The sequence below is a fragment of the Barbus barbus genome (genome assembly GCF_936440315.1).
Source record: "Barbus barbus genome assembly, chromosome: 28".
Lineage (NCBI taxonomy): Eukaryota > Metazoa > Chordata > Actinopteri > Cypriniformes > Cyprinidae > Barbus > Barbus barbus.
Genome location: NC_136756.1, coordinates 11,096,869 through 11,211,558, shown reverse-complemented (window position 1 = coordinate 11,211,558; position 114,690 = coordinate 11,096,869). Strand labels below are relative to the sequence as shown.

At 37.5% G+C, this 114,690-nt stretch overlaps 4 protein-coding genes across 5 annotated transcripts; 3 read left to right on the top strand and 1 right to left on the bottom strand.

Annotated features, from left to right (window-relative positions):
* Window positions 1-27,477: 27,477 nt before the first annotated feature.
* On the top strand, window positions 27,478-31,453 carry arpc5la (actin related protein 2/3 complex, subunit 5-like, a). Its single transcript, XM_079383343.1, has 4 exons — window positions 27,478-27,815; window positions 29,398-29,469; window positions 30,530-30,706; window positions 30,787-31,453. Exons 1-4 carry the CDS (start codon window positions 27,675-27,677, stop codon window positions 30,847-30,849), a joined length of 453 nt encoding a protein of 150 aa, XP_079239469.1. The 5' UTR covers window positions 27,478-27,674; the 3' UTR covers window positions 30,850-31,453.
* Window positions 31,454-33,141: 1,688 nt separating this feature from the next.
* Window positions 33,142-50,160, bottom strand: LOC306848662 (golgin subfamily A member 1-like). Of its 2 annotated transcripts, XM_079383341.1 has the most exons (23): window positions 50,000-50,160; window positions 49,107-49,395; window positions 47,371-47,461; window positions 46,665-46,739; window positions 44,711-44,841; window positions 44,420-44,548; window positions 43,983-44,152; window positions 43,637-43,748; window positions 42,950-43,045; window positions 42,213-42,338; window positions 42,028-42,123; window positions 41,436-41,531; window positions 41,265-41,360; window positions 40,870-41,022; window positions 40,682-40,777; window positions 40,070-40,159; window positions 39,872-39,974; window positions 38,999-39,159; window positions 38,745-38,900; window positions 38,257-38,316; window positions 37,894-38,160; window positions 35,859-35,945; window positions 33,142-34,663 (listed from the first exon to the last, which is right to left on the bottom strand). In XM_079383341.1, the coding sequence occupies exons 2-23, from the start codon at window positions 49,230-49,232 to the stop codon at window positions 34,586-34,588; spliced, it is 2,595 nt and encodes an 864-aa protein (XP_079239467.1). In that variant the 5' UTR covers window positions 49,233-49,395; window positions 50,000-50,160; the 3' UTR covers window positions 33,142-34,585. The 2 variants fall into 2 exon arrangements, with proteins under 2 accessions (XP_079239467.1, XP_079239468.1); XM_079383342.1 differs by lacking the exon at window positions 46,665-46,739 and having other exon boundaries at window positions 50,000-50,152.
* Window positions 50,161-52,938: 2,778 nt separating this feature from the next.
* Window positions 52,939-87,407, top strand: LOC306847769 (multiple epidermal growth factor-like domains protein 9). Its single transcript, XM_079381915.1, has 6 exons — window positions 52,939-53,599; window positions 60,453-60,651; window positions 67,788-67,927; window positions 75,770-75,919; window positions 79,388-79,657; window positions 84,227-87,407. Exons 1-6 carry the CDS (start codon window positions 53,164-53,166, stop codon window positions 84,706-84,708), a joined length of 1,677 nt encoding a protein of 558 aa, XP_079238041.1. The 5' UTR covers window positions 52,939-53,163; the 3' UTR covers window positions 84,709-87,407.
* A 5,910-nt stretch (window positions 87,408-93,317) lies between these two features.
* Window positions 93,318-96,117, top strand: LOC306848671 (uncharacterized protein). Its single transcript, XM_079383358.1, has 4 exons — window positions 93,318-93,689; window positions 94,459-94,489; window positions 94,606-94,695; window positions 94,814-96,117. Exons 1-4 carry the CDS (start codon window positions 93,495-93,497, stop codon window positions 95,245-95,247), a joined length of 750 nt encoding a protein of 249 aa, XP_079239484.1. The 5' UTR covers window positions 93,318-93,494; the 3' UTR covers window positions 95,248-96,117.
* Window positions 96,118-114,690: the final 18,573 nt, after the last annotated feature.

Genomic DNA, 114,690 nt, shown 5'->3' with positions numbered 1-114,690 from the left:
AATGTAGGACATTTATCAGTTACCGTTATCAGTTTCGTCTCTCGTTGTCTCAGAGAGAATATGCGCCGTTAATGCAGCGTTGGCCGTCTGTTTTTTAAATTTTTTACTTTCTCTATGACCTTCTGTCAGGGTTCTGTCACTTCGGTCTAGTTTATTCATGGTTTTGTGACGGAGCCCTGACACTCCCTTCTTGTCTTGTTTTCTGGTGAGCGCGTGGCTTCGAGTGTGCTCGAGCTGCGCGCTCTCTTGTCTGCGTGCTCTGTTTCATGTTGGGGCGTGGTGTTCGGATCCCGGCACTCCTGTCTTGTTCAGACTCTGTTCTGGTTTACGTGTCGGGGTTCGGACACTCACGCTCCAGGTTTGTTCTTGCTGGGGAGCGTGCGATTTCGAGTTTGCTCGGGTCGTGCGCTCCCCTGTCCTCTGTCTGTGTGTGTGTGTTTTGTTTGTGTTTTTCTTGTTTTGTTTTGATCTGTGCTTTCATGTTTGTCATGTTTTGTGAACATGCAGCTTATGAGTCTCCTCGTTAGCTGCGTGTTCGTGTCCTGTCTTGCACATGGCTAGTGATTTGTTTTGCTGGCCATGTGCTTGTGTTTTTGTTTTGTGTGAGCACATGGCTTGTCTTGTTTGGTTCTATGTGCCATGTGCTCATGTCAATTGTCTTGACCCCACCCACCTTGTTTCCTAATTATTGGTTAATTTTCCCCACCTGTTTACCTCATTACCCTCCTCATTTGCTCCCTTTATAATCTCCTTGTGTTTGCAGTCCTGCGCCAGTTCGTCGTCGTAATTTCCCGTGTGCTGATCCTGCCTTGCCTTGTCGTGCCCTGTCCTGCCTTGCCAAGCCTGCCAGCTGTCCTGTTTTTCCCCTACGGGGTAGTTTTGGTTGGGTTTGTTTATTTTTTATTAATAAAGCCCATTCTCTGCAGTACTGAGTCCTCGCCTCATCCCTTCTCCCCACAACCCTGACAGTACGAACTGGCCACAGAGGACTCAGCAGAACAATGGGCATCTTCCTGTTCCCATCTCCCTGCCCCTCCGCTCATCAGATGGCTGCTCAACGCAGCAGGCTCCTTTCTCTTCGGCAAGGGGGAGCCAGTGTGAAGGATTTTGCATACCAGTTCCTGTTTGTAGCGGAGGGACTCAACATCAGTGATGCAGAGCTCAAGGACATTTTTAACACCAACCTTAATGAGCCCGTCCATGCCTGGGAGATGGGAATGCTGGGGATACTGTCCTTCTGGCAGTTTGTGGGGTATGTCTACCACCGTGGAGAGGAAGGTGGCCTTCCTCCTCTTGGCCCTCCTCCCATTCCCCTCACAAACTACCTAGTCCCCAGTCCTCCAATGACCCACCAACGGAGGAGGAAGAACAGGTCCGCCTCTATTACGAAAGAGGTTGAACCTGCCGCAGCACCCCCAGAGGTGGCTGAAAGGACTGTAGTGCCTCCAGTGGTGGCCGAAGAGGCCACAGCTTCCCCAGGGTTGGCCGATGCTACAGCACCCCAAGAGGTGGCCGAGGAAGCTGCTGCGCCCCCAGCGGCGGCTGACGAAGCTACAGTGCCCCCAGTGTCAACTGATGATGCAGCAGTGTCCCACTCTCAGAGACGGAGGAGGAGGAGGAGGAACAGGAGGAAGGCTTCTTCCACCCTTCAGGGCCTGGAGGCCGTTCCAGAGCCCTCTGCTGGCCAGGAGGCCGTCTCTGAGCCACCCGAGCTGCTTGCCCTGCCGGCTCCACCCAAGCTGCTTGCCCTGCCGGCTCCACCCAAGCTGCTTGCCCTGCCGGCTCCACCCAAGCTGCTTGCCCTGCCGGCTCCACCCAAGCTGCTTGCCCTGCCGGCTCCACCCAAGCTGCTTGCCCTGCCGGCTCCACCCAAGCTGCTTGCCCTGCCGGCTCCACCCAAGCTCCTTGCCCTACCGGCTCCACACAAGCTCCTTGCCCTGCCGGCACCGCCCAAACCCAGGCTCCTTGCCCTGCCGGCCCCACCCGAGCTGCTTGCCCTGCCGGCTCCGCCCAAGCTTCTTGCCCTGCCGGCCCCGCCCAAGCTTCTTGCCCTGCCGGCCCCACCAGAACTTCTTGCCCTACCGGCCCCACACAAGCTCCTTGCCCTGCCGGCCCCGCCCAAGCTTCTTGCCCTGCCGGCCCCACCAGAACTTCTTGCCCTGCCGGCCCCACCCGAGCGGCTTGCCCTGATGCCAGCGCCGCCCGAGCTCCTTGCCCTGCCGGCGCCGCCCAAGCTCCTTTCCCTGCAGTCTCTGCCCAGACTCAAGCTCCGTGCCCTGCCAGCCCCGCCCAAGCTTCTTGCCCTGCTGGCCCCACCAGAACTTCTTGCCCTGCCGGCCCCACCCGAGCGGCTTGCCCTGATGCCAGCGCCGCCCGAGCTCCTTGCCCTGCCGGCGCCGCCCGGGCTCCTTTCCCTGCAGTCTCTGCCCAGACTCAAGCCCCTTGCCCTGCCAGTGCCGCCCAGGCCCCTTGCCCTGCAGTCTCTGCCCAGACTCAAGCTCCTTGCCCTGCCGGCTCCGCTCAACCTCCTTGCCCTGCCGGCGCCGTCCAAGCTCCTTACCCTGCAGTCTCTGCCCAGACTCAAGCCCCTTGCCCTGCCGGCGCCACCCAAGCTCCTTACCCTGCAGTCTCTGCCCAGACTCAAGCTCCTTGCCCTGCTGGCTCCGCTCAACCTCCTTGGCCTGCCAGCGCCGCCCAAGCTCCTTTCTCTGATGCCCTTGTCGGCTGCCAAGTTGCTGGTCCTGCTCTGGCCTCCTGCCGGGGTTCCAGAGGCGCAAGAGCCCGCCTGGTCCGTCCCTCCAGCTCCACCCTGGTCCCCAGCCAGGACTCCTGGACTGCTGGAGCCCGTCTGGTCCGTCCCTCCAGCTCCTCCCTGGCCCTCAGCCAGGACTCCTGGACTGCTGGAGCCCGCCTGGTCCGTCCCTCCAGCTCCACCCTGGCCCTCAGCCAGGACTCCTGGACTGCTGGAGCCCGCCTGGTCCGTCCCTCCTGCTCCACCCTGGCCCGCAGCCAGGACTCCTGAAAGGCTGGAGCCCCACTGGTCCGTCCCTCCAGCTCCACCCTGGCCCTCAGCCAGGACTCCAGAACTGTTGGAGCCTCCCTGGCTCAACCCTCCCGTCCCACCCTGGACCATCCTAAAGACTTCCTGGGCTTAGTTTCTGGCACTGGCTTGGCTTCCCCCCCCTCCCACCCTTCCTTGTCTCTGTGTGTTGACCCCTGTCTGTCTTGTGTTCTCAGGTTTGTACCAGTCTTGTCTTTTGTCATGTTTCTGTCTTGTTTTTGGTGTCCTCCTTAGGGACGCCAGGTGGCGTCCCTTTGGGGAGGGGTAGTGTCAGGGTTCTGTCACTTCGGTCTAGTTTATTCATGGTTTTGTGACGGAGCCCTGACACTCCCTTCTTGTCTTGTTTTCTGGTGAGCGCGTGGCTTCGAGTGTGCTCGAGCTGCGCGCTCTCTTGTCTGCGTGCTCTGTTTCATGTTGGGGCGTGGTGTTCGGATCCCGGCACTCCTGTCTTGTTCAGACTCTGTTCTGGTTTACGTGTCGGGGTTCGGACACTCACGCTCCAGGTTTGTTCTTGCTGGGGAGCGTGCGATTTCGAGTTTGCTCGGGTCGTGCGCTCCCCTGTCCTCTGTCTGTGTGTGTGTTTTGTTTGTGTTTTTCTTGTTTTGTTTTGATCTGTGCTTTCATGTTTGTCATGTTTTGTGAACATGCAGCTTATGAGTCTCCTCGTTAGCTGCGTGTTCGTGTCCTGTCTTGCACATGGCTAGTGATTTGTTTTGCTGGCCATGTGCTTGTGTTTTTGTTTTGTGTGAGCACATGGCTTGTCTTGTTTGGTTCTATGTGCCATGTGCTCATGTCAATTGTCTTGACCCCACCCACCTTGTTTCCTAATTATTGGTTAATTTTCCCCACCTGTTTACCTCATTACCCTCCTCATTTGCTCCCTTTATAATCTCCTTGTGTTTGCAGTCCTGCGCCAGTTCGTCGTCGTAATTTCCCGTGTGCTGATCCTGCCTTGCCTTGTCGTGCCCTGTCCTGCCTTGCCAAGCCTGCCAGCTGTCCTGTTTTTCCCCTACGGGGTAGTTTTGGTTGGGTTTGTTTATTTTTTATTAATAAAGCCCATTCTCTGCAGTACTGAGTCCTCGCCTCATCCCTTCTCCCCACAACCCTGACACCTTCACCGTCTTGCGCAAAGTTTGCGCGTTACTTGCTTGAGTTGCTTGCCCCCACTCCCATAATATAAATTATTTATAGACCACATTAGGCACTTTTTTTTAGGTTTTTAATGTTTATTTTTCAATGTTAATGAGTTAAAAAACAGGAAAATCATTTGGAAATCCTTGGGGGGGCTACAGCCCCGTCAATCCCCGCCCTAGCGCCGCCACGCTTTTGAGTAGCAATTGGACGGGTCTTGTTGCAAAAACTTGGCAATCCTGCATCAACCTACACACACACACACACACACACACACAAGTCCGGTGAGAGAGAACAAAGTCAATATTTGTGGAACTCCAGTAGGCTGTCAAAGCTATTCACCACACATTGTTTAATGTGGTAAATTCAAGATTCAACATTCTTTATTATTGTCACTATACTAAAAGTACAGCGAAATTAGAGCAATCCAGTGCAATAACAAATAAATTAGTGCAAGATAAAAATCTATATATAAAAAAATAAATAAAAAAAATAGTAGAAAACGAACAGTCAGATATTGCACAGGAATATTGCACAGTCAGCAGAAGTGCTGCATGATTGCACACAATAAAAGAGAGGTATGTGCAACAGAATATACGCACAACACAAACAATATACGATGTAAACGTATACTAAAAGACACACCAAGAGGTATAAAGAGGGTGTTGTTAACCTAAATAAATGTGTACTTGATTTTCTCAGTGCTTTGAACCTGTAAGCTATGTGTAAAAATTACTTTTGCAAATAAACCTTCCTAAAGAAATATTCACTTGAGTAACTAGCCCTTTATAAAAATATAAATGCCCACCCACAAAATTCAACTGTGCAATGCATCACACACATAAAAATAAATAAAAGCTGAAATAAGAAAATAGTTGCTCATGTGTGTCATTTGAAAAACACAGTGGGCCAGATGAAGGCTTTTATTTACTTAAGACCTCCACCTTTTATGGCTTGTATCAGCATCACCTGGCATTGGGTGATGTCATCAGGCCGTTTTCTGAGTGACTCTTAAAGGCATTAGTTAGAATAATAAATGTAAGTGCATGTTATGGGTTCAGGTTATGCGTTGTTTCCTCATGTTGGGTCTGGAAAGGAACAGGGCCAGAACAGGAAACAAATGATTAGTGTTTTTGGCAGATATTGTACATGCACTCTGACCTTGCACAGGAAATTAGTCTTCAGGGATAGAATGTGTCAATTTTTATGTGTGAAAAAAGCTAAAATTGATGCAATATTAATTCTGCAGTATTGGCTGCAATTAAACTCTATAGCATACTATTTATTGCTAGAGATTCAATGTTTTTCTTTTTAAAAAGCTGTCCAGAAATACAAATTCATTTACAGAATGAGTGAAATTATGCTTTTTATTTTAAATTTGTGGTGCACAAGAGAATAAAAAAATGATTCCAACAAATGATTTTAGTTTTATGGCAGAGCACATGCCCTTGGGAAAAAAGTATTTTCCCAGCGCTTGGAGCAATGTGATACGTTTTAATTTGATTCCGATCACTCTGGGCTTCCAGGCAACTGGAATCTCCTTCATCTAGAGAGAGAGAGCAAGAAACAGGGAAAATATCTCAACAGTCCACTGCTTTCCAAACAAATGAAAGTACTTTTCTTCAGAGGAATAACACACATTTCAATCAAGGTCTGGAGTCTGGAGGAAGACTGGAGAGGCAAAGAATCCAAGCTGCTTGAAGTCCAGTGTAAAGTTTCCGAAGTCAGTGATGATTTGGGGTGCCGTGACGTCTGCTGGTGTTGGTCCATTGTGTTTTATCAGGTCCAAAGTCAATGCAGCCATCTACCAGGGGATTTTGGAGCACTTTATGCTTCCATCTGCTTGATGCTTGATTGGCCAGCCAACGTACCTGACCTGAACCCCATATGGAATCTATGGGATATTTTCAAGGAAAAGATGAGAAACAGTAAATCCAACAATCCAGACGAGCTGAAGGCTCAATAGTGCCACAGGCTGATCGCTTCCATGCCACATCTCACTGATGCTGGAGTTTGTGCTAAAGGAGCCCCGACCAAGTATTGAGTGCATAAATGAACATACTTTAAAGAACTTGAACTTTTCTGTTTTACAAATCCTTTTTTGATTGATTTTAGGAAATATTCTAATATTTTGAGATACTGGATTTTTGACTTTCATGAGCTGTGAGCTCTAATCATCAAAATTAAAACAAAACAACTTTTGAAATGTTTTACTTTACATGTAATGAATCTAGAATACATAAAATGTTCACTTTTTTGAAAAGTGAATTTTGAACTTTTTCACGATATTCAAATTTTTTGAGATGCACCTGTTAACTTCCAACTGAATTTAACACTAGTGGTGTTAAAGTACCATCAACTTTAAATCCTTTTTTACACATTGGTTTTAATGGCAGTTTATTGATTAATAAAAACGTATTCCATTTTGTTTCTTGCACAATATATGACCTCAAAACATGTTTGTGTCACATAACCAGCTCCATATGTACAGTATGCTTTCTTATATAGTAAACTTGCTCAGTAGATCACCTAGTATTGCACTTAAAAAGTATTGCACTTGAAATGCGAGTGAAACACAAGTCACTATAAAAGAGCTCAAAGACTTGTGGAAACAATCTAAAATGGCTGGACCACAAACAATGTAGCCTAATAACAAAAATCTTTTTCCACACACTGTCACTAGCTGGACAGGGGCCTGTACCATGATGGTGGCTAAACAAACTCAGGGTTACAGGATTAGTTTTGAGTTGACAAAACCAAACCAGTTCAATCCGGCTTTGTTGGTACCATGAAGCTGATCATCAACTTTCTCTGTCAACTCAGGCTTGATCCTGAGTTAATGGAGCTCGTGCACATGAAAGTGTTACATCAGTAATGAGCAGCCAATCACATGCCTTGAAACTGGGATTCACTTCTCGTGAGAGAGTCAGTGCGAATTCACTACCAAAGATTAAAAGATTGAACAATATGAAGAATTTAAACACATTTACACAGCAAAATGAAACAATCGATCCATTAAAGAGGAAAACTTATCTTACCATATAAGTGCAAGTAAAATTTGTAAAGTTTATAATATTTATAGATATAACAACACTTAAAAATCGAAACTCATATGTAGTCATGTTTACAGCTATTGATTCTAAAACGTATTTATATTGCATATTATCTATGTTTATATTAATTTAAAATAAAAGCTTAATAATTACTATTAAATTAAGCTGTCTTGTGTAATGGATTAAGGGTATACTAATTATATAAATAATAAAAAATAATCATGTCTAAAAATCACATGATTTTATCTTTAAAAATGTTTTATGTAGCGTCCTTTAATTTGGAGTAAGAGAAACTGGAGGGGTGGCTTTATTGCGTCAGAGATGTGTCACTTTGCTTGAAGCTGATTGGTCAAATTTCAGATTGAGATCTCTAAACCAGAACATAACCTGCCCCGGAGCAGGTTAGCCGTGCAGCGTAAAATACCATGGCAACGAACACCGATTAAAGCCGAGCTACTTTCATAGTACCTAAAACCCAGGCGGAAACTAAGCTGAAACATAGCTGGCTAGCCACCTAATCCGGCTTCATGGTACAGGCCCCAGGGCGTGCTTGATCACATCTCGTTTCATTTGCATTGCCGTTTGACACACAGTTCTAAAAAATTCAAAGATGTTTGGAAGAAGAAGAACAATTGAAAAAAAATAGTCTCTAGAATATATTTGTCAGTCAATGTCAGTCAAAATATATTTGTATATGCTAGACACAGAGAGTCAACTGTAGTCAGTTTATCCTTAAAAGTGACGTTTTAAAAATATAAAATACTTAAAGTAACACTTAATTATATTGACCAAGTTTTTGGTTCAAGAAGTCACCCCTGGACCCATATGAAAATAACATATGGATGCAGCATTTATGTCACTTTATTGCTTGCAACCTGCTTAGTGTCACACATTTGGACTGTTTTGTTGTGTTTTCATCCCTCATGTATTCAGTGTGTGACCTAGTTTCTGTCTCCCTTTGATTTCATCATTTGATTCACCTGTGTCTCATTAATTATCCTCATGTGCCTCCCTATTTAAATTCTAGTCTGTCCTGTGTTCTCTTTTCCGGTATTGTAGATGTCGATTGTGGATTACGTGTGTGCTTGTCTTCTGAGGATTTACCCTCTGTGGATTTATTAAAAGACTGTTTGCCTTCATTCATGTTCTTTGTGTTAATTTCACACTGTATCTATACATTTAGATTGTAGATCTATAGACTGCATTATTTAGAACAGATTCTCCTTATTAAAAAGTCCAAACTCTCTGTAGTCCATCAATAATATTCCTCATGAATTTATAACACACATAAAACTGTAGACAACATGTAGCTTAGCAAAACAAAATCTAAGGTAGCTTTTGTGTGGCGTTTTCGCTTGTAACTTCATGAAGCATGCATATAACATAGAAAATGGCACAGCATTATTTTCAGAAAATTCTTTAGATTATAACGAGTCCAAACTCACCATAATCCATCATCTAAAAATATTCCTCACAGAGCTATAACACATAAAACCAGACTGGCCACAAGTGATGCGCAGCAAAAAAAAACAACTGTACCTTTCACGTGGCGTTTTAGTTTGTAACTTCATGAAACATGCATAGATTGTGGAAAATTATTTTCAGAAAATTCAGTTAAAAAGAGTCCAAACTCACCATAATCCGCCATTTAGATCTAAAGATATTCCTTATTTTGTTATAACATACATAACACCGCTAAAACAAATAATTTAATAAATTAACAGGCATTTTAAAAGATGAATTCTTTTTGCAAAGCAATCAAGCATCTGAGTGGATTGGAGACCGTTTTTAACTGTGCTACTTTTAAACACTTATTGGGTGTTACAACAGCAAACAAAATGTCAGAAAGCAGCTTTCGTGTGTTGGTGATAAAACCTTGTTTAAAACTTCAGTTACTAAACCAGTAGAAGAGTTGAATTGATCCACTCCATCATATCAGATCTACTACAGTTCTAAAATATCAAGAGATTTGAAATGTGATCATTTGGATTACAGAAAACTGACATACTATTGTAAACATTTGCAATTGGCAGATGCACTTTTTTTTTCAAAATACATATTTGGGTTGGAATAGATTTAAAACTTTAAATTAGGATTTAATATTCAACTCATATGTGCTAATATAAGGTATAACTTATTCTTATAAGATTCAGATATTTGCATATGTACAGTAATAATAAACCTAGATCGTAAATAATCATCGGACACAAATATTTCAGATGCAGAAACTGTCAAACTGTTCAATAGCAACTAAACAGAAAAACAGAAAAAAACTGTCAGTATTAAATCCATTTCGCCATATATCCCAGTTTACAGTTCTTCAGCCATTAGCACTTTGATTATTTCCTGAAAAACAATAGGTCAATCAATCAATCTTTTATCAAGCAACATCACACATATCTATTTCTATCATAATATTACATTCATATCTGTCTTTTATACATCATTCTAATATGATGATTTGGTGATCAAGAAATTTTTTTTTATTATTTCTTTGAAAAAGAATTGTTGATTTTTGTAACATGTAAATGTCTTTATAGATTTGGGTATTCAAATTTAAGAGTACAATTATTAAAATATACTAATAGAGTTTTGGATAAAATTGTGTTTAAAACTTTACTTACAGTGGTGTTTATGCACATGGGGAAGTGTAGTCAATCACAGACAATTCACCTGGAGGAACAGAAACACAACCTATTTGTTTGGTGCACTACATTCTTGAGCTTGTCTTAGTAAAATGAAAATGCATTATGGTTAAGATTAAATACAGGCTCGTAAAGCACAATTACACAATGCTTATATCACGATGTCACTAAGATTGATAAAAAGTATTTCCCCAGAAATACTTTGCTATTTAATGCATTTTTCCTTACAAATAGTTTTTTCAACATAACAATTCGAGTAAATGTGTAAAAGGTATGGCATGATGCCATCCTTCTAGAACAATGTGCATTTATGTTAAAATTGTAACATAAATGATCAAGTTTAGCTATTCTTATTTCCTTATTGCAAAACGCTAAAACTGACACCGTTTTGGAGAGAAATGGGCTCTCATTTTAACCCATATCATGGTGTGTGATCCTGAACTATGAGTTTCTAATGGTGTTTGTATTTGCACTGTTATAAACATTAATATTTTATGTGCAACAACAGCATGCTGTCTCAGTGGCCTTACACATGATTTTAAATCTATTTTTCAAACTTTATGATTTAAATGGAGATGATTGTACTGAGAATAATAGAGCGGTTATTATGACGGGGTAGAATCCACAGCTCAGTACTCACTACTCAATACTCATGAGTACTTTTAAATAGGCTACTCTTTTACTCTTACTCAAGTAGTTTTTTGGACAAGTACTTTTACTCTGCTCAAACTACATTTTTTGGAAGGTAATGGTACTTTTACTTGAGCATATTTTTTCAGTACTCTTTCCACCACTAGTAATTTGCACTGCTCTTGGTAGATTGAGCTGGTCATTATGGAAATGATCTGTGTCTGTGTTCTTTAATGTGCGCATTGTTAGTAAATCACCCGCAGAATTTTCCCCAGAATTTTCACTTTTATGGAATTTTATGGAAATTTGCCCGTTAGGAAATCTGGCAAAATTACCATTTAATTTTTTTTTTTCTCCACAAACACCAAGCATTTCTCTTTAGCTATGTTTCCATTACACTTCAAATTGCACAAATTGAAATTGCCAACTGACAATATGGCCAATTGAAACACGTCAATTTTGCAAACACTACTATATATCACTAATTTTTTTATGGTCGCAAAAGCTTGTTTTTGGCCATTCTAAAAAGGAATATTTCACCTGGAATACGCAAAAGTCACATGATCATTCTTTAATATACAATTACCTCCAATAAACACCTCATATGTGGCTGCTCTCAAAGTATAAGGGGCCTTCCTTGCCATAAATGACTGGATAATTTTCATTGCGTTACAGCTCTGACATGGCAACCAGAGCTGATCGTGGCCACTCGAGTCAAAGCTCTCCACGCTGCTTCACTATATACAGGCCTACGTCTCCATCAATTAAAAATAACGGTTAGTATGGTGGCTGCGATATACGTAAACCTACCAACATCTGTCACCATTACTTATCGCGAGAGGAAAAAAATGACTTTTTAGTGGCATAACATTGGTTAATGGAAATGCCGTCATTTCGCAATCATTTTTCAATTGACATTTATAAAACAATTTTAAAATTTAAAAAAAAAGTTTTAAAAAAGTTTTTCGCAAATCTGTAAAGGAGTATCTCTTTAAAGACTCAAATATCCAGTTAAGTCAATGTTAAAGACATTTTCAATATAGGCATATTCATAGCATGTTCAATGGAATAGAGCAGAATAACACTTGACTCTATTGATTAGGAATTGAAAAATTGTGATGTCCGCTGAAAAAGAAAATATCTGTTAAGAAAATGACAAAGATTATAAAGACCATGGATATACAATTGGGAAATATGAAATCAATTTAAAAAAAATGTTAAACATTTTTTTCTATCTAAAGATAATTCATTGGCATGAACCAAATATTAATAAACATAATAAGCAATAATATTCTGAATAACAATCCTACTAATTTCAGTACAAAAGTTTGTGATTTTATCTTTTTATTTAAATTACAGCTGTAAATTTATTAGACTGCATGAATTTAAACTTCGTATTGGCCTAGTGTGATCCATTCACGTATCTATACTCCTTTAACAAGTATGTTTTAAAGTTTTTACTTGAGTGTTTCCCGTTCCCATGTTCCATGAGGCTCTACAGTTGAGAACCTTTAAAGCAGGAATAGGAAACACTGTTATAGGGCTTATGAGCTCCTTTCTGAGCCTGAACATATTGCATGTTAAATCTATTCAAGGAGGTCAGTCAAGGGAGCAGATGTATTTTAGACCTCAAACTGAGTGTTGAAAAATGAAATGGACATTCATAAGCGATCTATATCTTAACCCCCAGGCTGTAATGAGGGCCGCTTGAATTTCTTTATTTTTTTTAGATGATATTGAAGTCGAGTGTTCGTTGCATTCCTTACCCTGAGACTTCCCTTGGAGAATCCATCGTCAGCTGTCTTCTTTAATCCATCTGAAATGTAGAGGAAGAATGAGATAGTCAGCATAAACTGTACAACATTAAGTTCTCATTGATATCATTCAACACAAGCACAACACCAAGCAAATCGCATTTAAAAAGAATGCATTATATCATGCTTTACTGCTAAAATAACAAAGATCACGGAAGATCACTGAAGAGCTTGGTTGGAGCGGTTAGTATCAGTTTTCACTGCCAGCGGGCAATTTTAATGCAACATGGTTCTGCTAATACACATGATAGCATGTTTATATAGCAGCAAACTTGACTCCATATGTGAAAATCAACCGAAGAATGGAGAAAAGAAAGAGCTCTTGGATGTAAAGCAAAAACTGGACCCCTGCCTGTCACCAGATAAAGTGTAAATCCATAATATGCAGAGACATTCACTTTATAATCTTAATGTTGTAGTTGGCTAATGTCGGGAATGTTGTCATTATACAAAGAGCACAACAAGAGAGACATGTAAGATTCTATATATATATATATATTTATATATAAGCTTAAATTTATTCTAGGGTGTTGAAAGAATAAAACCAGCCGTTTTTGAAGAGCTAAAACACATTTCCCTCATTGTAAAACCCATCAGACAGAGTGATTTTATTATGCTTGCTAGTTGAAATGCCAGTTCAGTTCCAGTTCAACTATTCAAATTTGTTTTGCAAGCATACTCTCAATGGACATTACATCACCTGTACTGCGAGGTAATGTACGTTTGTAGAGCTAACACAAGTCAGCGTCACTAAAGGATCATGGGGGCTTGCATTGGCCAATGTGCTGACAGAAAGACAGGGCACATTTGGCGAGTAAATAAGTCTCAAGTTTTGTGTTCCACAATTGAGACTTATGATAACATTCAAATCAAAATTCTGACTATCAGGCCACTTATTCTTAATTGTAATAGATGGACAAAGCATTATTGTTATTGGAAACAAAGGTACATGCTGTTGGAATGACTGCACGTGCTTATAAATCTAAAACATGCTTTTCTTTAGCTAGCAGCCATCATCATGCCCTGACAGTTTAACAATGGGCGGGAGGCTGGGGAGGGGAACGGGAACGAGAATGTTAATCCATCTGTGATGTGTTTCACAATCTTTAGATGGTGTTTTTGCAGTTCACTACAGCTTTTGAATGACAAAATGAGCAGAATGTGGATTACAGATGCATGGTTCAATCATGCTCCATGTGAACACATTTGTCTGGAACAAAATCAGAAAAGAAATCATGGAAATGCTGAGGATTCTTATTTGACACGGTGCCCTGGTTTCACACTGAAACACATAATTACATAGAGCTCATGCAAGGTTGTGTTGTTGTATCCATTGACTACATAATAGATCTTGCTCATTCACCTTTGTCACCAAACTCTAAACAAACCACAAACCAAAGCTGCAAGTTCCCTAGGAAACTCCAAAGATGGTCAATCCATCAACAAAGAGACCTCTACACTTTTGAACTGGAGTTTAAAACCCCGTAAAAGCAGAAGAATCAATCTGGACCTGAACTTACAGGCAGGTAAGAGAGCAACCTTCTCAAACAACAGATTGAAGCCTGTGAGGAAATCTTCCTACATGTTTCACCGTTTCTCAAAGGAACCGGAGGGGTTTTCATGAACAATCCCTTTTCAGGGTTGGGCCACATGAAAGAGAATTATGTATCTCTTTGGTTGGTGGATCATTTAAGGATTTACAGATGTTGTGTATTTGTGAGAACATGGGAATGGTGAAATGAGGGCCCTTCTCCATGTATTTCCTCCTATTTTGAACATGACAGACTATACATTGTCAAACCTAGCTTCTGGTCGCTTGTGTAAACAATAAGTCATTAAATAATTCAGGAGATGTTCAAATACACCATTTTGAATGGGAAGCACACTTAATTGTAATGTGCACTTAAATCTAAAAAGTGTTTTTAAACTAAACTCTACTTGCATGAATTGCTTTTAAAATACTTTCAGTACACTATCATGTTTTAACACACTTGAGCTCCTGTAAAAATTTAAATGAAAAGTTCTACTTTTCTAAGCAGATTTTAAATAACTGTTTCACTAATCATGTAGACTTATTTTAATGTGTTGATTGACATTCTAAAGCACATGCAAAGCACTTGATCATAATTTGAATTGTAGTGTTAAACTATATTACATTTAAAGTTAAGATAGTTTAAATGTACTAAATAGCAACTCCATCATGAATGTGTTACAAATATATTTAAATACATACAAGTTTCAATAGATATGACATTAAAGTATATTTTAAGGTGTACAGTATAGATTGCATGAAGTACACTTAAGTACAATCTTGATACACTTTATTTTAAGTAGCTTATGTCTGTGTAATGTAATGTAATTGTAATGTAATTAGAAGTGAATTACATGTATTTTAGCTGTATACTGGTGGGTTAAATCAAACTAAGGTGCAGCTGGATAAGGTGTACAGTATAGATACACATGAAGTACACTTAAGTACAATCTTGATACACTTTATTTTAAGTAGCTTCTGTCTGTGTACTTACATTTATAATTATGTTGTATAAAGTCTGCAACACATATGTAACAATCTTTGGGTTACATAAGTAGTTGTGTAACAGACTCGGTCTGTTACATATGTGTAACAGTAGCTGCATGTACATAATTACAAACTGTAAGTACAGGATGTTACTTAGTTACATGGTATGTACATTTTGTTTCACGTAAGTACAACTTCTACTACTAAGTACTTAACTAGGTAATTACTCTGTATTATGGACAACTTAAAATAAAGTGTTACCATAAATTGTCTAAAAACATTAGATTTAATCCACACTTAAGTAAAAAAAATTTAACCAGGTTTCAGTTACACTTTATTTTAAGCTGTCCATGTTACAGTGTATATGTACATTTAAGTACTGAGTAATATTAATTAGCATGTACTTACTATATGGTTAGGGTTTGTTTTAGGGTTGCATGTAATTATGTATAATTTATTGTTATTACCTGTAACGTGTAACAAGGACACCTTAAAATAAAGAGTTACCCAATTTTCTTTATATTTTTAAATGCATGCCTTCCTTTGTGGCCCTCTTTTTGTGGCCCTCTTTTTTTGTGGCCCTCTTTTTCATAAGAGAGTGCTAGTGCTAGGCAAACATTCAGGCCGTATATATGATATGGATGCATGCAAAACATTAAAAAGCAGCTCCACAATCTGGGAAAGCGGTTACAGTATAACTGCTTTTTATCATGTTAAGCATATAAGGAATATAAATATAGTTAAGTGCCTAAAGCTTGTCTGAATGTCTTGCTGCAACATGGGGCACAGAGAAAAAATTAAAACCCACACAACTTCACACGATGAGCTAATTATAGACTAATGATGATGCCCTTATTGGTGTACTGTTGACCTCACATTCCATATGCCATCCAGAAGTCTTTTCATCATGGGATTATATCTTAACTGACTGTCCAAAATCATAAAACATCAAAACACTGAGCGAGAGGGTTGGACGCAGAGAACACATAGGTTACGTACAGCAGATGCAGCTGTGATCTACATGCCTTAAATGAGTCATGCTGGCACACACTGACAGATAATCCCATTTTAGAAGAGTCATTCCTCATTCTAGTACATTTGCATGACCCTGTTTTATGTCTTAATATATAAGATAAAATATTAAACCCACAGTTTTTTATAATGGAGACCATTTTAGTTAGTGTTATATTATTAGAATACAACAATTATGTTTTATCAAATGTCATGTCCCTGGGTGCTAAATCTCTAATATGAAAAATATATTTTTAATTAAATATTTCAGATAATTCTCCATATTTTTTCCTTTCTGTAATTGCATTGTTTGAAATTTATGAAAATTGTTTTACTTGGTATTAATTTTTTTAACATCCATTTGGTTTTACTTTTCATCCATCCAGAAACTCTACATTCACTTGTAAATATTCACATTCTCTTGTAAAAGTTCTGTGTTAACACAAGAAACTTGTGCTCACTCACAAATGCACTGAATTATAGTTTTTCCTTTCCTTTTCCATCTCAATTTGCATTCTCTTGCAAAGGCATTCATTTGCAAAACTAAATATTTGAGAAGTGAATGCTTGCAAAGTTGCAAACAAACACAAAAGCACTGAAAAATATTGTGCGAACACAAATTTTCGCAGTGGAATGCAAATGTTTTGCAAACAATCACACACACACACACAAATGAAATATAAATTTTCCTACCATTTCACATTGTTTCCATCACCAGTTTTGCATTTACATACAAAAGTTTTGCGAGATAATTTGAATATTTCAAAAGCAAACAAAAAAGTTTTTTTTTCCATTTAGACGATCTATACTTTCCAACCTGTTTGAAATATTATAGAAACTGATAAAATTTCAAAGGTAATTAAAAAAAATGAGTAAATGGGTACTTTCATCTTGTTAGATTGCATCATGTTCATTTTCTTTCTATTGTCTAAATAGTCAAGTCATCATTAATAAAGTTGAGTTTGACCCGAACACATTTTTGGAAGTCTGGCATAATTATAAAAATATGTCCATAGTAATTTTGCTGAAGTTACAGTACACAGTTCAAAAGATAATGCATAACAGAACTGACCCAACACATTATTTATGTTCATAATTTACTGTATGTTTTCTCTGTCATTCCTCTTCTTACATTCTCTAGGTGTAACTTGTATAAGCAATCACATTAGATTCAGCGTGGTGCCCCATGTTGACCCGTAACAAAATGGGCAGAGCCATGCAATGCATTTCTGTCCCATGAGACGTTTCAGAGACTCAGAACAGGACTCAGAACAGCAGGCTCAATGGCATGGAACTCCATAGTGAATCAAAGACTACAGCTCCAAGTCACAAACCAGAGAGGGGTCCCACCTCTTAAAACATTTCCAGTACATCAACATGGATCATCTTCTCCAAACACTGGTGCCTATAGCAACAGCATGCTTCAGGGGAGGTCCCTTAGAGACTCAAAAAACCTCTCGGAAAAACACGCCAGGAAATCATTCACAGCCAAAAAAGCTCTGCTCATAGGTAATTTGTTAATGCTTCTCTAAAATGTGAGCAATGTTAAGCAAAGGATTAAATATATATTTTACACATTATATCATTATTTTTCAATAATTCAATAGCCGCCTTCTATTAATCCTTACTTATTATGCAAGGGATAATGCACAGTCAGCCGGTGATTACTGCAAAATAAAACCCATAAGGGTGATCATATTAAAGAGGGTTATCCTGCTTATTATTCCACTACTTAACAGTTAACAGATTTGCCTATACTTTACTGGGATTCAGTTGTTGCTGAAAGCGGGTGCAGTTAAAGCCATTTAAACTCTGTTAAACAAGATCTCTGTTTATGTTCTCACAGCATGTGGAGTGCGATGTGTCCTGTCACCACGACCCTCCAACTGCTCCACATCATCACCCCATAAAGACGAGAAAGACAGAGCTCATTCCACCTCTGCAAGAACACAGAAATACAGTAGAGACTGTGTTGAAACAAAGAGTGAACTGAAAGTATGGGATGCATACACTGTGATTAAAAGAACTGGGGAGAGAGAAAGAGCGAGGAGCAGTATACACAGGCAGAGAGTCCCGCTGGATTCAAGCCACCGGCCTTCTACTGTCCCACTGGAGAATCCGACGGGACGCCGAGCATTAAGCACACCAGGTACCTCTATGAAACACTTCAAGGTGTCTCTCTGTGTGAGGCCTATACCATTTATTGAACCATTAAAAGCACAAACTGAACTAAATTATTTTTGTTTAAAGGAACATTTCTTCAAAAAAATGAAAATCTGCTGAAAATTTACTCAACCTCAGGCCATCCAAAATACATGAGTTTCTTTCTTCATCACAACAGGTTGGGAAAAATTTAGCATTACATCACTTGCTCACCAATGGATCCTCTTCAGTGAATGGGTGCCGTCAGAATGAGAGTCCAAACAGCTGATAAAAACATCACAATAATTAACAAGTAATCCACACCACTCCAGTCCATCAATTAATACCTTCTGAAGGGAAAAGCTGTGTTTGTAAGATACAAATCCATCATTAAAGGATTTTATCTTTAAACCATCACTTCTGGCCAAAATACCAGTCCATAATTCATAGTAATGCTTCCTCCATTTAAAAAGTTATCCTCTCACATCAAAATCCACCAGCATATTTGTTTAGAACTGTTTTGGACTGTTTAAACAGTGCTTGATCTGTGCTTATTTCTCTCTTGATTCAGACATGACAACTTTTTTTTCATTGGAGAAAGCAATATTATGAAAAGAGGACTTGAATTTTATCAGGAAGCAACCATTTTAATTTAAAACAAATCTTGATGGACTTGTTTATTACAAAATTCCAGCTTTTTTGCTTCACAAGATAGTATTTGTGGATTATTGAGATGCTGCCCTCCATTGGTGGGCAAATCATGTAATGCTACATTTCTCCAAATCTGTTTGGATGAAGAAACAAGCTCATTTTATTCTGCATAACATCTCCTTTTGCATTTGACATAAGAAATAAATTAATTTGTTTGTATATATATATATATATATATATATAAACAATTTCTACATTAATTTGACCTCTTGGTTCGGGAAATGTGCTTTTTACTTTTTAAAAAATTGAAATCATCTTCCTAAAATAAATGCAATTAAATGTTGAAAAAACAAAAAGAAGCTAACATTCCCAAAACTCCTACAAAAATGTATTTCTCCTGAGATTCAACAGTTATTCTGTAAGCAAAGGCACACTGAGTTTTGTATGGCATCTGAGATTGTTTATGTCATCTCGAAGGTCTCACGATCAAAGTTATAAACTAGCGGAAGAACGTTGTTGCTATGTTGTCCTTCTCAGAGTAAATAGTGTCAAATGCTTACAAAACACAAAACATGAGCAGCAAATTGGAAGAACATTTTCACAGTCCATTTCTCACACTAATTCTCAATAATCTCATTCTTTATGGAGAAACTCCCATGTGTAAGATTCTCTGGAGAAGAAAAGATGACCAAAATGTCCTTCAAGAGAGACCTCAACATTTTCCTGAAGATAAGAATCTCAGTCTAACCCCATTACTACATCTGTACCTGCCTTCATCATATCAGCCGCAGGAGCAGAGAGAAGATACAGCACCGGGACAGGAAAATAGGTAAAACTAATACTTAACTGGTAGACTATCATTCGTAGAAAAACACAATTTTTAAAACAGAGCAGCTAGGCCTACAACTTCAATAAGAGAGCATAAGCAAGCACATAATGAAAAGGACAAGTGACATCGCTTACAGGACGCTCAACTTACTTGATAATATCACTTTAACCAAGGTAAACAACTCCCTCCATATACGACACGAAAAGCGTCTTCCCGCATTCATCTCATTCAAATGCAAGTAAGAACTTTAGCATTTCGTGATCATGAAACATGAGCTGGCTAGGGAACCTATTATGATGTAATACTGATCTTGGGTGTCCCCAGAATGCCTGTGAAGTTTCAGCTCAAAATACCCCACAGATCATTTATTATAATATCTGAAAAATGTCATATTTGGGGCATGTCTAAAAAAGAAGCTGTTTTGGTGTGTATCACTTTAAATGCAAATGAGCTTTTAGAAACCAGAAGATGGTGTAGCATATACTGCTTTGCATACAAGAAACAGCTGGTGTTCAGCCATACAAATGGGAAACCAAATGCACTGAAAGTGGGACGAGACAATGCAATGTTACTGAGCTTGTGCAGTACTAACCTATCACAGCGCGGCGCAAATTAATCTCACAAGCGTGGCGCAAATCCATTCAAATGCTTCAATAACGTACAAACACAAACACAGTTAAAAGGTTAGCTAAGCACTATAATGACATGCCATTCACAAAGAGTGAAGTGATTTGTGCAGACATATACATGTTTATGTAGATTTTGAGGCGTATTAGCTTTAAAAATAAAAGTAATCCACTGCGTCCTCAGTGGCTCAGATGTTGGAAGAAAATGAAGACTCTTTTGTTCAGTCTTACGTTCAAACACAGAACACCGGGATTGATTACGGGACATTGCTGATGTTACGGCTGTTTGAGCGTGGAGAAAATGGAGGATAGCGTACAATTGCTGACGGCAGAAACTATGGCATGCAGGCTGGGCCTAAACAATGTAATGTCATATTGCTTAGAGAATCAGAACAGCATGCCAAGGGAAACTGATTTGGTTTTGTGTGGATTTTTATCATTGTAGGGTGGTTGGGTTCACACATTGCCAGCACGTATTTATGCTAATACAACCATGTAAAAGTGGATTTTGCATAATAGGTGCCCTTTACACGCCTCTACAGGTGGCAATTTACAATGAAATCGGCACTTGGATTCCATAATCAATTATTTGGGTCTGTTTTACTTTTAGCTGTATGTTAAGTGTTTTATATTGAGTTCGATTTTGTTGGTTAGGTGTTCAAATTGAAAACCTCAACATCTTGTCATGGTGACATAATTATTCCCCAAACATAATTTCACGACGATAAAATTCCCCTGACGTATTTTTGTAGGCTAAAACACCAAAAAATTAGCAGTTTTTTTACCCCGTCAGGTTCTACCATCCTAAAGTCAATAGTGTTTTAATGAGTTTTTGTTAAATGCCTGAAAAAAGGTCTGTGGTTAATAGGCTACACGGTTAAGGTATTTATTTTATATTAGATACTTGTATTGAAAACGTGATTGCTAACAAGTAGCATCTAAATGTTGTTGGGGACAATGAACATCACATTCTTTGTAAGAATCAGAGACGTTTGTTGGTCACTGAGGTTATTTTCTGCAATGCAAAAAGCAGTACAAAAATCCCATGGGAACCAGAGTTATGCTAATTTTTGGGTTGGCCTGCAAAAAAATACCCCTTACAAAAATTCTCTATGGTTGTACTATAAATAAAACCAAAAAAAAAAACATGGTTACTATAGTTCAATTATGGTAACCACAAATTAACCATGGTTTTGCTACACTAATCATAGTTTAACCATGGTATTTGTAGTAAAACTGTGGTTGTCATACAATTGGTAATCAATATGCCAAAAAACCATGGTTACTTCACTTTTACTATAATAAAACCATCCCTGAAGGCTGTGTAGCACTCTATTGACGGTAAATGTTTCTCAATGACAGCCTGTCTGTTAAACATGCAGCGGTATTAGATGCCTTGGGAGTGAGAACATGTTGAGGCTAAAGACCTTGTGCTGTAAAAACTACATGAAACGAAATAGATGGTTAGCATATTCAAATGCCAAAAATAATGGAATAGTTCATCCATGCCTCCTCCGGTTAATGAGGATACTTGAGTGATATGATGAGTCCTCTGTGCCACTGAGGCCATATTAGGTGTCATTGTGAGCTGTGTGGTTAGTGTCTGGCATTCAGCTGGTGACAGTGTGATGTTCTCACTTCCATCGAAACTCACAATAGTGGAGGCCAGACTGGAGTAACTCATGTAAGGAATGGCATTAACCTGATGCTCACAGATTAAGTAAATTTAACTCAATGACTGCTCCCAACAGACATTACAAAGCTGCAAGGCCATCGTCAAGCTAGAGTCCCTTTATGATAAAGGCTATTCATTTGGCCAGGATAGAGGGTCCCACTCAAAGCATTTTCAGAGAGCTAATAGTGTGTAAATTCTCCAATCTACTCAAATTACAATGGACATTTGTATATATTTTCATGTTTTCAGTTTCCCATGACTACCCTGTGCACTGGATGTTTTCAGTTTTTCTCAGTATCATAGCAGCTGTAATACAGCTGTAGGTCAGGCTGCAAATATCATTTCACATTTGGTATTTGCAGGTTTCGCTCATGTTCCAGTCTAGCAAAACTCATTTCTCTGAACATAGGTCTCCAGGGTGCAGAAATGGAGAAGGGATTTCTGGTTTACTTAGCCTTAGGATGCAACCACTCTCTTTATGACTTTTGGACATCTGAAACCTCATAGTTTTAAAAGTAATATGCTGTAAAATTATTTTGCCCTGCAAACAAACAGTCTTTTAATCTGTGAACAAATATAGTGCACATGCATTGCGTGTTACTTTGCTGGAATTTTATTTTATGTTAAACAAGATGTTGAAAGCTATTTTCCACCTTTTTACTTCAAGTGTTGACAATTTGTTTTCCTTATAAGCAGCTCAGAGGTATATGAGAGGCAAGACGTCACACAGGAACTCGGAGAGCATGACATCACCATGGAGAGCCAAATACAAGACATCACCGATAATAAAACCGCAGATGATGGACAAAATGATTTCACAGATGGCATGCGATATGATATAACAGATACCTGGGAGAATAACATTCCTGAGGAAACATTTGAGAATGATATTACTGAAGAAAGACGTCCACAAGACGTCACAGATGACATTAGACAACATGAAATCATAGAAAATCAATATGACATTGACAGATCTTTTAATATTGTAGAGGACAAGCAAGAATATGACATTACCGAGAAGACTGAAGGTGCATATAGGAGAACCAAATCGAACAGAAGTTCATACAAAGCTTCTGATCCCAAACTCATAGTCAAAACACGTTACCCGGCCACAGCTACAGCGCTAACGTTTCCGTCTACCCTGACGGACAGAAATCCCTCTCCCACTCTCAGTGTCCTGCCATCGTTTTATGTAACTTCATTTGGCTATCGCATCAGAACCACATCTGAGCCCTGCCGATCCAAAACAAGGACCAGAAAAGCCTGTGTTGACAGCAGATCTACAGAGCCCATGAATGACATGCGACATACCATAGAAATAAAAGGAAATCCCTGCTTATTGAAAACAAGGGTTGGAGTGCCAGTCAGCCCCCACCCCAAAATAATGAGCACTGCGAGGGGGTCCCAGCCTCGTAAAATCAAAACCACCAAGACGTTTTTGTGGGGACCAAAGGGGCCCCTAGAGACTAAGACAGTATGTGAGCTACACAGTCCTGTGAACAGGTGGAGAAGATTGGATTAAGTCTGACAACCATTTGACGGCACAATTGTGTGTGGCCTTTCATTCCTTTCCAATACAGAAAATCTGCTTTGCAAAATTATGTTTGATTGAATCAAAGCAGTGCAGAATGGCGTGCTAGACCAATTTGGGTCTAACAACTTAAATGTCTTATGGCTTTAAGAAGAATGGCTTTAGAACAGGCTGTAATGTTGAATTAAGTCTAGCAAGGAAGAGTGATAGACTTTATTAGGTTTTCTGACACCCATATGGTCTTCCTCAGTGTCTATTGACACAGATTATTATGATTCATCAAAATTAAATCCCTGCAGGTTTTGGTGTTTTCTCTCTCTCTCTCTAACTTGATATAAAACTAGTACATTGTCTAAAACATGTAACTCCATCCAAAATTGACGTCTGGTGACTGTCTTTCAGCACTGGGGAATGACGTTACATGACTTTTGAAGGCTGAAAAGAAAAATGCTTCTACAGCTGTTGATTTTGAAACTAAATGGCACATTTAAGTGATGTTTGGTGCACACTAAAAGGTCAGTTACTGATACTTTGATATTAGTTTCATGAGTTGATTTGTGAATATCCTTATAATATATCAACTGTTCAAAAGTTTTGGGTTGGTCAGTATCTTATGCTCAGCAAGGTTGCATTTATATAATCAAAATACAGCAAAAACAGTAATGTTGTGAACTATTATTATAATGTAAAATAAGAATTTTCTATTGAAATATATTTTAAAATGTAATTTATTCCTGTTTTTCAAAGCTTCCTTACTCCAGTCTTCAGTGTCATTTTAATATGCTGATTTGCTGCTTAAGAAACACTTTATCATAAAACAGCTTATTAATATCAATGTTAAAAACAGTTGTGTTGCTTAATATTTTTTGGGGTGGAAACTGATACTTTTTTTCAGGATTTTGGGATGAATAGATTGTTCAAAAGAACAGCATTTCTTCTCTAAATCAGTCACTCTTTGTTCACTCGTCTGTTTCATTGTATCCATACGAAATACTGTTATATATTGAATGAATTATTCAGATTCTGAACATGTTCAAAGAGTGTACCTTGAGACTCTTATCAATGCAGCAGATGATCTGATTAAATGAACACTATAAAGCAGCAGGGTTGTGTGGAAATACCCAGAGGTCTCTGTCTCCCAGCAGTCTGAGTAAATATTTGCATTGCCCTCAGAAAATGAGAGAGAGGATGTTAGCTGGGTATTGATAACGTCTGTGCATACACATTACTTAGCTGCAAGGCACAAGAAACAATAAAAAATAGAAGCAAAACATACATGTAGAAGTAAAAACAAAAAGCACTGAAAGTAATTACACTGATGTGATGAAAATGAATGGATGGCATGGGAACAGACCGGCTCAGACGCTCCCAGTGATCTGCATGCTATTTCATGAAAGTAAAATGTGAGTTAAGCATCTTTTTTAGATTCTATTTGCTCGACAACTTAGTTTATTTGCTTGTTTTAAGTTTGAGTTTTAATGAATCCAATTATTTATTATGAGGCAATGAATGGCGTCATCAAGCTGTATGTCTTACAATGTCAAACAGCATAAAAAGAAGAAAAGGTTTTGAATATTTTTCAAACAAATAAAACAAATTTGTTCAAGATGGTATACTGGTTTAATTTATGATCCATCTGTAATGTTATACACATTAGATGCACTAGGAAGAAATGTAAAATATTAAAATGAAAACATCTGCTGTCCCCTAGTGGTCATTTGCTGTTGGCCAGGTAGGTAAGAAAAGCTCTCTTACTGTAATTCAAAGCAATGTTTAGTCTAGCTTTTTGATCGTTTCTCCAACTGTCTGGTGAGCTTTAAGATATACCATGTTAAATCTCAAATGTATTTTATTATTTAAATGGTATTTGTCACACATTCTCCAAACTTAGCAGTTTATAACAGTTTAAATTTCCAAACAGCTTGGAAAACAACAGATAAGTTGTAAAATGTAATATATTTCAGTGACCATTGAAATAATTAACTAAACTAAATAATTAACTAAATAAATAAAGTGTTTAAAATGCATATAGTTACTAATATTATTATATAATGTATATTTACGTATAATGGAAAAAAGGATAGAGCATGCATTATTATGATTATGATGATGATAATATCAGAATCAGAATCAGAATGAATCAGAATCAGAATCAGAATGAGCTTTATTGGCCAAGTATGTTTACACATACAAGGAATTTGTTGTAGTGACAGAAGCTCCACAGTGCAACAGAAAGACAGTAACAGGACAGGACACAGGTAATAAAACAAAATAACAAGAAATAGCCAATGACCAATGTACAAAGCAGCAAAAAAAAATAAAAAAAATACACAATATATAATATATAATATAGGCGACTATGTATGTACAGGTCAAGTATGTGCAAATTAGAAATTAGAAAAATAAAAATAAAATAATTGAGTGTGGTGAATGGATAATGAATTAGTTGTGTGTTCCACGTTTATTTATTGAGTGTTAATGAGATGTATTGACTGAGGGAAGAAACTGTTCCTGTGTCTGGTCGTTCTGGTGCTCAGAGCTCTGTAGCGTCGACCAGATGGTAACAGTTCAAAGAGGTTGTGTGCTGGATGTGAGGGGTCCAGAGTGATTTTGCCAGCCTTTTTGCTCACTCTGGGTAAGTACAGTTCTTGGAGAGTGGGGAGGGTTGTATCAATGATTCGCTCAGCAGTCCGGATACCCTCCGTAGTCTTTTGAGGTCAGATTTGGTAGCTGAGCTGAACCAGACAGTTATTGAGGTGCAGAGGATGGATTCAATGATGGCAGAGTAGAACTGTTTCAGTAAGTCCTGTGGCAGGTTGAACTTCCTCAGCTGGCGAAGAAAGTACAACCTCTGCTGGGCCTTCCTGACAATGGAGTCAATGTGAATATCCCACTTCAGGTCCTGAGAGATGGTGGTGCCCAGGAATCTGAATGACTCCACTGCAGTCACGGTGCTGTTCATGATGGTGAGTGGGGGGAGAGCAGGGGGGTTTCTCCTGAAGTCCACGATCATCTCCACAGTTTTGAGCGTGTTAAGCTCCAGGTTGTTGAGACTGCACCAGACAGCCAGCTCCTTAACCTCCTGTCTGTAAGCAGACTCGTCACCGTCCTGGATGAGGCCGATCAGTGTGGTGTCGTCTGCGAACTTCAGGAGCTTGACAGAGGGGTCTTTAGATGTGCAGTCGTTGGTGTAGAGGGAGAAGAGCAGTGGGGAGAGTACGCAGCCCTGAGGAGCTCCAGTGCTGATGGTGCGAGTGCTGGATGTGAATTTGCCAAGCTTTACTAACTGCTGTCTGTCTGTCAGGAAGTTGTTGATCCACTGGCAGACGGAGGTGGGGACGGAGAGCTGAGTTAGTTTATTTTGAAGGGTTTCCGGGATAATGGTGTTAAAAGCAGAGCTGAAGTCCACAAACAGGATCCTCACATAAGTCCCTGGTCTGTCCAGATGCTGCAGGATGAAGTGCAGTCCCATGTTGACTGCATCATCCACAGACCTGTTTGCTCTGTAGGCAAACTGCAGGGGGTCCAGTAAGGGTCCAGTGATGTCCTTCAGATGAGCCAGAACCAGTCTTTCGAATGATTTCATGGCTACAGACGTTAGGGCCACAGGTCTGTAGTCATTAAGTCCAGTAATTTTGTGTTTCTTTGGGACGGGGATGATGGTGGAGCGTTTGAAGCATGAGGGGACTTCACACAGCTCCAGTGATCTATTGAAGATCTATTGAAGATCTGTGTGAAGATGGGGGCCAGCTGAGCAGCACAGATTTTTAGGCAGGCTGGTGTTATTGTAATTATTGTATATTAATTAATTAATTAACAAATACATAAATTAATAAATTAATGAAAACAGTATCTATTGTATATTACGAATAAACATTTCTCTCGGTATTCTTTGTTATAGTCCATAATATGCATACCTTTCTTTTTCTCTTCTTTTCTTTTACAATAAGAAACGATATTTACTTCGTTTCTTCGTAAAATATGAAACGGAGTAAAATAAGAAGGTAGCTAATCAAATTCAGATTGTCACTGTTGTTCATTCTTTTTATGCATACCTTAATATATAAACTGCAGAATTGCATCGTTGCATCACAGGAAACGGAAACACCGTGTGACAGCGTAAGCATGGAGTGTGATTCCGTTTCCGCTCCAGTCGGGATTTTTGTGCGCTCTGCAGGAATGAGTGGAGGAGATGCTGTCGCTGGGGGAGAGGTAACTTAACAGCCGCACCTTCCTGCTGACAGATGAACGCAGTAACGGCGCTCCGTGCCTTCGGCTCTCGGCACTGATACACTCGCATCGGTCCCGTTACCGCACATTACCGGACTCGCATGATTGACTGAAGCTGCTCCTCCTCATGGCGAAAAACACCCTGTCCTCACGATTCCGGGGAGTCGACATCGACGAATACGACGAGAATAAATTCGTGGACGAGCAGGACGAGGCGGCCGAGCAGCAGGGACCGGACGCGTGCGAGGTGGACGATCTCATCAGGCGATATCCTTCAGATCAGACCATGATCGATTATACATCATCTCTCTTAAACATGCCAGGAGTAAGTTCATCTCTCTTAAGGTCACCCAAAAACAACTTTGTCCTGGTTCAGGTGTACCTCATACATTATTTACGCACAGGTTGTGTCTCAAACCCATTCTGCTGCCTCCCGAGGCACCAGCACCCCTGTGATGTCCAGAAACACTGTCCGGTGCTACACAGACCGCTCACAGGCATAGAGTCAATGTTAACAACCTGTCAGATGTGTTGTGGGGCAGCTTTAGCTTTATTCACAATTATCATTGTTTGGTTTTTGTATTTAAAGTAACAATTTAGTGGAGTGATTGGTGGTGCTGATTATGTCCTAGTAATTTAATATTATGTCTATTAATATTTTATTCTGTAAATATGTTGAAGCTTAGGTTTTTTTTACTTTTGAATTTTATTTCAGTTTTAATTTTCTGTACAGTAGTTTTAGTAAGTTGTTGCTCTTATTATTTTAGTATTTTGTTTTTGGCTTCAGTTTAGTTAGCTTCAGCTTTTAGCTGTTATAAATCAATTATAAGTTATTTAATGTTGTAAATTCTGATTTAATATGCTTAAAGGGCTGTTACGTTAACACACCGACTGAGAAGAAGAAATTATTTTAATGCTCTTTTTGAAAATAATTTCTATACTTTTGGTGCCACAGAGATTTTAGTTTTATTTTAGCTTTTTTAAAATGAGGTCCTTTAAAAAACCTCTGAATAACCTTGAATATGATAGGGTCATGCAGTTTTGACCTGTGATGTATATATACTAACTGTGTTTTTAAGTGACACACCAGAGTTGCCAAATCAGAAAGTAAACATTTATTTTTTTTCTAAGAAAAAAACTCCCTCTCTTTCCCCCCCAACTGTTTCTAATGTCATTTATTTAATCAGGTCATCAGCGGTTGTGGCTGGAATGATCCATTTTTGGTGCTCAGAGGCACATTTTTAGACTGTAGGAGCTTTAAAGAGGTCTGACTCTGACATCTCCACTAATATGATAAGGACATGCATGTTTGCATCATCAGCGTATGAACTATGCTAGTGTTTAGATGTTTGTTTTGGCAGCAGGCTTTGCGTTTTCTTTTGGTCGTCATTGATTTCTTTAAAGGAGGATGATTTTGGATGACTGTGCTTAAAGGTAGTGAATAGTAAGACTCAGATCTTTAAAATCTTTGAGTGTGTAATAATGATTGTTTTCAAACTGGTTTCTTGAACACTCCTCGTCTTCCAGTGGTCAGACAGGAAACATAGTCCTGCCTCAAATGAAATGTTACTGTTTTGGGGAGTTCAGGATGATTAAACAGGGCAATGTTTTTATATGCCACAAAGAAACAGTTTACACTTTTCAAAGAAAGCATCCTATAAATGGTTTATTTTTAGTTGTCTCTGAATATAACACTGAAAAAATTACAGATTTAAACATCATACATAAACAGCCAGTGACACTACTTGACAATTTTTCCCACACTAAAAATAAGATGTTCTCCACATCTCAAGAATGCTCTTCAGGGTTTTCCAGGCTGGTCAGTTTTCCTTAACTAACTGTGATGCACAGGGGACATGATGACAGCATTTCACATCGCCTTGAGGAATCCACCAATCAACTCCAAGAATCCAGCAGAGAAAGTAAGAGCCAGTTCTGTTGCTCCGACAGCTTGATGTATTGCTTTCAGATGTTCAACAACACAGCTATTAGGAATTTGTGCATAACAGGTTGTCACAGAAATTTCATTATGTGTCTGGAATGTGTTGTTGATTTGCCTCGAGGGTGTGAAATACAGCACTCTGAATGCTTTAAGGGAATGTTACGGGTTCATTGCAAAATGTCGATTACCACAAAAATAGTATTATTATATAAATATATGAGTACTAGTGTTGTCAAATGATTGCGATTAATCACATCCAAAATAAAAGTTTTGTTTACATAATAATATATGTATGTGTACTGTATATATTTATGTATATATAAATACACACATACAGTATATATTTTGAAAATATTTATATTCTTATATTTTATATAAATATATTTGATATATAAACTAGTGCTGTCAAACGATTAATTGCGATTAATCGCATCCAAAATAAAAGTTTTTGTTTACATAACGTGTGTGTACTGTGTATATTTATTATGTGTATATATACATACACACACGTGCATGTATATATAAATGTTACATATTTTTCTTAAATATATTTATATAAGATATAAATTATATGAATATAAATATATACATGTAAATATTTTCAAAACATGCAGTATGTGTGTGGCTTTATATATACATAATAAATATACACAGTACACACACACATTATGTAAAAACTTTTATTTTGGATGCGATTAATCGCGATTAATCATTTGATAGCACTAATATAAACAACATATTTTTCTGAAATATATGCATGCATGTGTTTGTATTTATATATACTTAATAAATATACGTAGTATACACACATTATGTAAACAACTTATTTTGGATTCGATTAATCACGATTAATCGTTTGACAGCACTGAGTACATTAACATAATTTAATCTGTGTTTTTTTTTATACATTTATTTTGTTGCATCACTATTATGCATTTAAACAGTCCATTGAGTATATATAGACATTGTCTTTTTGATATGTGTTTGTCTTTTCCACCACCTACACTTATTTGTTGCGCTTCCTCCACCTCCTCTCTCAGGAGCGGGCACAGGCGGTGGTTTTACGAGTGCTGACTGCATTCAAGAGCGGCGATATCGAGCCGGCCGTGAAGTCTCTGGACAGGAACGGAGTGGACCTGCTGATGAAGTACATCTACAGAGGCTTCGAGAAGCCCTCGGACAACAGCAGCGCCATCCTGCTCCAGTGGCACGAAAAGGTCGGTCTTGGAATAAAGAGACATGATCTCTTTGGAGTCTGTTTTTCATCTCACAAGTCTATTATTGTCTTCTCACTCAGGCTTTCGCTGTGGGGGGTCTGGGGTCTATCGTACGGGTGCTGACTGCCAGAAAATCTGTCTGAGGAGCCGATTTGTTTCTCTTTCTTAGACATGGACAACTTCCTCTCTCACAGCTCAACCTTATCCGATGGAAAACCACTCATGCTCAACCGATTAAAAACAGAGATATTGTATGATATTTAATGTAAATTTAATGTATTGATTCTTCAATATGTTACAGAAGACACGACTCTCGACTAATGAAGGTGAACGGTTGTGGGACGGAAGGACGAGGAGTCTCGTGACCAGACTTTGCTGTCTAAGCCCTGAGCTGCAGTTTCAGGGAATGAAATACTGTGACAAATATGAAAGTTGTATTTGCTTGTTTTACTTAGTTGGCACTCTCGGATGTGTAATTCTCATTTCTTTAGTTCCGGTTCTCATTTTTTCTTATTGTACAGAAAGAGGATGATGTTTAATATATAGTATTTAGGTGGTGGATTTATGGTTGAAATCGTAGTGTGAGGTCAGGTCGGGTCGGGAGGGTTATTGTGAAGTGCCTGGTGCAATAAAGAACATCAAGAGTGTATTTCTTTTCTTTAACTATAGTTTAAAAAAAAAATCTAAACATTTTTTTATTTCAGCTAATTGATTAACATTTCTCATTTTCGTTTAACTTGATGTACTAAAATAAAATATAAAACAAATTAAAATACAAAAGACAAAAACACAACATTTCTAGAACTTAAATTCAAACTATCAATACAAACTCAATGACTACTAACAGACATAATTTTTAGACACTTTAGGCGTTAAAAAAAAAGAAATCAGAAATGATGTCCTAATATGCATATAAGTCAAGTCTAGTTCTTTATTTTGGAGTTTTAAAACAAGTAACAGTGCAGTTGTATTTTTACAAGGTCTTTCTGGTTTACCTGGAAAAGTCTCTTTGAAATTGTGGTCCCTTGGCTCGAGTCAAACATCAATGGGATCATTTTAACCTATTGTACTATGTCTAGTTATTTGGAACAGTAATATACCTCTCCTCAGAAAGCATGTTCTGAGGCATTATTCATTTACCCTACAGACTCTGTGGATTGAGCAGTCAAAGTTTAAAATTCAGGGTTGGGAGTTGTTTTACTCCTGGTTCTTAATATGAGGAATACTAATAGCGATACTCAAGCATACTGTGATAAAGTTCACAGGGCTTAGGAAAAGGAAAAAAAATGTTTCTGGTTATTTCCCCCCCGTTGTGACCCCGGTTACACTTTATTTTACGTTGTCCTTGTTACAGTGCAATTATACATTTAAGTACTGAGTAATATTAATTAACTACATGTACTTACTATATGGTTAGGATTAGGGTTACTTGCATGTAATTATGCGTAATTAATTATTATAATAAGTATATGTAACGTGTAACAAGGACACCTTAAAATAAAGTGTTACCATTGACCCCTAGTATGGTAATACCATAGTAACACAACTTATTAGTTACCACATATGTGACCCTGGACCACAAAACCAGTCTTAAGTTGCTGGGGTATGTTTGTAGCAATAGTCAAATTGTACGGGTCAAAATTATTGATTTTTCTTTTATGCCAAAAATCATTGGAATATTAAGTTAAGATCATGTTCCATGAAGATATTTTGTAAATTTCCTACTGTAAATATATCAAAACTTCATTTTTGATTAGTTATATACATTGCTGAGAACTTCATTTGGACATCTTTAAAGGTGATTTTCTCAATATTTAGATTTTGTTTTTTTGCACCCTAATTCCAGGTTTTCAAATAGTTGTACCTCCTAACATACCATACATCAATGGAAAGCTTATTTATTCAACTGTATAAATGATGTATAAATCTCAATTTTAAAAAATTTACCCTTATGACTGGTTTTGTGGTCTAGGGACACATATAGGGTTTCTTGAAATGTCTTAGTTTAACCTTTCACAAATTAAATAGGTTTATGTTTTAAATTCATAGTCAGGTACATGTGGTGCAAAAATAAATTAAACTTAGGTCTTTTTCTTAAGTAAATGGATCTTGATTTAAGAATATTTAGATATTTGCACTAGTAAACAACACAAACAAATACAGATGAAGAGACATTTTGTGGTGTGATCAGAAGTTATGGTGAAGGTTATTTTCATGTTCCAGCTGAGCTATTCCAGCTTTAAGTTTTATTTTTTTTGGTAGATCTGTTAGAAACACACTGGGTTCCTTTCAATTTATTCCTTAAATTTTCTCATCATCGATCTTATGTTAGTTCTCCTCAGAAATGCTGTCTCATCACTTTCAGATCCACTGTTAGAAGCACTGAAGTCAGCACTGGTAACCACACAGAACACAAAAGCATCTTCAGACAAAGTCGCTGAGAAAGATTTTCATTTATCAAGTTTTGATATTCCTGACATATACATGAAGTGAAACCAAAGGAAGGATGTAGTGGTATTTTGCTGAAAGCAGAGGCAATGGATACTGTGACAACTACAGTATCATAACACCAAACAAAACACGAATACAGTTGTAGAAAAGTGCATTTTGGATCTTTCAATAGAAAACTAATTCCTAAGCGGTTCATACACAGGCCATTAACCTTCATTCTCTGAATCCACTGATTCAAGCTTCATAAATGGAGTTCAATCAGTCTACACATAAAACAGAAATCTTTGGGTTTCTTTTTCTAAAAACAGGAAACACGTTAAGCATCCTGCAGAGATGTTCAAGTCTCTAGTCAGCTGTTTTTACCAGAAGAGTCTTGTCATTCAGAATATTAACCATAATGCTGCTGAGGTGGCCTTAAAGTGTTAAAACACACAAAATGACATTGTTCTGACAGCAAAACACTGGCTTTGACCGAAAACCACTTTGTTTTCACAGGTAAAAAGGAAGGACGTTTCTATTAACATGTTCTCGGAGAAACAGAAATGCAGTTAGCCTTGAATGTTAAGGCTTCCAGTGTACTCAAATGCTTCAGTATACACTCAAAACCAAAGTACAATCAAAGCATTCAGTATAAGGCATGCATGCTCGTTTCCTCAGTCTGTGCATATATGCCTCTATATTACAGTTTCAAGCCCACAGTGAAGAATCTCACACACATATACATACACACTCATATGAACAAAGATTTGAGACTAATGCATGTGTATGAGAACCAAAAAACAACATAAGTTATGTATCCACTGATTTATAAATCCTCTTATCACCTATATACAGGCATCCATATATAAATACTTGTATGGAATGTACGTAACTGTAATTTATACATAAACAAGGCAGATTAAAGTAAGATGCGTCCACGTATTCAAAATCACGACAGCATGACATCCCATTCCTGATTTTCACTGACGTCCAGTACTAGAGGAAAAGGATAGATATTTATTGTCTTCATTAAGTACCACTGAAATGGAACAGCGGATATGATTTGCCAAACTTTGATTTCAAAGAGCTCAGATTGGAGTAAAAAAAAAAAAAAAGTTAAATGAAAGTAAGAAGCGTTTTCCATCCTGTTCCAGTTGAAGGATGAGTTAGTGCATGAGTGAGACGGATGACCAATACTTAAAAGATGAAGTTCCCCAGTCACGAAAAGACGATGTTCATAAAGCATTTGTTTCCAGTCCCTGCAATATTTTCGTGAAAAATGGACATTTGTTTTTGTGTCCCGTTGTTTAAAGGGCATGAGCTACATAGGAACTGTTGAGGCAGAGATTGAAACTGCGGAGTCGGCAATCGCTCCCTACAGACGTCAGTAGTTTTCTACTGAGATTATTCACTGTTCCCTCTTTCACTTTGTCTCAGAGTATTTGTCTTTCAGCTCCAACTTGAGGTTCCTGAGATGGAAGGCCGTATGATACCTTTGGGTGAGGGCTTGGAACCAAACCACGACATCTGAAACACACAAAACATGAGACTCAAACTCAAACATCATTCGGTCATTGCACAAGATGTGAATGCACTGCTATAGAAATGTTCAGGAATTTCCTAAATGGTTCATACATTTTTTTGCACTACAGTTGTAGTTCACAGTATTTTAAATAAATAATATAAAATAAATGTAATTTATAATAAACATTAAAATATATTATAAAACAAAAGAAACATATACATACACATATATATATATACATATAAAATATTAATATATTAATAAAAATTATAATATTCTTATTTCACAATATTGCCGAATATTTAAAGAAAATATACAAATATTAATACAAATATTTTTTATGTATTTTTGACCAAATAATTGCGGCCTTGTTTATAGTATGAGATTTTTCTGATACAAAAATCTTATTGTACGGTAATGTACATTATTGTTTAAATTCAAAATTAATGCGATTGCTGAAAACATTCTTCTGAGTAATAAAGTGTCAATATGCTCAATAAATTATCATTATTAATAATAAATATATTATTGTTATTAAACAAACAAAATTTAATTATTTTCATTACAATTAATTTAATATGATCATTAATACTATACTTTATGATTTTATTAATATTAACACTTAAGTCATTCATTATGATCCCAATAACTGATTATTTTTTTTTATTTTGGCCTGTAACTAATATGACTGATTTTTTGATAATATGATGCACAGTATCAACACAACAGCTTCAATCTACAATTTTAGATGCTTGATAATAAATCTACAGTAGAGCAGATGAATACCAGTTTCTCTTTTGAGATGTCACAAAGAATAAAAACTGATAATATGTACATCCCTAGTGACATTCAACGCCATTTCAAATAAGGTTAAACTTCTGTAACAAAACACTCAAGTTTTTCTACAAAACCCCCACACAGACCACAGGGCATCTGGGAGTGAAGCGGAGAGCGTAATGTAGAACGGTGATGTGCAGTGATTTCCAGCACAGTTGCTGGGGTGAGTTATAAATACCTGGCAGCTGATATTCCTGACCGTGTCACTGAGTGCTAATGGTTTGGTTCAGAGCGGTGAGCCAGATATCCTGACCCAGCTGCCTTAGCAGAGTGGCCTAATTAGCTCCCGGGTGCTGGGAGTGATGAGGCTTGAGAAGATACTTACAGATTTATGCATTTACATTTGTTTTTCTCACACACCTTGTACTCCAGTGTCTGTTTGAGCATGTCCTCCTCCTCTTCTGTGAAATGAAGTAGTACAGAAATGGCTCTGATGAGCTGGAAAGCCTGGGGAGAGAGAGACAGAGAGAGGTAACCTCTCATGGGAGAATTCGTACAAGCATCTCTTATACCGTTAGCAGAGGACTCTCTAGTGTTTGAAAATCAGTGATGCACACACCAATCGGATTGTACTGAAAGGTGAAGTAGTGTTAATAATGTAGGACACTGTTGCTTCAATAATCTGCATTATATACCAAATGCTACTGCAACAAAAGATGACTGGATCTGCGTAATATGTTTTTGCAAATGCAATGCTTTTTTCAGGATGCTTGAATCAATTGAAAGTTCAAAGGAACGTTTATTTTGTAATGTTATAAATGTCCTTCCTGTCACTTTTTGTCAATTTACATCATCTTTGCTGAATAGAATTATTAACAGCATTCACCGAAAAATGAAAATTTGCTGAAAATTTGTTTATTCATTAGCACAGATTTGAGGAAATTAAGCATTATGTCACCTGCAAAGCAATGGATCCTCAGCAGTGAATGGGTGCCGTCAGAATGAGAGTCCAAACAGCTGATAAAAACTTCACATGACTCCAGTCCATCAATTAACATCTTGTAAAGTGAAAACAGGGCTCTACAGTGTGACCATTTCGGTGGCATTTGCGACTGAAAACTACTGCATGTGACTATAAATAAATATTTAGGAGCACCAGTTTGACTGACGCGATCAGCATATGTGTGTTTGCGCTCAGGAGAGCTTTCTACTTGCAACGTGTTTTTGCAGTGTTGAGTAGTGTATCACAGACGATGAAAATCGTTTCAAACAAGCCGCTGTGCATCTCGTATCGTTTATGAATGAACGTGCATTTTTAAAATAATCTAGTGAATGGATGGTTTAATTACCCATTCATAAAGTTCCTGAATGAATCAGCCGCTTGGTGGAATCAAATGAATGAATGATTCAGTGATAAAATCAGTCACATGCCGCCACCTACTGGCAGTATTAGTTTTATTTTTAAAGTATCTTCTCAGTTATTTAAATAATTTAATATTTCTTTATTCATTATTTCATATTTAAAACATTTATCTCAACATGAACTTAATTGCACTTATGCCACCTCTGAGCCTCATTAAATGTCTGAAGATACACCTACAAGCCACTTTTGTGTTCTTCTGTGCCACCTCTGTAGTACAATTTTTTTAATACCCATTTCATTTGATTGGTACCTTATTCTACATATTCTTATTCTATTGTTTTAATTAGAAATTAAGAAGCTTAGAAATATACATATTTTTTAATTTGACATAAAATATGATATTTTTAATAAAGTTAGAAAAATGCCATTACAAATGTAAAAAAAAAATAATAAATATTCCACAGTAAACCACTTTAAGGAGTCAAATATCACCTCATAATGGGAAGGCTAACTTTTGATCAGAATTTCGATTATGGATTAGAAGGTGCTCCTTAAATTTTTGACTGTGCTCCTAATAGTTTTTTAAATTAGGAGCACAAAAAGAAAAGCAAGCATAGAACCCTGGAAAAGCTGCTGGTTTATAGGAAACAAATCTATTATTAAGGCGTTTTAACTTTAAACCATCGCTTCTGGCCAAAATACCAGTCCATAAACCATAATTACTTATGGATTATGATGTTTTTCTGACGGCACCCATTCACTGCAGCTGGAAAAAAATTAAAATAAATTGGATGGCCCAAGAATGAGTCAATTTTAAATTTCTGGGTAAACTATTCCTTTAAATTCTTTGAGAGAGAGAGCGAGAGAGAGAAGAAAAAAAAACTTGACCCCAAGCTTTTGAACTGTAATATATGTTTTTACCTGGTCACTTAATCGTCTTCCAGGTCACAAACTAAAGGTTACTTATTTCTAGGAGTTTGTTCTAACCCTTAACTCCAAGAATGAACAGCAGTAATTGTGACACATTAGGAAGAAACACTAATCACATCAGTCCGCTGTAGCAAACAGGTCAGATACCGATCGAGCCCTCACCTCTGCCTCTCTGGATGACATGAACTTCAGCACCACGTGTTTGAGGTACTCAAAGTTGATCTCTCTTGTGTCGGTGAGGTCTGAACTGTTGATGACTGTGGTGTTGGAGGTGACGGGAGGCGGGCCTGAAGTTTGAGGGAGTCCTGGGGCTGGGGTTGGAGCTGCAGTAGGCATCGGTGTCTCTGAGACAGTCTTATCGGTTGATTTCTCCTGCCTGCTTTCCTGCAATCTCTCCTTCGTCTCAGAGTCAGGATCTGGCTTCAGTTTCTGTTGCATAAACACATTGTGAGGAAATGTTTACTGAGAGCTGACGTGGACTGTGTTGCATACCCTGACATAATGCTTCTGAATAAATGCACTCACCAGCTCTTTCTGTAATGTCCTCTTCAGCTCTGCAAGCCTCTGCTGTAGCTGCTTTATTGTCTGAAAAAAAAAAAAAAAAAAAAAAAAAAAAAAAAAAAAAAGTTATATTTGCAATGAAAGTTTGTTAAAAACATTTCATTTTATTTGTAAAATGTATTTGAAATATTTACATATACAATATTTACAACTGAATAGTGCACAATGAAAGACATTTATTAAGAATTTTTTTTTGTGTCACATTCTTGTTGGATTTTAAAGCCCATTAAAACCGTCTCCATACAAATGATTGATGTAATTATTTGAAATAATTTATTCTTGTAAAATATGTTCTCTATAATTATAAAAGTAAAATAAGTAGAAACTGAATTATTATACGCACGTTCTCCATTTAATTATTTTCTTACATTTAAATTCAAGTACATAATTTTAAAATCTATGCTCTTCTTTAAGCTTCTGTTCTTTCATTTCAGTGGTTTCTTTGCTCTCACCTTGTTCTTTTCAGCCAGCTGTTGCTCCAGGTCTTTATTGACCTTTTGTAACTGGTCAAGATCACTTACAGTAACCGTCCCGTTTTGCTCACCATCACACTCATCTGCATGTGACTGTGCTGTTAAACTCAACACCTCACCCTCGAGATCAGACACCTGTTACACACAATGAAATATGCCAATTCAAAACCATCAAATTCGGTAAGACAATGTATCTAACAGCAACAGGGAGCTGAGATGAAGCACACACTGACCCGTGACTGGTAAGACGAGAGTTGTTGTGTTTTTGTGAGGATCTCCTGCTGCAGTGACGTCAGCTGAGAGTTGTGTTCTCGCTCTCGCTCCTCAGCCTCCAAACGACGAGACTCGCACTCAGCCTGCAGAGAAGACAGACCGCTACGGGCCGTCTGCAGCTCTGACACACAATAAGAAACACAAGCTTTTTAATGCGACCATTATGAAGCACAGAAAGGTTTTTTTGCATCACTGGACTTAATCTAGAGTGCCTAACACATTTATCTATTGTAATGTCTTTGCAGGCAGAATTCAAAACATCATGAAGTCCATTTATCAAAGAAATGAAGTTCCTAAGTAGGTTTTTTAATACACTGCGAGTGAAGGCTTGTACAGTTACTAAATCCAACCTACTCACTGAAAAACATTACTTTTGGACATGTCCAAATAAAAATGAAATGAACAGTTTCATGTTTTTAAGGTTTGAGAATGTTTGTATCATTATCAGAAATGTTATAAATAATAAATGTGATTTGTGAAATGTGACTTTTTTTAAATAAAGGTTACTAGGGGTTTGTGAAATTGAGAAAATTATTATAATTTTTTTTTACATTTTGAAAGTTTTTATTTTTATATTTTCCATTTTCATTATAATTTCAAAGTTTTAGCAATTTTGTTGCATGTTTTTGTAATTTTTAGTGTTTTTTATATATTCAGTTTTAGTTATTTTAGTACATCAAGTTAAACTAAATTAAAATAAGCAATGTTGCCTTAGAAACATATATGAAATAGTATAACCCTGTTAACTATAACTATAATAACCCTGGTTTGAACCAGTTCTTAGGGTTTCTGAGGGGTGGACAGGGGCTACCAAAACACAACTGGTCCCTCACCTTCCTTCAGCATGTTTAGTTCCTCCTCCTTTGCTCCTAAATCGTGAGAAAGACGACTAGCTTCATTTTCCGCTTTCTCAAGAGACTCTGTCATTTTGCTGACCTATCGAAGTCAAGCAAAACATTAATTTCCTAGCACAGGCTTTATGAGTGAAAAATGGATGCATGTTTGATAAGCCAATGAGCCAGTGAATTAACCTGTTGTTGGAGTTCTTCTCTCTGTTTTCTGGTTTCCTCCAGAGCTTTGGCTATTTCAACGCTTACCATCTGTCTGCTGATCAACTCCGCCTGTAACATCGACAAATGTGTCACATACATGTCACGCTGGTCAGCAACATAACTCAAGTTGACGGTTTTATAATATTACTTTTAATTTATTTTGTTTTTGAACTTACACTACACCTTTCATATATTTGGGGTCAGTTAGAATTTGTCTTTTGAAAACAATTAATACTTTTATGAATATTATATTATATAATTATTTAGCAAGGACATTAAATTGATCAAAAGTGAGAGTAAAAAGAGTTATTTTAAAAGATTTCCATTTCAAATAAATGCTGTATTAAGCAGCACAACTCAGCATATTAGAATGATTTCTGAAGGGTCATGTAACTATATATATTTTTTTAAATATTATACTTATAAGAATAGAATACACTTATTTTAAACTGTAATATTTCATAATATTTTATTTTTGATAAATAAATGCTGCCTTGGTGAACATAAATCTTATCAACCCCAATCTTTTGAATGGTAGTGTATGTGACCGTGAATCTGTGAAGTGAATCAGTTGTGGCGGATGATTCTCACTCTGGACTGCTCTAGTTCTGTTGTCAGTCTCTCTACAGTGCGGTCAACCTCAGCTTTGCTCTTCAACAGTGAGGTTTTTTCCTCCTCCAGTAACCGCTTGAAAAAATTAGACAATCATCAGATAACTTAATAACGTTCCTATGTTAATTAAATAATAATTAAAGAAAGACCAGTGATGCTTCACACACCAGGCTGTCCTGATGCTTGCTGGCCTCGGTTTCTCTCTCTCTCTGTAGTGCAAGAAGTTCCTCCTCCAGCCTGGCTGTTTTCTCCAAGCCTCTCTGTCTCTGTGTCGAGACTTGTTGCTGTAGTCTCTCTCTCTCCTCAGCACACTCTGCCTGCTGTGGGACCAAAGGTTAGAGGTCAACACTAAGAGAAAACTAAAAAGAGTTAGCAGGCCAATTTTTTAATAACTCTAAACCCCATGAGTTATTTTCCTTGTCTAATGCTAGCGTCCCAATAGGTAGGACTGATATCTGACAGAAGGGGGCGACATTTCAGCAAAAACAGCCTGAGACAAACAGTGACCCAAACTGAGCCAGCTATTGGGACGTTTTGTGAGACTTTGACTGACAGGACGTACCAGCTTTTCTGCATGCGATTCACTGTCTTCAAGTTGCTGTTGCAGACTCCTCATTGTCTCAGTGCAGTCAGCCAGCCTCTGCTCCAGATCTGATATCTGAAACAACACACGTCATTTCAGATCATTCAGCCGGAGTCACGTGATGTGTGGGTTAACTGTGGGTTAACTCACCTGTGCGTCTGTCCTCTCTCTGTAAGCTTTGGACGAGTCGTCTTTGTGCTTGACCAGAGTCTGCAGATCTGTAAGGCTGGCGTTTTGCCGAGAGATCTGGAACAAAATGAGAAACAGGAATTTTCTCACTGAATTAAAGTTATTACAGCACAATAATTTTACAGATTAACACAGCATTTAACTGTACAGTACAGTAGAGTGCAGGATTAGAGGTGTGAATATTTATGTACACAGAAAATCGATAAGATTCAAGGTTCAATTTTTTTGTCAATTCAATTCAAAAGGGTTTTTTGCAAATTCAGGTCAATCTGACTCAATTCACAATGAAATTTGATTTGATTCATGATTAAATTCTGTATTTTTAATGCATCTAGAGCATTCTTTAAATACTTTTTACACTACCATTCAAAAGTTTGGGGTCAGCATTTTTTTAAGAATGAAAACTATTGAGTAAGGACGTTTTAACGTGATCTAAAGTGTCAAAATTAATTAATCCAAAATTCATATTTTAAAAGACTTATTTCATGGTCTAGAAATCACAATTGTATAAACTTATATATAGAGCAGCACGAGTTTAGATGCTGGGGTTTACCTGGGCCTCCAGTGAACTGACCGCAGTGGTGTGATTTTTTCTCTCCTCCAGTAACTCTCCCCTGGCCTCCTCTAACCTCTGCTGTAATGAAGACTTCTACACATGCACAAACACAATATGTGGTTTTCAGATGACTGAAACTGCAGTTAGATGATAGGTGTGTACTGTATAGTGTGTCCTCTGACCTCTTTGAGTAATTCCTGTAGGTTCTCATCATGAGAGAGGTTCGCGTCTAGTCTCCTCTCTAAGGAAGAGGCTTTCTCCTGCAGATCAGCCAATAGACGCTCTCGCTCCTCCTCTGTCACTGCAACCTGACCAATCACAGTAAGGTATGAAGAGTTATAACAATGTGATAATGAAATGGTACTGCATTTAGAGTGTTCGGGCACAAGACGTATACATTTCTTATACACGTCAGACCTAATCAACAGCAACCTTGACTAATCACTTCATGAACATCTGAAAATACCTAGTATGCAATATATACACCAATAACTAAACAATAAAAAGTTAATTTTAAAATTAATTAATAAAAACAGCTAGATGCAGTGCTATGAAAGGAAACAAAACACATTATAATAATTTTTAATTAATAAAAACAGCTAGATGCAGTGCAGTGATGGCATCTCAACATAAATTGCCAAAATGATTTTTATCTTGATACTCTGTCTTAAAAACCACTTGAATATAAAATGAAAAGCTATAGAAAACAGACAAATGTAATTTGCATATATAGTTAGATTGTATAGGTCCTAATAATTAGGAAGCATTTATTTTGATGTAATTACACAGCCTACAGGTTTCCATTAGATGGCACTCACGTGTGCCTGCATTATTTAGCATATTCGCAGACAGTAATTTTCACTTGCAAATGCGAGTGAAGGCTTTAGTATCAATGGATTCTTTGTTGAGTCACTCAGACCTTGTTCTTGTGCTGCTCGTGCTGTAGCTTCAGCTTATTGTGTTCAGACTGAAGCTGCTCCATTGATTTCTCAAGTGCCTTTGCAGTGTTTTGTGCCTGGAAAACAAAGAAAAAACAAAACAGAAACAATGTGGAAATTATTTTTATCATACCATTCAAGCAAAATGGAAAACATTCAATATTCTTTAAACAGATCGTGACTGTTTTCTTCAGGAGTGTATGGTTATTTCATGGGCAATTTATGAATGTTTAAATATAACAGATTATGCTAAAGTTTTATGAATTCAACCCTTTTTTTTTAGATATTAGTCTAGAATTTCACAATATCAAATTTTCCAGTCAATTGCAATTTCATTGTTTCAATACCACAGCAAACCTAACATGTTATTGCACACATATTGCAACAGAACTATTAAAAATAATATAACATGGAAATATTGGAAACAATATATTACTTGGGTTTAATAAAACAAGCCAAGAACTCTCCATTAAATAAATCATGAGCAATGCTATAACACTGTTATAAATGTATAAATATAACATTTATATGGTGAAGTGAAGGAAATGATAAAGTGCAAGGTGGGCTGAAAACACTTTGAAGGGAGGTGTGGCTCTGTCCTCAAAAGTGACCCTCTTGGCTTCTGAGTCTCATCTGTACTGAAGAGCTGAAGATTGCCAAGTGCTCACCTTCTGGAAATCCTCTGAAACCTGCTGGATCAGCTGCTGTAACTCCTGCTCTCTCCTCTCCAGAGCCACAACCCTCCTCTCAGCCGCTGTTCTCTCATTTAACAACTCCTCCCTGAAAGAAACAGTTGGACAAACTGGAGATTTGACTTTCATCCTTTAGACATTATGATGTTTTCTAAAAGAAACATCTACAGAAATAAGAATTCCTTCAAAGCCAAAGTGGTTAAATATTTAATGAGCGTCTCAACAGCCTTTGAAAGATTTTCATCCCATTCCAAATCGTTTTGTAGAAGGAATGAATCAGAGTGTGAACTATTCCTTTATGGAAGTCAAGTTCTTCACACACCTCTGGGCCTGTAGCTGTGAGTTGACCCTGCACATCTCCTCGTGTTCCTCTCCCAGCTCATACAGCTTGTCTTGGGTTTGGCTCAGAGTCAGTTTCGCTGTGCTCAGCTCCTCTCCTCTCAGTTTGACCTCTTTCTCCCGCTGACTTAGCTGTTCCTCTCGCTTCAGCAGCTGCAGGACAAATTTTATGATCAGGCCGCTTAAACAATTTGGGAATAAGATGGAACGTCTTGTCTTTTCTGCAATGTATCTGTGCTGCTCTAGTCTTGAGTTTTCACACACTGCTTGGTGTTGGATTACATATTCCTTTAACTTGGATAGGTAAACAATACTGTTGAGTGCAGGAATGTGAAGGAAGGTGGTGAATGTAATTTTTCTAAGTCTGTTTTAATGCTACTCTTGCTATATAGAACTAATAAAAGAATACACTGTGCTGACCATGTGTTTGACTTTGGCCAGTTCTTGCTGCTGAAAGCCCTCCAGCTCATCCAGGTCATCTCTCTTCTGGAACAAACTTAAACTCTGCTCCGTCATCTCATCTAGCCGAGCTGCCAGTGACAACTTCTCCTGTTCGAGAGAAAGAAGACAAAACAATTATAAAATAACAGGTTATTAACACTGATGTTTGAAATAATCATTTATCGGATGCTTTTAAACTAAAAGTGACCAGTCAGGCTCAACAGTCCTTCCTAAAATCTTTATCCAACATATGTTACAAAGGATCTTTACCTGCTCCAGAGTAGCTAGCTTTTCCATCCACTCCTGGTCCTTCTTCTCTAAAGCTAAGGCCATGCCTTCTGCCATCTTGGCTCTGTTGGCCTGGAAAGATTCATTCTGGTCTTGAAGTTTGCGCATGGATGCTGATTGAACACAGAAATAAAACAAACGACTTGATCTTTGCGATTTCTGCTTTAATCTTTCTGATTTTCTTCTTAAACTCATATTCCAGATCATTTTCAGCATAAAATCTATATGCTGCATGCTTAGTTTTCACAGATGATACTTTAAATATGTAATACTAGCAGCAAACATGTTTACATTAAATATAATTGCATCGACAGTTTAGCAGGAAAGAGATTTGGAGGGTTTAAAAGCTGAAATGTGCAGCTTTATTCAGTAATAAAAAAGGTTTATTTCTATAACACTTAAAGGAATAGTTCACCCAAAAATTAAAATTTGTACTCACCTTTAGGCCATGCAATATGTAAATGAGTTCATCTGAATAGATTTAAAGAAATATAGCATTACATCACTTGCTCACTAATGGATCCTCTGTAGTGAATGGGTGCCGTCAGGATGAGAGTCCAAACAGCTGATAAAAACATCACAATAATCCACAATATCCACAAATCCATCAAGACATTTTAACTTTAAACCACTGATAATTACATTTTCTTCTGTGGATTACTTGTTGATTATTGTTTTGCAAATATCAGCTGTTTGGACTCTCATTCTGATGGCACCCATTCACTGGAGAGGATTGATGAGCATGTGATGGAATGCTAAATTTCTCCAAATCTATTCCAATGAAAAAAAATTACTTTTCTATATCTTAGATGGCCTGCGTCTATTTTCAGCAGATTTAAATTTTTGGGTGAACTATTCCTTTAAAACAGATAAATGTAACATGAAATTAGTGGTTAGGTGTTACCACAGATGGTAATGTTAGGCCCAACATATGTAAAGTACCTAACATATCAACACATAAAATATGCATTTTGCTATCTTTGTTAGTTTTATTAATCAAACTTTATTGGAAAAAAGAACAACATTGCCAGTAATGTCCAGATGTCCTTGTTAGTACGGCTGTAAAACAGATTGTTAGTATATAAAAGTATTTTTAGTTGATTATAATCAGTGTATTTTCCTTATACTTTGGGTATGTCTAGAAATGGGATCTGAGCTTTTAGAGATTAATAACACTTCTTAATTAATTATCTTATAATAAGTAGCTACAGGCACAATTTACAATTTCCAAAGAAAATAAATAAATAATGTCACCCTCAAAAAAAAAAAAAAGTTTAAAGCAGTGTTTGCTCTATAGATTTCACCTCTAAAACTCAGAAGCCATAGCCCCAGACACATATTTCCCAGGCTTAGAAAACTCCCAAAGAAAGGTTCAACAACAGTCAAGCTCTACCAACAGCATTTGTGGGATATTTTTGATTAATTCACCACAGAAAATTATTGATGCCTCTTTATCTATACATTTACTTATTTAAAAAAGCAAAACTTACTGCTACAGTTACAAGAATAATAATTATAATTAAGCTGTAATAATAATAATAATTGTTCTTTTTGAAGTGAGAATATTGCAGATGAACATCTGACATAACTTCACAAAGATACACTCAGAAAGTGATTCTACTACATTAGTCACATATTCTTTGAGCAATTGGGGGAGAAATAATATTCGGTGATAATCAACATAATAAAAATCTTAACTTATATTAAATCCTGAAGACAGTTGTGATAAAACAATCAATTAAAAGAGAATGAACCAATTAACTATCTTCATTTTTTGCTTTCTGATCAACCACCAACCTTATTTGTCTGTAAGACTGCATGTTTGATTGGTTTGAGGTTTGTGTAAAAGCATCGGACAAACAAATGGAAAACAGAGCAGAGGAGAGAAAGCCAAAAGAAGGAAGAGGCGAAATGGGAGGAAAAGAACGGTACGTACAATCCTGATACTTCTCTAATGCAATCTCAAGCTTCTCCTTGGTCTTCTGCATTAGCCGAAGCTGCTCAGCGTAGTCTAGGGTTGGGGAATGGGATACCGACACACACACAAAAACACGACCGGAGGGAGGCAGAGGAGGATGAGGGGGAGGGTGGGAGGAGGGACAAAACAGGGGGGAGAAAACAAAGGGATAAATATGACTGAGAAGATAAACAAATGGAGGGAAAACCAGACTGATTGTGAGGCTGAACAATGACTGACCTTTGACCTTTACACTAATAGCTCATCCCTGATCAGGTCAGTTATGCAATCAACTATCTAGTACTGCTCATTTAGGTTTAAAGGAGTCTCTAGTTCAGGCTATGTAATCACATACCAGGGCAGGCTGATAGCGAGAGCCAGGTATCTATTATTTATGTGGATTTTTCCAGACCGTTACAGTGGAGTCATTTGCATTCATTCCTGGCTTGTTTTGTGGCAAATCTGTCAAATGTCATGCGCTTTATATATTTCCACTGTGGCAAAAGGTATAAAGGGTTTAGAGGTGTCCAAATACAGACTGAAATAGACTCAGCACATAAAAGTGGCAGGTGAGAAGGATGTACACGTAACAGACTGTCTCTAGTTCTTTCATATCTTTTTCCTCCTTTCAGTCTTTTTCTCTTGTTGTATTTATATGAGCTTCACTGTATTGTCTTGATGATACCTGAGAGTTTGGCCTCCAGCTTTCGTATCTGATCATTTCTTCGCTGAATCTGAGAAGAAACATCATCTCTGGAGCTGCTGCCATCAGAAGCCTTAGATTCAATGACAGAGATGGAGACATATATTTTAAAATGTACCATAGAAAAAAAAAAATGGAATGCATCAATATTAAAATTCTGGCTAATACTGATTAGTATTATTTATAATTTAATACTGATTAAATATTATTTAAAAAATTTTTAGTATTAGTTATTTCAGTCTTATAGCCAATTACTGATAAATTGCTCATTTTAAAATTAAATTAAAATTAAAATAAGTAAAAAAATAAAAAAATTAAAAAGAGAGATTAAAAGTAAAATCAACAGATTTAAAGCAGAAGTGAATTATATATATATATATTTATATGAAAATTTACATTTATTTTTTTAAATTTCAAATTTCACTTTGAGCAAAGACAATCTAAATGGAAAAAAAAAGAAGTGGAAATGAGCATGAACAATTAAATATACAATATTGACCAATACCAATAAATTAGAAAAGCACAAAACGCTAATATCAGAGAAATATAATTGCAAATCCTTTATTAGAACTACAGAATACAAAAGGGATGCTTATTTATTTTGTTAAAAAATAAAACCTAAAAGTTTATCAGCACAAATACAGAATTATAAGTTTGTATTTACATTCATTTAATGGTTTTTGGGGTCCAAAACCACTGGTTTCTCTCAGCAAACATCTACTATATAAGGGTGACTTTGATTTACACCTGTTACTGATACTACTCTCATCCTCCAACAAGCCTTAATTATTTAGAGCGAAAGACAACCTGAACCTAACCCTGAGAGTGTTTGCCATTAATTGCTGGAGGACAAAAGTGTCAGGTTACACTGTCGAAGCATGTGACATTATTTAGCACTCACTAGATTTCACTGGTTTCCCAAGAAGTACAGCACAGCGCTCTAGTAATAAACTCTACCAGGTCACACTGCCAGGTTGTTCAGGTGCAGCACAGAGCAAACACAGTCAGCAAACAGTCATATAACTTTCTCTAGAATGGATACTGTAAATATGCCAGTCATTTGAAACAGGAATAATTACTATGCTGATTTATTAGGGCCATTCTGCTTTTGTAACCGGACATAAAAAAAGTATTTACTATGTCAGCTTATCAAATAATGTTAGCTGGCATTTTACTGATACCTAGATGTGAAAGTACACTTGGAATGTGTAAATTTATTTAGAAATTATTTTGTTGTAAAAGGATGATTTGAATACACAAAATTATTACTTTTTGACCATAATCCAAACTCTAAATAAGCAAAGAATAAACAGTACAGTGGATGGTGACTATTCAGCTTCGCCATCATTGGAATAAATCATATTTTAACATATATTAAAATAGAAAACAGTTATGAATGCATCCTTGATCTTACGAAGCCCAAACTTTTGAATGGTAGTAAAATGCACTAATAATTGGTGTAGTAGATAAAAGCACTCAATACATTAACATTTGAAAAAGTATACATTAAATATGAAGAAAGCAGTAACATCGTACTATGATCGAGATATCCTATCATATCCAATCCTGGAATGATTACTGTATTCCTGGTATTAGCACCAGCTAGAAATTTTAAAACAGACCAAACTACTTTATGGGTCACAATATTGCATGAAGATATAATATCGCAAGAAGCTGGAGACTCAGAATTACACGAAAGCAGAGAAAGATCTACTCACAAAGTCATCGCCAGAATCTGCGCCCACAGAAGTGATGGACTCTTTGCTCATGGAGCGAGGGATGCGGCCTGATCGAGGGGCAGTGGCAGCCTCCTCCGCCAGCTTCTTCTTCAACTTTGCGAACATCTCTGTAGTGTAGATGAAGCGTATAGCTGTTTGTGTGTGAAGCAATGATTTGAACGTCTTCCCAACTGTCAACGAGACACTTTAGGGTCCTGGGAAAGCTGAACGGATCATATCCACAGCATATGCAGATCTCATTCTGGTGTTACTCTCTGCTGCCTTGACTCTGTGGAGAAAATCACAACATTAGAAGAAGGATCTAGTGGCTTTTAACCAGCAGATACTTTTCTGAATGAAATGCGTTTCCTGTGCTGGTAACCTGCATGCTGAGAGTTAACTGCTTAGTACACATCACTATCTAGTGTACATCTGTGCCTGTTAATATAGTTAGTGGAGGTGACATATCAAATTAATACTACATTTACATTACTAATACTCAAGTTCAGGATTATTTAACGTAGATTAATTGTTTTAAGCAAGACATGGACAATACAATAAAATTAACCACTATTATCAACTAAATTCTGACGCGTTTTTATCTTCTAGAATAACGTTAAACTGAATGTGCAAAGAGACTCAGTGTTTACTTGGCTTGATATGCTACACTGTAGTAAGCTAACCAGTGTCAGATATTGATTATGACACGTAAGCTTGATGCCAGAAGCATTCATCCATCACATGCTGACAGTGTATGACAACATCTACCCCAAAACAGACGATAAAAAGCCCAGAGCCGAGCAATAACAGAAAAATTGTAAACAGAGCTAGCTAATGTTAGCTCTCGTCCATGTCCTTTACTAAATCAACAAAACAGATGAGCGTAAACCTACCGTAAAAACTCCATAGACTCTGACAGAGCTGGGGTTCATTGTAAAGGAAATCAGGTTTAATGCTAATATTTCTCCAGGCGTTACATCTGTGTGTGTTCTGTTTGTCGGAGCTAGCAGCTGGCTAACTAACTTCACACGTAATCTTCAGTCACCAGATTCCTGATGACGTTCCAGGAACAACTTGGCGATTGTGCTCGTCGCTGATTGGGCGACAACAGAAGGGAGGCGTGGCTACAGATTCATGTCAATCTTGAAAGCTGTCAGACTTGGTCAGACTCACAAAGGGTCACCGCATTGATAAATTAGACGTGTAATATTATTAAAATTTACGTTGTTATATTAATGTGTTAACATTTATAAGATATTAAAATAATAATTATTGATTGGATATTGGATTTTACTTTCAAATGTAAGCTATTCTAATGTTGGAAGGATTTGTTTTTTTAGGGCCACTTTAAAGCAACTCCTGAATAATAGCTTGCTATTTTGTTTCTTAGCTTTCACTATGTAATTACATACCTAGATAGGTTACTATTTGAAGGTAAAGCAATTAATGCAAACTCACCTTTAATATAAAATGTCTGGAATAGCCAGTTAATGCACCTATATGGATTTTCAGGTTGAAATGTCTTTTCTTCTATGCAATAAAAGCATTTCAAATAAACCTCAGATACCAGAACTGCAAGATAAGAATATATTACAAATAAAAAATAAAAATATAATAAATACAATTTATAAATTGGGAGTATATAAAAAACAAGAAGAAAATAACTCTACATTTATATATATATATATATATATATATATATATATATAATGACAATCTCTATGGGCTTAAATTTTTTTAATAGTTTAGAGGGATAGTTAACCCCCCATTCCTCATAAAAAATATACAAATAAAAAATTTAAAATAAAATAAATAATTTTAAGTAAATGTCATAATTTACTCACCCACCCTCCACTTGTTCAAAACAGTTGATGATAGCCATTAACTTCCATAACGTTTTCACTTAATATTAAAGTCAGTGCACCATCAGCTGTTTGGTGACCAATATTCTTCAAAATACCTGCTTTTGTGCTCAACAGAAGAAAGAAAGAAACACATACAGGTTTGGAACAACTTAAGGGTGAGTGAAATATGACAGAATTTTCATTTTTGAGTGAACTGTCGCTTTAAGGTTGCCTCTATGCACAGTCCTCACCGTGTAGGCCTACATGCCCTTTAAAATGATTCTTATATGGGTTGTGCAATCACCTCCAACAGCGCGTGGACTGTTTTAGCCATCATATGTTGTCATTTGTTGGCCAAGACCTGCATGTTACACATCAGTATTCTGAGAAACAGCATTGTCCTTCAGCAGTTTCTGTTAACATTGTGCATAATTTACAATGCCATTTGGGACTCTTTTAATTTGTTTATTATAATAACCACTACCTGAAAGCATATTTTAGCTCTAAATAATTAAAAAACAATTAAAAGTCATTTTGATAAAGGAAAAAGTGCACTCCTACACATTCATACTTTGGAGAATCACTTTGAAGACCTATTAATGTGTAGGCCTTATAGTCAGTTCTAAATATACATGCACTGCTCTAAAATCTAAAGGGAGAAAAGGATCAATGTAAACAGATGAGCCTATATCAACACATTCTGTAACAATGTTGTGTCTACAAATATTTTGTCTGTAGGCTACTGTATACACCTGCCTCCTTTTGTTTTGTTGTCTACCTGTTTTTTCTTTGTTACAACATTTAGAAGATCCATATCAAAAGCAATTTCTGGTTATAATTGTTCTGTGTCTCCACCTGTACCTTGTCACAGCTCACTGCCCCGAGCCCCAGGTGTTCATCCACACATCCATGAGATGTCCATATGGATGTTGGCCTTCACCTTGATGAGGTCTCAGAACAGCAGGAATGTGGGTGAAACGTAAAAGAGGCTCTGTTGTAGGACTATAAAATCTTGGAAATAATTGTGTTTTATTGTTTTTTTGCCTTTTAAATTGTGTATTTTTCTTACATTGCAATCATTCTGTCAGGTTTTAGATACTATACGTAGCAGCAAATCCATCACACTAATTTATTTATGATCTTTAAAATAAAAGAGCAAAGCATTTTCATTATGTATACACAAATGCTAAATTGAGAAGAGTAGAACATTTATGCAAAAGAAGAAAAATGCATAGTCAATTATTAAATTGCAATTATTACTGTAATTTGAAGAGGTTTCTGTTACTGAAAGCAATTTTTTTACAGTCTTGCTAATATTGGTGGCTCAAGATAGTATCACAATCCCACCAAAGATATCTGCAAAATTGTTGCTCATCCTTTTGCACAACCAGAAGATGGTGCTGCTGATGATAATAACCTATACTGACAGTGCTCAGCAATTGATGCCGCAGAATATCAACCCAGAGCTCCAAATACCACCACAAACAATAAATTAATAAAAAAATAAAATAAAAAAATGCAAGCAAACAAACAGGAAGAATTATTTATTTTTAATAACATAAATGCCAAAATATAGAATCAAATAATTTATATTAAAAAAATAATAAAATTGAATAAAATTATTAAACTAGTCGTTGTTCAGTGTAGCTTATATAAATATCCCGTTAGACACTTTAGTTCGCCAATAATACATGAATAATTGCTCACAGAGATGCAGAATGAAGTAGCATTGTATGATGTTGTTGTTTTGAAAGTCCTTAAATATTTTAAAACGTGTTTTCTTATTTTTATCCACGGTTGATTCAACAATAGGCTATAAAATGAAAATATTATAATGATCGCCTGACTGCATGAACCAGCCAGCGAGGTTTCGATGCGCCTAATTTGAACCAATCAGACGCCTCACCGTCTGTCAAGCGCGGAGAAAAAACACACATCTCACCACAGCGGTGTCTCGTCCTGCATTCTGATTGGCCAGTGAGCGTGCCACTCCAATGTGCTTCGCTACTACTACAGGTCGGTGCGGATCAGACACCTTGCAGTCGGTTCAGAGCCATTGAGAAAAAGGGGGTCTCTCTCGGATATGGTGGAGTAGGCTACATCGGGGCAGCTTGGAAACCACCTGGTTTGGAATAACCCGATGGCAATTGGAGGACGGGGGCCTTGCGAAGTCCGTCTCGAGGAGGTTTTCATGGAGCGTTGAGATTATTATTATGTGGTGGTTTGCCTTAATGATGTTTATATCTCCGGCTTTCCCATTCATCGTATTTGTGTGCATGGGGTTATCCGAGGCGGTTCATTCATACGATGCGCTGCCTTTAGTAATAAGGAAATCTCGTTCAGTCGCGGAAGAGCATCCGAATACGAGCGCGAACGGGTTTCCTGGGTCCCGGCTCGGTATTGTCGCATTAACACCGGCACCCACGATCGCGTCCGCCAGAAAACCGATAAATGTCGCCGCACCAGCAGCCACCATTAAACCACCTACAACGGAGTCCACCACCCCATCTCTGTCTGATCCCAGCTACATGGCCGCATTTGCTCGGAGGAAGCTCAGCTCTGTTGAAACACAGATGAAAAAATCGCAGATGTCTGATAATAAAGCGGACAGATCGGGCGACTTTAGTACAACCTCTGGCAATTCTCAAGGTGAGTTAAAATGATAACGAAATAGCGGAATACGGAAATTAAGAAATCACATTTCTGGCAACAGACATGCTTTTAAAATGCAGAATATTCTTAGTTTATGCTATTTAGTCTATCTAATCAGTTATATGCGATTATCTGGCCTTTGCTGCCTTCTGCTTCGTGATCTGTCATTTTAATCTCGTACTGTACAACACATCATTCCTGCGGTCCGCCGTCTGCCTCAGCAATCACTTCATTAGCAGTCATAGCCATGCAACATGATATATTGATGAGATATGATCAATAGCACGTTCACCTCACTCTATCTATCTATCTATCTATCTATCTATCTATCTATCTATCTATCTATCTATCTATCTATCTATCTATCTATCTATCTATCTATCTATCTATCTATCTATCTGCCATAGAGTCTAAATATTATGCAATCTATCCTTCCATCCATATGCATTGATTTCCTGTAATATACAGCTTGATTCTTGACCTTTATTTTATTTATATAAAATTATTATACAACAGGCTAATTTCTAATGCTGGGTAAGTGCCTATTCAGTGATATAATATGGCAAGTCATACTGTAATGTGCCCATACAGGCCCTTCATTGATTGAGCTGCAGGGTATTTGTCTTAATTAGTCAGTTGTTTATCTGTCCTGACTTTACTCCTTCAGTACAAACAGATTCACGACCTGGGGGCTGTGCAGTTAAAAGACATCATCAGCCAGTATTCTTCTGGTATATATCCAGCTGAGATTATTTACATTTCTGTTAGAATGGTTTCATTAGTGTGTAGCTGGTAGGAAATAAAGGCCACAGATTATCCATTGTGTGTATGTGTTAAAGAACCAGGTCACACTGTTAATGAGAGTGAGGTCGACATAAATCTTGCATTTACATGAAATGGTCGTTTGGGTGCACCAATTGTTCATATGGAAGTATCTATAGACTTGGCCTACTTTTCAATAATAATGCTAAATCCCCAAGATAACAAAACCAACAATTATCACCAGTGCACTGACAAAGGGGTCATTGACCCCAGTGATTTTGCACTGCATAGGTTTAGATCTTTGCACACATTTATCTTGAAAAAACACCAAACATATTTCCAAAACAGAAACAAGCAGCATGTACAGATGTTTAACCCTTCTCTGCCATGCCATTATGATTTGACATTCCACAGCCATTGTTCCTGATGCTGAGGTTATAATCGGGAGACAATGTTCAGAAAAGCATGGACTGTGTCTAAGCCTGCCTTTATTAGGACACAGGAAGTGTTAGGGGAGCCCTTTAGATAACAGCCTTAGGGCCAGAGAAAGTGGGCTAGAAATCAGGAATAGACATGGAAATAAACTTGCATTTAGATTGATATTCTTCAGTATAATACAGGCATCTCATAAAATAAGTGTCTATAATGTCCAGAAGGCCTTTTTATTGTCAAGAGACCAGGGTTGGGCAAATTCAGAATTTAAGAATGGACTATCTTTGCATTCATGAGTTGGAATTTTTGGTTGGAATCAGCCGCATCCATTTGCAAACTGAGTGTTGCACTGGAATTTAAATGAGATGGCATTGAGTGTTAGACTTGTGCAATTCTTGAATGTCAATATATATATATATATTATATATATATATACACAGTATATATAGGTTTTACTGATTTTGTTATTTGATTCGGCTATTTTTATTAATAGTTTTAATAATTCTTCTTTGCATTAATTTATTATGTAATTTCTTATTATCTAATGGAAATACTCCATACAGTATGTTATATGATAACATGGGTAATTCATATAGAAAAATTCAATAATTATTGAAAACTATAATAATGTTAGTTTATCTTTATTTTTTATGTTTAATTAAAAATGTATTTTCAATTTATTCCATATTAATTTGACTTTCTTAGAATTACAATTCAGTTTGTTACATAAATTTAAATTCAAGAATTAATGTGAAATTTTTACAATTCTGAATGGTGTACAACCCTAGAAATGACATCTGTTTACATGTTTCTTTTGACTAATTCAGGTGCATTTGCAATAGTCAGAGCTTTCCTCTTATGTATAAGACTTTAGCTAGAGGGGTATCTGACTGCACATCTCAAATATTGTAATGGAAAAGATAAATCCTTTATGATTTTAGAGGTGAGCGACTTTGACCTAGATTATAACAGCAGTGCATTAGATGGCCCAGTGAACTCTCTTTACCCCCTGCATTCAAGTCTCTATGAGTGCCGTTTCCACTGGAGCTAATGGACAGAAGAATATGTTTGTCTGAAAGATGTGTCTACAGACTCACTCTTTCACACTGAGACACCTTTGTCAAGTTATTTCTTTTGTTGTCTGACACTCAGTGTCCGTCTTGTCTTTTACCTTCATATCCAACACTGAACAACCTCTAATATACAGTGGCACCCTACTTCAAAATGAACAAATCATTTAGTTCCTGTGTTTATTTGCTGACAGTTCATTATCACATCACGCCTGAGGTCAACGAAGCCACATCACATCAAAGGTTCATCCTCTCATCTGGTTCAATTGTAATCGCTCTGTCATACTTAATATTTTCATAATTTTGTCATAAAGCGATGAGTCTGGTCGGCAGCCTCATTTACATGGATGTATGTATAATCTGTCAGGCTGGGATGTGTAAGCTTCTTATCCGCGCCCTCCACAGCCCCCCTCAGGAGCAGAAGGTGTTTACGAACACACTCCACAGCTCCGTGTGGTAGAAGGTGTCTATCTCTGCATACAAATGATGTTTTTCCCTTTCGGCAGGTGCCCCTTTGGGTGACCTAGTGCAGTAAATCTGGTCAAATGGGTTCTTGGGGAGGAAGGCATGAGAGATTCACAGAAAGCCGTCTGGCTCTTAATGGAGTTCATTGCTCTGAATCTTCAGTCATATGCATTAAACTGCACGTTGAACATGCCATTGTTAATGTTATTTGTAACATTATGTTGGCTGTGTTTGTTATAGAGGTGACTGAGTGCATTGATTATTCGGTTGTTATATTTACACTATCAGTCAAAAGTCTGCACTGTAAAAAAAAATCCATCTCGCTGGCTTAAAAAAAACGGCAGCTGTAGTTTTAACTTAAATTTACAGTTAAATACCGTAATTTCATTAACTGATATAATGTTAATACACCAACTTACTGAAGTACTGAAATCTGTTTTATACCTTTGTAATACACTGATAACCACTAAATGCAGGTGGTGTTGAGAAAGTCACATGATGAACCAATGCCCATCAGAAGCAGCTTTTAAATAATAACATATATAGAAGGTGCAGTGTCATTCACACAAGCACTAAACACCATCATGGTGAGACTCATTAAACTGAAATATGCAATAAATATTAATTTAACAATATTAGATGTAACTTACCTTTATTTATATAGCGCTTTTAACAATACATATTGTGTCAATGCACTTAACAGTATCAAACTGGAGGATATAGTGTCAGTAATGTATAATAATAAGATTAAACGCTCAATTTTCAGTTAAAGGCATTTCATTGAATTCAGAGATGTCATTGTCTAGATCAGTTTAGTTAAATAGTATCTGTGAAATCAAATTGACGATAATCGCTAGAAATCAAGTGTCCCCAACTGAGCAAGCCAGAGGCGACAGCGGCAAGGAACCAAAACTCCCTCTGTGACAGAATGGAGAAAAAAACCTTGGGAGAAACCAGGCTCAGTCAGGGGGCCAGTTTTAATAAACATAAATGATAAGAAAAAACTACGAAGAAACATAATTATTTCAAAGAAAAACATCAAATTCAAACAAAATTTTAAATGCAACGCAGGGAATTCTTGGAACGTCAGTATACGCTTTTTCTTTGTGAATTTTACAGGAACTTACCGTTAACCATTTAACAGGTTTTTACTGTAGGCTTTTTACCGTTACAATCACGGTCATTTTTTACAATGTGGGTTTGGTGAGATTAGGCCAAGGCTGCATTTATTTGATCAGAAATACAGTAAAGTTATGAAATATTATGAAAGTGTTTTCTATTTGAATATATTTAAAAATATAATTTATTCCAGTGTATTTACTCCAGCATATTTTTTGTAGAAACGATGCAACATATTTTTTAAAAATTTTTTCGGATGAATACAAAATTCAAAAGAACAGAATTTATTTGCAATAGAAATCTTTTGTAAAATTGTAAGAGTTTTTATTATGATTTTGATCAATTTAATGCATCCTTGCTGAACAAAGGTGACCTGAAACAGTTGTGCTGTTTAATATATATATATATATATATATATATATATATATATATATATATATATATATATATATTATTATTATATACTTTTTTTGTTGTTGTACCATGTACCATGCTACCTTTTTGTTTTCAGGATTCCTGGATAAATAGAAAGTTGAAAAGGACAGCATCAATTTAATACATAAAATAATATGTATTATTTTAAATAATACATTATTTAAAAGAAAATAACATACTGACCCCAAATTTCTGAACAGTACAGTATATACTGCTGGGAGGACATTTTAGCAATGATGCTTCTAAGGGAATTGCAGTGGTTTAATAATAATTATAATATATTATGATCCAAAAAAAAGAAAAGTCTGTCAACATTTACTCATCCCATCTTTATTTTTTTCTTTCTTCTTGGAATCATCACTTGGGTTCATTCCAGTTCCAGAGTTTCAGCTCACTGGATTATCATCAAACAACAGTTTAAATTTCAGTCTGTTCCTCACATAAATCTCCAGAAAACACAAGTTGTATGAATACCTTTTTAATGTTTTTTTTCTTCTTTTTTTTGAAGGCTTTCCATGGAACTAATTGTATATAAAAGATTGACTAAAATTCAGGCTTTGAACGAAGTCAGGCTTTGGAACAACGGTGAATAAATGATGACAGAATTTACATTTTTGGATGAACTCTTCCTTTAACACCTCTCCTGGCTTTGATTTCTGTTCTCTGAACTAAATGACCCACCAAAGGGAATAAGCCGTCCTCTCTAAGGGATAAGAGGTTGCTTCTGGGACATGTGCATAAACAAAGGCTAATGAATAAAAACATGTATTACATGAAAGATGAATTCAAATGCGCTTCTTCAGATTTACATTTTTAGACCACTTTGCTTTTTGAGATCAAACGCATTTGATCATGGGCAGACATAGAGGAGCTGTGGCCTAGCATTTAGCACATGCCGTTCATGTGGGCAATGCAGGTTCAAATCTGGCTCTTTCTACTGTCTCTATCAGTTGTAAGTATATACATATATACAACTGAACAAATACAACTAACTATATTCCATTCTAGATCTAATTGCAGCTGGTCCCCATATCCAGATGTTGCTGGGTCAACGCATTAATTTTGAGCCAAATAATTCAGATGGATTTTTTTAAAATGCAGCAGCTCTGCTGGAAAATCATCTTTGATTTAACCCCAGTTGGTATGGATTTGGAATTACACAAGCTTTAGTTGTACCCCAGCAGCTGGAATTTACCTGATTTGGCTTTAGAGTTTGTGTTTTTCCTCCATGGACCTACATCCTCTCCTGCATATTAAAGATCTGCAGTCTAATATCAACATAACAAGCTATCAGAATCAGGCTGCAGGGAGTCATTTATTACAGCCGGCAGAGATCAGCAAGATGGAGTAGTGTGATGCGTGGCAGACTTGAACTTGAAGGAGAAATTTACTACAGAGCAGCAGTGCTGCATTAACAAGACTTTATGTTTCAACGCTGTACAGGTGACAGTTTTTTTATGGATTTCATCATTAGTATGGGGTATGTGTACCCCGAAGTGCCACTTGGAAAGATTTTGCTTTGTTAAACCTACGTTGTAATAAAATAGTAGCTGTGGTTGCCATAAAGAGCTATTTCAATCTGATCCAACTCTTCTTACATTTAGTTTTGTTGTTGTAATCTAAAATATTTAGGTTGGTTCAAGTGATAATAAATAATATTGTTGACAAAGTTAGGTATAAATAAAGTTTAAAATGAGTTAAGTTAGATGTTATTTCATTTTTTTAGGATAACCTTTTTTCCCCCCAAACCAATCCGACCCCACGAGAAAACAGAACTATTTTATGTTTTTGAAAAATAATGGCTAAATTGTATGAATACACTTTAAAAATGATCATACGTTTAACAGTAAAGACTAAAATGTTATGGTAAAAAACTGTTAATTGTTTAATGCTAAGTCTCCTTACTAGTATATAAGTGGGGTGGTGATGGAGCAGTGGATAAGACACATGCCTTTGGTGTGAGAGACCCGGGTTTGAATCCACTGTGAGACACCAATGTGTCCCTGAGCAAGACACTTAACCCCCTAGTTGCTCCAGAGGCGTGCGACCTCTGACATATATAGCAATTGTAAGTCGCTTTGGATAAAAGCGTCAGCTAAATGTAAGTATATTACTAGTATAGTTAAAAAAAATATATATTATTCAATATTTTTTATATGCTTCTTTTAATGTGCAATGATAGATTTGTAATAGAAATCAAATGTAAGAATTTTCATGTGAATGACATTCATTGCAATATATGTACAAGTTTGTGAACCTGTTTTTTTCCACCAGAGTAATTTTTTGTTATTTTCATGTGTCTTCAATGATGTTAAATTATTAAGTTATGTCAAAATCTGAAAACATTACTGGTTTGATGTTAATTAAGGGAGCTGTACTAAATAGCCTGTGGGGTTTTGTGAGACAAAAAAAAAGAAACGCTGTCTTGAACCATTAAGGTACTAGGGAGAGCAGATATACGGGATGACTTTGTTGGAGTATTATATCAATATTTGATGATCTTAGCATTGCCCCTCTTTACTTGTCAAAAGTTCATAAGCAGACCTTTATGTGTGTTTCCTCTGAAGAGCTGGTGTGTAACTGCAGCGGTGAAGGAGTGTCGGACCTTGATGAGTGTGACCGTGAGACGGGGCAGTGTGACTGTATGCCGGGGTACACTGGGCTGCAGTGTGAAGAGTGTGAGGAAGATCACTTCACCAACGGCACCATCGGCTGCCTGCCCTGCGCATGTGACTCCTTCGGTGCCGACGGCTCCAGCTGTGACAGGTGAGAGGCATTGTGGGAAAATTCAATTCTTATGTGTCTTGCTATAGGAGTTGATTGGACAGTTTACACATTTATAAAAGTAGACAACAAAAACAACAGAAACATTTCTTATTGTTATCATTGTTGAAAACAGTTATGGAAACCGTAATACTTTTTTCTCTAGGATGTTTTTTTGTTATATAGCACCTTAATCACCCCAAAGAACCACTGAAGAACCATACAGGAGCTGAACAGGTTCTATATATGGTAGTGGTGCTATATAGCCCCTCAGTCATGCCAAAAAACCGGTGAAGAACCACTGAAGCACCAAGTGGTTCCCCTATGATTATAAGCCAAATAACCACTTTTAGTGCTATATAGCACCATTTTTTTAGAGTATATAAGTAAACAGATAATCAGGCAGGTTAGCTCAATCTCTCACTCAAAACCTTGAAGACGTATCAGTTTCCCGTTGGCATATTTCTCCAGTGCTTTAATTGTTTAGTGGGTTTACAGTGAGGCATGCTGAGTATTGCCAGTTTGAGCCTAATTAAATGACATTCCCTGCAGGGAGCAGATTGTTGTGATCCTGGCTTTGTTTTAGGACATGGGCGCAAAAGCTTAACCAAAATCAGGATTAAGCCTAAATTTGATTTCTTTATGGATGAGGATGAATGTAGAGTTTTGTTGGCTACAGCTGAGAATATGAAGCAACATCAGTTCTGAACGGCTGTATATCATACGCTTCAGCCTCAGATTATGAAGGTCATATTTTATGATCTGTTATAAACCTTCTCAAAAAGCACCTAGAGAATTCACTCTCATACACAGTCACGCTGGAGAAATAGCTGATGCCTAGCTATAACAAGTCAGTCATTATTCAGATGGACCACTGTATTTTAAATCAGTAATAAAGCTTTGATGATGTGTGATCTTTGAAATGAAGCTTCTAATAATAATTCCCATTATACTGTACTTGGAAGGCTAGAGTTTTGTGTGGGGAAATCACTGGTCTGCTAAAGCCGGTATCCAAATGTGTTCATGCCTCCTTAGGGAAATTATAACAACCAATATGAATCCAGTGCGTATTATGAATTCTTATATTAGCATATCCTAACGGCCGTATCAAAACTGAACTTGCAAAGCTTTTTTTGTTCTTTAATAGAGATTAGCTTCCCATAGTGCACAAGTTAAGGTGCATCTTCATATTTAAAAATGCATTTGTTAACACCAAAATTGTATGGACATTTCCCAGAAAAGAGGATATGATTATTTTAATCTTACAGCAGTGATACTGATATAAGTAGTACATGAGCTAAATCACCTACATCTCTCCATATTTACAATTTTAACATTTGTAAACGAATAATGACATTATCCCTATCCCATTATAAAGTCACTTATAGTATACTATAGCATACTTTTATTTGAATGACTTTTTAGGCACTTTTGCTTTAAATATTAATAAAAAAAAAAATTATTATGGAAATAATATACTTTAAAAGAATATAATTAAGTGTGAACAGAATTAAATGTTTTTGTTTTTTTTGGACATTTAATTACATGTATTTATAGCTATTAAATGTATTACTGTGTAAATTTATATTAAATGGAGTGAACTGAACTTTTTTTTTGACCCACTTAAGTAAACTGTAATATTTTTTGAAATTATAAATTGAACAAAGATATTTTTATAATGTTGCAAGAAAATAGTATTCCAGTCGTTAAAATTGTTAAAAGTTACTTAAAAATTGTATATTTAATTCAGTGTGTTGTTGCTTTGTAATTAATTATGAAAGCAATTTTTGAGTAAACCGAGTACAACTTATTTATTATTTCATGATTATTTCTATTGAAGTATGGTTAAAGTATGGTTTCAAAAGTGAAACGTATAAGTCTGGAATGGGCAAATACAGTACAAAGTCTCAGTCAAGCAGTGCTGCTCAGCCAATCAGATTACAGGACTGAAATATACTGCTCTATAACAGCCCCAAATTAGTCACCAATTAGCATGCATTGTATGACATATCAATAGAGTGTTGTGTGATTTAAGTCAGTGAAGTATGATGCAAGTGAAGGTTTTAGTATCTGCACAGCTTCAGTTGCTTAGAAACCGGATCTTTCATGCATTCTTCCCCCTTTAGGAAAAACATCTAAGTCTTTCACTTTGAAAGCATCAGGCGAGGTTTGGAGCAGCCCAGTTCCATGGTTGTCATGGTTGTGAAGGATGCAGGCAGGAGAATGATGCTGGCATCTCCATGGTAGCAGAGAGAGAGCGAGAGAGCGAGGGAAGGAAGGGGGTCCAGTCGTTGCGTAACACTGACCTAGTTAATATGCAGCTGATCTGCCCCAGGGTCTCTGAAACATAAATGAGCTTTCTGCTACTGCTGCCTACTCAATGCAGTTCATCTCTCTGAAAACACAATCGTACACACACACATACACAACCAATCCAAATGATTAAGGAAGCCCCTGGTGATGGTATTATGATATATTCCCCCGGTTTCACAGACAAGGCTTAAGCCTAGTCCTAGACTAAAGTGTAAGTCTGAGCTGTTTGAACTGAAATAAACTTGCACTGACTGGTCTTAAAATATATCGGTGCCTTTGTTTTGTCTCAAGATGCACACCAGTAATGTTTTTTTCTATGCATGTTTATAAAAATTACTTAAATGTCCTAATTGAACAATGATTTAATCCTGGCTTAGTCTAAGCCCTGTCTGTGAAACCGGGCCATTAAGTGTCAAGCCGGCAGTGTTGGAGTGCTAAAAACTGTCTGTGTTGCCTGATGCTGGTCCATTTTTGCTTTTATTTGATCAAATTATCTTTTAGTGTGTGAATTATAAGGTTACAAATGAAACAAGCACAGTCACTCACGAGTAATTAAATCGTTTGAATTAATTCAGTTTTATTAACTCCTCAATCTCCAATTATTAAATTCAGTTTAATTTTTCATTAATTCACAATGTGATCCTAATTAGACATTACTTTAAATGCCATGTAGGCTATATTATAACTTAAATAAGTATTTTAACTAGTGCTGTGAAACGATTAATCGCGATTAATCGCATCCAAAATAAAAGTTTTTGTTTGCATAATATATGTGTGTGTATTGTCTATATTTATTATGTATATATATATATAAACACACACAAATACAGCATATATTTTGAAAATATTTACGTATTTACATACGTGACATATTTTTCTTAAATACTGTATATACATGCATGTGTGTGTATTCATATATATATATGATAAATATACACAGTACACAGCACTAATTTTAACTTACATAAGTGAAAAATGAAAAAGTGAAAAATAGTAATATTATGAAATATTATTACAATTTAAAATGACTCTTTTCTATATTAATATATTGTATAATTTAATTTATTGCTGTGATAGCAAAGCTGAATTTTCAGCATCATTACTCCAGTCTTCACTGTAACATGATCCTTCAGAAATGATCTGTCAATACCATCATGCCATGCTCACACAGCTGAGATGGTGCTAACGCCCAGTTTATTTCTGGTATTACAGGTATTTTCACTGACATCATGACAACAAATAACCCATATCCTTTGCCAGCCTGGATTTGAATAGCCTGCTTTAAAAAATCATTTTAAATATGTGTTGTAAGCCACATTTACCAGCATTTCCTAATACACAGTGCTGTGTTTCGATCCATACGCTTGGCTTTTTTAATTAGACTAAATTTATTGCTCTGGAATGGGGGTGGATGCATTTAGATAAGCATCTTGATGCTAACAGCTACAAAACGCCACCCTGTTTGGTGTTTACACAAATGCTAAATGTGCCGCCCAAATGAATGGTTCTGTTCAACAGCTGGCTTTAGAGACACACAGACGACGCTCTGTCTGCTAATGAATATCAATGCAAGGGAAGGCCGTCAGACAGGGTGTGATTGATCATTATCTGACCTTGATAATCACTCTGTTTGTGTGTGTGTGATACAGTGTGTGTGTTTGGGAAACAGGCATCTTTATATGCTTTCACTGACTCATCTTTTGAATCCATAGTGTTTTTAGGAAGGGCAGATGTTTGTGTTTTGCATCTGCCACAAGAAGACTTTTCTCTGGTTGCATTAAAGTGTTAACAGGCGGCCTTTTTCCTCTGTTTCTTGATCTCCTTTGCTCTTTCTCTGGAGATTGTGATTGATAGGTCATATATGTCACACCTCACTCTCATTCCCCAGAATGCTCTGGGAGCCGAGCCGTCGCCATGGCAACCTGTCTATTGGCCCGTGCACATCCACATGCTGTATACACGCACACCCACCCACACGCTCTGCCACAGCAAGTGCAAATGTATCTACTAACACCCCACTAATGTTAAAAAGATGTGTGTTAGGTAACAATGCCACGTTTTTTTTTTCTTTTAACATATATCTGTCATGGTGGCAGCTCACATTAGGATGTGTTACACCATTTCTAGTGAATGGGAACTACAGCAACCAACTTGATATAGATTTTAATCAGAGTAAATGCTATATACAAGATATAAGATATGATATATTGCCTTTAAGATATGATATATTCATTAATTCAGTTCGATGACAATTATTCATTATTTTGTTGACAATTACGCACATTTTCCCCATTAAATTTTCATTATTTATTACATAAAATTAGTATAGGAAAAAATTGCATATAAGAATATATGAAAATCATCCTGATAATTTTTTAATTAATGTCAGCATTAAATTAGTACAGCAAATAAGAAATATTCTATATATATTCTGTATATTTTATAGTTAATTATATTATATTATATTTAAATATAAATTATATTTACAATTATATTTAAGCAAAATGTTAACAAAAATATTAATATAATGATATTTTCTTTTTATAATGTACAATAGACTACTGTGAATCAGGCTTAATTGTCATGAAAATAATATAACTATTATAATTATATAGATATTATATTCATATTGATGAATGTGTATATATGTGTCTCTGTGTTGTAAGGTATATTTATGTGCCTTTTTATTTATCTGTTTTAATGTATTATTTATATTGTGTGCGTGTATAGAGAGAGTATACATATTTGAAACATACATTTATTACACAAATTGAAAGATACAGTACAACATATTTCACACACTGTACATCTGTTTCTCACTAGCTCATTTTCACTTGCATCACATTAAATATGTATCTTCTCTGACTAAGATCTAGTCAAAATAGGGTGTAGCACTCTTTGTCTTTTTCCCTCTGTCTGTCTTTCTGGGTTTTTTTTCACTCCCTTGCTTCCTCTAGGCCAGTAATGTATAATTTAAGATGTGTGTCTGTATTTATTCATTCAGATTACAGACTGTGTGAGTGTATGAAGGTGCAGAGCAGGTGTGATTCTTCAGTGCATTGCAGGATGCATCTGTGCGAAACTCAACTGTCACAATTCCCATATGTTACAGTATATCGATAACACGCCTGTAAATGTGGGTGGATGGTGATGATACTGATGATGTTGATCCTGTCACTATTTTAAGGACGATTTATTGGCATTATTTTGACAATTTGCACACATCTTCCCTTTAAATCTCATTACTGTATTATAAAAAAATTATTTAATAAATGAATTATTAAAGTCTGTTTATATTTCATTTATATTTTTTTAAAGCATCAAACTAACTGCCCTTTGGAAAATAAAAATCAGCTGTGATGCTTTGTTTTTTTTTTATCCCCTTTCTCTCCCTCTTTTAAAATCTTCTTCCTTCCTCTCAGATATCCTCTTTCTTTTGTGCTTCATCCGTGGGCTCTTTTATCGCTGCTGTTGTTTTTCTGGGGTCCCCAGCGTTGAGCTGTTGTCAGCATGGCTGAGCGCTTTAAGCTTGTCCCACGGGTGTCATCATACGCCCCTCTCTCATCTATCACTCGCCCCACTCACACACAAGAACCAATCACACAACCCCTGGAAACCCCACCTCACCTCAACTTTCACCCCAGACCTGACGCAACAGCCCTGGGGTGTGAGAGTGCGTGTGTGATTGGGGGATATGGAGGCATGTTTATGTGTTTGGGGAGTCGACTAATGACTGTTTTACAGGAGTGAGGACTAAAGCATCCATTAAATGACATTATAATCAGCAAAATCACTAAATGAAAGAGTGATAAGCATAAGGGGTCATAAGTGGACTTGCTAAGGCAAGCATCTCTGTTGCTATTGCTTAAACACAGTGTTTGGGATTTTATCTTAAAGGTTGTTTCTCTGTGGGTGGAGGAGCCACTGGAAGTATAGTTTGAAATCTGACATCTTTGCTAATGGATGCTAAGTTCTGGCCAATCACATGAGCCGCAATTGCCTTGTGACACTTAAGAAAATGTAAAAATACTGTATAATTAGTGGTTGTGCGATTTTTGGTTCTACATAAATAGACGAACTGTAAGGTGATCATTCTCTGTCAATCTTTTTTTTCATCTGGGTGTCTGATCCCTGTTGACTAAACCAGCATATGCTGGTTAGGTATGTTTTGAAGCATGGCAGCTTGTCTGAGCTGGTTTATGCTGGTTCTAAGCTGGTCCTGAGCAACTAGCTCCTGCTCAGGACCAGCTCATCATAACCAGCTCAGGACCAGCTCAAACCAGTTGCCATGCTTCAAAACATACCTAACCAGCATATGCTGGATTTTTTTCAACAGGGATTTCCTCTGTTGGTTGGTTCTGTGATTACCTACATATGTAACACTTCCAACAGCTTCTAGTTTCAGTAGTCAGACTGCAGTTATTATGGGTTGATATTATGGGTTTACAGGCACATTGAGACTAAACACAGTTATAGTGTGTGTGTGAGAGAGAGAGAAAGAGAGAGATGCAGAGGGATTCCTGGAATCAGGTCTGAAGCAGCAGATGGTTTTCAAATGTGGTCTGGGCCACAGGTCCCTCATGTGTACCCACATGTAGAGATGGTGGAATTAAAAATGAAAGGTCTAGACTGCTTTAAAGTGTGCATGACTGCGTTTTAAACCAAGATTGTTAGCTGTCTAGGGCAAAGCCACGTGTGTGATCAGAGACCACAGGAAATGGATGCACAAAAAGGATGCAAAATTTCCAGGCTGCCAGTGTCATAAATGTTGTCAAGCAGTGACATAGTGTTTTTTCATGTATGTTTTTTGTGTTTCTCTCTTGCAGCTCAGGACTGTGTAAGTGTAAGACAGGTGTGTACGGGCCCAAGTGTGACGACTGCCACCCTGGATTCTTCCACTTCAGCAGCACAGGATGCCAACCGTGTCAATGCAACAACCACTCGACCTACTGCCACCCTCAGTCAGGTCAGTCCAGCACGCTTTCAGTGTCATTTAAAAGGGTCATGACATGAGAAACCAAATTTCCCTTGATCTTTTGATACAGAAGAGGTCTTTGTATGCTTAATACGTCCTGCAAGTTTCATAACTTAAAGTGTCCTCATCATCAATAAAAAAGCATTTAAGTAATAACCCTCAGAAAACGGCTCGTTTTAGATCCTATGGGACAAGGTGACGTCAGCTGGGCACAGTCATTTGCATAAACACTCCCTCCAGAGCGACATGTCGACATAGGCCCCGCCCACTGGCATTAACGGCTTGACATTTGATTACGCTGAATGTGAGTGTCGCGTCGCGTCAAAAACAAATAGAAATTACAATCACTGCCGCTATCTTGTCTACACAGGATACAATATACAGATGCGCGTTTCTTACACAGTCTATGCACTCGAGTCTGTCGTCAATCGGACAAATGGAGTGAAAGAACGTTTGCTTTGACGTGTTTGGTTTAAACAGCTCGTTCACGTCTTTGTACAGATATCAGAAGGATCCCAGCATAAGGAACAAGTGCATAGTTGATTTTTAATAGCACCCCGGATCGTGTCAAAAGATCAGAGCATTTTGTTTTGTAAATGAGGCACAGTGTCATGGAGAGTTCACAAAGAAAAGATGAAGCGGTACTAGATCTAACCTCAGATGCATCAACTGTAAGTAGATGATTTAATAATGTTTTGTCTGGAAATGGACCATTTTATTTTATGTTGTCAAAACATGCAATATTGAGGGGGCGTTGATAGTGTTTCCTACAATAACGTTAGCCAATCATAACAGTGGCCAATTCCTGGGAAGCCTTAAAGGACCCGCCCCTTAAAAACAGGCTGTTTCTGAGAGAGGTTCAAGGTTCAAAATAATTTTTTTTCCACATATTTATTCGTTTATTGTGCAAACACTTTATTAATATTATAAGTAAACCTCAAGGAATATATTAAAACAATAAAAAAATCCATGTCATGACCCCTTTAAAGGGCTGTAAAAACACCTATTTCAGAACTGGTTAGATAACACAACACACCAACTGCTTCTGATCCAGTCAGTTTCACAAATGCACATTGTAATTCACCAATGCACACAACAAAATGATCCAATATAGCATAGATGGGTTTTGTAAGTTGACTGTACATTGCACAAATATATACAGCTATATACTGCACAATTAATCGAATTTCTAATCGCAATTACAATGACGAATGTCACAATTACGTAACTTAATCGTTCAAAGCAGCAATTAATCATTCATGTTACTCCGTGTGCTTAAGATGTTTTCTATGTTTACATGTTATCTTAAGGGTTTTTGCATTGTTTTAATTTTAGTTTTAGTATAGCATTATAAAATTATAATTATAAAATTATAATTTTTATTTAAAGAAGAAACCAATCCAATGTATAGTTCACATGTGAGGCTTAATATAGAAGTTTTTCAGTTAGAGTGTTTTCAGCTTGTTTATTTTCATTTAAAAATATGGCATGCAGTTGCTGCAAACAATGGTATAAACGTCATTCAATGCAAATTGTGATGATCGTAATTAATAATCGCAATTACAGTTTCAAGGGAATAATCGACAATCATGATTTTTGTCATAATCGTGCAGCCCTAAGTTGAATGCATTTGTACTCTGCAGTATATATGAGCACAAATGCATATATATACAAACTATATATGAGCACACTGTTGCATTCTTAACAACTTTTAGAACTGTTATTTTGCTGTGTTTATTCAAGCTGTGTGATCAGTTATATCAAGAAATTCTAAAGACCGGTTACACGTATGGATGGATCATGGCATATATGATGGGCTATATATGAGGAATTTATGCCACTCTTACAAATGAATGGATGCTTATCTAACATTGTCTGCTAACACTGTGCAAAAGAATAACAAAAAACAAACAAACAAACAAACAACAACAAAAACATCTCTCTGCTAAATTATAATAATATCTCCATATTGAATATTGAGCAACTTATACAACTTCAACAGGAATTATATCCATAAAATCATCCACCTTGAAAAGAATTGGACTGATCTGGTTCTTGTTTTCAGTTCTCTGCAGATGAACATTGTCTATTTTTCAGTCAAGCTATAATTTCTCTTTAGAAGACTGGGAATAACAAATATACTGTCACGTTTTAGTTATGTCTTCAGTTGACCCAGTTTCCCTGATGAGTTAATTAGCCCCTCACCTGTTCCTGTTGTCGTTTGATTATGTTTTGCATTTAAGCCTGTGTTCACCCTTGCCATTTTGTCTGCTATTGTTTGATGTTACACCTTACGTTTCAACAAGTAAAGATCATTGTTTTCTATACCTGCCTGTCTCGTTCGCATTCCTGGGAGCAATACCGTAACAGAATAGCAGACCGAAACAGTTTTTTTTAGCGGCGTTTTTCTTTTTGCTCATTTTTGTTTCTTTTTCCTCTCCCTTCCGGTATGGATCCCGCCGTCCTACTCCTTTGCCTGGAGCAGAAGGACCGTTCGCTGGTGGAACACACCATGGACTACATCAACCTGGCGCGCCTTACACACTTTGAAGACCGCTCGCTCTGTGTGTTCTACATCGCCAACCTGAGCGAGCAGTGTAAGGCACGCCTACCAGCGAACGGTCCCAAGGAGAATTTCGCCGCTTGCGTGGAGTGGGTGCTGGAGAATAATGATCGGTTTATCTTCGGTGACCCTGCTGAGGACAGCTCCAGCCCCACTCCCGACCCAGAGCCCAGTCAGCCCTCACCATCTCGCTGCACGGAGGTTTCGCCAGAGCCCACCGCAGTCGCAGAGCCCGAGCCGGCCGCGCGGAGAGAGCCGACACCACGGAGAGTGACAGAGCCACTCATCGCCCCGGAGACCGAACTCGACGCGACTGACCAGGTGTGTGAGCCGGCAACATCGTGCGTCGTGGGAGTCTTAGTGGAGATTGAGGGAATGGATAAATTCCCAGCCCACACATTTACCACTGAGGGTGAGCAACCACTGGCTTCTGGAGACCTTTTTGAGGAACTGTTGGGCATCTTTGAAGAGGATCTGATTGACTGGTTTGGGGAGGCATTACCCAGCCCGGTATCTCCTGTGTCTCCGCTGGTTCCGTCCAGCCTGGAATCTCCTGTGTCTCCGCTGGTTCCGTCCAGCCTGGAATCTCCTGTGTCTCCGCTGGTTCCGTCCAGCTCAAATCCTCCCGTGTTCCCTCCCAGCCTCCCTCTCCCGCCTCCTCAATACCAGTCAGCCAGCCCATCAGTCCCTCCTCAGCCACATCTGGAAGACCCCTCAGCTCACCCTCAGCACGCCATGCCTGGTGGATCGGTTGAGCTTCGGGTCTCCCTGCAATCTGCCACCTCGGGGTTGGAGGATCCCCAGTCTTCACCTCCAGCCTGCGAGACCCGGACTCCACCTCGGCCCTCCGATCCATCGGCTCCACCTTGGCTCGTGGCTCCCTCATCTCCACCGTGGCCCCTCACTCCACCAGCTCCGCCGGGCTCCCTCGTCCCTCCGGCTCCGCCTTGGTCAGTCGTCCACCTGCCTACTCCACGGAATTCCACTCCTCCAGCTCCGCTTCGTCCCTCCATTCCTCTGGCTCCGTCGGGTTCCTCCCTCCCTCCGGCTCCACCGTTGTCCTCTGTCACTCCGGCTCCACCGCGTCACTCGGGATCCCCGCCTCCGCCTCACTCGCCCGAGCCGCCGGCTCCGCCGTGGCCCTCCGGCCCATCAGTGTCACCCTGGCTCTGCGGCTGCTCGGCTCCATCCTGGGCTCCTTCTCCACCGGCGTCATCTCCGGCAGTCGGTCCCCTGGTGTCGGTGGTCCCATCACCACCATGGCTCCTCCCGCCATCGACTCCGCCGTGGGCCGCCATCCTGGCTGGCCTCTGGACTGCCATCTGGCTTCTCCTGCTCCGGGCTCCTCCCTGGCTCCTCCCACCCTCCACTCCCCCTTGGACTCATTTTTTGGACTGTTTTTCTTTTTTCCCCTTTAACATTGCCCGGCTCCCTCCTACTCCATGCCCGCCTCCTGAACCCCCACACTCCCTCCTCTGGTTGTCTACATTTTTTCGGTGCGAGGACGCACCGTTCCGGGAGGGGGCGAACTGTCACGTTTTAGTTATGTCTTCAGTTGACCCAGTTTCCCTGATGAGTTAATTAGCCCCTCACCTGTTCCTGTTGTCGTTTGATTATGTTTTGCATTTAAGCCTGTGTTCACCCTTGCCATTTTGTCTGCTATTGTTTGATGTTACACCTTACGTTTCAACAAGTAAAGATCATTGTTTTCTATACCTGCCTGTCTCGTTCGCATTCCTGGGAGCAATACCGTAACATATACAAGCAGACTTCACATTAATACTTCATATCGCCATAAAGCATAATATGAACAAAAAATCAAACCAGAAAGAAAGAAAAAAAAACCTTAACAAATGCTCCGAAAACATAACATTCTCCTGAATATTGATTGTTTCTCAATATCAAGGTATAATTAACATTACAAAAAAGTATAATTAACAAAATAACATTTATACTTGTGAAACTGCATGTGACTTTAATGTAATATAATATAATATCATATATATATATTTGTAGTACAAAAACAAACTACTTAACAGTAAAAAAAAATTAACTATTTTTACAAATTAATATAAAAGTCATACAAGAATATGAAGAATATATTGGAATGACATGAATAAATACAAATGTTCTTTTTTGGGTGAACTGTTCCTTTAAAATGATATCTCCAGATTTGAGATTGACTCACCTAGAGCGATTCATCAGAACATCCTCCACACTTCCCTCTCTTTTTCTCACTTCCTCCCTGTATCCTAGGCAACCTGGACTTAATTAACCTCAATTTGAATCAGGACCAAAAACCCTATCAACATCATGCTCATGCTGGTGTGTGTGTGTGTTAATTTGTTAAGCAAATCTGCTGACATCTGAGAAGTGTAGGCATGTTTGTCTTAAATCATTTCACCCGAGCCTCAGTCTACTGATGTCACAGACATGTTTGTCAACTGCTTGTTCAAGTGCATGTGCATGTGTGTCTAGGAACCCATCTGTCTCTGTCTTTCCTTCTCTGCGGTGTGTGTGTGCAGATGGTAGCTGGTAACCTTTCCTCGATGCGGAGAGCCACAGTCAGATTTACAGCCCTCCTCAGTCATAAAACCCAATCAGCATCTCCAGAGACTGCTTACAGTTCATAGACTCACAGCCGCCCCGCAGCATAATACCACACACATGAGACGAGCAGTAACTCACACAGCCAAAACAATAGTGTGCATAGTACACAAAGGCTTTTGGTCTTTAGCCAGTTAGATTGTGTTAGAATTGTCCACGCAAAACTCCTACTGGAAAACTGTAACATACCGCTTCAAATGTGATAAAGCCCAAACCAAATGCAGTGCTTTCATGTAATTGAACCATAGAACAAAGAAGAAAAATATAAATGACATTAAGAGTGAACATAAACCATAAAATCTCTCTAAAATAACAAAGATATACTGACAAAAGTTTGCATATTTTCATATGTACCATATATGTACAAAATATGTAGAAATTAAGGTACTAATATGCACAATTTAGCTACCTAAATGCATCCTTATGGGGTAAATAAGGTACTTTTGTTACTTTTTGATACTTTAGCCTTTCAGTGTAAAAACCTATTCTTTCTGTAATAATTTTAGGCTTTCATTAACATTGTTAAACATTATTATAATAGAAAGTACATAATGCATAATGTTTTCTGTTAATTTATATTAATATTAATATATAATATAATATAATATATTTTTAATATAAAAATAAACTACTTGCCTCTTAAAAGATGAGCTACACTTAGTAAAATGTTAATGCATATATATATATATATATATATATATATAAATATATATATATATAGTGCCCTCCATAAGTATTGGAACAGTAAAGACAAAATTGCTCTGTTGGCTGTGGAGTCAAGACATTTGCAAATATGATTAAAAGATGAATATGAGACAAAACTACAGAATGTCACATTTTATTATTAGCCGTTTCAACACATACATGTTTTACAAAAAAAACAGCACTTTTAGAGTTCATCCCACTCATTGATGTGAGCATAAGTATTGGGACAGTTGAACATAAGGCAGATATAAAAGATTAAAAGCTATTATTTAGTTGCAGATCCCTTGAGCACAATCACAGCAGTGAGTCTGTGACCCATAGACATCACCAGACTCTTGCTCTCATCCTTTGAAATACTTTTCCCAGACTTTAATGAGGCCAATCCCAACTGTTGCTTGTTTTGTGGAGTTTCTGCCTTTACTCTCCTCTTCTGCTGGTGAAATTCATGTTCAGTCGGATTTAAATCTGGAGATTGACTTGGGCAATCTAAGACTTTCCATTTCTTTGCCCTTATAAATTCCTTGACTGAACTGGCAGGGTGTTTTGGGTCCTTGTCCTGATGCAATATGAAGCACTTCCCAATGAATCTGGTGGCATTTTCTTGAATATGGGTAGGCAAGATGGTTTTGTACCCTTCCAAATTCATTCTGCTGCTGTCATCATACATTAAGTCATCACTAAAGTTGAGAGGGCCTGTTCCAGAGGCAGCCATGTATGCCCATGTCATGACAACACCTCCACCATGCTTTACAGATGAGGCTGTATGCTTCAGTTCCCTTTTTTCTCCACATTTTTGCTTTCTCATCAATTGGATCAAAGTTCATCTTTGTCTCATCGGTCCATAAACACAGTTCCAAAACTCTTCTGGTTCACCTTTGTGCTTTTTTGCAAACTCTAATCTTGCCTTTCTATTTTTGGTGCTGGTCAGAGGTTTGCATCTTGCTGTGTAGCATCTGTAATTCTGTGTCAAAGTCTCCTGAGGACAGTAGATTGTCAGAGCATCACCCCAGCTTTCTGGAAGTTGTTGATGATTTTACAGACACGTCTTTTAAGGTTCATTTTCACAGCTTTTAGGATTTGTCTGTCATCAACTACTGTTGTTTTCTCAGCCAATCAGGTAGTTGTTGGTTGTTGGTGGTTTCCAAACTCTTGATTTCTCCATGCTCTTTGTTTTTGCTAGAGCTCTAACTGACTTCCTCTTAATAATAAATTAAATTAATACCCAATAATAAAATGTGACATTCTGTAGTTTTGTCTCATATTCATCTTTTAATCATATTTGTAAATGTCTTGACTCCACAGCCAACAGAGCAATTTTGTCTTTACTGTTCCAATACTTTTGGAGGGCACTATATATATATATATTTATTTATTTTTTTCCTAAATTTATGCTGTGCTAGTTGTGCTTTAAGTGTCATGAAAAAAGTCATAAGCTAGTGTTATTTTAGTTTTATTATATACTACTATAGTATTTATTAGGACTTTAAATTAGCTTTTTATATTTTAAGATTTAATTAAAATTTTAGTTAAATATGTGTTTTATCATACTATTTTTTTAATATTCATATTTATATATTCATTTTATACACAAATAATAATAATAGTTTCTGTTAACATTAACAGCACAGACATGTATTTGTTTTATATCTCTACACTTGAAAACCCTGATCTTGAATATGTTAACTAGAGCTCCAGTTCAGCATTTCTCAGATTGAGGCCTAAATCATCAAGAAATTGCCTAGTGTTTAAGACTGAGAGCACTTTAAACATAACCTTTAAAGTGGTGATACTAGGTTCTTCTCTGAAAAAGCAGATTTCTTTTTTTTGTTTTAGAAAGAGCTTTTCAAGGCTTACTGTGCTAAACTAGTCCTTATTATATATAATGATAAGACTCTCATGTTCAGTCTATACTATTGCTAATGATCAGTTGTTTTGTATATTCTCCTACTCTTCCTCAGGTATTTGTTTGGACTGTCAGGACAACACTCAGGGCCACAACTGTGAGGAGTGTCTGCCCAACTTCTACCGGCGTCATGGTGAGGGGACTGCGGACGCCTGTCTGCCTTGTCCCTGCTCCTCTGAGAGCTCCAGCGGCAGCTGCCATCTCGGTGAGTCTGCATCTCTGTGACACGCTGACAGGGGTCAGGGCAGCTTCTGCGCTCAGCACATGATGTCCTGAAAGTGACTGGGAATTATTCAGCAGGGCAGAACAAAGTAGGCACAGAAAGTTCAAAATTTTTTTTCCTTTTTGCATAACAAGCACTGATGGATCATGTACAAGAGGACCACAACATTTACATTTCCGGTCAAAAGTCTGGAATAATTAGGATATTTTGATGTCGTTTAGAAGTAATTAGGATCTTTTGTCATTTATACACAACCTGGTTTTAAATATTTGTCACAGCTAAAAATTTGTATGGTACTGTAGAGCCTTTGTTTCCATCCCAGCTGCCTTTCCATTGGATGCAATTGCACAGCAACAACTATGGTGATGTGGCTTTGTGTTGTCACTTTACATTTACGGTCAATGGAGCCTGAGGAGGAAAGTCAGTGAGCCAGTGTGAGGAAGAGAGAGAAAGAGAAAGGGCACTGAAAGTTCAGAACTCTTATATAAGTGTACTCAGTATTATTTATTTTTTTATAGGTCAAATATGTAATGCATAATGTACAGTCAGCCGGTCATTATATTTGTACTGATAATGATCGTCAGACTGCCAACTATTACTATTTAACAAACCAACAAATCCATAAATATATGGATATTAAATACTCATTTGAGTTGAAATGATTTTATTGTCTTAGAAAGGAGAGCGATGGAAAATGCAAGAGAGTGGAAAATGAGGGAGCTGAAGCGGTATACAAGTGATTATCAGTTTGTCAACAAACACACAGCTTTGTCTTTCACTATCCAAAAAAGATGGTTCATTTTAAGTTTATATTTTGTTGGGTGGTGTAGTTAAAGATTTGGGCTAATTACTGAACGGTTGTAAATTTAAATCCTTCAAGATTCACCAATCCACCGTTGTGCTCTTGAGCTAAATGATTGAACCCAGGTTACTCCTATAATACGCGTACTTGAAATTTCCATGGATCTGCTAAATTACTACCTGTTAATCTGGGTATCCAACCACCAAAAAGTCCAGAGATAAATTGTGCAAAAATGTAAATGAAATAATTGAATAAATAATTACATTTAAATAAAATAACTGAATAAACAATTAATAAATAAAATTGTTTAACAATAAATGTTACAAAATCAATGTGGGGCAGTCATGGCCTAATGGTTAGAGAGTCAGACTCGTAATCCAAAGGTTGCGGGTTCGAGTCTCAGGTCCGGCAGGAATTGTAGGTGGGGGGAGTGAATGTCCAGCGCTCTCTCCACCCTCAACTGAGGTGCCCTTGAGCAAGGCACCGAACCCCCAACTGCTCCCCGGGCGCCGCAGCATAAATGGCTGCCCACTGCTCCGGGTGTGTGTTCACGGTGTGTGTGTGTTCACTGCTGTGTGTGTGCACGTTGGATGGGTTAAATGCAGAGCACGAATTCAGAGTCACCATACTTGGTTGTATGTCACGTCACTTTCACTTTCAAAATAATTTAAATAAAATCTTTATAGTTATTAATTAAAATAATATTTATAATAAATACATATATATATATAACATGCAGTACATGCAGCCCCACCAAACTTCCTGTTTTAACAGGATATACCTCAACACAGGAGAGAAACCTGATGTCAAGCCATTTCTCGAGGTCTCTCATGGTCACAACACCCTCAAAACACTCAAAAAGAGCACAAATTCTAGGCCAAATGTGTGTGTGTGCATTTCTAAACTCTTGAGTCGTCTCCCCTGGTGACGCTGAAGGTGGTAAAGCCTCGTCTGTTGGCATCACACCGTCTGTAGCTGGAGCATGAGGCTGGCACTGGCACAGCCTAGCGTTCTCATGGCAGGAACGGGAGGAGTGCCGAAATGAATTCCTCCACCTTCTGGCCGCTTCCTTCTGTCACTGGCCGGCAGTGTGTCTCCATCTCTCGTGTCACAGGCTGTGGCAGCGAGGGGGTCAGTGGGGTGGTGTTGGGGGAGATCTGCTTTAGGAAAGGGTTGCTCTGGCAACAGCGGCCATTGAGAAAAAGGATCAGTGGTGTCTATTGAAACTGCAGAGGCCTGCATTACTGCATGTTATTTCAGCTAGCAGGCGGTAGTGGGTCAGTCAGCGAGTGCTGCAGCAGTCAAGCAGGTCAGGGTGTTAATCCAGTGCAGTCACTCACACATCCTCCTAACTGGCTTTCTTTCCAATCATGAATATTTCATTGATGACACCGGTTGTGTGTGTGTTGAACACACTTAACTTAAGAGTCTTAAGGATGGCTCCTCCATATTCCACTTGAAAGCACATCACGGCAATACCATGGTTTCTGGGTATGGCACTATGGTAATACCTTGGCATTTTTTAAGTATCTTGGATAGAAACCATAGAAACATTGAGGTGCCATAGTATTTCTGTCTGTTTCCATCAAATACCATCACTGTACCATTTTGGCTTTGTATATGTCATCAGGTGATTTTATTCTACACTTGTGTAGAATATGGTGTCAGACTTGAAATTTGGTGCGGTGCTGTGGTGCCACCTAGTTGTTGGAGTTGGAACTACAAGTTGTCCCTAAAAGTATTTTAAGATTTTCTCAGAAATATCTTCACTTTTAAGGTACTACACTAGTGTGTTTATAAGAAAAATCTAGAAAGAATGTAGTTGTTATCTGATACTTCTTTTTTGTTGATTAAACCTAATTTGTTTGTTTAAATTAATAGATGTTCATGTTTACTTAAATGTGGTCAGTTTTACACGTTCTTGTACAAATAAAAATGTCAACTAAAATGTTATTTTCATTGACTAAAATTTCAGAATGAAATGTAATACATTACAGTTTTTCTCAGAGGACAGAGAGGAAGTGGATAACAGGGTGGAAGGAGAGGTAGAAGGTGCAGATTAATTTCAAATGAAAACAAAATTATCATGACCATGTAAAAAAATCATGGCCTCTCCTATAGAGAAGCTGGGGGGGGGGGTGTAGTATGTATATAATTATATATATGTATATATGGTAACACTTTATTTTAGGGTCTCTTAACTAGTTGATTATTAGCATGCATATTACTAAAATATTGTGCTTAGTAATTAAGCACATATTAATGCCTTATTTTACATTCATAATCCTACCCAAATACCTAAACTTAACAACTACCTCACTAACTATTGATAAGCAGCAAATTTGGAATTTATTGCGGGAAAAGTCTCAGTTAATAGTGAATAAGTGTTCCCTATTCTAAAGTGTTACAGTATATAATGATATTCATACATTTTCAAGTATGGCACAACTATCCAAATACCTTTTCGGCCCTCTGTACATTTAAAATAAGTCCAGCATTAGAAAGGAAACTGAAGGCTGTGCACGTGGAGACTAAAATATTACTGTATAATGCTTCTTAAAGTAAACTACAAATCCCTTGTTTGCACATTTGTGTTATTATATGACATTATGTAGTTTTTGATCAGATCTGTTTAACTGCATTTCCAGATTCCAGTGGACGACCTGTATGTGACGAATGTAAGCCTGGCTTCTCCGGCCCGGCATGCAACGTGTGCATGGATGGTTTATTTAAATCCTCAGGCGCGTGTGTGCCCTGCGACTGTAATGGGAACGCCGACCCTCGCTCCATGCCACAAATCTGCCACCCTGAGACTGGCCATTGCCACCGCTGCATCAACCACACGGCGGGAGCACACTGTGAGACCTGCACTCGTGGATACATGGGGGACGCCCGCTACCACAACTGCACCCTGAGAGGTACGACACTGGGAACATACACTACTGCTCAGACGTTTGGATTTTTACAAATGTTTTTGAACATATCTTACGCTTATCAAGTCTGAATTTATTTATATATCAAAAATACATTTAAAATAGTAATATTGCGAAATATGATTACGATTTAAAATAACTGTTTTATATCTTAATATTTTAAAATGTAATTTATTCCTGTGATGTCAAAGCTGAATTTTCAGCAGTAATTACTTTCAGTCTTCAGTGTCACATGATCCTTCAGAAATCATTCTAATAAGCTGATTTGCTGCTCAGTTATTATTAATCATTATTGGTGATCAGTTATTAATTATGTTTATTATTATCATTGTTGAAAATATGCTGCTTAATATTATTGTGGAGACGGTCATCTCAAATCAATCGAATGCATCATTGCTGAAAATATTATTATTGTTGTTGTATTGTCTGTGTGTATATATATATATATATATATATATGCTGTGTATATTTATTATGTATATATAAACACACTAATACAGTACATATTTTTTAAATATTTATATGTATTTGCTTGTCTATATTAATATTCATATAATTTATATTACAAATAATATTTAATATATAAACAAAACCTATTTTTCTTAAATAAATACATGCATGTGTTTGTATTTATATATACATAATAAATATACAGAGCACACATACATATATTATGCACATATATCACAATCGGTTGCCAGCACTAATATATATATATATATATATATATATATATATATATATATATATAGAGTAACGTGACATCTCCAGGGAACACAGGAATCGGGAATGTGACGAAGGTAATTTTAATGATGAAGAGCAATGTCAGAGAACGTTTTCGAACAAGGGTTACAAATGTAGACAGGACAATGAAACTCAAGGCTTTTAAAGAGATACAGACAAAGGAGCAAACAAGATGAACACAGGTGAGCAGACTTACTGATGATTAACTAATAATGAACCAATGAGAGGAACCGGAACAAAACCAATTAAGGGCAAACAGGAAACGGAGAAAACACATACATGTTACATATATACATATATATTGTCACGGTGCACACAGCAGGGAGGAGCGAGGAGGATACAGGAACACGCAGATGATGTAACTCAAATAATAGTCTTTACTGAACACATCAAGGCAGGGCAGGCAGGGCAGGGCTTACAGACCAAATCAAACTGAATAAACAGGACTATAAATACACAGATAAATCATAGATAACAAGACAAACACAGCTGGACAAGGATTAACTAATGATCACATAGGACAAGCACAGGAAACAAACCAAATATGGACACAAGAGGCAGGGACACATGACACACACGACAGAGGACTGACTTGTACATATATATATATATATGGCCCTGGGGGCGTATTACAGAAAGATCCTAACTTTAAAATCTTATCTTATCTGTTTGGTAACCATGGTAATTTCAGTTAGGACCACATTTAGGACAAAAGCTATTACAGAACAGCATTTCCTTAGTGCGTTATCTTATCTTAACTACAGATAGGAAAGGGGTATTACAGAAACCTCCTAACTTGACAAAAAACCCTAAAAACTGTCTTAACTTTAGGACAACCCCACAGCTGTCCTAACTTCAAAATTATTTGAAAGCTAACGGAAAAAAAAAAAAAACGCTTACAACTGTGCTGTCCGACAAGGGTATTACATTTATTAATAGTTGAAAATGAAAAACGAGGATGTTTAATGGTAGAAAGACTCTTGGAGGACCCTGAAGATGTGTTATATTTTGATGACAAAACACAGTAATTACAGACTGCCACACAACATATTACAGTTAGTAAAGGAACTGCAACCAGCATTATAGAGACCAACAACAGTGTCACGGAGCATTACTGGTTGTAGTGCAAGTGACTAATGCCTTTTTTTTTTTCAAAAGGCGATTTTCAAAGTGAAGTAGCTTTTGTTTACCTCATCAGCAGTGTTGGTTGCTTGGTAACAGACCTGAGAGTGGATTGTCGCGCTTGATTATGCCATTTAAGATTTCCTAACTAGAGATAAGATACTATTTTTTAAGATAGGATAAGAATCCCAAATCAAGTTAAGATTTGCTTCTGTAATACGAATTTGAAAAAATCCTAATTTAACATATCACATCTTAAATTAAGACCTAAGATAAGAAATTTTCTGTATTACGCCCCCTGTGGACCACAAAACCAATCTTATGTTGCTGGGGTATATTTGTAGCAATAGCCAAAAATACATTGTATAGGTCAAAATGATACATTTTTCTTTAATGCCAAAAATCATTAGGATATTAAGTAAAGATCATGTTCCATTAAGATATTTAGCAAATTTCCTACCGTAAATATATTAAACTTAGTTTTTGATTAGTAATATGCATTGCTAAGAACTTCATTTGGACAAATTTAAAGATGATTTTCTCAGAATTTAGATTTTTTTGCATCCTCAGATTCCAGATTTTCAAATAGTTGTATCTCAGCCAAATATTGTCCTATCATAACAAACCATACATCAATGGAAAGATTATTTATTCAGCTTTCAGATGATGTATACATCTCAGTTTTGAAAAATTGACACTTAAGACTGGTTTTGTGGTCCAGGGTCACATAAATAGTGATAATATGATATATGATATAATATATAATATGATATATATATATCATATTAGAATGATTTCTGAAGGATCGTGTCACACTGAAGACTGAAGTAATGATGCCGAAATATGTTAAATGAGAAAACACTTATTTTAAATTGTAATAATATTATAATAGTTAATAATATCACTACTGTATTTTTTATCAAATATGTAGCCTTTAAAAAAAATCTTTATTTTTCCAAATATATTAGTGTAGATAAAAATATTCCTTGACATGTTGCACAGATAGGGTATTTGACATGTGATATACCGCAGTTTCTGTCCATCTGAAATTACCATTTATTTTTAACAGACACTCATATGATATCATGAAACTTGCAAGCGTTTGCAACTCCTGTGATTCTTTCTTCCTCAAAATTGGGATGTTGCAGCCAGTTTCCTACAGACTGGTAAAAACGTCTAGTCAGATTCTCTGAAACTGCACATCTGCCAGTAAGTCATAGTGGAAGATTTTAGCGAGTGCTCTGTGTTTTGTGGGCAATATCAGGTGGTCATTGAATAGAGAGCGGGAATGTGTCATCCCACTGATGAAAAAGCATGTCACTGCATTTTTTATCAGTAACTCATAACGGTGTCACGTCAAAAATATGCAGGTGCATTTGTTTCTGAAGTGGTTGCTGGGATCCCATCACATGAGTCATGAATAATGAATGCAAGCTTTGATGTTGTCTGGATAATTTTTAATGATTTTATTATGCCGTTCGCACTTTTACCTTAGCTAAGGATAAGGATCCTTGTTGAGGTGGTTGTTTATGGTCAGTTTAGACTTCCTGTGTTAGCACTCTATGCTTTTGACAATGCCTTTTTAAAGTATTAGAACATTAGATTAACTTTAGGGTATAGATGACAAATGGACATGGACATACAGATGACAAGGTTTGAACTTGAATGTATATATTTTCATTTTTCTTCAACTCTTTTGACATAGATTTGAACACTTAGACACCCTGAAAATATGAACAACGTTCATGTTAGTTCACAGTAGCTCTACGTCAAATATTACAAATGTGATTAATAGTGCTGGTAGAACTTGACATGCTTGACGTGTCTCATCTCCTTCTTGTTGGGGTGCCTTTTTTAGTTTTCCCTTAATATTTAGCCCATTTTGAAATGGATTCTGTGAGTCACGATGCAACAATTGATTACAAAATAGTAAGTCTGTGCATAGTACTTTCTTAAAATAGATCCTAACAACTGAATTTAAAAATAATTGCCTTTTAATCCAGATTTTCATCTTACAAACAGCCACACCACAGAGCACTTTTCTTTTTCTTTTTTCAGTTTACTGTTATTTTTCACTAGTATTTTTGTTTATGGTCAACACCTGCATTCTTTTCTGTCTAAAGGATGAAAATATACAATAATTTGGATCTACATATTAAAAAAAATGTCATGTCATCGTTGTTTTATTTGCAGATCCTCATCACACACACACCCACACACACAAAGGAGCTAAAAACTGTGTTCCTAAATTAATGTATTGCTGTTTTAGATGTTGTCTAGGCAGACCACTTTACACTGAAAAACACATTAGTTATTCACATTTTAAATAAATTATATATGCCATGCAATTGTGACATCTTGTACAAACTATAAAAAGCTGTCATGACAGTGTGCTGGAGGAAATATTTCCCATTTACATTGATTTTAATGGGAGTGTTCAACAATAACAGCACTATTGTTCTATTCTGTAAAGCTGCTTATCACTGAATTGAACTTGTTTCATAATTGATGAACTTTACACGGTTATTGATGCGGTCCTAATCCTAATTTAGTTTGGTTTATTGGCTGATTTGCGATTCATCTTGAATGCTTATTTAGCTAATGTTCTTAGTTAATCATCTTTCATTTATAACCTTTATAATCTGTTTACACTAACCATTTAAATCATTGACTCTCGTTCTCTCTCAGCTGTGAGAATCCTCCCGATTCAAGACATCAAGACTACAGAAATCCCCCAATCCACAAGTTCTGTTGCTTTTACACCTGCTTCCCGCCTCCTTACTTCCTCTTCCTCTCCTACCACCCACCCAAGCCTACCGACCCTTCAGTCTGGCACGGGAGACTCCTCAGGACACAACAGCACGGCCTCTGCCCTGACAGTAGTGTCCTGGACGCAGTTTAACATCATCATCCTGGCCGTCATCATCGTGGTGGTTGTTCTCCTCATGGGCTTCGTTGGAGGCGTGTATACTTATCGTGAGTACCGCAATCGGAAACTCAACGCCCCGTTTTGGACCATTGAGCTAAAGGAAGACAACATCAGCTTCAGCAGCTACCACGACAGCATCCCACATGCCGACCCCAATGGACTATTGGAGGAGGAGCCATGTGTGGTCGCGGCCAATGGGCAGTTAGCGCTCGCCACTGCTGCCAACATGTACAAAGCGTGAAGTCGTCGGTATGATTGTATCTTTTCTTAAAGGGATAGTTCAGCCAAAAATTGACATTCTGTTATCATTTTCTCATTCTCATGTCTTTCCAAACCTGACTTTCATTTTTCAGTGGAACATAACACTGAAAATCAATCCGAAACAACATTGGGACAATTTCAATAACGTTCCACTGAAGAAACAAAGTCATACAAGTTTGGGAAGATATTAAAGGGATAGTTCACTCAAAAATGAAAATTCTGTCATTAATTACTCACCCTCATGTTGTTCCAAATCCGCAAGGACTTCGTTCATCTTTGGAACACAAATTAAGGTATTTTTGATGAAATCCGAGAGCTTTTTGACCCTTCATAGACAGCAACGTAACTACCACGTTTAAGGCTCAGAAAGGTAGTAAGGACATCGTTAAAATAGTCCATGTGACATCAGTGGTTCAACCGTAATTTCATGAAGCTACAAGAATACTTTTTGTGCACAAAGAAAACAAAAATAATGACTTTATTCAAAAATGTCTTCTCTTCCGTGTCAGTCTTCGTGGCACATTCACAGCGTTCTGATGTAGAATATCCATCTCTCTTAGCTCATCACCTGTGTATTCTGGTTTGAATAAGTAAGGCTGGGCAAAAAATTGCAAGTCATCCTCTCTGACAAAATCTTTAGACATGTTTACGAAGATTGTTTTATGTACAGTGTGCATCTTCCTCTGTTTGCAAACAAGGCACAGTGCATCTGGGTTCTACGTCAGAACGTCGGCTTTCGTGAACGCGCGTCGAAGAGAAGAGTTTGTTGAATATCGCCTTTATTTTAGTTTTCTTTGCGCATGAATTAATTCTTGTAGCTTCAAGGTTAAATCACTGATGCCACATGGACTATTTTAAAGATGTCCTTATTACGTTTCTGGGCATTGAATGTGGTAGTTGTGTTACTGTCAGAAAGCTCTCGGATTATTTCAAAAATATCTTCATTTTTGTTCCAAGATGAACAAAGTTCTTATGGGTTTGGAACGACATAAAAGTGAGTAATTAATGACAGAATTTTTTATTTTTGGGTGATCTAACCCTGTAAGGGTGAGTAAAGAACCAAATTTTCATTTTCTGGTGAACTATCCTGTTCATTTTGATGATTATTGAAAGAAGGTAGCCTGGGAGCCAAAACTTTATTTGATTCTACACACTATTTAGCTCCCCATTGCTTCCTATGTGATATCCTCATGCAAAGTGTTTTCACGTACAATATTTCGTGTAACATTTCAGAGAGGACTCAAGGAAATACAAGACAAGTTAACATGTTACTCCTTGGACACAAAAACGATAAAATGCGAATACATTGCCTCTTAAATGAGCCTCTGAACTCTGCGTTTGGGTTTAAGCATTCTAGTTACATGAATGGGGATTCCACTATTTCAGAGGCAACTGAAAGACCTTTGAACCCACATGCCAAGACAATTTCACCTAAATCTGCAGTTTGTATAGAAATTTCGCAAGGTTTCAGTCTGCCCCAATTGCATCACCTGGGAAATTCACTTTGGCTTTGCAAATTTCAATGTAAATCAGAGGACGTTTATTCAATCTGCAAGTCCAGTTTCAAGTCCCGTGTATGTGCGTATCTTTGACAGATACTATTTCATACAAAGGCGGCACTTTGGATTTCTTTGGAATGCAGTCTCGCTTCGATTTCCTCTTTACACGATTCCTGTCACAGATCGGTACCAAACTGAACATGCAACATAACAGTCATACCTGTTCCACTAGCACCTGTTTCAGCCTTATTGTATTTATGTGCGAGTGGGTGGATGTGTATGTGTGTGCATGTGAGAGTGAGAGAGAGAGAGTTGGCGTTTTGTGTGGGAACAGTTTCAGATCTAACTGTGTAGAGCTGGATTCTACGCAGGAATGTACAAAAAGACTGGATTGATTCTGCTGCATAGTTTCACGAAAACTGATCAAACGTTTGACACAATATTGTAGACATGAAAGCCATGAAAGCGTAATATGACCCAGGAGGAGCGTGTTCAGAGGACTTTGTGAAGTGGAAAGGATGTTTTTGGGACCCCATAAGATACGACGGTGGACACAGTGTGGTTTTTTTTCATTTATCTGCAAGGACCCTTTTAAATGTGATTCAGGATCATTTTGATGACTTGGACAAATGACAGGTGTTTAAATTATTGTGTGTTGTTTTTTTTGTGTTTCCTATTCGAATTTGTCTTGTTAATTCCTATTTATTTATCATTTGTGTTTGTCTCATGTGGTCTTATTTTACAGGTGTTTTTCAATCTTCATGCTGCATTGTACAGTGTACCATACCGAATGCATACTCTGTAGACTCTGTAGAGTTGTGAGCACAGCCTCAAAAGATGCGTTGGAAGTCTTATTTTCTCTTCTTATTTTCTTTCTAATTTATTTAATCAGGTTACACGTAAGTAACTCACAATATACAATGGGATTTCAGTGGAAAATATTGTATTTTCTCATTCCTGAGTGGTCATATGACTGAAATTAAAGGATTATTGAATCAAAGGACATTCTTCAATGAGATGACACTTTTTGAGATTGCTTGTGGGGGTGTGTGTGTCTCTTTTGGATGTTAACAGGAAACCAAAAACGAAAATTCTGTAAATCATGTCACTCCAAACCTGTGTGACTTTTCGTATGTGGAACGTTTTTTTTGGTCCATACAATAAAAGTCAGTGAGGCCTGATATTGTTTTGGACCCCTTTCTTTTTCATTATACAGACAAAACATATTGGTCATACTGATTTGGAACAACAAATTTATGACATATTAATTTTTTTTTTGATGAACTATCAGTATAAAATAACATCTCTTGCCCACTTTAATGTGGACAGTCAACTCTAAGTTGGTTGCATCATGTTTGTTTGTTTGACCATCCCGACAAGCCTGACAGACAGAACAACTGCTCAGCTAATCATGTGAGATTTTGGTAGTGTTATCTGTTTGACAGACCAATGGAAACTGTTCAACATGTTTATAAAACATTTTTGAAAATAGTCAGTATTTTTACAGAAATTACAAATTTTACCTTTAAAGTTCTGTTAACATCAAGAACGATAACTATATTAGCATCCATCTCAATGCATGATAACGTTTTGTCTTTTGTAACATGTTCTACAGTTTTGTCATTTACTGCTTTAAATGCTCCAGCTCTTCAAAGCAGGATGGATTCTGATTGGCTGTCAGTGTTTTTGTCATTCATTAGCTGGAGAAAAAAAATAAAAAATCAGTGTGAAAGCAATTCCAACTATATCATATAATAGTTGTGGTGTGGACTCTGGTAAATTTAGAATGATTATTAAAACTATATCTTTATTTTTATCGTCATTTGTCCTTGGTGTGAACAGACCTTAAATCTAAGAATTTGCCATTTGGAAGAAAAAAAAGTCATTTTAGACACTTATAGACACTTAATATTTTAATTGCAAAATTCTTTAAAAAAAACAAGAAAGAAGAAGAAGCATATAAGAATAACTTATGTTGCAACCCCAGTCAGCCTGTAGCCGTGTGTTTAGGTTTCATCATAATTTCCCAATTGTACACACAAATACTGTAGAACTGCTAATCAGAAGGCATCTGACTTTACAATGAACTGAATAAAAATAGCCATTTGGAAGTTTCTGTATTCAGGATAGCCTTTGTTCCTCGAGGGTGTAGCTCCGTACAGCTCAGCCAAGAGTAATTCTGACCCAACCTTTCTTTTACGCGAGAGCTGTTGGGTGACGACCATCTACCAGGAATCTGTATACTGATATGACTGAATGATATTGACTGATTATGCGCACATTGTTTCCTGATGGGTGCATGTACATGTGAATCATTCAAAGTTTTTAAATTGCTTTAATTTAAAGGTTTATCGAGCGCATTTTGTGCACTTGTCAGTGACAGGCTATAAAAAGAAAACATACTGTAAACTAACAGTACATATCCAGAGGCTATATATACATACATTTAATATTATAACAAACACATAATGTTACATAAGATTTTATTTCACACAATTGCTGTTTTTGAATGCTCTTTTAATCAAAAAAATCACAAAAGCATCACAAAAACGTTTTTCAACAACAAAAATAATAAGAAAATTCAGCTTTGTCATCACATATATATGTATATAGAAAACACTTATTGTAAATTGTAATTTTATTTTAAAATATTACTGTATTAATCAAATAAATGCAGCCTTGCTGACCATAACATACTTCAAATGGTAGTATTTGGACCAACAGCAGCAGTGTGAACAGTGTGAGATACTGTTTTGTTTTTTACAACAGTTCAACAGTACGTTAATACTGAGTAACTTACATTTTAGACAAAAACTGTCACTTACTTTAACTAGTTTGGTTATACCAACCTAAGAAGTTCCAAACAAAGCAAGAGTGATGCCTTCTGATTCTTGAATAAATCAGCAATGAATCTGTTGAGTGAATTATTCAATTACTTACCTATTAACATAAATAAGAAACACAAAGAGTCACCAAAAGTATGTATCCCACCACTAAAGCACACATCCCAATGCTTTTGGACTGTATATCAGCACTCTTGAAAGGCAAGGCAAGTTTATTTATATAGCACATTTCATACACAGTGGTAATTCAAAGTGCTTTACATAAAAGAAAGTGAAATAGACATTAAAAATCAATAAAAAAATGGAAATAAAAATAATAAAAACAAGGAATTTTTAAAATGATATAGAGTTTTGAGTCTTGATTTAAATGTGGCTAATGTTTTAGCACATCTGATCTCTTCTGGAAGCTGGTTGCATAATAGCTAAAAGCAGACTCCCCTTGTTTTGTGTGAACCCTTGGTATTTCTAACTGACTCGATCCTAATGATCTGAGGGGTCTGTTCGGTTTATATTCAGTGAGCATATCAGCAATATATTTAGGTCCTGGGCAATTGAGTGATTTATAAACGAGTAAAAGTACTTTAAAATCAATCCTAAATGTAACTGGAAGCCAGTGTAAGGACCTGAGGACTGGTGTGATATGCTCAGATTTTCTGGTTCTAGTCAGATTCCTGGCAGCAGTGTTCTGGATGAGCTGCAGTTGTCTAATGGTCTTCTTGGAAAGGCCGGCGAGGAGACCATTACAGTAATCCACCCTGCTGCTGATAAAGGCATGAACAAGTTTCTCCAAGTCTTGACTGGAAACAAATCATCTAATTCTTGCAATGTTTTTGAGATGATATTATGCTGATTTAGTTACTGCTTTGACATGACTACTGAAACTAAGATCTGTCTCCAGAATCACCCCAAGATTTCTGACTTGATTTTTAGTTGTTTGACCCCTAGAGTCAAGGTATGCATTCACCTTGAGAACTTCATCTTTGTTTCCAAATGCAATGACTTCAGTTTTCTCCTTGTTTAACTGAAGGAAGTTCTGGCACATCCAACTGTTAATTTCATCAATGCATTGGCAGAGGGAGTCAACACCATTCGATCAATCAAATGCATGCAGTTCAAATAAAATAAATACAATACACAGAGTATTATCCATAGGTATCTCAACCTATGGATAAACTGGGATTCAAAATGTTTTATTAAATCTGGAAATACAGAATTGCTGCACTATTTCTAGGTCACTAATCAAATAAGTACATTTGTGATATTTGGATGATCAAGATGATCATTCTCGTGTCATTCTGGCAATGTGATCGTCAGGATATTTACAAACTTATGGAATATGCAAATTTCTGATCAAATTGTTAGCACAAACTGAAAAAAAAACGCAACACACATTTCACTTGTTATCTTATACTTTTTTTGGATACTGACTGCACTGACCCTGTTGAATCTAATAAAGGGGTATCGCCATGATAAGAGTGACTGATCTGTGTATATCAGTATGTCATAGAAACTACCAATTATCGTTAGATCTGACTCGGATAGCAACAAGAATGTTATGAATGGCCTATCTCATGCACTCACGTTTGGCTATTTTTGTCTAAAAATGATAATAAACACGTTGAACTATGAACAGGATGGAAGTAGAATTGAAAAGTAGCATTCCTTTTTTGCAAGACTGGTCTAAGCTTCCAACACCTAAATGGAAAATCCAGGCCGAGATAATATCCTGATTGTGTCAAGCACTGTAATAACAGCCACGTGCCTAAACAGTCAAAGTGAAACCAGGAGATGTTTAATGAATAAATGCAGAAAAAGGAAAATTAGACAAAAACAAAGCATTTTTATATTTTGCTTCCAATGTGAGGACCCACAACCTAGGGGTCTTAAATGCTTAATAAAAAAATATCCAGTAAGAAACCAGGTCAAATGCGTTACATGAAAGCTGAAATAACATCCAGTGCTCTGCCTCATAAATTAAATGTTTAATAGCCAGATGCGAGAATGTGATTTCCCTAAGTACACTAAACTCTTCCAGTGAAAGGAGGGGAACATGCCATTACTCACAAACATTCTTCACATTTCTAGGTCTTTTTTTGTTACCTTGACAAACAATAAAAGGCAACTTGACAACACAGTTTAGGAGCTTCATGCAAACAATGGTTTGCAATAATATAATCAACACTTTTTGCCAGAACTATCTCTTTGCAGAAGTTGTTTGACTGTTGTACATACCTAAAAACCCACATGCATAGCAATGAGTCATTCCTGGCCTTGTGCCATTCTTGTATCATTTTCCTGTAACCTTCCTCCAGAGTATAAAAGTTTTATGTTCTGCAGCAAAAATTACTTAAAAAAAAGGGTTAGAGGTTTTAATTAGGAGTTTTAATGTAATATCCAATTATTTATGCATCTAGCAGTGTTTTTGGTCTGATTTTATTTGGAACTTTATGTGACTTCTGTGGCTATGATAGTGTTTCATAAACATGGTAAATATTTTGGATAAATTACATTTTAAACAACACATGGTTACATTCAGGCAACTTTTTCATTCATTCAGTATATTGTTTAGAAATATCAAGTTGTGTGTTAAATGTCCTATTTTTTTAAATGATATTGCTTGAGAAAGGATTGCAGCTTTTTAATATTCTGAGTGGTGCTTGTGAAGCGAATCGTCTCACATGCTTATTAGTGGTGCTTTACTGGTCAGAATAGAGAAATCGAGAAATCCTTCATCTTCTGACATAAGAAAACGCAGTACTTCCTCATTAATTCAAAAACAGCTTCCATTAAAAACCAGGTCTTGTTTCATATTTCATCTTAGACATCATACACTGTAAAAATAAAAAAAATAAAAAAGTTGGGCAAACTGAAACGTTTAAGGCAACCAGCTTTAGCAGATTTCTTGTTATAAGTTTATACAACAAAACATTTCCTAAAAAATAAGTTGAGAAAACTCAAAAATCTGCTGAAGTGGTTGCCTTAAATTTTTAAGTTGGCTCAACTTTTCTTTTTTTTTTTTTACATTGGACTGTGAGGAAAGACTACCTCTGCAGATGATCAATGCCTCTACATCATTGGCTCTGCATGACTGGCTAACAGTTTTGCATATTAAAATAAAAGCGGATGTACTCTAAAAACATTTTGGTTAAAAATACATAAATACTCATATCAAATGATCTGTATCAGACAAAACAATAGTTTTCTATTTTTTTAGTAGACACATGATAACACACTGTTACTCATACTTGTGTGTTGCGACATTGCTGTCGGATCCAATAATGGTACTGCATCATCGCCAAGGTGTGTCTCATTTAAAAACAAATCCAAGGTAAAGTGAAAGAAACAAAGTAAAAGCCTCTTACTGAAGTGACCTGAACTGCTTTAAAGATAAAACAGTACACTGACATCCCATTTTATTTCTGGCCTACTTAGAGTACTCCTAAAAACTGTTCAGATTATCGTAAAACCTTCTAACTTAAAACTTTAAGTCCTCTGGCTTTCTTCTGGCCACCACAAACTTCATCCTGATGGTTTTTATTTATTTATTTTGATCTAGTTACAATATTTGTTGGCCACAACAACAGTGCATTTTATTTGTTCATCTTAACATCACAATTTCCCTTGTGACAACTTACCCCATACATGGTGTATATTAACGCAGGTTGTCACAAAATTTCAATACAGTGTATCTTTTTTCTCCTGGGCAATAATTGTGGAAATGTCCACACAACCCATTTTTTTGCTGTGGCCAAGATTATGTGCTAATAAACTATCCAGGTGACAATTAGCCCCATTAAATAATGCAATATTTTTTATGAAATATGAATTGAGTTTATAATCAGTATCAATCATAGTTTAAGCAAGGTTTTGAACTTAATGACTGATAATATTAACAGGGCTCATTCGTTAATAATCAATCAACCAACACAAATACATATTTGAGTCTTTAAACACAGATTAACCTTCATTTTATGTACTGGTCATATTGACCTGACTTTGCTCACACGGGGTTTTACCAGCCATTTATTTTATATTATTATTATTATGAAACCAGAATAATAATCACTATTCAGAATAGACATTTAAATGGGTGGGGGCGCTCAGAGACCTGGATGGATAGAGGTGTGCTGACTCCTGGAGAAGCACTTCTTTACAGCTTCAAACACTTACTAGGTCTGGCTATGACGAAATGTCATCGTGTAATTGTTTATTTCCTCGGGCTGTAAGAATTTGGCTCTGAGTCAAGCAGAGCAAACCAGGAAACGACACTGGATCGACTGGACTGAGAGCCTCATGTTTTCATAGTGCCGAAACTCCACGAGTAGGCTGTTTGTTTTGGGCGTTGAAGAAAACACGTGGGAGAAATATACACATATATAGAGAGGATTCTAAGGGCATGGAGCGGCGCTTTTAAACTGTCCGTTATGGAGATGACAAACGAAGAGGCATCCTGTCAATTCCACGCAGTTTTAATGGAGCCCGAGTCAGTGAGCCGTCTGAGGATAAAGTACCACTCTCTGCGGCGACAGGTGTACCTCATCCAGTCCATCAGCGTGCTCTTCTGCTTCAGCTGCTGCCTGTTCACGATCCTGTATCACACCTTCCCGCAGTCCTGCAAGGTAAGACGCATAGGCTGCTATACACATTCAAAGTCAACGCCAAACAGTCACGAGTACTGCTCAGTGCCCCTATGAACCTGCTTTAGAAACCTGTGCAACGGATACGAGTTCATTCATATGTAATATACATACATTACAGTAGATGTTATAACCGTTTTAACATAGAGTGCATAAAATCTCAAATGTGTGTTAAATGACCCAGTCTTTATTTCTATGACATTTTTCTTGTCTTTTATAAAAGTTAAGTTTTCATCAAGTTTTCCAGTAGTGACTATTTATTAGATGTCCTTACATTAGTTATGAGATACTGATTGATTTGTACAGATTTATTTATTTATTGATACTATGGTTAAAAATGTAGTTGTTAGTTGGATTATAATTCATAGGTAATAGTTGAGCCTGAAGTAGATAGGCTAGTAATGTCAAGAATTAAGTTACTAATAATGTAACTGCATACTGCTCAAAAGTGAATAGCTGATGCACGAGAATTCAATGGTGCATTTTTGCAATGTGTTACTTGTAGCAATGGCATATCATAATGACTAATTGACTACTTATTTAAAAGGAGGAGTAAGTGCTAGTATCTAATTAATATGTAATAATACATAGTTACTAGTGTTATGGGGAAAAAAAATATGCTGCTCACTATTTTATTACTTAAAAGCACTAAAACAAACTGAAACGTACATTTATTGAATCAATACCTCGATCAATTGAGGATTCACATTATGTGTGTATTAAACTGTTTACAATTGCTCTCTTTTTATAGGAAAATGGAACCAAGGATGCACCTACATTTGGTAAGTTCATTGTTTACTAATAAAGATGAATTCTATTGTAATTACTCAATTTAGTGTCTTTCACATTGTGGTTATGTAAATTCACTGTAATCAAAATTCATTTTTCATCCATATAGGAATGCAGTATCAAGGCGCTGAATCGTATAGCAGAAAAGAGACAATCACGACACAAAGAAGCACTTTCACATCTTTCACTCGCTTGACAGGTAAGAAGTAATACATTGACTGCAATAAGACGTAATGCACAAATGAATACAAATCAGACAACTTATGTCTACACTGCACATGCATACACATGTATTCACACATTTCCCTTCTCTCTAGTTAAAGACAATGTCAGGTTCACTAAAAAAGGATATGTGCCGTGGATGTATACACCAGAGTATCCGTCACCAAACAATACCAGATACTTAATCCTGGATGACGATAATGAATCTCTGAAAGTCCTTCATGATGGAACATTCAAGGTTTCTCTTCAGATAACATACAGAAATTTAAGTGAAAATTCAGAGGAAATACCTCTGCAACATGATATTCATCTTTATACTGACTCATATGATGGACACCTGTCCTTGCTCTCCCACTGGGAAACAGTCAACCTCAAATACTGGAGGAAAAGTCTGTTCTCTGAGGGTATTTTTTCTCTTAAATCTGGGGACAGACTCAAGGTGTGGTCCGAGAATCTGAACCTCATTGACGTTGGAGGGATCATTTCGCAAAAAACTGTCTTTGTGGCGTATCCTCATTTTTCCACCTGAGGATACGGCGAATATAGAAATCAGAAAAGCCTGTTTCTTCTGTAGCTTTGCATAAAGATGAAAAGGGCTGTCATGAAGTATCATATTCTTCTCAGATGACCTTATCATCTAAACAGATTCTTCTTCTGTCAACAGAATAATATATTTGTACTATAATCTATAGTAGAGGTATGTACAGAAGAAAACCATTATGAAAAAAATTATGCGGTACAGTAATGGTGTCACAAGGTAATACCAGAGTACTTTGATATCAACTATGCTACTGAAAATCATTCCTTCCAGGGTAGTTTTTCAAGAATATCATGGTACATGGACAACAGCATGCTAATAGAATTGTTTGGTATTTTCTTTTGTATGAGAAAACTGTTCTGCTTCATGGCTGAGGACAAAACAGACATAGGCTTAGGATTTTAAAAGCTACATTTGTTAAGCACTACAACTGTGGAAAAATTGTAATTTAGTAATGCTGTTGTATTTATGTTTCATTTTGATTGAATTTGGTACAAATTATACTGTTGCATGCATAAACACTGTATACTATAATATTTATGCCACTGTAATCATATTATAGGCTTTTGTATTTTATTATTGTCTGATTGAGGATTTGGGCTGTTAATGCAAAGTCTACAGGTTCAGTAACATTAGAAAGTGAAGAGAATGATCAAAACCCTGTATTGCTCTGTTCCCTAGTTTGTTTTTGAGGTGCTGTCAATGGAATTAGTAGGCTATAAGTCACTTTGTATAAAAAGGGTTTGCAATCACCAAATATGACCTTCGTAATTTGCATGAAAGATAATTTTATGTATTTGAATTACATCTTCATAATGACATTATTCTTTGTCCATGAAAAATCAATAAATACTATTACATAAAGCTGTCTTTGTCTTCATAATCTTTTTTTTTAACAGTATATATCAAGTGAATATATTTCTGACAACCACTTCAGCTACTATTTAGAAGAATAATATTTTTGAGATTTATGCAGCATTAGAAAATGTCTATACAGTATAGTTTATTCACACACTAGGTTTAGGTTTACAAATGGTTTATCACTGTTAAAACAGTATCACATACATTAGTCGTAACTCCTGAGAGAAACTGCTCTGATGGCATTTGCTTCAGAATTGTTGACAGATAAAAGACTAAACCCATAATTATGTGCTTACTGCTAAGCAGCCCTGTTGGCATTGAAGACCAGTCAATTGGCTCTAAATAAACATAATACATTTACATTAGTTTTTTTACAGCACAACTGCACTTGTAGCGATCTCAGTGTCACAAGAGCCGGAAACAACAGGTAAGTAACACAATGGGATGTTTATTGAGAAGAGAGCGGAAGGTGAGGAGAGTGGTAAGCAGGTGGGAATCTTGTAACTTGTAATATTCAAGTGATATTGTCGAGATCTGATATCCTTATCGTTTACTGGGGAATGGAGTCCCGAGTGCTCGGGAGAGCTGGAGAAACAGGAGTCCAGGAATACACGCTGGAGAGTCTATAAGGCAAGTACACACAGGTAAGTCTGTAGAGTCAGGTACCGTACCGTTCAGTGTAGTGAACCATAGACCAGACGATGAGTGTCAGAGAGTTAGTGGTGTTTATAGGAGTGCTGATGAGGGACTGCAGGTGCGGGTGATCAGCACTGAGGTGACTGTGATCTGGTGATTGCGGTTGACGGCTTGTTGATTTTACTCGAAAAATGTAAGTATTACTACTTAGAAATTAAGATTCCTTCAGAATGCATTGGTTGCCCAACACTTATGAACAATAATGATAAATGCTGACCAATAATTAATTATATTTTTTAGTGAAACAAGCAAAATGTAATTTGCTTTTTCATATGCCATAGCTATGCATTACTGTACACTAGACAAATGCAGCCAAGGTGAATACATCTCAATTTTCAGTCAAGTCATGAATTAATGCATATGTTAATGAAACAATTATATTTTATATACTGACAACAGGAAACATGAACAAATGAGTAAAATGCAAATAAAAGTAACCATGACAATGAATAAACAAGTCAGCAACACATGAAAAAGCTTTATTCAAACATATTGTTCTAACAATCATGTATTTACAGGCAGTGAACCCACATCTACTGCATCTCAACACAGCTGAGCCAGTTCTGCAGCTTTATTCTGATGAAGACCACCGTGTCTAGCTTCACCTGTCTCTGCTGTCCATCACGTCCCTCATTGCTGCAGTCAGACTTTATATTTTTGTTTTTCGCACAAATACCGCTGTCACCTGCTCCAGCACAAAAGCTCTGCATAAAATGCACAGAAATCAAGAATCAGAAAAGCTCTGTAACAGCTTCGTTTGAAATTACAATAATTAAAATAAACGAAACTTTAAGATTTAAAATAATTTTTTATTCATTTCAGTAACTGAAAGGTTTTCAGCTCACTGAGAGCCTTTGAATATCCTTTTAGAATATGTTCCTGTCTCTTATTAAATAGACATTTAATGGTCTTTAAGATGTATAAGGTTTATGTAAATGCACTTTGGAGATGTGCGTGTTTACTGGAGCTATACAAATATACTGTAACGTTACTGTCTAGCATCTACACCTTCAACAAATCAACAGTTTACTATACAATAGCTCAAGAAATGCGATTTTAACACATGTAACCGTGTTTTTGATCGATAATACTCACATTTGTAAGCACCCGCGTCGCTGATCTCCGTCACGTGCTCGCGTGAGGGTTCGGGGATAGAAAAGTGTCCATCGGATAAACACTCAAGAATGGGCTGAAGCAGTAGGACATCCGGGAACTTCTCGACTACTCTTCTATGAATACTGAGGTTTCGGACATACTTATTCGTTCACCTACTGCTTTTCCCCTACTATATAGTAGAGAAGTAGGCATATTCGGACACACTTTAAGTAGACGCACGTCCGAATCTCGCGAGAATTACTATGTCACCCAGGTAATTCCTGCCTACTCTTTTATGAATCCGAAGGTTTCGGACATACATTATTCGCTCGCCTACTGCTTTTTCCCTACTAGTAGAGAAGTAGGCGGTTTCATTCGACTCTCTGACATTCAGTTAAATTCCTGTCTCAAGGTCCTTTGGCAATTCCCACCCCCCTCTCTCCGCCCAATGCTGTTCTGTCAGCTCTCCACTGTCCTGTGGAGATTTAAAGGCATTAAAAAGCCCATAAATATGATTTAAAACAATTATCTGATGAGCATCCGTATTGTCATGGCTAGCTAGAGTCAGAGCATCTCAGAAACACCAAGTCTTATGGGACATTCTGGTATGAGGTGGTTAGTACTTACCAAAAGTGCAGCAAGGAAGAACAATGTGAAGCAGTCTTACGGTCATGGGTGCCCAAAGCTCATTGATGCATGTGGGGAGTGAAAGCTGGCCTGTCTGGACCCATAAAAAAAGAGCTACTGCCATGATAGAAAGGTGTCTGAACACAGTGCCTCTCAGTTGTGAATGGCCAGGTGGATGCATCATTTACCTAGAGAAGAGATGGCAGCAGCGTTATGCTCTTGGCAATGTTCTGCTGGGAAACCTTGTGGTCTGGAATTTTTTGAATGTTACTTTGACCTAATTCTGATAGCTTGCATCATGTCTGCTTTCTGTTCTAGGACTCATTTGTTTCTATTTTTTCTGAGTTCATAGTTCCTCTATTTTGTTACCTATATCTTCTATTGAAAATCATAGTTTCTAGTGTGTTCTCATTTGTTTCCATAGTTACCTATCCTTGTACACCAGGGCCCGTATTCACAAAACATCTTAAGTAGCTCATAACTTGCTGATTTAAGAGACAATCTTAAAAATAATGGGTGTGTCAGTCCTAAATTGATGTATTTCGCAAAGCGTAGCGTAGCACATAGCGCTAAAACTAGTGAAGAGGACTCTTAAGTCACTAAGACCAAATCACAACTATCCTAAAATGGCTTTTGCCATGCAGAAATCTGCCTCAGATCATAAACATTTTAGGGGCTATTTACACCTGGTCACTTCATGCGTTTTTTCTGATCGTATAGCTATCCGATCGTGAAAAGACCAGGTATAAATGTCCTCTGAAACGCATTCGAGACGGATATAAATCCGATCGCTCAAACCACTTCAGGAGGTGGTCTGGGCCGCATTCCAGACGAAACTGGACAAGTGTAAATGCATCTGGTTGTTGAAACCACATATGCTAATTTTACTCCTCCCAAAATATAAAAAAAATAAATGCGTGAGAGCGTTTTATAGGCTATATGGCATGTTATAGTCAGATATGACAGAGCTAATGCAACAAGCATCACCGTGGATGAGTAGCTGAGTATCTCCTGAGAAAGCCGTAGCAAACTGGCGTGAAAGAAACTGAAAATAAGTCGCAGACGCTCAACACACAATCATCTTCATTAAAAGTAGTGGGACTAACCTATCTTTCCAGTGCTGATGCCGCGCTCTCTCCTGTTGCGGTCTCTGATATTGAAATTAGCTGATAATGAATAAAATGCAGCGCATATCTATTGCTTTCATTGACTTGAACTCCATTAAATTTGCATGTAGCGCGGGAATTGAAGAACGGATCTATATCCGTTTTGCAAAGACACATTTATATGGCCAAGTGTAAATGGAAACGTTTTAACAAATCAGATAGATATCCGATCAGAGAAAAGACAAAAACTTTTATCTTAATCTTGACCCTGTTGCTATGACACAGTCTTTTGAAGACTGTGATTGGTTTGTTGTCCAAGAAGGAAATAAAAGAGTTCTTTTAAGAGTAGGGTTTATTATTAGCCTTCACTTTGAAATTACAGACGTGATTTTTCCGTACTCTCTCTTGCTCGCTCTCTCTCTCTCTCACACACACACACACACACACACACACACACACACGTTTACTTAGCTATCTAAATGGGGACATCCCATAGGCGTAATGGTTTTTATACTGTACAAACTGTATATGCTATTGCCCTACATCTACCCTACACCTAAACTTAGCCCTCACAGGAGACTTTCTGCATTTTTACAATTTCAAAAAAACCTTGTATAGTTGATTTTTAAACCCGTTTTACAAATGAGGAAGTCCCCAAAGGGAGGTTTTTGGAGATTTTGTCAGGTTTACCTCACTTTTGGGTACAAATTTGTCCCCAAAATATGGTTAAGTTGGTACACACACACACACACACATTATATATATATATATTCTTTATTTACCATGCTGTCATACTTAACGTATTAGGAAATGAACAGCGACATAATAAGTGCTGTAACAGACCCAAATCATCACTGCTGCATAGTTGCATTTTTCCAGTTACCAAATATGTTAATGTAGTGATTACCTCCATTTCTGGCTCTACGGCATTTCAGCGCGGTGTCTGAGATGTTAGCATGTCTTTAATAAGATCGGTCATTAACATGATCCCTGCATGATCTAATGTGTAGTGTCTTATTAACTCGATGTCATGCATTGTGTGCAACACATTTCTTCTCCCTCTTCATGTTTCATCCATTTTCTCCGCTGCTAAAGAAACTCTTAAGCCCCTTAAAAGTCCTCGTTCGTACTCCTAACAATTTTGGACCTTAAGACCTCTTTTAAGGGTTAAGATGCGTTCTGAATTACTTTTTTCTTTACCAGGATCTTTTCTTTAATTTTAAGAGGAAACACCCACATTTCTAAGAATTTTCTTAGAATTTTGTTACTAGGAGCAACTCCTAGCATTAAGATTTTTCATGAATACGGGCCCAGGTTTCTGCGGAAAACAAACATGCCTTTTTTCTTCGAGTTAACAAACCTGTAGTGGAGTACAAACATTGAGATCCCCAAATCAAGAATAGCTTTACTCTCCCTGAGTGTGAATGATAGTAAATTCCTTAGAACCAACAACAAAAACAAGCTTTACCATGTTCACACAAAGGAATGACAGAATCTTCACACACTTCTAAAATGGACACAAAATGAGGCCTGTTTGTGACACAATGTATACAAACTTACCTATTAAGGTATACATGAATAAATGGGTGAAAGATCAACTTTTTGGAATCAGTTTGGACTGTGTGTGTTCAGCACAATGAAATTGTTTTGAAAAGTGAATTATGCATAGAAAAATATACAATGTTCTAACTGTGAAATATATATATATTTTTTAATTTAACCGTTTTCCTTGATTGTACTTTAATTTTGAGGTAAAACTCCTTAGCTGACCCCCTTTCTTGTAAGGAGGAAGCAATCATTTAACACTCACATTCACCTTAAGTGATCTGTTACTAAAACAATATTAATTGTGCTGGTGCCTAAACCCTACACCCGTCATAGGGTTAAACAGTTACAACAAATACTATGTCTCACAGTTAGGTAAGTGTAAAAGAATCAGCACATAGCGGAAGAACAGAATATATTATTTTACGGAAAAAATCAACAGCATGACTGTTGCCTTTAATAACTTAATCACAGTTATAATGCAAATATTTCAAAACCGGAATTAGCTGAGTGTTTTTTTTAATTATGCAATACAATCATTAGTCAGTACTTTTCAATCCTCAAATGAAAAATCAGTCATAGCAGACATCATTACAGAGGATGGGGGAATGTGCTGGAAAATCACATTTGGTTGTTGATTAACTTCATCCTCCATGCATACATGTGATGTTATTCATCCTGTAAATACAGTGCCTTGTGAAAGTATTCATTCCCATTTATTGTTTTCAAATTTTGTTATGTTGCAGTCTTATGTTAAACTATTTTAAATTACCTTTTTTCCCACATCAGTCTACACTCCATACACCATAATGAGAAAGCACAAAATAAATTTGTGACAACTTTGCAAATTTACCTTTAACTCAGCACTTATAGTAGTTGAAGCACCTTTACAGCCTCAAGTCTTTTTGGGTATGATGCGACAAGCTTTGCACATCTACATTTGGCAATTATCTGCCATTACATTTACATTTAGTCATTTGGCAGACGCTTTTATCCAAAGCGACTTACAATTGGGGAATACAAAAAGCGATTCATCTTGAAGTGGCAATCAGACAGAGGAAGTGCTCGTGACACCAAGTCTCAGTCATTGTTCAAATAAGTACAAGCTAGTAAGCGGAGAGAACGATAGAGGGAAAGTTTTTTTTTTTTTTTTAGGGTGAAGTCAAGTACTGCCGAAAGAGATGAGTTTTCAGTTGTTGCTTGAAGATTGCCAGGGATCCAGCGTTCCCGATAGGGGTGGGAAGATTATTCCACCAGCCAGGAATGGTGAACGAGAATGTTCTGGAGAGTGATTTTGAGCCTCTCTGTGATGGTACCACAACACACTCACTAGCAGATCTCAAACTTCTGGAGGGGATGTAGGTTCGTAATAGTGAGTGGAAGTAGGAGGGTGCTGAGCCTGTGGTAGTTCTGTACGCAAGCATCAGTGTCTTGAACTGGATGCAAGCTGCCATAGGTAGCCAGTGCAAGGAGATGAAGAGAGGTGTAACATGCGCTCTTTTGGGCTCGTTGAAGATCAGTTGTGCCGCTGCGTTCTGAATCATTTGTAGAGGTTTGATTGTGTTTGATGGCAGACCAGCCAGAAGAGCATTGCAGTAGTCCAGTCTAGAAACAACAAGGGCCTGGACAAGAAGTTGCGCAGCATGCTCTGTCAGAAAGGACCTGATCTTTCTGATGTTGTGTAGTGCAAACCTGCTGGATCGAGCAGTCTTTGCAATGTGCTCTTTGAAGGTCAGCTGGTCATCAAAGATTACACCAAGATTTCTGACCGAAGTTGATGGGGTTATCATTGATGAGCCTAACTGAATCGTGAAGTCATGCCGTAAAGTCGGAGTGGCAGGGAAGACCAGAAGTTCCGTCTTTGCCAGGTTGAGCTGTAGGTGATGTTCTTTCATCCACGCCGAGATGTCCGCCAGGCAGCCTGAGATCCGTGCAGCTACCGTTGGGTCATCTGGTTGAAAAGGGAGATAGAGCTGCGTGTCATCGGCATAGCAGTGATAGGAGAAGGCATGTGCATGTATGATGGGACCCAGCGATGTAGTGTATGTGGAGAAGAGGAGGGGTCCAAGAACCGATCCCTGAGGAACTCCAGTGACCAGTTGATGTGGTTTGGATACCTCCCCTCCCCAGGCCACCCTGAAGGATCTACTGGTGAGATAGGATTCAAACCAGCGAAGTGGAATCCCAGTGATGCCCAGTGATGAGAGGGTAGACAGGAGAATCTGATGATTGACAGTGTCAAAAGCAGCAGAAAGATCCAGCAGAATGAGGACTGACGATTTGGAATCAGCCTTTGCAGTTCGCAGGGCTTCAGTGACTGAGAGTAGCGCAGTCTCTGTTGAATGGCCACTCCTGAAACCTGACTGTTTAGCATCCAGTTTGTTGTACTGTGAAAGAAACAGTGAGAGCTGGTTGAAGACAACTCGTTCGAGTGTTTTCCCTATGAATGGAAGGAGAGAGACAGGTCTGTAGTTATCTAAAAGAGAAGCGTTTAATGTAGGTTTTTTGATCAGTGGGGTTACCTAAGCCTGCTTGAATGCTGTGGGGAAGATGCCTGTGAGGAGAGATGTGTTGATAATGTGTGTGAGTGCCGGTAAGAGTGTGGGAGAGATTGTTTGGAGAAGGTGTGAGGGGATCGGGTCGAGAGGACATGTTGTAGGATGGCTGGAGAGGAGAAGTTTGGATACTTCTGCCTCGGTGAGGGGACAGAAGGAGAAGATGGGAGTTTGAGCAGTGGATGTGATTGATTGGAGGTCCTGTGGAGTTGAGAACTGGTTACTGATTGTTCTAGTTTTGTCTGTGAAAAAAGAGGCAAAGTCATCAGCGGTTATCAAAGTGGTGGGAGGTGGAGGAGGGGGACAGAGGAGAGAATTAAATGTTCTGAAGAGATTACGCATGTCTGGAGCGCTGGTGATCTTGTTGTGGAAATGTGAGGATTTGGCAGTGTGGAGTTCAGTAGAGAAAGATGAAAGCAAAGACTGATACCTACTCAGGTCCGACGGATCGTTTGATTTGCGCCATTTTCTCTCTGCCGCTCTGAGTTTGGTCTGATTCTCACGAAGAACATCGGATAACCAGGGGTTAGAAGGAGCAGCCCGTGCTGGCCTAGAGGAGAGAGGACAGATGTCATCTAGACAAGAGGTTAAGGTAGAGCATAAAGTGTCAGTGGCTGCATTTACATCCAGAGATGAGAAATGGGTAGACGAGGGAAGAGAGGAGGATACTACAGAGGAAAGAAGGGAGGGGGAAAGGGAGCGTAGGTTGTGTCTGAAAGTAACCGGTAAGGGAGATGGTGGCATCTGGGTAGCAAAATGTAAAGTAAATGTAATGAAGAAATGGTCAGAGATATGTAGTGGTTGTACCAGAATGTTATCTGTTGAACAATTGCGTGTGTAAATTAAGTCGAGTTGGTTACCTGATTTGTGCGTGCTAGTAGTGGTGAGGCGTTTGAGATCAAATGAAGCTAGGAGTGACTGGAAGTATGTAGCGTAAGGCCTGTCTAGGTGAATGTTGAAATCGCCAAAGACCAAGAGTGGAGTGCCATCCTCCATGAAAGAGGACAGCAGTCCGTCCAGCTCATCTAGGAAGGTTGGTGGTATTTGGCCCGGTGGATGATAGATTATCACAATCTGGAGTCTTATAGGAGCTGTCACAGTAACAGCATGCAATTCAAATGAGTTGAGATTGCCTAGGGGAGAAATTCCTCCATTCTTCTCCTCCTCTCTTCACCTCTCAAGCTCTGTAAGCTTGGATGGGGGCTGACAGACATATTAAGGTTTCTCTAGAAATATTTGATTGGGTTCAAGCCCAGGCTGTGGTTGGGCCACCCAAGGACATTCACAGAGTTTTCTATAAGCCACTCTTGATGTGTGCTTAGGGTCATTGTCCTGTTGGAAGGTGAACCTTCTGCCTAGTCTGAGGTTCTGAATGCTCTGGACTAGGTTTTCATTAAGGCTATCTCAAAATTTTGCTGCGTTGAGCTTTTCTTCTACTCTGATGAGTCCCCCAGTCCCTGCTGCTGAAAAACAGCCCCCTGTGGCGTGAGGCTGCTACCAGCACACTTTACTTTTGGGATGTAGGGGAGAGTGGGGCACAAAGTAACAATTTTTGACTTTCTCAAATTGTGTAAATCCACTTTGTATCTATAATTTTTTATCCACAGTAATTTCACACTTGTCTAGTACAAATATGTCGCTTTGTTTCATAAATACAGTGTATACATTTTTCTTTATTTACCCTCAACATGCCCCGTTGGTGGGGTACATAATAACAGCTGAGGGGCACGTTGTAACATGACCATATGACACCCTAAAATGTTATCTGATCTTATGAAAAAAATATACAAGACAAACTAAAATATTTTGTAAATAAAATAAAACAACTATTTATTTTAAATAAATTAATGGCGTTTTTTAATAATTAAAAGTAATCAGATTTTTGAGTTTGACAATGAACATATTGCAACCATGCGACGGCCCATATAAACGAGCCAAAAGGCTTTCCATGTCTTGAAATAATAATTTCTGAACATTAAACAATGATTGTCTTTATTCACCTGTTTCTCATAATTTCTCATTAAAATGTATTAAAGTAAATAGTATGAATTACATCGCTAATGTCATAGAATAGCACGGCAGGGCAGATTGTAACGCAGTGTTACAACTTACCCCATCTGCGCAACTTTATTTTAAAACCGGTTAGTGTCTTCAGCTAATTATCGAGGCAATAAAAAAAAACTATCTAAACTGATAAATAACAGATTGGAGATGAAAATAATAGCAGATTTGTCTCACTTTAAATTAGTAATAAAAACTGAGATTAAAAATGTACTTAAACCAGAAATATAATTTGACTATGGTAAAATAAATGTTCGGCGATATCTTCAAAAGACTTTTGAATTTTGGCACACTTTTTTTCTCTATATAATCTTGATATGGTAACTAGTAAATACTGTAAATTTGGTTATGCTAACATGTGTGGAAATATTTAAAAACGTGTTACAACTAACCCCGCGTTACTTTGTGCCCCGCGCTCCCCTACTCTGCATGTGATGAGGAAAGCTGGTTTCTTTCATACATGATGCTTAGAATAGAGGTTCATCAGACCAGAGGATCTTGTTTCTCACAGAATGAGGGTCCTTTAGGTGCTTTTTTGCTAATTCCAAGTGTGTTTTCATGCGTCTTCACTGAGGAGAGGATTGAGTTTGGCCACACCGCCATAAAGTCCAGATCAGTGGACTGTTGCAGTGATGTTTGTCCTTCTGTAAGTTTCTCCCATCTCCACATATGATCATGGAGCTCAACTAGAGTGACCATCAGGTTCACCAGTCTCTGGTCACCAGTCTAAGCAAAGCCCCTTCTCCATCAATTGCTCAGTTTTAGGAAGAGTCCTGGTTGTTCCAAACGTCTTCCATTACAGATAATGGAGGCTACATGCTTCTGTGAACCTTCAACGCAGCAGAATTGTTTTCAGAACGCTTCCCCTGATCTGTGCCTTGATGCCATCCTTTCTCTGAACTCTACAGGCAGTTCTTATGACCTCAGGGCTTGGTTTTTGCTCTGATATGCATTTTCAGCTGTTAGACCTTTTATTGAGAGGTGTGTCTTTACAAATCATTCTCATTCACATGAATTTGCCACAGGTTAGCTCCACTCGATGTGTAGTATCCTCTACAAGTGATATGAATGCTCCTGAGCTAAATTTCAAGTGTCCCGGAAAAGTTTATGAATACTTATGCAATGGAATCCTTTCAGTTTTTTATTTCTAATAAATTTGCTACATTGTCACAAATCTGTTTTGTGCTTTGACATTTTGGTGTATGGAGTGTAGACTGATGTATAAAAAAGTAATTTAAAGCAGTTTACCATAAAGCTGCAACATTACAAAACATGAAAAAATGAAGGGGTATGAATACTTTCGCAAGGCACTGCATAGAAGTATGTTTTCTGTATTAAATAAAACACATACAACTGCACAGGCCTGAGCAAAACAACAAACGAACAATATAACAGAAACAGGCTTAGGATTCAAATGATCCAGAGATGTTTATCTGACAATTAGTTAATCCAATCCAAGTTTTCAATCCCAAAAGTTTAAAGGAAACACCTACTTGAATGAAGGGATAGGCGTGGGGACTTGGAACAGGCAGATATCTATAGATATGTATCTTTGTATGTATCATGAGACGCTGGGTGTGTGATGTGATGACAGCACCAGTGTAATTCATGGGATTCGTGATGTGTGTGGTTCTACAGTAAAACAAAACTTTTTAAAAATTTAAATAAAAATTTAAAAAGTCATTATTTCACGCAGCCAAACATGTGAGAAATAATATTTCAGAATTTCTAGTATAACTGAGAAAATATATCAAATAATAAAACATACAATGTCAATGAATAACACATACAGCCTTTAATGACGCACACAGAGAATTTCAACACATAATTTCAATGAACTCCGAACCAATCACACAACATTGGCCTGTCCATCCAATCAGAAAACTTCTGTCTGCTCACAATCTGCATGCTTTATGACCAGTCCACAGCTTGATGGCCTCAATCCACCTTGCCTTGATAGTGTACAATGGACAGAGTATCTTTATCTTTGTCTTTACTCCACTGAATATCGAAACCCCACTTAAGAGATGCAAAAATCAAATCAAATGCTGTGCAAATTTAAATTAAATATGACCTTTTGCACAACTACGACTACAACTGGCAAGATTACTTCCTTGAAGTGACCATGGCATGTAAAATTATAGTCGTTTAGAATGACCTTTTGAGTTGCAATATTCACCGGGGAGACTGTAATCATTTAATTAATTTCAGTCAAAGAATATGTGAGATTGAGAACTTTGGTTTCACATTGGATTCAGGTTAGTTGAACTTTGAACTTCATCGTGATTCATCAACATTGCTTCATGCATCACAAACTATAAAGAATTTTTGCTGAGGTTTCACTAATTTGACTGCGTCTTAAATTTGGCATGAAATCATCTTCCCTATGCTGACGTATATCAGAGTAAATGGTTTCTCAAAAAAAAAAAAAAAAAAGGAGAAATGAAGTATACTTGATTTTGTTCATCAGGAATTAATTGGATTGATGTTGTTTGCTAATTCATGCAATCTCATGTGAGATGTTGTTTAGAGTGCTCCAGCTAACAGAGAACATTCTCAGAACTTCGGCAACTTTCTGGCAAGTTATAATTGAATGTTCTTCCAGTGACGTTAATAGAATGTTTGTTCAAAGTTATCTTTGAACATTTCTTCATCCCATCACAGCCTTATTTATTTTTATGCATTCTCTGATGCACTGTAAATTGAAGGCTTAAATATTAAACCAGGATTTGGCCATTGTTCAAGTCTTTTAAGCAGTTTTTTAAAATGTGTCTTAGAAAAAAAGAAACATTACTGTTGTGCATCTTGAAAAAAAAAAACATTCACACTAAGATATTTTAAGATCAGTCAGTGCAAGTTTCTTTCAGTTGAAACAGCTCACAGGCATTTTAATCTGGGGTTAGGTGTACGTCTTGTCTGTGAAAATGGGGGTTAGTGTTTTTAAAGCTTTACACAGAGACAACTGACACATTCACATAAAGATATAGAGTACTTCTTATCTGATAAAGGTTTACATCGTCTCACATGGTGAACTGAGAAACTATAAAGTTATGGCGTGAAAGTGACACTCCCTTTCTAGTGTGGATTGGCTTGAAAAGGATTTCAAACACATGAGTCAACACTGTAAGGAGTGATGCAATCACATCCTGCTGCAGATTACGCTGTCTGAGTTGCTTTTGCAGACACTTGCTACCATATGCCACTGTTATGGTTGCATTAGTGATGCATTTTAAGATATAAAAAAATGTGTACATAAAACATACATGCAGTTTACTGTGAATATTGTGTGGGGGCTTGGTGAGTGTAGGTGAACGAGCAAAAACAGGAAATGTCCACAGCTCTCCTAAAAGAGCTGTGGACATTTCCACAGCTCTTTTAGGAGAGCTGTGGAATTCTCGTTCACCATTCCTGGCTGGTGGAATAATCTTCCCACCCCTATCCGGAACGCCGGATCTCTGGCAACCTTCAAGCAACAACTGAAAACTCATCTCTTTCGGCAGTACTTGACTTCATCGTAAACTTAAAAAAAATAAAAATAAAAAAAAAAATAAAAAAAAAACTTTCCCTCTATCTTTCTCTCCACCTACTAGTTTGTACTTATTTGAACAATGACTGAGACTTGGTGTTACGAGCACTTCCTCTGTCTGACTGCCTCTTCAAGATGAATCGCTTTTTGTATTCCCCAATTGTAAGTCGCTTTGGATAAAAGCGTCTGCCAAATGACTAAATGTAAATGTAAATGTAAAAATTTTGTAAAAGTTATACGAAATAAATCAGTGAATAAATCTGGATTATTATTTGATTTAATTTGGATTATAATTAGATTTGTGATCACATTCTACTTGTATTTGATATATAACATCACACGAGTAGACAAAAATGCACAAAGATGAAAATGTTCATAATTTCTACTGTTACGAGTCTGTTTTTTATTTGATTTTAATAAGTAAACATTTGATTTCTAAAATACTTCAGTAGATAAAAAATAAAGTGTTACGACACATTGCATGGAATCAAGATATTCCAGGTTAAATAAATTAGTATAATTTAAAACGTCAGTTGTTTACTCATCATATATTATCGTACAGGTTTGAAAAGGCATTAGAGTGAGTAACAGACAGAAATTTAATTTTTGTTTGAGCTATTTGTGCTATAATGTTGATTAAACTTTTTGGAAATTTGAAGCAGTTTTTCAAACCTACATGAAATCAACATGAAATGTAACTCTAACCTATTCAAAACAAATAAAACTCAAATTTTCACTCTAAACATGAAACTCATTAGGAAAGGCATGTAACCAACTGTACCAAGAATTCAGATCAAAAGTTTGAAAAATGTATTTTAAGAAAAAAAGTCTAAATTCCTTCATTGTTAGTGAATGTCCCAGAAACTTCACTTACGGTAATCAAATGCTCTGAATTCTAAACATTGTTTCGCTTTTGAGGAAATGTACACCTACAGTGCTGATTGTTTTATTGAATAAAAGTACTTCCCTTTAAAGCACTTTAACAAAACAGAAACTAGTATGAGTGAAACCGAGACTCTGCAGGTTACTGTACTGTGTGTAGGTGTCAGCGTATAGGTAAGGCAATGCAACGTTTTAAGGTCTTGCTTTGTTTATGCCGCAAATACAGTCTGTGGAGATTCCCCATACTTTCAGACTAGCAACATCAGGAATATGTGATAAAGTGAGAATCATGATGAAATAGTTTTGTTGTGGAGATTACTTTAGTATCCTTTTAATATATATATACTTAAAGTGCACAATTCAAATTGAATTCAATTCAATATTGAATTCTAAAGTAAATATAGTATCTGGACTCTTTATTACACTTATAATTGAATAAGATCGCAAAATAAGATAGCAACAGCTGGTCTCTTTATTTTTATTGGCTGCATGTATGAAATCATTACAATAACGTTTGACCAACGCTTGAAGTGTCGAAATTATGGACACCCGTTTCTGCCACTGAGTAAAACATTTAAAAGGTACTTGCAACTTTTTTTCTCATAATTGCGAGATATAAACTCACAATTCTGAGAACATATCATATCAGTCAGTTGATCGTGCGGAGAGACTGGCAGGTAAGGAATCTGGAGAGAGAAACAGTGCAAATGGGACTTAGCTGTCAACTGATCTGAGTCCTTTCTATGCAGGAACAACAGAGAGCGGGAATCAGGATGAACCAGGAACTGAGATGGGGAAAAACAGGAGGATTGCAGGAGAATCTGGAAGGTAAGTATAGCTGGGTCTGGTGTCTGTTCAAGGTCATGAACAGTAGACCGGACAGTGAGGGTCTGTGGGAAGCGAGTATTTAAAGGGGAGCTGATGAGTGACTGCAGGTGCGGGTGATCAGAAGGCAGGTGATTGTGATCTGGTGATTGTTGTGGCCGGTGACTGAGGTGGCTGTGACTGTGAATCCCTGACAGATAATAGGAGTATACTCAGTGAAACTTGATTTCTCACTGTATTGTATAAGAGTATCAGTGACTTTACCCAGGAAAGGAAGTTGGAAGTTGGAAGCATCACAAACGTTTGTAAAATATTTCAGTAGTGTAAACAATGCAATTCTTATAACGCTTGGAATTCATGTGTGTAGGTGAGAACACGATTAGCCACATTTTTACCTGTGCTTATTCGGCAATCCCCTCATTCTCTACATTTTCTTTTGTAATGAGAATATAATTGTTTCCAGTTTGCTTATATCTAAACAGACTAAATTTCTAGATGATAATCTTTTCCTTGGTTATGACAGAAATACATGACAGAAAGTACAATTCCATCCTTATGAAACTGTTTTGGGAATGAATATGATGCAATAGAAAATATTTGTATTGTTATTGTTATGCTATTTTGGACGCCACTTTCAATAGACAAAAACAGTGGCGACATTCTTCAAAATGTATTTCACAGAAAAAAGAAAAAGTTATATATAATGGCTTTTATAAAAGTTAGAATGGAATTTAGAATGACATGATGGTAATAAATGATGACGGAATGTTTATTTGTATGTGAACTATCAGCAAAACAAAACAAATCCCAGCATGCACTGCAACAAAGACTGTCATTCTGAGGTAAGGCCTGGGCCTTTTTACTTGGTGGTTTCTCTTAGGAAACATATAAACCTTGAGGAAAGAGTGAAATACTATCAAGAAGGTCTTGTTGAGAGCACAGTAACTTGTCTTTGTAGCTTTGTAACTTGATCTCAAACCTCATTACTAGGTTGACATCTTTTCCTAGCCAGGATTTCAAATTCTCTAAAGGATGGTGTTTTGGCTTTTGTTTCTGTTGTTTTTATACATGCTGAAGGCAATGACTGAAAAGTTTGACCAATAGCATGCAGACATTATGTATAATCGATGAATTGGGACTACTAGCCTGACATGCATAATACAGCAAAGTCCCCAAATGCAAAATTATTTTAAAAATGCAAAGGGATTTTTTTTTTTTTTTTTGTATACTGTTGTCATGTATATGCAACCATAAAGCATAAGGATTGTAGAAAGCATGTAAATAGAGACAAAACAAATCCAGCCATGTTTTTTTTTTTTCAGTAGGCCAGGACATACCAGGGACATCTAGCATCAGTTGCGCTGCTTCACTGCACTTCACAATCCTCTCCCTTGACCTCATGGGATTGTAAAATGTCCATCATATGCACACTTCAGAATCTAGATGAAAGTAGTAGATCATCGAGATGTTTTTTGTCGACTCTTTTACTAGTACTGTAAATTTACACATAAATCTTTTGTCACATACACTTTTTCACATACTACATAGTATGGATGTATGCGACTTTGGATATAGTTTCCCAACCCTGTTCCTGCAGGCACATCAATCAATCAGTCAGACACATTTTCAAACTCTTTGTAAATCAAAAACAGCTGATTCAATTCGCCATCTCATTAATAGAAAACGTCTCAGATTACGTATGTAACCCTGGTTCCCTGAAGGGAACGAGATGCTGCGTTGAAACGCTAGGGGAACGAGATGCCCACGCCACCAGACTTCCAAGTACCTGCTGTGTGTTTATCCCTCAGGAGCACAACAAGGGCGAGAGAAAATGGGCCACGAGTGGTTAAAGTGGTCGGGCCTGCATCCCAAAGGCCAACTTCTGAGAAGTGAGTCTTGATCCCCAAGAAGGGGGAGAGCAGAGGACTCGAGGCTATGGAATAGCATCCTGATCCACCACATAGCATAAGCTCTCTGGTCGGAGGCCTCAGCCTCTGGAGGAAAAATGTACTAGGGGGTGTCTACCTCACTGAAAGGCCACCGAGAAGGGTACGGTAGGCTGGTATAGCCGCCACGTAGACCCTCAGGGTGGAGTGGGTTAACCCTGCGGAGGCATAGGCCTGCACGGACTCCAGAACTGTACCAATCAGGCAGTTAGCTGGGTCGAGCTGGAAACCTCTGCGCCATGAAGTGACACTTCACTTCACGGCGTACAAGTTCCTTGTGTTGTGGAGGAAACATGTAACTAGGGGGTGCCTACCCACTGAGAGGCCACCGAGAAGGGCGCAGTAGGGCGCAGTAGGCCGCATAGCCGCGACGTAGACCCTCAGGGTGGAGTGGGTTAACCCTGCGGAGGAATAGGCCTGCACGGACTCCAGAACTGTACCAATCGGGCAGTTAGCTGGGTCGAGCTGGCAACCTCCTCATCATGAAGTGAAGAGCTTCCACTTCAGGGCGTACAGTTTCCTCGTAGAGGGAGCTCTGGATTGCAGGATGGTCTCAGCAACCTCGGTTGAGAGACCGGAAGCTATGAGCTGCGCCCCCTCAGAGGCCACACCCACAGTTTCCATAACTCTGAGCGGGGGTGAAAGACCCCTGCATGTGAGAGGAGATCTCTCCTGACGGGAATCTCCCATGGAGAGCCGTCGAGAAGAGAAATCAGGTCAGAGAACCATACCCGGCCAGAACGGTGCTACCAGTAGTAGACTGACCTCATCCCAGCGCACTCTCGCCAGAACTCCCGGGAGTAGAGCGATCGGGGAAAGGTGTACAGACGAAGCCTCGGCCAAGTCTGTACCATAGCATCCAGCCCCAGTGGATCTGGATGAGTCAGAGAGAACCAGAGGGGACATTGCGATGTGAGTTGCAAAGAGATCCAACTGTGCCTGGCCAAACACTCTCCATATCTGCTTCACCACCTCTTGGGGAGAACAAGTGGCTAGAAGGGATACAGCTACTGAAAACAAAAAATAAATATTTTTTTCTACCTATTAGATTGTGTTTTATTAACGTCTACACCTACCCCAACCCTAAACCTACCCCTTACAGTAATGCAGATGCATTAAATATTGTTGTTCAGCGTGAGAAAAAGGACAAAATATTGATGTGTGCAGTGGGCCCAGTAGAAAAATCTGACGGGTAGGATAAAATGTCAGGACACCGGATTGACCTCAAATTGTGACATAGGCAAAATAAATTTTTGCTGTTGGCCAGAAACCTCCTATTGGTAGTTGGTATTGTAACTTTATTGTATACAGATACATTTATATAAATGGTAACACTTCACAATATGGTTCAGTAGTTAACATTAGTTAACTAGTGTAGTTAACATGAACTAAGAATTAACAATACTTCTGCAGCATTTATCTTAATGTTAATTAAGACATTTACTAATGAATTATTAAAATCAAAAGTTGTTTGATAACATTTGTTAATGCACTGTGAACTAATGCTGAGTTCCAGGCAACCCGTAACCCGTGTTTTTCCAACCTTCTACCCATGGAAGTGCACTGGAACTGTCACGAATCCTGGCCATGAACTTCCATTCGTTCACCATCAGAGGTCACCCGCTCACTACATGGACTATTGCACTACACTACACTACTGGCACTTCACCATTGGACTACAGTTCCCATCATCCATTGCACTGACGACA

Coding starts and splice junctions, on each gene's coding strand:
- arpc5la (XM_079383343.1), top strand. CDS start 27,675: ATGGCGAAAAACACCCTGTCCTCACGATTCCGGGGAGTCGACATCGAC. Junction 27,816..29,397: donor TGGACGATCTCATCAGGCGA/TATCCTTCAGAT, acceptor CTGTGATGCACA/GGGGACATGATGACAGCATT. Junction 30,707..30,786: donor TGCTCCAGTGGCACGAAAAG/GTCGGTCTTGGA, acceptor CTTCTCACTCAG/GCTTTCGCTGTGGGGGGTCT.
- LOC306847769 (XM_079381915.1), top strand. CDS start 53,164: ATGTGGTGGTTTGCCTTAATGATGTTTATATCTCCGGCTTTCCCATTC. Junction 53,600..60,452: donor AACCTCTGGCAATTCTCAAG/GTGAGTTAAAAT, acceptor TTTCCTCTGAAG/AGCTGGTGTGTAACTGCAGC. Junction 67,928..75,769: donor CTACTGCCACCCTCAGTCAG/GTCAGTCCAGCA, acceptor ACTCTTCCTCAG/GTATTTGTTTGGACTGTCAG.
- LOC306848662 (XM_079383341.1), bottom strand. CDS start 49,232: ATGTTCGCAAAGTTGAAGAAGAAGCTGGCGGAGGAGGCTGCCACTGCC. Junction 42,124..42,212: donor TACAGGAATTACTCAAAGAG/GTCAGAGGACAC, acceptor GTGCATGTGTAG/AAGTCTTCATTACAGCAGAG. Junction 38,901..38,998: donor TCTCGTCTTACCAGTCACGG/GTCAGTGTGTGC, acceptor TGTGTGTAACAG/GTGTCTGATCTCGAGGGTGA.
- LOC306848671 (XM_079383358.1), top strand. CDS start 93,495: ATGGAGATGACAAACGAAGAGGCATCCTGTCAATTCCACGCAGTTTTA. Junction 94,490..94,605: donor CAAGGATGCACCTACATTTG/GTAAGTTCATTG, acceptor TCATCCATATAG/GAATGCAGTATCAAGGCGCT. Junction 94,696..94,813: donor ATCTTTCACTCGCTTGACAG/GTAAGAAGTAAT, acceptor CCTTCTCTCTAG/TTAAAGACAATGTCAGGTTC.